A 142,533-nucleotide genomic window follows, 5' to 3' on the forward strand; every position below is an offset into this window, starting at 1 on the left:
TGAAAGGGACACACCTGAGTAAGGGTGGAGCGATCCAGGATTACGCTGGTCAAGTGCAGTGACTGGGGCCCTGGGCCTCAGTGATGGACCGTCTTTCTCCTCTGCTGCTCCATAGACCGTGGCCTGATGGACACCTGGTGTGGACGATGAGGGAAGAACGCGCCTCCCACACCCGAGAGGTGACCCCAGAGCGAGCCCTGGATGACCCCGCGAGCAGGAACGATGCGGCTGGCCTGCATGTTCTTGTCCATCCTGCTGTTTGGAGCCGCGGGCCTCCTCCTCTTCATCAGCCTGCAGGACCCCACGGAGCTCGCCCTCCAGCAGGTGCCAGGTGAGCCCTCACTCTCCGCCCCGCCGTCTGCTGGCCCTGGCTTTCCCACCCGAGGTGCAGGTCTCCACGCTGCTCTGGTGCCAAGGCAGGGGCCCTGGCCTCCTCCTGGTGGTCCTCGGCCTCAGTGTGGGAACACAGTGTCTGTTGTCAGATGACCAGCCTCAGGGTTCTGGCCTCTGGCCTCTGGCCTGTGCCCTCTTCTGGGGAAGGACAGCCAGGCTTCCCATCACTCAGCTGGTCACTGCCTTGGTGAAACCCAGATTTAAGGAGGATTCTGCCACCTCTCGGGGCCTCTTCCACATGGTCTCGGACATCCGAAGATGAATGCCTTCTCCCTGAGCCCAGGCCTCCCAAATGGGACTCTGATTCTCTGCCCAGCCCTGGGGACCCCTCGAATTCAGCCTCTCCAGCTGGTCAGGGAGGTCGGGGTACCTCCTGGCTTTGTGAAGCTGAGGTGGCTCCTGCTGGCCCCCGACCTGCTCCCTCCTAACACACTGGAGGGAAGTACCCTCCCTGACTCAGAGGTGGGGTGGCAGTGAGGGGAGAGCAGGAAGGATGGTTCTGGAGCCTCGGCGGGGACAGGATGTGGAGAGGGGAGCTCAGGCCAGGCCCCTCCTGCTGGGACACAGAGAGCATGGCAGGGCTGGAGGGCATCCGGCTCGGGGCCAAGGCCAGGGATCACTCTGCTCTAGGGTGAGAGGAAAGCGTGGTTGCCAGGCCCGAGCACCAGCATTTCCCAGCAGGGGTCCCGGAGGCCTTGTGAGGGGAGGGTCCGTGATGACAGCCCTCCGCTCCAGGACACGAACAGAATGAAAGAGGTGTGGAGGCTGGGGAGTTAGGCAGAGGGATTCTTGTGCCATCCCTGCCTGCAGCCCATAGCACAGGAGTGCGGGACATGGCACAGGGGCCCCTGGCCCTTCAGCCTCACCCCCAGCACCCCCTCAGCCATGACTCACACGCTCAGGGCAGCCGGCACCCAGGCTCAGACTGGGGGCCTGTAGGCAACACGTGGAAAGGCAGTAGAAGCACGAGGAGGCCAGAGTTGGGGCCCTGGGCCTGGCAGCTGCTATCAGAGGCCCCGGTGGGAGAGGCTGATGAGTTGATTCTCTCATCACAGAGAGTCAGCTAGAGGCAGCCCAGGCGCTGGGTCTCCAGGAGACAGTGGGTGAGTCAGGGGGGCTGACTCACGCTTGGGCCGGACCCTCCTAGGGGGTGGCTGTCGAAGGTGGTCTGGCTGCTTCCTGGCTTCTGGAGAAGCAAAAGCAGGGGCCCATGACCGAGTTGGCCCTCTGTGGAGACTTTGCAGCCTCACGTGAGCCCCAGAGTGGCCGGCTCACTGTGTCAGCAGAACCGGACTCCACAGGCAGCGCCAGCAGGGGCACTAAGAGTTGGTCTCTGCAGTTGTGGGTTATATATGCAGAAGCGAGCTCCCAAAAAAAGGGCCCTCAGACAGGGCTTGGGGTTCATGGCACCATGTATCCTGGGCACAGGTCTTGGTGAGTATGTGTGGTTGGAGCACACGTGGGCAGAGGATCTGCGTCCTATGGGACGAGCCTGGGAGAGAAGGCATGAGTGTGTCTGTGGTGTCCACCTGGGTATCCCATCTGTGGTGTCCTCTGGAGACAGGTGTTGTCTTCCTGGGTGGGCTCGGGGTCTGGTGGCCACGACACACACACCCCAACGTGCTGTAGCAGCTGGCAACGCAGAGCCCTTGCCTCTCATTCTTCTGCAGACGTGGCTTCCTGTCCCTCCCACCAGCCAGCACTGCCTTGCACAGCTGCCCCAGTGCACACACACACGTGCGGATCTCCTTGATTACTGGTGGGGTGGGAGCCCACCGGATGGCTGGGGTTTCTGGGGTGGGCTGGAGTGGTGAGCAGGAGAGGAGCATGGAGCCTCAGCTGGCAGGCCGTGTAGGATGGCAGGAAGCTGAGGTTCCCCTCCCACTGCAGCCGGGGATGGCAAAGGCCTGGCACACCCAGGCAAGGTGCACACTTGGGTCTTGAGCTCCCTTCCTCGGGCTGTAGGTGGAGCTGGACCACCCTCTCGCCACGTGCCAGGTGATGGGCAACCTGGACGTTCTACGGAAATCACATCAAACACAGTCATAAAACCTTAAGTAATGCTTACATTACTTTCCCTGAGCAAAGTGTTCCTGACACAGGCTGTTTGTGTTGATTTGTTGCTATTCATTTATTCCTTCCCTGTACTTCTCACAGCAGCCTAATTGTGATTCGGTACCAAGAAAGCAATATCAAAGTAATTTTCCACAACATTAGTTACAATTTTCTTCTGATCTTTCAAGTGAAACAGTCCCATCCTGTTGGGTTCTTTGAGCATATAAACCTTGATTACATTTATCTGTTGAAAACCAGTACTTACAAAGTGTATGTATCCAGTTGCATGGGTGGGTGGCCCCAAGGACCCTGGACAAGTCAGGATTTCCACCCACGGGAGGTGTGGATGTGTGGGGTCTGCCCTGTCATCCGGATCAGGCAAGGCCGATGGTGCGGGGCACCTTCAGAGGAAATTCCACACAGGCTACTCTGGCTTTCGCAGCAGCAGAAACTTCCCTGAGAATGGAGTGTCTGGTATCCGCTGTTGGTGGCACTGATCAAGGTGGAAGGGGCAGGGTGGGCAGGTGAAAATCCAGAAACAAGCTTGAGAAGGCAGGCAGAGCCTTTAGTTGTTTGTGGTCCCTTGGGGTTGGGGTGTCCTTCAGATTTCTCCCACGCAGCTACCAGCTGTTAAAAGCACCTGAACTTCTCAGACACCAGTCAGCAAATCTCACCTGGTTTGTGCATTAGATGCAATCCTGTGGGGCTGCCAATTTTTGTAAACCAAGCGATATTTTCCAAAACATTTGCTATATTTTAAATCAAACCTCCTGGAACATAAATCACTGCCAATTAACCTACCTTCATTCTAAGATTAGATTTTCTTGGGTATCAGAGAATCCACCTATCCTACTATTTTTCAGTTTCCAATATTGCCAGGCCCTGAGGCCTCAGGAAACTCACTTCTTGACCCAGGAGACTACACTTGCCCCTTCCTTAAGTGGAAGAGAGCAGACCAGAACCGGGAATAACACATCCCAATGTGCTGGCCCTGAGGGTACAGAAGGTACACTCCATGTGTGTGTTTGGGCACACTGACTTTTTATGAGCTGCCTGTCTTTATTATGACCTTTGTATTATGGAGAGCTTGGAACACACACAAAGGTAGGTTAGCATAGTGCAATGAACCCCATGCACCCAACACCCAGTAGCCTCAAGAGGGCCCCATCCACAGCCCCATCCACTTCTCTCCTTTTGAAGCATATACCATATGGCCTCTCAATTCAGCCATCAATTTTTTTTTAAATTTCTATTGGAGTATAGTTGATTTACAATGTAGTGTTAGTTTCTGCTGTACGGCAAAGTGAATCAGTTATACACATACACATATAGCCAGTCTTTCTTTTTTTTTTTAAATTATTTTTGGCCACGCCACACCTCACGCGGGATCGTAGTTCCCCAACCAGGGATCGAACTCGTGCCCCCTGCAGTGGAAGCACAGAGTCTTAACCACTGGACCACTGGGGAGGTCCCTATCCACTCTTTTTTAGATTCTTTTCCCACGTAGGTCATTACAGAGTATTGAGTAGAGTTCCCTGTGCCATACAGTAGGTTCTTATTTTATCTACTTTATATATAGTAGTGTGTATATGTCAATCCCAATCTCCCAATTTATCCCTCCTCCCTTGCCCCGCTTTACCCCCTGGTAACCATAAAGCCATAAATATTTCAATATATTTCTCAGTTTAAAAGATAACAACTCTTTTTTTTTAACATTCAACAGCAGTTCTTTAATCTCACCAAATGACCAGTGTTCACATTTCTAGTTGTCCCACAAATATCATAAATACCTTTATATCCAATTTGTTTTATCCAGTATCCAGATAAGGCCCACATGTCACAGTTGGTGGATGAGTCGTTTAAGTCTCTCTCAGTCTATAAGAGACCCTGCACATCTTTATTTCTCTCTTGCTGTTTATTGGAGGAAACTGGGTCGCAGGTCCTGTAAGTTTCCCACAGCTGGGATTTTTGCTGATTGTGCCTGTCTGGTATAGCTCAGCGCAGCCTTATGCTCTTTGTATCCCCTATAAATTAAGTAAATTTAGCAGCTTGATCAGATGCAGGTTTGGTTTCTTTTTCTTTTTTTGGCAAGAATTCACGTGTGGTCCTATGTTCTTCCGTTGGGAGACGCACATCTGCCCGGCTTTCTTTTGGTATGTCAGTTAGCCACTGACCCTGTGCCTAGACCGTCCACTCATTTGGGGCTGTACAATGCGATGTTCTTTTTTTTTTAAGTATTTATTTATTTTTGGCTGTGTTGGGTCTTTGTTGCTGCACGCGGGCTTTCTCTAGTTGTGGGGAGTGGGGGCTGCTCTTCGTTCATTGTGGTGCGCGGGCTTCTCATTATGGTGGCTTCTCTTGTTGCGGAGCACGGGCTCTAGGCGCGCAGGCTTCAGTAGTTGTGGCATGTGGGCTCAGTAGTTGTGGCTTGCGGGCTCTAGAGCACAGGCTCAGTAGTTGTGGCGCACGGACTTAGTTGCTCCGCGGCATGTGGGATCTTCCTGGACCAGGTATCAAACCCGTGTCCCCTGCATGGGTAGGCGGATTCTTAACCACTGCGCCACTAGGCAAGTCCAGTGATGTTCTTTTTTTTTTTTTTAATTTATTTCTTTAAATTGAAATATAGTTGATTTTAATTTATTTCTTTAAATTGAAGTATAGTTGATTTACAATGTTATGTTAATTACTGCTGCACAACAAAGTGATTCAGTTATACATATATATACATTCTTTTTTAAAAATATTCTTTTCCATTATGGTTTATTATAAGATATTGAATATAGTTCTCTGCTATACAGGAGGACCATTCTGTACATAAAAGCTTACATCTGCTAACCCCAACCTCCCACTCCATCTGTCCCCCAGCCCCCTCCCCTGTGATGTCCTAATTATTATCATTCCTTCTTCATTCTTTTAAGTGGGGTGGATTTTGTTTTAATGGGGTGAGGCGAAGCATTGTTAGTGACCCATGAAGCCAAAGTGAACAGTGGATTGATTGGCTTATTCATTGATAGACTTTAAAAATGTGACCTTATGATACAGATTCTGTTGCTGGCACACTACAAATAGGTTTTTTGGGGTTTTTTTTTTAATGTTTGATTTTGGCAGAGTGGATTTTCTTAGAGTGAGCCACCCCACGTTTTAGTGAAGTAGCTCTTTACTTTCCCCAAAGCCATGTAGTCGTGATGGGAGGGGTCTCTGGGGACTGAGGCCAGTGCTGGGGTGCCGACGGAAAAAGGCAGCCACAGTGATGGCTCAGTGGCCCCGAGTGCAGACAGGACAGCCTCTGATGACTTGGTCCATAGCCAGGCCCCAGGGCGTTCCTTCCAGGGCATCCAGGAATAATAGTAATAACAAAAGTTTACCATGTGCCAGGTCTTGTACTAAGCCCTTTACATGTTTTAATGCATGTCATTCTTATAATAAATGAGGTCCTGAGCCTTACAGGATGGACACGCAGAAAACACTGATGGGGGCTAACACTCTCAGCCACTCACTGCGTGCCCACCACTAAGACGAGCACTTCACAAGTACTTAGCACTCATTTAATACTTTGGGAACCCCCTGAGTTAAGTACTATTAAACCATTTGACAGACAAGACTCCTGAGGTAAGAGAGGTTACGAGCTGTGCCCAGGGCCATAAAGCTTTGGGCTTCAGAGCCCGGATTTATCCTTAGGCAGCCGGCTGTTGCCCGCAGCACCTACTGCCTTCCCAACAGCAGTGATGCTCATTCGGTCTGGCCTGTCTGGTCCCAGAGCAGAACCTGGCAGAGAGAAGAGCGTGGATCAAAGAGGCATGAGAGAATGTGCGTGCGAAGAGCTCCCAGTGCATTAGGGGCTGGAGTGAGACCCGGGGATCCAGACTAGTGGCTGAAGACACAGGCAGGTGCTGGGCCCCCTGAGCCCTTGGAACACTGTGAGGAGCGAGCCTTTGCTGCAGGCTCAGCAGGAAAGCTCTGGGGATCCTGAGGGTGCAGTGGCCATCAGAGAGCCCACTCCAGTGACTGCATGTCGTGGACCTGTGGGCAGAGGAGGAGACCACAGGTAGAAGGAGAGTGGCTGGGAGGGGTTGAGTGAGACTGGAAGAGATGGCAAGGCCTGGGGCAGGCAGGCAGTCAGGGACGGGAGAGGGTGGGTCAGGGCCATCATGGGGTCGGCAACCCCAGAGTTGGTGAGAGAATGGGTGAGAGGATGAGGAGGGTGAGGAGGGCAGCCGTCAGGGTTCAGGGTGACTCTAGCTCAGAGTGTCTGTCTCTGGTAGATGGGGGTTAGGGTGCCACACACCGAGGCAGACACTTCAGACAGGGAGTGGTCAGAGGAGGGAGCTGGAGACCACATGTTCTATTTTGGGCAGATGGCATCTGAGATGCTGGGCAGGGTGTGTGGAGTTGCACTGTGACTCCTCCACCCAGGGTTCCAGACTCACAGACCACAAGAACAGGCGAGAAAAGCAGGAAGCTCCCACCCTGCCCATCCCTCCTGCACCTGCATCTTCATTCACACAGGTCACACACTCACGCCTTCACTCTCACACACCTGAGGGCAAGGTCCTGGCTGGAGGAGTCGGGAGGGCTTCCTGTAGGAGGGGAGCTGTTGGCCTTCTCCAGGGCACAAGAGGTGACAAGATGCTGACCTCCAGCAGAAGCAGGGAAGTGGATTTGGATGAGACTCAGTGGGAGCCCGTGGTCTCTCTCCAGAGCGCAGGATGCTAAGTATCCTTCCCAATGTCTCACAGTTAGAAATTAACAGAGCCAGAATTGACTCAGAAATTGACAGAGCTCCTGCTTTTGTCCCCTGGAGGCAGGGCTGTGTTGGCTGGAGAAAGCGTGGCCCTCACTCTCGGTTCCATGGTTACCAGGGACACATGGCCCTGCCTGTGCCAATGTGCAGGGGTCAATGTCAGAGGGTTTGTCTTGTTCCTACAATGACTGTCTTTGTCCAGGTGTGACCCCTTGTAGCCCTGAGACACCACCAGACCAAAAGCCCTGGGTGAGCCAGGGCCACAGGGGTAACTGCTCTCAACAGCTCACCCACGTGAGGGTGATGGAGTAACCGGAAGCGCGGTGGCCGTCCCTCCTCCCCCTTCTCTGGGCAAGGTGGCCTTGGGGTAGGGGCAGCCTGCTGGGGCTGGTGTGCCTAAGTCCACACTCCTTCCCCGGCCAGGGGAGCCAGCCCCTCGTTTCCATGGAGCTGTCTGCTTTGCCCCGGCAGGTGGGTTCTACTAGAATCCTCTCGAGTCTGTCTCCGGAAACCTTTTTCTAACAGCATTGTGGAACATCATATATATTTCCTACAACCCTTGTGAAACTGACACCACCTTGTTGTGACTGTGAATATCAGAAGTGACATGTAATTGTAGTGATCCATCCTGTTAAGTAGCTGGCAATATATCATTGCAAAATCAGCAGGGCTGGGACTCTCAGAACCCAGTGTTTCTAAACAACGCACCTGCAAGCATGTGTGTTCAAACTCTCTTCACCAAACGCCGCTCAGGGCTCACGAAGGCTGCCTCAGCTGCCTCGCCTCGCCTTTCTGTGACCACAGCAAAGAAAATTTAACTCTGGTTAAAGCCACCCACTGAGTTTCCGGTTCTCTGGAATGCCCACTCCTTGTCACAGAACGCACTGGGTTCTCAAAGTCAGGGCTGCGGTTAGGATGCTTGTAGCAGTGCTCCTTCCAAGCGTGGCCCTGGGGCTTCCTGTGCCCCCTTTCCTCTACTCCAGAGTGGCTTTGTGGGGGGTTCTTTCTGGTGCCACAGGGTGGGCAGTGAGCTGGGCCAGCCCAGCCATCACTGTGCCAGCCTAGGGAAGGCACGGTGGGGTCAGTGTGGACAATTGGAGGGTTGGGGACCAGGGGTGGCTAGAGCCCATGGCACGATGGCTGAGCCCTGCCTTGGTCGGGTGGGAGCGTTGAGGCAGGGCCTGCACATTTCGAGGGCACTACTCACACTGTGTTCTATGCTAATTCCAGGGTAGGGTTGATTTCAACTGTGGTGAGAAGGGCGCCCCCTGGAGTTGTGCAGAGGACAGTACTGATGGGGGGGCAGACATGGGACCTCCACGGCAATCGGACAACGAGTGCCAGAAAGGGGGGCCATGTCAGAACACGCAGCCCTCAAGTGTGGGCACCAGAGCCCAGGGGGGCTGGTAGGCCCCGGGGGTGCTGGTTTTGGAGGCTTCTCTGAAGTCTGCTTTCGGGGGAGGACCCTCACAGAGTCCTCCCTGGGACGCCCTGACCTCAGGAGTGTCCACTGAGGGCCCGTCTTCAGTGGAAGTTTCTCTGCCCCCATCCTCTCTCACCTGAGACACTGCCCCGGCCTGCAGCCCCCCGGCATCTGCTTCTGTGCTGTGGCCCCCATTTCCTGGGTTCCTCCCTCCCCACTGCAGAAGACGCCCTGGAGGTCTCTAGCTGGAGCCTCACTTTCCTTTGGTGCCTTAGGATATGCTAAGTGAACAATAATGAGCCTGTAGGAGCTAATAACAGGAATCACCTAATTAAATTAGGAAACAGACATCTTATCACTGTAATCTGAAAACTGATATTAACAGAAAATGGTCCCAGCATTGTTATGCTAAATGTTCCTAGGGGTGGGGACATTAAAAAGGAGAGCAGAACAGAAAATGGGGACAATCGTATCCAATAAGAGGAAGACATGTTTTAAAGGAACTAAAGTAAAATGCTAAAAATAGAATACAGGATCACTGTGAGGCTGTCATGAGGTAATGGACAAAGACACCTTTGAAAACCACAGAGCTCCACACACGTGTATGATGATAATTTTTTAAATGAGACAATGTAATTAAGCTTCAAAGTGTGCATGAAACCCAGTAATAGTTATCGTGTATTGGCGCCAGGCACTGTCTCAGGTGCCTTTATTTCATCTTCCTTCACCCAGTGAGACGCAGGCATCATTGTCCTCAACTTACATTCAGAGAGGTTAGGTCAGTTGCCCAAAGTCCCACAGCCCGAGTGGCCGGAGCTGGGATTCGAACCCAGATTTGCCTGTTTGCAAAGCCCTTCCGAGGCTCACTTTGCCCTCCTCACCTGTTGCTGCTGGTAAATGTCACGGTCAGCAGTTCCTGTATTTTCTGTTTTTCCACCATCTCCTCAAAAGTTATTTCTTGCCGACACCCAGCAGATTTCTTGGCAGCCAGACTCCCTGCCCCAACCCCAAGGCTCCTGTGGCGTCTTGGTTAATAAAACCCACACAAAGACATCTTCTGAAATTACAGTGCAGCTGGGAAACTGGGGCTCCCATTGTGTCCGGGTCTGGGCGGAGCTGAGCGGCCGAGCTGGGCTGGCGGTTCCGATGCTCATGCCGACCCCGGAAGCCCCGGTTTCAGGTTGTGTCTCCACAGCAGCTGATTGTTCCCCCCCCACCAAGCCCCCACCTGGGAGGTGAATCAGGCTCTGTTCACCTGTGATGTGAGTCACTACTCTGTGAGCCCAGAGCGGGGCTCAGGTGTGGGGTGACCCCTTTCCCATCTGCCCGGCCCAGAATGAATAGGAGGGATCCAGGGAGGAGGAGGAGGGCTCAAGATCTGTGTGTGAGATGCCCCAGAAGTACCTCGTCTGGGCCACCGTGGGGAGCACACCTGGGCCGGCATCAGCAGGGACATGCACCCCATACCTCCCCACCTCTGTGCCCATGCACCAACCAGGCATCTTCAGTGGGGGGATGGAGGGGGAATCAGTCACCTGACATCAGAGCCAAGCCCCCCACTCAGCCCAGGAGCTCTGCCAGGGAGAGCAGGAGGGCAGGGCGAGACTTCAATCCCAAAGTGGCCCAGGGCTCTGGGGGTGGCCTCCTGCCTGGCTTGCCTCCCCACTCAGCCCCGCTTGGTCTGCAGTCTCAGGGCTCTGGGAGAGAGCCTAGGGAGACAGTGAATCTCACTGCCAGCTTGGGGAAGGGTCCGGTCGGATCCTAACATGTGCTTATCAAGGCCCTGCTAACCTTGCAGAAGTCCTAGGTTGCTAACGTGGGTGGCAGAGAAATGGTTCTCTGCCAGAACCTGGTCTAAGGACAAGGCTGTTGCTACGATTGTCATCCTTCTCCATAGCTGGTTCTTGTTTTTTTAAACCCCAAAAATGTCATGGTTGTAGTTATGACAACAGAAGTGCTGAAGGCTGATTCTGGAGGCCGATGCGGGTCCGTGGTGAGGTGGGCCGATCAGGGATGCCCTCGGGCCAGGCCAAGTGGAGCTCTCACCTGGGCACCAACTGCCTGCCGGGTGGGCATGCTGGCCCTTCTTATTATGATGATGCCTTTCTTGTAGCCTTCGAGTCAGTGTGGGTCTCCTTCCCGAAATCTTTGCAGGAAGTTGGGTGCTCAGGCAGATCCCATCTAAGCCAGAAGCTCATTGTTACGTGTCTGCTGATATTTGCATTGTAAAGCTTATCTCCCAGGATTTATGGCTCTACAGTTTTAACTTGAATCATGGTAGAACTCAGTGGACAATTCTCGCTTTAAAATTTTTTTATTTATCTGGGAAAAATAGCTGAACTTAAATGGGTTCCATTGTCCCCAACAGCTGCTGCTCCGGAGCCCCTGCACAGCTGGCTGGCTCCTGACGGAGGGGTGAAGAGCCCCGGGGGGGGTCTTCCCATTCTCCGTCTGGGGTCCAGGCAGGAAGCTGGGGGCTGCCTCTTACCAAGCCGTGCGGCCTAGCCATGGCATTTCCCAGCCCTCCTCAGCAGTCCTGAAGACGGGCCACCTATAGAGCAGGCTCTCCCCATCCAAGCTACCTGCTCACCCCAGCTTGGTTGTCCTCAAAGCAGGTCAAGGGTCCATTTCCTGGCCAGTGGTTCTCAGCCCAGGTGGTTTCCAAGCTAGGTTGGACCGAGGGGGTGATCTGTGAACCCCTCACCACGTTTTGGTTGTGTGTCTGAATGTGCTTAGGTCCTGGGAAGAAAAGGCAGCCTGGAAGGAGTCTGGGACCCCCACCCTACCTCTCCAAAGGCTACAAGCATCTGTGGGTGCTTTCAACCTTTGCCCTCAGGGTCTGGGCCTGCCCCGCAGGGAGGGAGATAGGAAAGAGATAGGGATGAGGGGGAATGTCAATTTTAAAAAATGGTGTTGGGTCACCAGGCCAGAGCTGAGCTGCCCAGGCCGGGAGACCCCAGGGAGCGGGGTGGGGGAGGGGAGGGGTGAACAGATGGTCCCTGGCTCCTGGGGCAGGGCCGCAGCTCAGCCTCAGCCAGGAGCGCTGTGTGAAATGCGGGCCCAGCGTGGCCAGATCCTCCTTTTTATTGTTTAGTGTTTCAAAGAAACAAGGAATCTGTAACATATAATTATATCATTTCTTCTGATTTTTAAGTGGCAGCTCAAACTTTAGAAGTTGTTTTCAGAGTTGGTTGGTCACGCTTGTCACCGCCTGTTGGTTGGATGGGCTGGAAGGAGAGGCTGTGTCCACTCTCCCGCCCTCCCTCAGGCTGAGACTTGCCTCCTCCCACCCTCCCTAGCTACTCCCCCCACCACCCCCGCCCCAGGACAGAGAGGTAGTGGGTCTCCCTGGTGGGCAGGGAACTTGTTATCTTTCCAGCCCAGGCAGGACTCACTCCAAGCCAGGCCCCAAGCGAGTGCTGGGCAGAGCTTCTCCAGGTGTCTACTGACCAACGGTGGCTTCCCAGAGCCCAAGGGGCCCCTGCCCAGGCCAGGAGCCCTGCCAGATCACTGTTCACCATTCAGGCCTGGGACCTGGGGGGCCCAGAAGATGACTGGGTAGCAGAGGTGTCAGGGAGGCAAGGGCCAGGGAGTGGCAATGGCACTGGGGCTGTGAGCGGGACCTGAGAGTCCCAATAGCACCCAGGGAGGTGGCACCTGGGGGTGTGTTCTGGGCAGTGATGATGGTATGAGTGCCAGGTGCCCCCTGTGTCCCAGGCACTGCACTTTACCTGCTTTATAGATATTTTCACACTGAAGCCTCACAGCTGCTTGTCTCCATTTTATAGACAGGGAAACTGAAGCACAGAGAGGCCAAGTCACTTGCCCAAGGTTACACAGCCAGGAAGTAGCAGTGCCTAAACTAGAACCTGGGTCTTTGGACCCCAAAGACACAGGGTCTTATGGGTGACTCTGACAGCCACTCAGAGCTGAGACACGCACTGTTGGAGGACCAGCCTGGGAGCCTGCACACAGTGCCACGCTGACGTGTGGGGTGAACTTCATTCCTGTGTGTTGCAGACATGTTCTGGTTTGTGCCTAGATCTGCTGGTGAAGGACGGGGACCTCTGCGAACGTGTGTGTGTCTGGCTCTCATCCGCGATCCTGTGTACAAGTGTGTATGTGCACAACCATGAGGTGTGTGCCCACCTCGGGCTCATAGCTCACATGGGGAATGCTTCCCACTGAAGCTTGGGGCCACCTCCTTGGAGTGCACACTGACGTTCCCACCTGCCACAAGCAGGCGTGGGACACACACAGTCAGGGCCTGGGCTGGGGCAAGTGACTTGGGCACCAGGGTGGGAGTTGTCTGCGGGTTGTCACCACAGCAGTGGGTGAGGAATGAATTGCCATTCCAGCAGGAACTTGGCAAAACCAGTTAATTGTAACCCCCTGCCCGCGACTGGGGCAGACCAAAAAATGAAATTACATGCTTAATAGGTCAGGTCGAGTGACTGCTGCTCGAATTAGTTCCTTCCCAGAACCCAGCCAGAAGTAGCAGCAGTAATTAAAGGATTTTCTGGGCTTAAACCAAGTCTGCTCGTCAAACAGGTACAATATACAGGGCTTGCAAGATGTGTGTGGGCCTTGTCCCTTCCTGGGGACTGGGATGAAAGTCGGGGAGATCAGGAAGGCAACTGGCCCAGAAGGAGGTGGGTTCTTACTGCAGGGGGCACTTTTCCACTTTCATTCATTCATATGAGAAATGTTGGGTCCCAATGTGGCCGGGCACTGAGATTCTGCAGCGAACAGGACCATGAGGTCCCTGCGCTCATGGAACTCAACAGTGAGTAGGATGATGGGGAATTCCTGGTGTTCCCCACCCGACTCCCACCTCCTTCCCAAGCAGGCTGGTCCCAGGAGCCCTGTGATGTCGAGAACTGCCTCCTTCCACTTGGGGACCTGTAAATTAGGGTCTGAGGCTGAACTTCACGGATTTGGAAGACTCAGTATTGCTAAGGGTGCAGTTCTTCCCAAGTTGACTGTTGGATTCAATGCAATACCTATCAAAATCTCAGCAGGCTTGGGGCTTCCCTGGTGGCGCAGTGGTTGAGAGTCCACCTGCCGATGCAGGGGACACGGGTTCGTGCCCCGGTCCGGGAAGATCCCATATGCCGCGGAGCGGCTGCGCCCGTGAGCCATGGCCGCTGAGCCTGCGCGTGCGGAGCCTGTGCTCCGCAACGGGAGAGGCCACAACAGTGAGAGGCCCGCGTACTGCAAAAAAAAAAAAAAAAAAAAAAAAAAAATCTCAGCAGGCTTTTTGTTGGCAAGATAGGCTGATCCTAAAATTTCCACGCACCAGAGAAAGAGAAAGGAAGGGCATTAGTGTGTCATGACCCCCATCTGACCCATCCTGTGTCCTAGAGAGAGGGATAAGGGAAGCAGATCCAACACTGGAGGTCAGTTGGAGCTCACACCCAGGCTGGAACATCCCTCCCCCAAGCCCGTTTTTCATTTCTTCCATTTGCTTCACTGAGAGGAACACACAGCCCTCCTCAGGGAGCAGAAAATGCCAGAATCCCAAGAAAGCAAATATCTGGTAGTGTGGCTGACAGAGGTGATGTGCCCACCCACCCTGGGTAAAACAGAACCTACAACTTCCTTAAAACTCCAGAAGGAAAGGGAAATCCCAGGAGCCAGAAAATGAGATGGATTAGCGAAGAAGCAGTGAGTGCCAGGGGTCCCCTGCCACCGAGCCTGCGGCTAGAGCCTTTTTTACAAAACAGCTTTATTCAGGTATAATTTACATGCCATAAAATTCACGTATTTTAAGTGTACACTTCAGTGGTTTTTAATAAATTTACAGAGCTCTGTAATCACCACAATCCAATTTTAGGATATTTCCACTGTCCTCCGCCCCGCCCCCAATTTCCATCCCAAATCTCTCAGGCGCTTTGCAGTCACTCCCTGTTGCCCCAGGCAACCACTAATCTACTTTCTGTCTTTATAGATTTGCCCATAAATGTAATCATACAATATGTGGTCTTTTACATCTGGCTTCTTTGACTTAGCATCAGGTTTGTGGTCACTTGTCGTCATGTAGCCGGCATCAGTAGTTCATCCCTCTTTATTGTTCAGTAGTATTCCATTCCATGGATTCTTGGTTTACCCATTCACCAGTTGATGGACACTTGGATTGTTTATCCTTTTGGGCTGTTAGGAATAATAGTACTATGAACAATCACATGCAGGTGTTTTATTTCTCTTGGGCAGATACTTAGGAGTAGAATTGCTAGATTGTGCTAGATTGTCTGGTAACTTTATGTTGAATTTTTAAAGACACTGTTGCCAAACTGGCTACACTGTTTACATCCCTGCCAACAATGTACGAGGGTTCCAATTTCTCAACATTCTCATCAACACTTGTTATTATCTGTCTTTTTAATTATAGGCATTCTAGCGAGTGTGCAGTGGTATCTCATTGTGGTTTTAATTTGCATTCTCTAATGACTAGTGCTATTGAGCATATTTTCATGTGCTTAATAGTCATTTGAATATATTCTTTAGTGAAATATCTATTCAAATCTTTTGCCCATCTTTTAAATTGAGTTGTCTTTTTATTGAGTTGTTATTTTTATTTTGTAGATACAAGTACTTATTAGATTTGCAAATAATTTCTCCCATCTGTGGTTTGTCTTCATTTTCTTAATGGTGTCTTTTAAAGTGCAAAAGTTTTTAACTTTGAAGAACTACAGTTCATTTCTTTTTCTTTTATGGATCATTCTTTTCACGTTGTATCTAAGAAATCTCTGCTTAACTTAAAGTCATAAAGATTTTCCCCGATGTTTTCCTTTAAAAGTTTTATAGTTTTAGCTCTTCCATCTATGTCCATGATCCATTTTGAGTTAATTTTTGTGTTTTGTGTGAGGTATGGTCTTTTGCACGTGGATATCCAGTTGTCCCAACACTGTTTATTGAAGGCTATCTTTTCCCCATTGAATTACCTTGCCACTCTGGTCAAAATAAATTGGCCTTGAATGTAAAGGTTTGTTTCTGGTGCCTTAATTCTATTCCGTTGATCTATTTGTTGATCCTTACACCACCAGGACAATGTTTTAATTACTATGGGTTTGTAATAAGTTGTGAAATCAGGAAGTATAAGTCCTCCAGCTTTGTTCATCTTTTTCAAGATTGTTTTGACTATTCTGAGTCTCTGTAAAGACAGTGTAAGTTCCCATGTAAATTTTAGGATCAGCCTATCCTGCCAACAAAAAGCCTGCTGAGATTTTGATAGGTATTGCATTGAATCCAACAGTCAACTTGGGAAGAACTGCACCCTTAGCAATATTGAGTCTTCCAATCCGTGAATGTGGAATGCCTCTCCATTTATTTAGATCTTCTTTAGTTCCTATTAGCAATATTCTATAGCTTTCAGTATACAAGTGTTACCCTTCTTTTGTTAGATTTATTCCTAAGTATTTTATTCTTTTTGATGCTATAGTGAATGAAATTGTTTTTCTTTCTTTTTTGGGGGGGGGGGGCTGCGTTGGGTCTTTGTTGCTGCGCGTGGGCTTTCTCTAGTTGTGGCAAGCGGGGGCTACAGTTCATTGCGGTGGGTGGGCTTCTCCTTGCGGTGGCTTCTCTTGTTGCAGAGCATGGGCTCTAGACATGTGGGCTCAGTAGTTGTGGCTCATGGGCCCTAGAGCACGTGGGCTTCTGTAGTTGTGGTGCATGGGCTTAGTTGCTCTGCGGCATGTGGGATCCTCCCGGACCAGGGCTCAAACCCGTGTCCCTTGCAATTGGCAGGTGGACTCTTAACCACTGTGCCACCAGGGAAGTCCCTAAAATTGTTTTTCTTAATTTTATTTCTGGACTGTTCATCACTAATATAGAGAGATAAAATTGATTTTTCTATATTGATCTTGTACCTTGCAACTTGGTGATTAATTCTAGTTCTTTTTGTGAAAATTCCCTAGAATTTGCTAAATACAGGGCCATGTTGTCTGCAAATAAAGAGCATTTTACTTCATTTCAAATCTAAATGCCTTTTTTTTTTCCATGCCTGGTTGTACTGGCTAGAACCTCTAGTACAATATGAAATAGAAGTGGTGAAAGTGGACATTTTTGCCTTATTCCTGATCTTAAAGGCATTCATTCAGGCTTTGACCATTAAATATAATGGTAGCTGTAGGATTTTTGTAGATCACCTTTAGCAGTTTCAGGAAGTTTCCATCTATTGCTAGGTTGTTGAAAAAAAACTTTTTTTACCCTAAATCGGTGTTGGATTTTGTCAAATGCTTGTTCTACATCTATTGAGATGTTTTATGGTTTTATCCTTTATTCTGTAAATATATTACATTAATACATCAACCTTGCATTCCTAAGGTAAATCCCTCTTGGTCATAATCTTTTTTATTTGTTACTGGATTCATTTTGCTAGGATTGTGTTGTGGAATTTTTTTTTTATATATTTATTTATTTGGCTGCACCGGGTCTTAGTTGTGGTGTGTGGGATCTTCATTGCCGCGTGCGGGATCTTTAGTTGCGGCGTGCGAGATCTTTTAATTGTATCATGTGGGATCTAGTTCCCTGGCCTGGGATTGAACCTGGGCCCCCTGCATTGGGAGTGCAGAGTCTTAGCCACTGGACCACCAGGGAAGTCACTGTGTCGTGGAATTTTTTAAGGGGTAGTTGTCCGTAGTTTTCTTTTCTTGTGATGTTTTTTGTCTGGCTTTGGTATTGGATTAACATAGGTCTTAGAATTAGACCTCCTCCTCCTCCTCCTCCTTTATTTTTCTGGAAGAGTTTGTGAAGGATTGGCATTATTTCTTTTTTAAATGTTTAGAAGAATTTGCTAATGAAGCCATCTGCAGCTGGAAGATTTTTAAATTACTAATTCAATTTCTTTGCTATAGGTCTGTTCAGATTTTCTGTTTCTTCTTGAGTCAGCTTCAGTAATTTATGTCTTTCTAGGGCTTTGTTTACTTCACTCAAGTTGTCTCATTTGTTAGCATAAAAATGTTGATAGTATTTCTTTATATTCATTAGTGATGGCCCCTCTTTTGTTCCTGATTGTCAATTTTGTAGATCTTTTCAAAGAACCAGCTTTTAGTTTCACTGTTTTTGTCTTCTTTTTTTTTTTCTGTTTTCTATTTCATTGATTTCTACTCTGATATTTATTATTTCCTTTTTTCTCCTTGCTTTGAGTTCAATTTGCTCTTCTTTTCTTTTTCTGGTTTCTTAAGGCAGAAGCTTAGGTCATTAATTTGAGATCCTTCTTTTCTAATATAGATATTGCACCTATAAATTTCCCTCTAAGCATGGTTTTATCTGTAGTCCACTTTAGTTGTCTCATTTCCTAGATCTCCCTTTAAATTTCTGCATGGTCTATTGCTTCCCTCAACCCATATCACAACCTTGGGCTAGCTGAGAATTTGGAATTATTATTTTCAGCAACATTCCTGGGCATGGAATGTTTCAATCTTCTTGGCCTGCTCTACCTTGGTAGAACTTCAACCACCAGGGAACTGAGTCGGGGTGATGGAAGCAGCCCCAGGCTAAAATGCCACAGGCTTACCTTATTCTTCCTAGAGTTCAGTAGAAGTTCTTGAATAAATGTTTCCTAATATGTTGTATACCGTTGGTCAATTTCCAGAGTTCTTAAACAGTTGTTTTGATTTTTTCCTGTTCTGTCATTTCTTTGGGGGAAGGAATTTGCCGAGCTCCTCACTCAGTCATTCTAGACGTCCCACCTCCAGGACTGGGGTCTTGATGTCTACAAAGACAGGAGGTGAGGTCTCTGGCCTGACTAAGGTGCTGAGCTAGAGTGCAGCCTCTCTATAAATAGCACCCTCAAAAGGCATCAAACCCTCTCCCCATGGTTCTAATTTGCTTGGGACAGCCCCAGTTTATACCTGTGGCCTGGTGTAATTATCATCAGCACTCACCTCACTCCCAGAAGTGGCTTTATTTTGATGATAAGTCACTGTGTAAGTGTAATTCTGTAAGAAGAAAATTTAACCAGAAAGAATGGGATGCAAGAAATAATGGTAAGGAAATAAGTTGTAGGTATGTAGATAAATGTAAATAAATATTTACTGTAAAAAAATAAACACTCATTTTGCAAGTTTAGGAACTGCAATAACATGGAAGTATGTATGGGGACAGTAATTGGATTTAAGCATTCTAAGATCTTAATTTTGTTAGGGAGGAAAATAGGGATAGTAATAAACTTTGGGCTTTATTTTCAAATGCGGCTCAGCCCTGGAAGTATAATGTATATCTTCTGAGTCTCTGCACTGGCCCCTCTCAGTGTAGCCCCACTGTTAGAGCTGGGCACCTGTTTAATCACCTCCTGTTCACCCATTGGTAAAAGAGGATTCCCAGCCTATGGTTATGGGGATGGTGAACCCTCAACACTGGACAGATGAGCTCAACAGCCATCGATTAGTCACTCACAGCCTGGGGAAGAAGGACACTGCATGCCTTGCCCCTATGGTCACATGGAGAGAGAACAAGCAGGGGCTGTGGGAGGCAAGCTAGTAGTATCAAGAGGGTGGGGTGCCCCCTGGTTTCCATGGGAGGATGTCATTGATTTGCTTGAATAATTCCATGGGCTGGTAGGGCACTGAAACCTGCTACTCAGGGAAAGCAGAAACTGTGCCTGGTCCCCTTGATAGGTGGTTGTTTAGCTAGCGGACCTCATCTGCAGGAGCAGAGTGGGGAGGGGACTTGCAGTTGGGCCATTGGAGGCCCTCCTGATTTCACTAGGTGTCAAGGCAGCATGTGATATTGGGCCTTAATTTTAGACCTTACTTTAGGCAGATTGTCCCACAGAAGCCTAAGAGTGGAAACACCTCACCCTGAGTGGGGGCAGCCCTGAGCCAAAAGCTGGAGAGAGGGCTTCCTTGCTGTAGTCTCAGGACTCCCCTCACCGCAGCTAAGGTGCTGGAACCCTGCTTAGCTCCTGCCCTGGTCACCCTCTGCCCTTGCACCCTGCCTATCTGTATATCCATCTCTCTCTCCACCATCTGTCCAACCTCATTTATAGGAACATGCTATAGAACCCCATAGCCCCCTAGTTTGTGATTCCTTCAGAAATGATGTAGATGGAGACTGTCCAACCAGTGTGGGCCCTCAACCCATGGACAGCAGCCAGTCTTCAGCAATGAGGCCCTGAGCCCAGCACTGGAGTTTCTGGTACTCACAGCCCCTACCTGCCATAGGTAACCCCAGCATCACCTGGCGCAGGTCCCTCCATCCCTGACACACGTGGAGGGTCTGTAGCCTGGCCATGCTCGCTGCTGTTTCAGGAACCAGCGTAGCTCAGTGGGTGGGTGAAATGAGGTTCCACTTGCCACCTGTGGCTTCTCCCAGTCCACGGGGATCTGTGGAGGTGCCACATCTTCTGGTATCTTCTCTCCAAGCAGAAGAACAAGGATTGGTGACCCTGGCAGGTACCGTTGCAGCAGTAGTGAAGTGACAGGCTCCCTCCTCAGCTGTCTTTGAGGCACCATCTCAAATGCCACCGGGGCACACTCACCAGCACAACCCTCTTTCCCTCCCCAAGGTCTTCATTCTTTGAGGCATGTAGCTACCAGGCAAAACCCAAGCATTTCAAACTGTTATTTCTGGAGACGATGAGATTGGGGTTTTGAATCTGCCAGGTTTTTTGAGCCACGGGTTCCAGGCAGAGCCTGGCTGAGGACTGCAGGGCTGGGTGAGAGCAGCCTGCATGCCACAGCTTCCACCTACCTTGGCACCGGGAGGGGCAGCCACAACGTAGAATAACAGTTCTCAGCCTGGGCTCCGTGTTAGAGTTACCTGTGTTGATGTTAAAAAGCTGATGCCCAAGCTTCCTCATGCCTAAGACCAATCAAATCTGAATCTCTGGAGGAAGAGGCCCAAGCAGCGGAAGTTTTCAGAGCTCCCCAGGCAACTCTGCTGTGCAAGCGATTTTGAAAGCCATTGGATTCAGAATAGTGTTTCTCAGAATTTAACATGACTACAGATCATTTGGACAACCTGTTAAAATGCAGATTCTGGGGCTTCCCTGGTGGCGCAGTGGTTGAGAGTCCGCCTGCCGATGCAGGGGACACGGGTTCATGCCCCAGTCCGGGAAGATCCCACATGCCACGGAGCTGCTGGGCCCATGAGCCATGGCTGCTAAGCCTGCGCATCCGGAGCCTGTGCTCCGCAACGGGAGAGGCCACAGCAGTGAGAAGCCCGCGTACCGCAAAAAAAAAAAAAAAGCAGATTCTGGTTCTCTGGGTCTAGGCGGGGCCCAAGATTCTGCATTGCTAGCAGCAAAGGTTCGTAATTGGAATCGTGCTACTTAAAGTGTGGCTGTGGACCGGCAGCATCCGCAAAGCTTGAGAGATTCCTAAAGATGCAGACTCTAGGGCCTGCCACCAGATATACTGAATTAGAATCTGCATTTTGATAAGATTCCCAGGTGGTTTGAATGCGCTTTGAGGTTGAGACATACTGGTTTAGGAGACTTTTGTGGCCCAGCAAGCCTTAGAGATAGGGGCAGGCTGCTTCCAGGCCTCATCAGAGGTCACAGGCAAACATCTCTTCGTCATCAGATGACAAAGCCCAGGCTTGGGTCCTTCCAGAATCTTGACAGCTCTTTCATCTCTTGCTCTCCTCCTCTGGGACCTGACCCAGCTGGCTGGGTCCCTCCCTTTGCCTTCCCCATGCCCCCTGCTCCAGCCCCTCCTTCCCTATCCCGCCTGGGGTGGGATCCTGACGCCAGGCTTGCTTACACTGCCCGAAGCCTCAGAACTTTGGCTCCAGCTTCGCAGAGCAGCCTTGCCCATCAGGGGGAAGGCACAGCCTGCTGACACACAGCACTCTCTTCAACACAGTGTCCCCACTGCACCCTCCCTGCAAACCCAGCCAGCCCCTCCCTCCACAGGCCCCTAACCCCAGCGCCAAAGACGCCGGCTGCCACCTTCTCCCACACACCCACTCCTCTCTAGACGGCTTGTCCAGGATGCTTGCCCTGCTGTTTTTACGTTTGCCCTGTTGCCATCTGAGCTGCCCCTCTGCTCCAGTAAAGAACTCCAGCCCTGGGCTTCCCTGGTGGCGCAGTGGTTGAGAGTCTGCCTGCCGATGCAGGGGACATGGGTTCGTGCCCCGGTCCGGGAAGATCCCACATGCCGCGGAGCGGCTGGGCCCGTGAGCCATGGCCGCTGAGCCTGCACGTCCGGAGCCTGTGCTCCACAATGGGAGAGGCCACAACAGTGAGAGGCCCGTGTACCACAAAAAAAAAAAAAAAGAAAAAAAAAAAAGAACTCCAGCCCTGTCTTCAAACAAGTCACTAGCTCACCCTTGGTCCTCCCCTTCCTCACTCTCCCAGGGCTGCTGTTTGGTCCAAGCCATGGGTGTTCTGTGAATGGCCTGCAGCTCCCAATTCACTCTCTGGCTGTGCCATCCCGTGCCTTGTCCCCTGCATGATCTGAGCTCTTTCAGGAGCTGGGACTCCCATTCCCAGGGGTGGGGAACCTAGGGGTCTTGGCTGGCATCTTGCAACTTCTCCTGGAACTGGGGTCAGGGAGGGAAAGCAGACCCAGAGGGCTGGTTTCTGAACTGATAGGGACAGGCCTTGAGGTAGGGCTGATAGGGCTGTGATTTAAGAAATGGAAGATCAGACTTCCTGGGACTGTCAGCTCTGCATCCAGCATGCTTCTGGTTGCCTTGGCAACTCAACAGGTTCAACCTCTTTTCTGGGCATCGCTGTCTGCTCAGATGGGAGGTGACAGGAGTCCTAGAGGTGTGCAGGTCTTCAGCAGGCAGACAGCTCAGCACCCAAGATGCCCCTCACCTCCTTGCTGGGTTAGCTGACCTCAGTTGTCATCTAGCTACCTGCATGATCATGTGACCGTGTCCAACCAGCCAATCATCCTCCCATCCATCCATCCATCCATCCATCCATCTGTTTATCCAGTAAGCAGTCACTGAGCGTCTGCTGTGTGCCTGGCCTCATGCTGGCCTCTTCAGGCAGGTATATGAGTTCCTGGGCCTCCAGGTCAAACACGAATGCCTCTATGGGTCCAGAGGTAACTGGGCAAGCCTGGAGGTCAGGAAAGCCATAGACATTTTTTTACTATCACATGTGTGAGTCCATTTAGAAGATATTCTCAACCCATAAACACTGCAAGCCTGCCTACCACCCTCTGCCAGGCCCTTCTTATGTACGTGTAATTTGCATAAACGCAGTCACATTCTGCACACCGTAATCTATTTTCTTTCACCTAATGCTACCTGGTGGACCTCTTTCCACATAGACACATAAAGATTATTTTCACCCTTTTTAACAGCCTTATGGTATTCATTGTAAAGATGTACCACTGGTTTATTTAACCAGCTCCCCACTGATTTATGTTTAAGGTGTTTGCAGTTTTTGGCTGGTTCATGAATTATCTCTGTTTCCTCTAGGGTCATCTTTATCTGTTTGCTTCTTTTGGTCTCTCTCGTGTTGGAGGCTGTCCTCAGTTGCTTGATGACCCTTAGATATCGATTCATAGTTGAGAGCAGGTCACCAAACACCTGATTGTTTGAAGTACGGTCGGGGGCAGGGCTTTACTTCATGAAGTGTGGGGAGGAATCAGCCATCTAACGAGTCTTCCAAGGGAGCGTGTCTTATCTGCTAGGGCTGCCACAAACTACCACAGACTGGGGGGCATAAGCAACAGAAATTTATTCTATCACAGTCTTGGAGGTTAGAAGTCCAAGATCAAGGTGTCAGCAGGATTGCTTTCTTCTGAGGTCTCTCTCCTTGGCTTACAGATGGCCGTCTCCTCCCTGTGTCTTCACATGATCTGTCTTTATCTGTATTTGAATTTCTTCTTCTTATAAGGACACCAGTTATATTGATTAGAATCTACCCACATGACCTCATTTTAACTTCATTGCTTTTTTTTTTTTTTTTTTTTTTTGCGGTACGCGGGCCTCTCACTGTTGTGGCCTCTCCCGTTGAGGAGCACAGGCTCCGGACGCGCAGGCTCAGCGGCCATGGCTCACAGGCCCAGCCGCTCCGTGGCATGTGGGATCCTTCCGGACTGGGGCACGAACCCGTGTCCCCTGCATCGGCAGGCAGACTCCCAACCACTGCGCCACCAGGGAAGCCCCACTGCCTCTTTAAAGTCCCTATCAGTCACATTCTGAAGGACTGAGGGTTAGGACTTCAACATATGAACTTTGGGAGGACACAACTTAACCCATAACAGAGAGATTTGCGATCTCCAGCCTGAGGGGGAGACCCCTGGTATGTGCAGTTAATCCTCTTATTTCAGAGCTGCGCTGCTCCCCTCCCAGCCTGGAGTCCTCAGGCCCTTTGCACGTTTCATCAGAGGTGAGATCTTCCATCTCCTGCTGGGTGGGGTCAGGGTGCGGGTGGTGATCAGGGGACAGTTTGCCGGCTGCTGGGCTTTCAAGCCTACACGTCAACCCTGGCAGCTATGCTTCTCCAAGTCCTGGCTTCCGTGACACAGATCAACCCTCCACACGCGCCCCTGCAAGCTCAGCTACACATCTCCTTCACCTTGTGGAATCTGTTACCACCCTCCAGCCACTTTCCAACTTCCAAAAATCTGTTGGAATCTGTCATCTGCTGCTGTCCCCCTCCAGGTCTCTGCTCCCATGGGCCTCTATCTGTTTCATTCCTTGGCTGTCATTACACTAGAATCTTGGGAGGATGATGAGATAAATGTATACGTTCAATCCACTGTGTCCACCCAGAAGCCTCCTGGTCTGCGGGGGAGGGCACAGAAGCAGCGCAGACTCAGCCAAGGGCTCTCGGGCCCCATTGGACCCAATGAGGAGGGGCTATAGCCACCTGGGGCTTGGGGGGGTGGGTTTGGGGTGAGACCACGGCTGTGGGTGAGGCCTGTGGAGCTGCCCTTTGAATCCTGAATCCCTGTTGCTGCTGGGAGAGAGGGAGGGATATTCCCAGCTGTTGCTGTGCGTGACGGTGGGCTCTGGACCCCAGGCTTGGTTCCAGGGCCTGGAACTGCCTTGCCTGCCAGCCCCTCTCCCCGTGGTGGTGTCACAGGTGTGACACTCTAGACCCAGAGACGGTGGGGGGGGGCGTCTGACACCTCCAAAATAATACATGTTTTCCAAACTGTTGCTGAAGCTGCTAAAATGTTTTTTTAAAACCGTTTACACTTCCCTTGATATAAGGCAAATACCTTCTGTCAGCCGGATATGGGTCGGGAGGCGGGGGGCCTTAAACTGAAGAAGCTGGATCAGAGCAAGGCCTCTCCATGGGGGAAAAGGACAGGCTTGGAGGGAGACACAGGCCTGGGGTAGGGAGCCCTGTGTCTGTGAGGGAGGGGAACCTGCAGGGCAGGCAGGAAGGGGCTGTGCTGAGTTGCCGGATAAGCCATGATGACAGTCATCTGTGTTTAGTCCCAGTTGAATTTTTCCTTCCGAGTCTCTCTGTGTCCTTGTGAGGGAGAGGGTTTGTATCTGAGGAGACGCCCACCCCAACTTTTGGCTTCTGTTTTGGAAATCCTGAGCTTACTGAGGAATTGTTCTAGGGAAAAGGAACGGGGAATGTCTTTGAAAGATGTAAGGCAGATTCAGTGTCCAAAGCTGAGAGGAATGGAGTTTGCCCAAGGCTAGGAAGGGGTAGGTGTTTGGGGTTCCCTGGGTAGGGGGTGACAGGTCCAAGGAAGTGGCAGGACAATGGGGGACACCTGAGGAGACTGGACGGTGCCTGAGGGTTAGACCTCCACCTGCCTGCAATGACCAAGGAGAACAGAAGGCAAAGGGCCTTCCCTGGACACCCCAGACTATGTAGGCCTGGGGGCTTCTCAGGACCCTCGAGAGGAAGAGAGGGGGAGAGACATGGCTGAGCTTGAGCCTCCCCTCAGCAGAGTGGGGCCTGGAGCAATTTATTTTGAGTTACAAGAAATAAAGAAACTTGTGCAGGGGGACCAGAACCACTCACAGCAAGCCGGGCTTTACACGGCCTGCGACTGTCTCCTGCAAACATCTCTCCAGCCAACCAGAGAGGCTGCCGGCCTGTGTCGTGACAGTGCCACTGCACACTCAGCGTGTCAGCTGCTGGGTGACGATGGGAAGGCTTAGGGCCACAAGGAGACACCTGGGCTCCGGCTTCCCCGCTGCGAGAGCTTCAGCACTGATTTCTCCTCGGGCAGCTTTTGGGAGGTGGGGCAGCCCCGCTGTGTGCCTCGATGGCTGTCTCCTGCAGAGGCTGGAGTTACCCCTCTGAGCGGTGGGAACTCCCGGCCAGACCTTCCCAACCAGAGAACCGGCCTGACAGAGGAGGGAAAGGACCTGAGGTTCCTGGTACCTTGGGAGGGGCAGGGAGGAGCCGTGTGGGCCCTGCGGTCCACACACACCCACACGTGTACACACGCACACACACCCCGCATCACACAGTACACCACACACACACATCACACACACACATACATACACACCGCACTCCATCCCGTTGGCTGCGGTTTACCAGCCAAAGTCACGCACAGCCGAAGCTCTGCTGCCAATCCTGGTGTCTGCTTGCTGCAGGGGGGCGACCTTTTCCCTCTTTTAACCCTCTGGGGCTCCCACGTGGACTGCAGCACCTGCCCTGATGAGAGCTGGGCAACGTCTCCACTCCAAAGCCATGAGGATGCAGCAGGCAGGGAGCTGGGCAGGCAAAGGGGTGCAGGGCCAGAGCTACCAAGGGCAGGACCCTGCCTGCCTATCCTAAATGCCACCCCTTGGTTCCTTTCCCCCTGCAGGGTCAGCCTAGCCTGGGAACTGGGGTCAGAAGTGGGGGAGCCCACAACAGGGATGGCCGTGCTCTGGCCATTGCTGTGCTCTGGCTCAGCCTGGACACAGGGAGCTTGGACACAGGTACTTGGACCTGGCCCAAGCAAGGGCGGCCGAAGCCTGGTCGGACCAGACATGTTCTGTTTGTCCTCAGCCTGTGCCTATGGCCATCCCCAGGTTCAAAGCCATTTGTCCCAGATGTGACTGGTGTGTAGCACCAGGAAGTCCACATATCCACAAATGAAAACTTTGTGGAAACACTGGTGGTCCCTCAGGACCCTTTCTGGGAGCCCTGTGACCACCCGCCGAAGCCCAGTTCCAAGGTCCCTAGGGCCCCCGTTGGCTTTAGAGCTGTGCATGTGCCTTGCCACCAGCAGAGGGCGCCCTGAGCCTGCTCACAACAGTCTAGTCTACCCTCAGTTCTCGGTCCTCTGTCCTCCAAGACTGGGCACCCTCAGGACAGGGCCCAGGTCTGTTCCTGTCTCTGTCCACCTCCAGCCACCTTCTCACTTCCCATCACCATAAAGGATGCAGGACTTAGCACCTGCTAAGTGCTTAATAACTGTTGAATGAATGGAAGGATGGTTAGATGGACAGATGAAAGAAGGAAGGAAGGAAGGGAGGGAGGGAGGGAAGAAGGAAGGACCTATGGATGGATGGACAGATGGTGGGTGGACAAATGGGCAGGTAGGTGGATGGATGAACAACTGGATGGACAGATGGACAGACAGACTGATGGATGGATGGATAGGTAAATGCACTGTAAGAAGCAAGTCAGAGGGAGGTCAATAAAGGCTCATTGATAGACTGAAGCTCTAGCCCTGGCTGTGGACTGAATTCTTTCAGGAAAAAGAGAGAAAGCTTCATTTTTCCAGCATCTCCAGGAAAAAGGCCCAAATGCTGACATTTCCTCACACCCAGTGTTCCTGTGGTCTTGTCATCAAGTTTCCCTCTGTTCGCTGGTTACGCCCCTTCCCCTCTCCAACCTGGGCTGGGCCCTCACGACTGGGACACAAACCTGGAAGGGGCGTGACTGCTGGGATGAGGTTTCTGGGGAGAAAGGACTGTTCCCCACCCGAGCGTAACTGCTGACCCAGCACCCCGCCCCTCGGCCCCACGCGGCCCTTTCCTGCCCCGCTCCTTGAGTTCTTTAGCTCACCCCGGCTCAGGCTGCTGGTATGAGTACACTAAGTGGATCAATAACGTGTCAGCTCTTTGTCAAGAGCCAAAGGCATCAACCCAGTGCTGAGTGACAGCTAGTCATCTTTCACCCGGCACTCACCCTTCCCGAGATGCACGGCTCTCCTCCGAGGCCTGCTGGCGACCAGGAGGCAGTGTCAGGCTCCGTCCCACTGCCCTGCAGGCCGACAGTGCTCAGCCAGGTCACACTTCCACTCCCAACACGCGATCCCACTGTGGCTTAGTGGGAGCGTGAGCATGCCCTGGGCTCGTGAGTACACATGTGCGTGTGCGCAGCCTAGAGGGTGAATGCCTGGCCTTTGGGGTGTGCTTGAGGGCTTATCTGTAAGTGTGTGCATGTGACTGTGAACATCTGTTTGAGAATGTGTGTGTCTGTATGTGTGTGTGTGTGTCTATGTGCGTATCTCTTGAGTGTCCGTGTGTGTGCGTGCACAGGCGTTTAGAAGCCCGTGTCTGTGCGTGTATGTATCTACTCATGTGTGTGTCTACATGAAGGTGTGTGCCAGGTGCCTCTTTTTGTCATCAGGGTGCTGCTGTACGTGCCAGAGGCTGCAGCCCCCTTGGGTACCCCTTTTGAGTCCTCCTTCCGGGCGAGGTGTGCCTGCAGGATGCCCTACCCTGGGCCATCTCATTTTCGCGCCCCCCTTAGCTGGTGCCTGGAAGGGAGGAGTGGTGGCTGGAGCTCTGTTCTCACTCATTGTACCTTTCCTGCTGGAGTCAACAGGTGCCAGAGAGAGGAGGAGAATCCATAGGGGGAAGGGTCCTGGGTTGACAGGGACCTCTCAGTTGAAAAGGACGGCATCAGGTAGGGCTGTATTCAGGTGCTGTCTCTGTCATCAGAACTCAGCTTCTCCATTCTTTGCCTCTGCTTTCCCTTTATGGGCTTCACTCCCAGGCAGCCTCTCCCCAGGGGGGTGGCCCTGGCATCTCCAGGCCTCCAATATCACCTAGCTTTGTCACTAAGCTGGTCAGTCCAGCTGGATCACATGTCCCTCTTGGTGTGTGTGGTGTTGCCCCATCCAAACTGCAGGGGCTGAGAGTGTGGAGGGGATAAAGTGGGTGTTGATGGGATGGGAACGGGGAGACTGGGTGGGCAGGAACAGGATGTGGGCACTTTTCTTCCTGGTGTAGGTCTCGCATCCCAGGCACGAGCAGGTGCAGTCTAAAGGGCACTGGGCCTTCCTCCTCAGTGGCCCAGCCCTTCATGGGAGTTCACAACAGCCACTCTGCAGGCCCTGGGTGAGGCCAGCTCCTCTGGCTTCAGGCTTTCCATGACCCTGGCCTTTGGCCACATGCCCTTGACCAAGTTCCCCTGGTTACCAGCCACCCAGGCCCTAAACTGGCTCCTGCCCAAACCCTACCCCAGACTCCCTGGCCAGGTCCCGTCTTGTCTCCTGCTTTGTTGCCTCCCTCTCCTCCCTAGAGACCCTGACCCACAGGTAGTATCTGCACCCCGGCGTGGGGCCCCTAACCCCATGCAGCCTTTCAGAAGGGGAAGATCCTGGGCCAGCCCTTCTCTCCCCATGGACAGCATGGGGGGCCTCGCCTTCCCAGTGGTCCTCCCATCCTGGATAGAGACACCCAGGACCCCTCTGGCGTCCCGCCGGAGGAGCCGGAAGCAGCCCTCCGCGGGTGGCTGCTGGGTTGCAGCAGGCAGGCAGCCCTTCCAAGTGTCTATGAATAATTGAAGACACCTTAAAATGTGCGCCTGCAGCCTGGAGGACGCCCCTCCCCCACTGCGTGCAGGAGCGGGCCCAGAGGGTGCTGCTGCGTGGGCCCCATCTGCCGGGGTTGGCCCCGGAGAGGGTGGAGGCCAGACCTGGGCCTGCCCCCTGCACCAGTCTCCTTCCTGACTGCCGCCCTTGGAACCCTCAGGGCAGAAGAGGGTCTGCTGAGGGCCTGCTGCCTATGGCAGGCCTAGCAAGCCTGGAGTTGCCCAGAGTGGCCGCTTGGGGGAGGGGGAGGAGAAGGGGCCCGGGCCATCCCCAGCAGCCCCTCCTCTCCGCGGCTGTTCCAGGGGGCCCAGAGAGAGGGGCCCCACCTGGGCCAACCCCAGCTAGGGGCCAGCCTGCAGCTGCTCCAAGGCAGATCCCTGGAGCAGGGACCCAGCAGGTGATGCGGAAAGGGGGCCGGTAGTGATTTCTCCGAGCTCTGGGGAGCCGTCCAACTCAGCTGTGCGTGTGACGTGCCGGGGGTGGGGAGGCAGATGTTACAAGGGCCGTGAGCGTGCGTGTGTGTGTGTGTGTGCAGGTGTGTCATACTGTGTGGATGTGTCAGGAGCTGGGTGGCTGTGGGTGTGATTGAGGGGGCGCAGTTGGGTCTCTAGGTCTACGGCTCTGCATGTCACAGAGCCTTGATCAGGGCTAGGAGGTCCCGATCCTGGCAGGGCATCTCCCTTTAGCTCCAGGCTGAGCCCTCAAAGCCCCAGAGACAACCCCAGGGCGTCCCATCCTGGAGCGCGTCCCCTGGCTGCCGTCGGGGCTCCTCCAGGACCCTATTCTGAGAGCTGAGCCTGAAGTTCTAATCCTTCAAACCTGGAATTTTCGGTAATGAAATTTGTGAAAGGTGAAAATTAGAAACGAAGGGGCACATTCCTTGGTCACTGCGCCAGCCCGGGCTCCCTGCTGGGCCCTGGGTGGGGCCTTGGAGGTAGTGCGTGCCCTCCTCTGACAGCTCCTCCGCCCTGGCGCCTTGGTGTCCTCCTGAGTAGAAAGCAGTGACTCTTCCCTCCTTCCCTTCCTCATCTGTCCAAATGCCACACGAGTGAGAGGTCGGATTTCTCCTGTGGCTCTTCCTGCCCCTGACCCCCGACCTGGTCCTCCCCTGGGACTCTGGGGGTCTCTGTAGAGAGGTGTGAGCAGGGAAGGGGTCAGGTGGGAGGAGACGCCAGGAGAGCCAGGCTGGGGCATCCAGCCACAGGTGACCTCTGGCCCCAGCATTCCCTGTCCCTTTGTGTCCCCTCTTCCAGTCATGGTAGACACTTCGGGGAGGCTCGGCTCAGGGTGGTCTGGGCGGGGGCCTGGGCTCAGCTGGACTTGCCACTTGGGGCGCTTGGAATGGGGCCCCTCGGGACTCTCTCCTGCAGGAGGGTCACTGCTCAGGGGGTGGGGGCATCCTGCACAATCCCTCTTATTCCCTCCCTGGACCTGGGAGAGAAGGTGGTCAGCTGGGGACTAGAGTTGACCTGACTCTGTCCTGAGGCCTTCGTGGACCTGGGCGGAGGGTTCTCGGGCCACTGATCTCTTGAGATGACCGTGCTGCCCGCTGGGAGTGCAGGGTGGAGCTGTGGGTAGGGCAGAGCACAGAGCCAGGTCACGCGGGCCTGGCCACACTGGGCATCGGGCCGCCTAAATGGGAGGCATCAGCCTAGGGGTGGTGGCAAGGTCTCGGGCCTCAGATCTCCCTGCTGGGTGGGAAACAGGATGGAGCTGGGTCCATTTCCCCAGAGCAGAGAGACCCACCAAATACTTGCCTCTCTCCACAATGGCATCCAGCCCCACTCTTGGCAAGGGCGGCTCTGGGTTTGCATCTTCATTCCAACTGCCCCAAAGGAGGGGCTCCCCTGGCAAGGGGCGAGGGAGACGTGGGCTGAGGGTCGTGAGCAAAGGGAGCCGGAAGAAAAAGTGACAGCTGGCCCTGCATCCGGGCCTCCCATCTGCCCAGCCTCAACACTGCTCCCAACCCACACCAGCATCAGACCTGGCCACACTCCCCGATTGTTCCTGACCTGACGGGTCCCCCTCCCAGCATGGGCACCTGCTGGGACGATGCACTCTGTCCAGAGTCATGTGGGAACCACTGACGGCCAAGTGTCCAGCTCCACAGCTGCGCCTAAGTTATGATGCTCCCACATCACCTCCCTTTCTTCAGAACCATGTGTTTCCTTGCTGTGAGGCTGAGTCTGTGCTCCTGCCAGGGGAGAGGCCTGGTACTGTGGGCATCCCCTCCTGGAAGTCCTCCATCTTCATAGCTTGGGATAGAAAGGCAGGGCCAGACCACAGTCTCGTGCTAACCTGGGAGGCTGGACCAGCTCCCATAGCAGCTCTTAGCACCACCCGAGGAGTCCTGCCTGTGAGACCCGAGGATGGGGTGTGGGGCTGGGGGCCTGCAGGCCTGTGGGCAGGTGCATCCATGCACATGAGTATCAGTGCACGTGCATGTGCCACGTGGTCCTGCCCCCCAGCCCGAGGAGCGGCGCTGGGGGCGGGGGGCTGCCGCTTGCTGGGGGTCGTGCACCTTGTCTCGGCTGGCTTCTTTATGAACCCATTTTGTGAGCAGACTCGGAGTTCATGTTGTGAATCCGGCCATTTGCTCCTGTTTCCTCCGTGCCTCCTGGGGGGAGGAGCACGTGTTAAATATTTGCGGTTCTGCTACGTTAGGTTTTAAAATTCATCTGTAATTACCGTGACCAGGTGCCAAGTGAATCTGCTCCCTGGGGATGCCTTCCGCTGTAGCGGGCTGGTGGCTGCATTCCAGGCCAGCCTCTGTGTGCTGTTTGCAAAAACCTATGTGCCTCCCCTTGCCTTTCCTTCCAGAGTCTCGCCGCCCTGGCCCCACTGAGCCCCGAAACCAGCCAGGCTCTACCGCCTGTGGTGGGTCATGGATGGGTGTGACCTCAAAGGGTCAAGGTCAGGGCCGTGGGCAGCCGAGTACCAATGTGGGCCTGCTGTGCGCAGAGCCTGGAGGCTCCAGCCAGCCTTAGCCTCATGGCAGGGTCACAGCCCCACCGGTGGCAGTCAACAGAAATTCTGTCTTAACAGGCAGAACTTTATTTCCAGAAGAGATTTGAATTGTTTTGTTCTAGATCCCCCAGCCCACCTCGTGCAGACTGCTTAGCTACTCTTTCAGATAAATGCAGCCCAACCCATGATTTCCTGGACAAATTTGGGATAATAAACACGACCCCATCCCTTTCAGAAACCTCTCCTGGCTCCGGCCGGGCCAAGAGTGGTGTCTACGGCCTCCGTCTGGTCGTACGCACATGCTGCTTTGGGGGTGGCTCCTATTACAGGGGTGGTGGTGCCCCTCAGCTTTCTGGGTAGTGTCTGCTTCTTCCCCTGGCTTTTCCCAGGACTACACATCACAGTCCCCAACAATGGATGTCCTCCAGAGTAGCTGCCAGATCCAAAGAAGGCAGGTGGAGAAGTAGTGCCAACTGGTGCCAGGTGAAGAAAGGGCACATTTGTGCTGGACCTCATATAACCATGCCTCATGCAGTCTCGGGAGAGAGCTCCCAGCCTATTCCCTGATACTTGGGTTTGGTTCAATCAGCATCCTGGTCTCTCCTCTGGCCATGCCTGGGCTGGCTACATGTACCCAGACGTGCACCTGCCCTCAAGAGGCTTGCAGTCCACTGGGCAGAGAGATGTGGGGGAGCATAGAATGGGGGGGGTGGGAGGGAGGGAGGCAGACCCCACCCCTTCCAGCTGCCTGGGGGACTGTGAGCTGAAGTCAAGAGGAGCTGGGGCCCCCAGGGAAAAAAATGCATCCTAAGGCAGGCTTGACCCCTGAGGGAGCTTTAGGGCTCGGGATGGAGACAAGCTCACACACCCGTGGTGTCAGCTGCTCTAGTCCAACTTCCGGCCCCACCCTCTGTGGACCACATCTTGTCCTGTGGGAGGGGCTGGGAACAGGCAAGAAGAGCAACTGACCAGGTGCTGACAAAGCACAGGGAACTGGTCTGCTGGCATCTAACGGGTGAGATGGAGGGGAGATGGGCCCGACCCTGTTTTGTACCAGAGTGCCCTGCTTTGTGGGCATCCCAGGAGCTCCAGACCTCAGTTACCAGTGGAGCTTAGAGGGAAATCCAGTGGACGCTCAGAGCGAAACAGGCCACAATCAAGGTGTAGCTGGGGCAGCAGTCTCATCTGAAGGTTTGACTAAGGGTGGATCTGTTTCCAAGCTCAGCCAAATGGCTGTTGGCAGGAGTTATTCCTCTCAGGCCTGAGAACTCCCTCAGTTCCCTGCTTGTGGGCCTCTCCGTAGAACAGCTCACAACACAGGAGCTGGCTTCTTTCAGAGCAAGGAAGCAGGACAGGGCAGATCAAACAGGTATCTCATTGTCTCTGTAACTTACCCTCAGAAGTGACATCCATCACATTAGCTGTCTCCTGTGTGTTGTGTGTTAGAGGCTGGTCTCTCACATGTGGGGAGAGGGCATTGCAAGGGAAGTCACCAGGCAGGGATACCTTTGGGTACCACCGCGGGGTCTGGAGGTGCTTTCATAGGAAAATGACATGTTCTGATTTACTTTATAAAGGATCACTCTGGCTGCCGTGTGGAGAAACGGTTGGGACGGGGCAAGGATGAAGCAGGGAGACTTGACTTCTCTGAGATTCGTTTCCCTATATATAAATTGGCTGTAAGGTTAGTCACAGAGCCTTCCTCACAGGTCATTGTGAGAATTAAATGAGATAATATGGGGACCAAGCTCAGCATGGGGCGATGCAGACGTGTAATCTTTTTCCTTCGGACGTGTTTTTGCCCCTGACCCTCCCAGGGTCTGGCATTTGCCGCTGCCCCCTTTGCTGTAGAACCCAAGTTTGTGTGCCCGACACACAGTGAAGCCAAACAAACCAAATCAGAGTTTGGAGGAGAGAAATATTTCTTGACTGAGAGCACCAACTGAGAAGATGGGAGACATAGGCTTGTTTCAAATCCATCTTCCTGGCTGGTCAGGGCATATGGTTTTTAAAGGTATGATGGGGGTGAGGGCTGCAAGGGGCATGAATTTCTTCTGATTGGTTGGTAGTGTTTCAGAAATCTTAATCATCGACCTCTGGCTCCAATCAGTCTGGGGTCTACATGCTTGTCCTCAGCATGCGGTCACCACCCTCCACCTGGTGGGAGGGAGTGGGGGTTAGTTCCTGCAGAACAACCATATAGCCTTTGAGGAGGAATTAGAACCCTGTTACTGCTGAACTGTTGTTTCTTGACTGCTTTCCCTTTGTTCCTGCCATCCCTCATTTCCCTAATTAGTAACTGCTTGAATCTGCTCTTTGGAACTCAGGAAAGGCCTTGGAGACTAAAGCCTTTTTCTACAAACAAGAAACAGAGGACACAGAAAGGCCTCTGTACACAGGAGGGCCCTGCAGTGTCTTGCTCAGCTTCAATCCCCCTTTTCTTTGATATCCCTCAGTCCGGAGGGGAACAGGTGCAAGACCAGAAGGGGAATAAAGTTTTGGATAGAGAGGTGAATCATAAACCCGGCAGGAGAACTCAGTTTTAGGGGGACTCGGTTTCACCTTCATCTCACTGGATGTGTCTTTATGTGTCTATATGTCTGCAAACAATGATTGGAGACAAGTTCAAGTTCTTCCCCTGGAGCCCTGGGCCCTGTGCAGCCAAGGGTGGCCTAATTTTCTCCTTTGCCCAAAAAGACCCTGGGCAGAGGAGAGGTGCAAGGATGTTCTGTTTTCCTTGCTGGCTGCCTCAGGCCCCATTTCCACCTGAAGCAGCTCACAGTCTCAGGGAACCAGGAGAGGCATCTCAGCACCTTGATCACATGGAAGAGATCGGGGTGCGGGTGTGTGTGGGGCCCTTCATCCACACGCTGGGGCCGCAGAGCCTCCACTTCAACCCGGCCAGGTCTGCCACCACACTGAGCATTGCCCTGTGAGTCCAGCTGGATGTGCTGGATGTGATGCTGCCTCTTTCTTTGGAGGGTCTGGAAAAGAGCCCCCTGAAGTTCATGATTGCCTTTAATTTAAGGATGAGGTCAACAAGAATCTTTGTCCTGTGTTGGCTCTTGAGAAGCTCATGCCCATGTTCTGTTTCTCCCGCCACTAGGAGGGGGGTGGGTTCTACAACACAGTTCTGACTCTGACACCCAGAGTTGGGTGTCAGACCCCACAAGTGGAGGGCAGAGTCCTGCACACGACTGAGCTTCCTGCAGACACTAGCCACAAGTGGAGTCCCCAGGTCACCCACACTGCTCACCAATGGGCTACAAATTCAGGGGTTCCACGATCCCCTCAAGTTTGATAACTAGTTAGAAAGACTCACAGAACCCAGGGAAGTGCTATATTCACAATTACAGTTTCATTATGAAGAATGCACATAGAGCAGGTCCAGGAGGGTCTTGAACCCAGAGCTTCCATGTCCTTCCCCATGGAGTCAGGGCACATCACCCTCCTGGCACATCATTGTGTTTAACTAGGAGCTCCCCTGAACCTCAGTGTCTGGAGTTTTTACTGAGGTTTCAGAACAGAGGCAGGATCAATTAATCATTGACCAAAGAATGGAACTCAGTCTCCAGGCCCCCACACCCGCCTCCATCAGGCGCTGAAATTTCCAACCCTCTAATCGGGGGTGGTTGACCTTTCTGGTGACCAACTCCCATCCTGAAGCTCTCAAGGGGCCCAGCAAGAGTCACCTCATTAGCACAACAAAGACCCCTACCACTCAGGAAATTCCAAGGGAGTTTGAACCTCTGTGCCAGGAACCCCAGGACAAAGACCGGTTATATTCTTTATCGTATCACAGCCTGTTCTCAAGTGAATACGTCATTGTGAAATGCAACTCTCAGCTTTGCTTCTGGATCCATTTACAGCCCCTCACTTGTTTTTCCTTTGTCAGTCCCGCTTTTAATTTATGCTGTCATTTCTTTTTTTTTTTTTTTTGCGGTACGCAGGCCTCTCACTGTTGTGGCCTCTCCCGTTGCGGAGCACAGGCTCCGGACGCACAGGCCCAGCAGCCATGGCTCATGGGCCCAGCCGCTCCACGGCATGTGGGATCCTCCCGGACTGGGGCACGAACCCGTGTCCCCTGCATCGACAGGCAGACCCTCAACCACTGCGCCACCAGGGAAGCCCTATGCTGTCATTTCTTGTATGCCATCTTCAACCCTCTCTGCACAAGATGGAGTAGAATAGATAAATCATCCCTGGTTCTAGCTTCAGCTCCAGAAGAACATGTGACCTAAGAGTGCAAGCTTCCTATGTGTATCACACCTGACATCTAGGAGCTCAGTTCTCAGGGGGCCCCCAATTCACCCCCGTGCCTGCTGCTGAGACTTTAGTTGATGATTTTGTAAATTGTTCAAGTCAAGGCTCACTGCTCTGAGCAGACAGCAGCAGGGTGTGTCTGCTGGGGTGTGCCCCTAGAGCGTGACTCGGGGTGCTGCCCTCAGGTGGGGTGGAGAGGAAGGGGTGGGCGTGGTGGCTAGCCAGCCCAGACCCCAGGCTGCTAACTCCAAGGAGTGTGCCCTTCCTTTGTCACCCCAACTGCAGGAGCTCAGTGAGGGGAGAAGGAGGGAGGGCACTTGTGCCCAGGCAGGAGGGACACCAGCAGCAGAGTCCGCTGGGAGTGGGGACCCAGCTTCCTGTTCCCAGAGCTGCCCCTCCCATCATGCCCAGCCCCCCTCTCTGGGAGCTTGGACTTACCCAGGGTATCCTTCCTGCCCAGGGTGTGAGGGAGTGCGTACAAACCCTGCACGGTGAGTCGGGGATGAGGTCCCAGTGACAACCGTGAATCCTCCCGAGTTGGTCCCTGAAACATTCTCCACTCCCCTCATCAAGCTGAGCAGAGGGTGGGTTGGGTCTCTGTCTGAGGGTCCTCCATGCCGTGGCCTAGAGGCTGTAGTAAATTTCAGGTGAGGAAGTCTGTGGCCCGGGGGGGGAGGAGGAGGGCAGCCTCTAAAGGCATGTGCTTTCTGGCCGGCAGCAGTACCAGACCTGGCTTTCCTTTAGAAAAATCCCAGCAGTTGGCAGAGATGAAGACAATCCCTGGACACAGCCTGGCTGGGGAGAAGTGGAAGAGAGGCGGGGACAGCTTTGGGCCCCCTGCCCCCGCTGGCACTCATCCCACCACAGAGGCCCCTTGCTTCTCAGCAGGGGGTGAGGGGACACATCCAGATGAGGCTTCAAACACCTCACACGCAGAATAAGCAATTGAGCTGGAGAGGAGAACTCACAGACTGATGGGGAAAGACACCCAGTGTGCCCCTGGCAGCGTGAGAATGTGGCTGTGAGAGGGAGCGGTGCCTGCTTCCTGCTGAGTGCTGCCCCACCTGGTTCCCCAGCCTATGGACAGCCAGGGGGTCTTGCCTAGTCCGTCTCCCTCCGTCCCTCCCTCCGTCCCTCCTCTCTCTCTCTCTCTCTCTCTCTCTCTCTCTCCTCTCTCTCTCTCTCTCTCTCACACACACACACACACACACACTTTGCTCTACACCAGCCATAGAAAATCAGACTCTCTGCCTTCCACCAGAAGGATCACTCACCCCTGTGAATGGAATTGAACGTCTCCTCCACCTCTTTCTAATTAAGGATTGAGCATTTTCAAAGGTACCATCCCACCACCAATGAGGAGGACGGCTCCTTGCTGAGGGGCCACAAGTGACCTTAGCTCAACCAAGCCAAGAACTTGTGGTGACCAAGACAGACACCTGAGCCCCAGCCTTCTCTCAGAAAGGCCTCTAGCCTTGCTTCCCTGCATGGGCTCTCAGCCTGGGGACAGTCTTGGAGGCCTTCCCGGTGGAGGAGGTCTCGGGAATCCCTTCCTAAGCCTATGCTCCTCTGAGCTCCTAGCAGCAGCCCCAACTCTGCCCTCAGGCTGAATGATTTGCTTTCATTCCTGTCCTATCAGCTGTGCTTACTGAACTGAGAATTGGACCCCTCAAGGGCAAGAGAGGAGGCTGGAGGCTGGATTAGAGAGTGCTTCAAAGTCCAGGTGCTTTTTGCAAACCAGCAGTGAAGCACTAGCCAGGAACTGATTAAGCCAGACTCAGTGCTACCCTGGGGTCCTGCCTGCCTTCCCAGGTGCCCTCCAGGACTCCACTCCCAACTGCGGTAGAAACCACCTTGCTTCGTCAACTACAAGCATGATGGGGTTGGGGGTGGGGGAGGAGGCATTGGTCGAACCGGGGGCTCTCAACCCTGGACGCACATCGGGATCACAAGGGCCTCTCCCAGAAGGTGGGGGGTGGGGGCGTGGCGCTTCCTACAGGCACGTAGGCGCCCCTGCTTCCCCTCCCCTGCACCTGGCTGTTTCTTTAGCTGGGCACTGCCACCTCCAGAGAGCGGGGCTTCAATTTTACAGAGAAGGCATCCCTCTGAGGACCCTTCTGAGGCACTCTGTGGGGTCTGCTTGAGCTCAGACTAGATGCACAGTCTGTGCCTGCCAGGCCGACCTGGGTGACCGCTTCCTTGGCAGATAAGTGTGTATGGGCAGTTTGGGGACCTGGGACACTGCAGAGGTCCCATGTCCTTGGGGCTGTCCAGACTCCCTTCCTGTTCCTGAAGAGATGGTCTAGCACCAGCAGACACACTAACCTGCCCCCCACCTCCTTACCCCACACCACAGAAGTTGGGGGTCTGTGGCCATGTAGGATACAGCCCACAGCCCTGTCCCCAACGTACATGAAAGAAAGAATGTGTGGTGTGTCATTGTCATTCTACATTCAAGTGCAGGGCCAGTGGGACATCCATTCAGAGCTGTCCCCTGCAGTGGAAATCGACTGCCTGGTGACCAGCGATAAAGATGGACTTGATTAGAGCTGAGACAAATGGGGGAGACAGTTCACTTCCCCTTGCCATTCGATCCTTAGCCTCAGCTTTTCAAGATCCAGAAAAAGGCCACAGGACAGAACTCCAAGAAGGGATTATCGCCAGGGAGTGCTTGGGCCTGTCACGCTCTCCTTCCAGGATGGATGTCCTAGCCATCTCTTCCCCTGGGGCTCCCCCTGGGCCTTCTCCAGTTTGTTCTCCGCCCAGCCTATCCCCTTGCCTAATCCTGGGTTCTCCCTCTTCCCCTGACCACCTGTCACATGACCTCTGCATTTGATAGCCACGCACCTGGCCCCTGGGCTGTGACTCAGCATTTATCCCCGAGTCCTGGAGAATTTTCTGTCATCTTCAGCAACAAGTGGTTGCAGTTTTCATTATCGTAAGACCAAAGGGGAAAAAAAATGTAGCTGAGAAAATAGAGATGTGCTTTCCACACTACACTGGGAACATCTTGACATTTAAATCCAATTACCCTTTTCCCATTCTTGATGAGGATATGACATGCAGCTAGAGAACATTCTGCTAGATAAATGTATCATAGTCTCTGCCTGCTTATAATTTCCCAGGACTGATCTGGGGACTCTGTGTCCCCTGGCCACCCTCAGCCTGTGTGAGAGGATGGGGTCACGAACTGGGTACTTCAAAAGGCCCTGAAAATGTATGTTTGGAAAATTGGGGCAGCATTTGATCTCTGCCCTTCCCCGAGTCATTAAAATTAATTGGGGAAATGGCACAATTGCAGAGGCAAGAGGACTCGTGTCAACCTTTGTAAAGATTCTGCGGTCGTTCTGAGCTCGCCATCCCCCGGCTTTTAGCAAAACGCCACAACCCAGGTGGCTCTAGCAGAGTGGAATTTACCAAACACATTCCCGTATTACTTCAAAACTCCAGTTCTGTCAGATGCAGGGAGTCGTGGACTACAAATGAGCCAGAAAGCCAGTACGGACCTGTGTGCTGTTATTCTGATGTCCATATTAGTTCTCTTGGACATCTGGAGAGATGAGGTACAAGTTCTCTAGCAAGGGCACAGATGGTTCCACAGAGGAAATTGCCAGGATTAATTAAGGCTATGAGAGGCCTGTCTCCTCTCCCTTCCAGCCAGACTCCCTGGGATGGGCTGTGTCCAAGGAGATCGGACACAGCTCCTCACCCAACCCTGCCCCCTTCAGAAATCCATTTACCACTTAAACTCACGGGGCGTGCCTTGACTCTCCTCTCTCCATTTCCATCTGCAGAGAGAGAGGGAGAGCGCAAGGAAAATGTAGGTTCATGGAGATTTGGAGTCTACTTTTCATTCCAACCACCTGATCTCTTCCCCAGCCCACTCCCAGCCATGGCTATTACCAGCCCGAGCTGATGCTTCTCCCACTCCCACAAGATGGAGCAATAACAAGCAGAGAAAGGTTATCCCCACCCCGACGTCACCCATCCCCCCAAAAGTCATGGAAGCAGAAAACCTTCCCTCCCCTTCCTTCAGAGCTGGGTGACCAGTTGTCTTCCTCCCGTGGGGCTCTGATCATCCTCAGACACCTCACACGGTGTCTGGACTTGTTCATCCCAAATTACGCTGTTGTTTACTCCTGTGTGCTCAGGGCTGGTTAATAAATAGAAACTAAGTCATTTATTTACTTTTTGCTGCAAATCACAGTGTGAGACTCCAGTGGTACTTACATTTGTGAATGCATAGGTGTGAAATTTTGTGTCTGTTTGCGTGTTAAATGGAATTCAGGGCTCATTCCGTCAGCCCCAAAACATTGTTCCCAAGAGTTCACATGTATTATGTATTTTTACAAACACACTTTTGTCTCTTCTAATATTCCCTGAATGCTTAGGTAAGAGTTGAAAATGAGATCTCTCTTCTCTGACACCCAGGCTCTGGGCATCTTTCAGAAAGAGAAGGTCAAGGGATCTCATGGGATTTGGGGCTGATAAACAAGGAGCCATAGAGAACTAGACTAGCCTACATCCTGGCAAGTGGTGCCACATGCTCAAGGCTTTGGTCAGGTGCAGCCTGGTTAGAGGAGGTTAACTCTCAGAAAGAAGGAGGGTTAAGAATGAGGACCCTGTCACTTTCCTTATAAGTCCTTCCATACTACTTTTTTTTTTTTTTTTTTTGCAGTAAGCGGGCATCTCACTGCTGTGGCCTCTCCCATTGCGGAGCACAGGCTCCAGACGCGCAGGCTCAGTGGCCATGGCTCATGGGCCCAGCCGCTCCGCAGCATGTGGGATCTGGGGCACAAACCCGTGTCCCCTTCATCAGCAGGCGGACTCTCAACCACTGCGCCACCAGGGGAGCCCCATACTACTTTTTAAAAGAAATATGTGATTTTAAATATTTTCTAAATCAGTTTGTAATAAATGCCAACCACTTGTCTTGGAATTAGATACAAATAGGAGGCTGTGCTGGAACCATCCAGCAAACCACAGGAGCCCTGAGTAGAGAAAGTCAAACCAGGTCATAGAGCAGACCTCTCGCAGCTCCCTCCAAGAGTGCCTCACAGTGGTTTGTGGGGTTCCTTGGTAGAAATTCCCAATCTCTGAAGGTGAGGGGACCTCTCCAATGACCCTCAAGGGTGAGGGTATGTTTGCAGAACTGTGTCATGAAAACCATGTGCCATACTAAGTTCAAAGTCAGCAGTTACCAAGCTGAGAAGACACAGGTTTTCCCCACACAGCACAGGCTGTGTGGCCATGTGCCATGGGAAGGTGAGTCTGGGACAAAGACACTGCTGGACTATGTCACTTTAGGGAATTAGTGGAAACACCCTTTCCAGGGAGAGGAGAATCACTCTGAAACAGGCCTAGGCTGGCAGTTTAAGACATACTGTTAGACTCTCACGATTAAACCACAGCATGGAGTTTCAGCCAGAGGAGTGGATCCTAACATTTTGGGGCCTCCCTCCTCCTCTCCTCTCCTGTTTGTTCTCTCTCTCTCTCTCTCTCTCTCATCTCAGGAGGTTCAAGGACCCATAAAGGGGATTATAAGTTGACCTACATGTCTTTCCCACTGGACAGTGGACCCCTCTGGAGATAAATGATTTATTTTTGCATCAGCCCCCAGAACTGGTATCATGTGCATGTGCAAATCTTGGCTTCTGAGTTTGAGGAACTGTCCGCGGTGTTGACACTCAGTTGCAGTCATTTCACTTGATTATGCTGATGGCCAGGACCTCACCTGGTTATCCACAGTGATGTTTTGACAGACCTAACACTGTACATTTCCAGGGACTCCTGGAACCAGAGACCAGAGAACACGACCTGGGGCCAAACCTTGGAGGCGAAATAGCATTGGGAGCTGTCCATGGTCCTGAAAACAGCCACCCTTCTTCCAGTTGGCTGAGTTGCCACCACAGGGTCCCATTTTCAGGAATGTCTTAGTGCCAGGCCTCAGCCTGATTTCAGTCACCTAATTGCTAGTTGCTGTGCTTCTTGGTGCAGCTTAGATTCTGGCAAGAATCTGGCCTTTTGCTTCAGTTGTGCTCCCAGTACTTGCGGCTGTTGACGTGATCCTGTCTGAATCAGCTCTGCCTGTGACTTCAGTCTTGCCAGGCCCTGAACCAGGGTTTGGCCTCTGATTGCAAAGCTGTATTTCCATTTCATCCTACTGCATGCTTGGTTCCTTGGGAAAGCAGACTCTGAGACAGAGATTTATGTGCAGGAAGTCTATTGGGACTATATTATGACAGAGGACAGGAGAGTTAAAATAGCTTTGGAGCAAACTAAACGTCAACTGTTGTCCATTCCAAGTCAATATGAACTGTTTCTGATACTTTTCTTTGACAGAGATGGAAAAGAATCTATTTGTCAAACCATGGTCATATACCATGTACCCAAGGCCACGTAAATCTAGCAGATACCACACAACACAGTGATTACAATTAGGGCTACAACTTGATAGAGTTTGCAGCAATCTCCCGTCTTCCTCCAGGACTCATTTGTCATTTGTAGGGACTAGACTAGTGAATTACATGGTGATTTGATGGTTTGACTACTCCTGCATCTTTTAGGTCTTTAAAGGTAGCACTAATCTCTGCCATTTCCCCAGGAATGGCAAAATGGAAAATTAAATATTACCTTTGATTTAATATCTTGGCTCAGGGGATATGGTAACTTCCAAAGGCTTCCTAGGTATTCCTTACTACAGTAGCTTTTATCCCATGGGTCAAGGACATAGGGGACATATGTGCCAACTATCACATATGTCCATTTCAATTGTACATTCAGAGATGGGGAAAATGATCACTGGGGTGGGGAAGTCTGTGAACCTGACTTGAACCAGATATGGGCCATTTATTACCTGGTCCCTATATTCCCTCACTCTACCTGAAAGGCTACATGTCAGGTTCCCAAGAGCCAAGTCCCTAGGTGTAAATGTCAACTCAAGACAAAAATCTAGAAAAGTTTAGATGTCATTCCCCCCAACCCCTGCAGTGTACGTTTATCCAAATAAACGGCTACCAGTCACTTTGAGGAAGGACTACTGTGTACACTTGCCATGATGACATAAGGTTCTTCCTCTTGGGGACCCAACCTCCCCTCAGTCATTGAGTTCTGGATTTGAAAACTGGTGCAGGGATTGTGCCATTTTATTGGTTGAGCGGCCCTCAACCTCCTGATTGTCCATCCTTGGTTTCTTTTGGTTGTATATATTGGTCAGTACCCTTGTTGGCTGCCCATCTTTCTTGCCCTTGGGATGACGTGTTCTATTAACCTTCTTCATAGCTTTCTGCAGGCCAGCTTCTCTTGGCTGACGCTCTGACATTGCTGCTCATTAAGATTCGTTTATGGTGTTTAAGCACTGCCACGTGGGTTGTGTTATTTCAGGAGTCTATTGTCTCCCATTGATATCAGGGAGTCCTGATCTATAATGGCATCTCTTTATTCAGCCCTGTCCTACACAGGAGAGCCACCACTGAGCTTCTCATTGATGCTGGTGCCTGTTTCACCAGGGCATTCTCTATTGCTTTAGACAAAAGAGTACCCTTCAGGTCCTCCTACAAAACTCAGTCATGTGGTGAGTTCTCTAGCCTTTCATAGATCAGCTGGCATGATCACCTTTGTGAGCCTTTTGATCTCTTCCTCCACTGTCTGTCACAGCAATTCTATCACTGTCTGTCACAGCAATTCTATCATTTCTGCTTCATTTGTGTGGGCCATAGCCTTCTCTGTGTTTCTAAGAGCCATCCTAGCAGCATGTTAGCATCATCACCTGGGGTCCTCGCAATACTCTTAAATCCTGTATCCCAAGAGAACGCTCCCCTATAAATTGTTCCTCCTTATCCAGCTTGATTTTCTGCTTTCTTATCTAACACCCGCAGAATCTGTGTATACTCCTGGCTCCTGCCAGTGCCTGTTTTATGGATCCTTCACCTCTCCCAGTAGAGTCCGTTTTCTCCTCACATACATCAGTCCAGATGTCCCCATCCCATTTCTCAGGCTCCAATTCCTTCTCCATCAGGTGCCTGGCATTGCTGAGAATGAACTGTCTCTGCAGCTCTGCTGCTCCTCCTATGAAGTCCTGGGGCTGGTCCTCCTGCTGCAGAAGATGAGAGTTTCTTGATAGGCTGCCAAAGAGGCAATAGCCAACCCACTGCATTGTCCCTAAATTACTATTTGCCCCCTATTTCTCAAACTTCTCATACATTTTTGTATACACCAGTGCATTTCCTTCCACTGGTATGCCATCCTAGTTCACCACCAGTAAAAATTTTAACAATTGTATTACTGCCTCTTGCCAGGGACAATCTGTTGCTCTACCTACCACCGGGTCCGGGGTCCTCTTTGCTGGCTGGCCATCAGGTGATTCAACTCTAACACTTCATCTTCGCATCTGCTTTCTCAGACCACTGGCACCAACTGTCTGATTCCTTTGGAGCAGACTCTGAGGAAGTGCAGGGCATGTGTTGTGGAAGGTGTTCTCTCGGATCAACACCTGTGCGGGGAGGGAGAGAAGCAAGAGTGGGCAGAGGAAGAAGTCAGACTGTGATTTAGTCAGCCAGTCCCATGTGGAGCTTTGGAGCAGGATGGCCCTGAATTGATGCAAGGAGCTGGAGCCTTCATACTCTGCATCAGCCAGTTACTGGATGCAGGCAGCCCCAGGGAAGATGCGACCTTGGGTGAGGCGACTTTCTGCAGCCGGGAGTAATCTCTGGAGGGAAACTCGGGGAGCAGTTTTTCCAAATTGCTTTGCTTACTCAAGTATCATTGAAAATTAGCCGTAGCTAATGTTACTGAATTCACTTCTTTTTTCAGTTTTATAAAAGCCTTTTCCTTCCAGGAATTGCCATTTGGTTCCTGAGATACAAGCATGGTCTCTAAAACGGAAATGGCAGGTTTATTTAATATGGCACTTCAGAGTTCTAAAATATGTTCACACAATTTTTTATCAATTTAATTGAGGTATAATTTATACACAGGAAAACACATTCATTGTGCGTTCTGACAAATGTATACCATCATCCCAATCGAAATATACAACATTTCCTTCATCCCAGAACGTGCTTTCATACGCCTGCTCACTCAACCTCCGCGTCCCCATCCCCCGGGCAACCACCGATCTTTTTCTGACTCTAGAAATTAGTTTTGCCTGTTGTAGAATTTCATGTAAGTGCGATCCTGCAGTACGTACAGTGTGGCTTCTTTTGTTCAGCGTGAGGTCTGTGAGCTCACCCATGTTGCCATGTGTATCAGTAGTTTGTTTCTTTTTACAGACAGTAGCATTCCATTGTATGGATATGCCACAATTTGTTTATCCATTCATCTGTTGGTAGGCATGTTCTTAGAGTTTACTTTCACGGCATACCTGGATACAGGCAATGCGGTCCTTAGTGAAGTTCAGTAAAGGGGTGTGACCTTACACAGCCGTGCCGCCTTGAGTAGCTAGGAGGGGGGATCCATGAGCCAGGAGACCGGACATCACTTCACTCCAGCATCACTTAACCAAAGAGCCCTAGGAAACAATGCTCTGTCCAAATAACTGGTGCATTTTGTAATTTCTTCCAAGGCATGTATTTTTCTAGAAGATGCTCTAGGCATTTTCTTTGGATACTACTTGAGTTAGTGTCCTGCCAAGCAATATTAATTCTCCTTTTTAATTCAGGGTAATAGTAATTGAGGGGCAGACCTGCAGAGCAATGGTTTGGGCACATGCATGTCAAACGGACTATATATCATGACATCAGACATTTCGAGAAAATTGCTTTTCCTCCCTGAATGCCAAGTCATAAATAATTTCAGGTTGGGAAGAGCTCTGGTAAGCATGTGCTTGACTCCAGGGAGTGGCCTGTAAATATTGTGAGCCGTAGAATAAAAAAATGAGGGGACAGATTTGTGGGGTCACTTCTAGTCTGGATCTTGCTCTAACTCTTTGCCCCGCCCAGATCTGCTTTCCCAGTGATGCACCCGCCACCTGCCACCGTAAGCATGGGCTGCTGATGGCTCACAGCTGCACCCTTAATTCAGAGATTTGACTTGGGCTCACAGGAGCCTCATCTGGAAGGTGATGCCTTCCTCATGGAGGTGGCCTACAACCAGAGACACTCTGGTTAACGTGCTTTGGGTGCAGGGGACAAACCGAAAAAGCCCTGATTTGTAGCAGTTTCCAATGTCTGTGGTGTAACTACTCCCACTGTGGCCAATTCCAGGCTACCTTGCAAAAATAAATAAGTTGCTTAGGAGTGTAAGCACATGCCAAAAAAAAAAAAAATGACATTTAAAATGCATGGGAGGGCTTCCATGGTGGCGCAGTGGTTGAGAGTCCGCCTGCCGATGCAGGGGACACGGGTTCGTGCCCCGGTCCGGGAAGACACCACATGCCGCAGAGCGGCTGGGCCTGTGAGCCATGGCTGCTGAGCCTGCGCGTCTGGAGCCTGTGCTCCACAACGGGAGAGGCCACAACAGTGAGAGGCCGCAAAAAAAAAAAAAAAAAAAAGGCATGGGAATGATAAACACAGAATTCAGTGTAGTGGTTATCCTGGCCGGGTGCGATAGGGACGTCTGAGAGGGGCTGAGGGAGTCTGAGTGATACTGATACTGTTGATAAAACTCTGTTTCTTAAGCTTGGTCGTAGATACCTGGATGTTCGTGCTCTTTTTCTTTGTACTGTGTACATTATATGTTATATATCTTCTTTTGCGTGAATGAAATGTTTCATGACAAAAGCAATTCTAAAGAAGCCTTTTAAGCTTTGAACTCGTCTTCACTTACACACATAAGGCGTGGCTTTTTGGTAGCGACTGTGGAGGCAGCTTGAAGGCTGGTCTTGACTCTCCCCGCATCTGCCTGCTGGGTGCAGCTACAAAGTTTACACCCCTGACAAGTCCTAAGCATGGTCCCGTGGAGGGAGATTCCCATTTCTCTCAGGAGGGGCAGCAGAAGGAGATGAGTGAGGGCCTGTGGACAGAACTGCCCTGTGCAGCACCTCCCCCCATCGAGGACCAAGCCATGCTGCCCTCAGGCCTGAGGCTAGATCTGCGCCCGCACCCAACTCAGTTCTTCTTTTGACCCCGAGGGGCTATTAGAGCCAGACCATCCCACTGTGTGATACTTAGCATTCGGATCTAAATTTGCCCCAGGCACTTAGCAGCCCCGGGCACTCTGCTTTTCATCTCCCGTGGATGAGCCCCTGCCGCCCTCCCCAGAGTCCCCCTCATCACCCCATTTTCCACGTGAGGAGATGCAGGACCGGAGCGAGTCTGGAACCGGGCAAGGCAAGAAGTGGAAGCCACAGCTTCCGGCAGGAGGGCTTGCTTTTGCAGCCACATGGTGCCACCTGCATTCTGGTGCCAGTGCCACTGAGCGGCTGTGGCCCTGTCCCCTCCAGCAGCCCAGGTTCCCTTCACCAGAGCCTTCCTTCCCCGGGGTTCACTTCTGCTTGCAGCCTGGGTGGGGCTCCCAGCTGAGGAGGGGAAGATGGAGGGTCTGGTCCACACCTGGGCACCCGGGGGCTCCTGCCATCTGAACACAGTGGCTGCATCCTCCTTCACCAGGCTCTTCTTGTCACCCTTTCCTCTGGGAGACACATTCATCTGTGGGTACATAGCCCCTGATTTCCCATTAGAGAGTTGGTGAAACTGAGGCTGCAGGCCAGTGAACTGCTGTTGCTCATGGGCTCCGTGGGGACTCTCACAGCTCAGACCCTCAGGGCCAGGCCACCTTCGTTAATGCAGAAGCTGGTGTAGTGAGGTAACAGGGACCACAGCCCAGGGGGAGGCAGCCAGGACTGAAGGCAGACAGCCAAGGAGAGTCTAAAGAAGAAACTCAGGCTGGGAAGCTCATGTCCCACAATTGCACACAGATGCCTGAGGGTGTCAGAGAAGTTCCAGAAGCTGTTTCAGATACGGCCCAGGCTGAAGCTGGAGGGAGGCAGCAAGGAAAGTCCCCACGCTGTGTCAACCCCCTGAGAGACTGTGCGGACTGGGAGTGGGATGGGGGAGCTGGGTGCTGAAGAGAGGTAGCAAGGGCAGCCTGTGTCCCGTGCTCAGCAAGACCCTGAGAAAGCAGTAGGTGGGGAGGAGAGCAGACCCTGGGGCCAAGGACCACTGGGTTTAAATCCCAGCTCAGCCACTGACCAGCTGTGCGCCCTTGGGTGTCTTAACATGTGCATCTCTGTCTCTTCATGGGTCAAGTTGGGTCAAAATAACACCGACCTTGTGGGCTTCTATAAGGGTCCAGAGCTTCTACAAAGGTACCTGGAATCAACAAATACCCTCACTGACAAGGACAGCAGGGTCGGTGTGGGAGTAGAGTGAGCTCTTCCCTGGGCGGTCTCTGGGTGTGGGGGGTGGGCCGCTGAGGTGGGAGACCCAGCCTTCTAGGATCAGAGCTCCAGGGAAGGGAGGCAGGGGCCCCTTGCAGAGGGTGGGCACATGCAGTGGGCTCACACAGTGCTGGGGTCTTGAAAAGATCGGGGCCATTGCACACATCAGGCGAGGAGGGGCCATGCCAGGCACTCAGATGCATCGCCTGAGTCCTGCAGGGCCCAAGGGCCTCTGTGAAGCCAGAGCTTGGATTAAGGGTGATCCCAGGCAGCTGACGTGACTGAGGGGCCACAGCACCCAGACGCAGGCCTGAGGGGTCAGGCCTGGAAGGACCCAGACCCTGCACCAGGGTGGTCTATCAGGCCTGCCTGGGAAGTGGGGCCTCTCCCCAAGGAGGAAAGGCCAGGGGTCTGGAAGCTGAAAGAGAGAGAGATGAGGCCTGAGAAGGGTATCCTGAGCAGGGTGGTGACAGCATGGGGGCACTAAGGAGACCCTGATGGGGTCAGGGAGTCTGTGACTAGGGGAGGTTACCGAGTGGGGTCAGTGGGGGTCGGAAGGATGCGTTCTTGGGCAGGGGCCTGTCACATGTCCACGGCTGGTCACAGCTGAACTCAGCTTTTCCAGCTGCACACAAAACTAGATGCCCTCACCGGGTGCTCTGGTCCCCAGCAAGGGCATGTACTGGGACAGACCCTTTCTCCTTAGTCTCTTGTTCATTCCTCTCCAGAGCTACCTGGGCCACCCCTCCCTCCACAACCCCCTCCCCCAGCCTTGGGCCAGGCCATCCAGTCTGCAGAGACTCTGCCAGAGGAGAGTGCCACAGCCCCACTCCGCCAGCAGCCAGGCTCCTGGGGCCCACCTTCTCAGCTCCCTGTCAGGGGGCCAGAACTATTGATTCTCTTAATTGCTTGCTCATAGAGGACTGAAGGAAAAAAAATAAGCAAAGCAAAATAAAACATTCCTTTTAGCTTTCCACACGTGCGGGCACCAAAACCTCATGGTTCTCCTATGAGACCCTGGACACCGGGTGCCCACCCCCAGAGGAGGGAGAGGCAGCCATGGGCACTGGCCCAAGCCCCTCGGACTGAGCTTCCCGTCCAGGACAGCCCTTATGTCCCTCAGCCGCAGGTAAGTGCACCCCCTGCCAGCCCCCGACCCTCCCAGCCATGCCAGGGAGGGCCCGAGGATTTCATTATGAGCTCAGATTATTATCAAGTTCCAGGGGGAGTGAAGGGGACATTATAAGCTCTCCTTTTAATAATGAATCCCATTTCCTCTTGCAGTTGGTTTTCTTGCAACAGATGCTGTTGCAGAAAATGGAACAAAATGGAAAAGACGAAAAGGCGAGTAACTCGGCCCCAAAGCCTTCCCAGCAGATGTCAGGGACGGCAGGGCAGGGTGCCCGAGGCCCGCCCACCGCACCCTCGCCTGGCACAGAGGCACGGCTGCTGCCACGGCGACCCATATGTTTGGATGATTCTCAGCTTGGCTCGGTATTGGGGAAGCTCGATACTGGGGAAGCGTGGAGCCGCCCTCCCGCTGTTCAATAACTGATGACCATTTTTCTCCAATTAAACTGAAATTGAAGGATCCTCAGACTTAGACACCCAAGTAAAATAATTAGTGCTTAAAATGTTAATTGTGCTCAGATGTGCCTTTGCCTCTGGAAGCTGTCTGCAAGTGAGCATGCAGGAAGGCAGTCCTTGGTGGAGAGAGCCCCGCCCCCGTACACCCCCTGCCACTGCCCAGCAGGGTGGCCTCCCCAGGAACCCCAGAGTGGGCAGCACAAGTGCTCATTCTGTCCATGTGATGCCAGTGTGATGGCTCTGTGAGACCTGCTGTGACCCCCTGCCTGGCCAGCCCACTGTCCCCAGACACAGACAGGCAGTGTGGCATAATGGTTAGAACAAGGGCACAGAGTCAGACAGGTCTAGCCTGGACCCCGGCTCTGCCACCCACAGGGCCAGCCGTGTGGACGCAGGCAGCCTACGTGACCTCTCTGAGATTCATGCTCTCATTCATGCAAAACAGGAGCAAGACCTCCCCTGCTGAAGTGCATGAGACACCCTTGGGTCCTCAGCACCCACCAGGTCCCAGATGATTCATTCCAGAAGCAATGGACCCCTCTCACCAGGACCAGGAGGGTTGGGGGTCGAGGGCAGGGCCATTGTGTTCTCTCCTTGTGGGCTGTGCAGCCTGCTTCCCCCTGGAACGGCTATTCTTCTGAGAGGAAGGGTGTGAGGGCCGCCCACACCCTCCACGGTCCCACCAACCTGCTCGCCAACTAGGGGAAACATCTCCCTGCCTCTGGAGAGGATTCACCCTGCCCCAGGCATTTCCTGCTCGTGACTCTGCCCGCTAGTGCGCCCTAGTTCTATTCTCTGCGGAGACGACACATGTAAGAGGCTTAGGCTCCTTCATGCTGTGCGTCCCAAAGAAATCCACTTAGATATTCCGTGTTCCCTGATCCCCCACATAATAAGATTCCTTTATCTCTTGTTGTCATGGGAAGTATATATTAACTGATTAATATTAATGTGTTGGCCGATTAATATTAATACCGAACCGGTTCATACTTCACAAGGCAGGGATGTTGATGAGCACTGCAGAGCCCAGACAGCTGTTGGGTTTTGGCAGATCCCGGGGGAGATGCTGACCCTCTCCGCCGCGCCTCTGTGGACACCATGTCATTAGCGGTGTTTGTCAGAGCTGGCATAGAAGTGTGTTTGGACTCTGAGTGTGGCAATTAAAATCTTTGCCATCCAAGACAGCATATTTTATCATTTAAATAGCATTTTTACATTCTCCTAACATATTTTCCCAGTAACGTTGTTAAATTAGGTGATAAAAGGTTATTTCTTGCTTCTGAAGTTGAAATACGTTACCATTATTCCTTATCTGCCTGGAATTAGAAAAGTTTTGGTATTACATGTTCTGAAGCTTTCCTTATCAAAATCTGCCAGACTTTACAAAACAAACAACATTTTTTTGGGGGGAGGCCCTTGTTTTAATCAAAGATGGACAGAAGCTTTGTCTTCTGACATATTGGAGATCGCTCTCAGCATTTGGTGGAAAGGGAAGTGCCATCTTTTGAAACGGCCAGGATGTACACTCAGGGCTCAAGGGGGGTCAGAGGGGGTGCCGGCTTACCTTTGATTTGGAGCTGTTACCTAAGCCACCTCCTGACCATCAAGGAAGCCAAAGATGGTCAGGGACTGAGCTTCCCGTCCATCTTGCCCACAGGGAAGCCACGACCAGAGGCTGCATCTTTGGCCAGTGGGGCTGGACTGGAGCCTGCCTGTGTCTGTGTAGCCTCCGCATCCCTCCGTCACCCCTCCAGCTACCCACCTGTCCAGTCCTCACCCAGCATCCACCTCAAATCCCTTCCCTGATTGACATATACATACTATTATACATAAAATAGATAACTACTAAGGACCTACTGTATAGCACAGGGAACTCTACTCAATACTCTGTAATGACCTATATGGAAAAGAATCTAAAAAAGAGTGAATATATGTATATGTGTAACTTTCACTTTGATATACAGCAGAAACTAACACAATATGGTAAACCAGCTATACTCCAATTAAAAAAATTTTTTTTTGAAATCCCTTCCCTGGACCTCAACCCATCCATCCACTATCCACTTTCCATCCACACCCCCATCCACCAACCATCTACCCACCATCCATCACCACCCACATGCCATCCTCCTCCCTTCCCACCCACTATCCTCTGTGCTGTCAGTGTGCCACTCATGTGCCCTCTCCCCAACCATCACCTGTGCTGCATCTCGTCTGATGTGGAAGACATCCCCTGTGCACCACATGAGCCTCCCCCCACCCTGATTTCCCCACCCACACCTCCCAGTTAAATGTGCCATGAGCAGTGGCTGGGGCCAATACCTGGTCATGCATCACTTTCCCCAGCGTCCAGCATCCCTGAGTCACCCCGTCTCATGACCTCCAGTGGGCACACTGTCTTTGATGTGGCATTTAAGGCCATGGGGCTCCTCCGAGAACGCATCTCTTTGCCTAGGAAGAGAGTGCCAGAAGAGCTGCTGTGTTCCCGTGGGATCAGCAGACCTCCCCCCAGAACTTGACCCCAGTCCTGCCTCCTCCCATTGCCTTTCCCCCAGTTTGATGCGAGGGACAGGATTCATTTTACCAACAAAAAGGCTTGGACTCTCATAGACTTCCAGCCAGAATGGAGCGTCAGCTGGTCTGGTGGGAACTGTCCAGGTTGCTCTGTGGCAGCCCCTCAAGTGTTCGCCCTCCTTGCATGCCAACTCCGGCCTCTGCCCTGCCTCACAGGGACAGCCATTCCCAGCCATTGGGGGCATGGGTGACAGCATCTCTGACAGAAGACTTCAGCAAAGAACGGGAGCCGGGGAAGCAGGGCTGTGGGTTTCTTCCTGAGCCCAGGCTGGGGTCCTATCTAAATCCTTGGCCAACCTGGAGGTTGACTTCAGTTCCTCTGAGCTCTGCTCTGCAGGGTGATGTCTCGGGGGAAAGAGATCACTTTCTGTTGACCATCGGAGTGAGAGACGCCAGCCCAGGGGCACCTGTCTGCAGCCCGATTGGTCCTCATTCCTCCCAGAAGCTCAGCCCTGCAGAGCCATTCTAGCCTGGCCCATCCAGGTCCTCTCCCCACCCAAGACAAGGCTGCAGACTGGCAAATGGCCCCAGTGTGCTCCAGAAGCTGTCCAGTGTGCTCCAGAAGCTGTCCAGTGCACAGAGGAACGGCATACATGGGTTCCTGGGCCCTGACATCAGCCGGCTTGTGCCCTCTGTCGGGGACGCAGCAGGGGACACAGTGGTTGAAAGCTGGAAATGATATTCTCAGGATGTCCACCACCCGTGAGCCTCCTCCAGCGCCCAGAATAGCGCCTTCCTGTGGATTCCCAGCTCTTCTGAAACCCCTGCCATCTCCAACCACAAATTCTCACAAAAGCCTCAGGCATTCAAGCCTCCCCCTGCCTGATGCCACGTGTGTCCTGGGCACTCCCTGCCCCACATGAGCTATTACACAGCAGCCCCTCGTTCTGTAATCACCTCCCTAACAAACAGAAAACACTCTAGTCGCCGTTGTAAACATCCCTGGTGTGATTTATTGCCATCATCACAATATTTTGTTTGGAGCTGTAAACCTCCAGACATAAGTCATTAGAAGGAATGATGTTTAATCCTGCAGAAGAAGCCTCAGTGGGCTGAGCTGCTCTCACCCAGCCAGAGAACCATTCATTCTAGAGAGGATGGCCCCAAAGACACCAACATGGGCAGCCCCTCATCTCCACCGCACACAGGCATAGAAGGACAAGGCACGAGCCAGGTTGCTTTTGTTTTGTGGGATTGCACATTCTCAACTGCAAAGAGGTGCCCAAAACGCATGCCCAGTAATCCAGATAGGAGTCTTAATTCCAAAGGAAATGCACATAGCCGGGAGGGGCTGCGTCTGTGCCTGGGATCCGTGCTCATCGTCCTGAGAGCAGCTGCTGGTTGGACTTCAAAGGAAGCAGGAAGACAGCTCAGAATATCTTCTTCAGCTTTCTGTTCACAGTGGCCCTCGCCACCCTGTGAGCAGCTATTACACAGGGACCACGTTCTATTTGCAAAGCGGGCGTGTCTCACTTCCAGAGCTTTGCTGCCAGTGTGCAGGCCAAGCCTAAGAGGAGAACTGAGCCTTGAAGGGAACATTCGGGTACCTCAGAGAGTGCCTGCCAGGAACCCAGCAGCCCCTGTGCCCCACCCAGGCATTTCCCTGTGAAGGGTGCCTCTCAGAGTTAAGGTGACACCCCCAAAATGCTGCTGGCCGGAGGGACACTGGGGTCTCTGCTGCTTCGGCAAATTCTAAATACACATGACAATTGTGAAAATGCTGGATGATATTTCCAGTGTGTAGGTCTACTTAATATTCTGTGCTCAGAGCTAAGAGGGTATTGTTATGCAGTGTTATGTTGGCTCGTGTTTCAAGGATGTTGGAAGTTTGGGCTGGGCTGTGTCTAGACACTGTTTCCAGCTTCTATCTGCAGGCCTTACTCAAGTCTTGGGTCTCTGGTTCAAGATGAACAAACCCAGGGTGTTGTCTTCCCCCGCTGGCTCCTCCCTCCCCCTGGACCTCCCCCGGACAGCATTATACGGGGCACCCCAGACACTTCCCTCATCCTCAGCCCTCATACCCCTGACTCACCAAGCCCGCCAGCCCTCCCACCTGGCGGTTCTCCAGAATCTACCCTCCCCTTTCATCTCCCTGCCGTGCCTGCGTTCAGGCCCAGCATTGCTCATCTACATTAGGGTTTAAGAATCCTGATCAGTTTTTCCTCTTCCTTTAGGCCTCCGGTTTCCGCAGGCCATTCCCCAGTCGCCTCCAGAAAGACCTTTGAACTTGCAGCCCGCAGGGCCCCTCTGCCCTCCTCTTTTTTCTCAGCCGTGCAGTCAGTGCCCCAGGATTGGTTACCTTTCGTGAGCTGGGGGCCGGGGACACAGGGCCTGCGGGTCTTTGCATGATTGTGTGATGTGGCTGTAGAGCCCACATCACAGCACGCTGTGAGGGAGCAGTGGGAGGACAGGTTTTCTGTGCTCCCCAGGGTGGCTGGGGATGCCATGGTCAGCCCCCAGCCAGCCAGGTCCACTGCTGGCTGGACCCCAGGGTGATGAGCTGGGCAGAGCCAAGAGCTGGCCAGACAGAAGGGAGAGTGAGTGGGTCTTAGCCAGATGTCCAGGGAAGGTGACGTCTCCACAGCCAGCCACTGCCAAGGCCAGGATTAATGCCTTACCTCTTGGAGGACCCGGCCAAGTCCTCAGGCCGAAGACTTCCTGAGCTGCTGGTGGCCCGGTCCTTGGCTGGACCGACTCCACTTTCAAGGCCCTGCCTTGGGGTTAGAGTTAGCTGTGGACTGCAGCTCTCCAGACCCATGGCAGAGGACAGCTGGATTGACTGCCAGGGCCCCCTGCCCTGCCCTTGCCACCTGTGAGTCACCAGGGGCTCAGTTCTGCTCAGGGGCACACAGGATGATCCCTGAAATGCCACTGCCCCTCGGGGAGGCGGGGTGGGGGGTCCCAGTGGTGCTGGAGGAGACACTGGAGAGAGGATGGGCCTGGGAGGTGCTGGAGTCGGGGCCAGGGGCCCCTCCGGGCACGATCAGTGGACAGCGTGACTGCCGATGCACGGCCATCTGGGGCGGCCCTCTGAGGATCAGCGCATCCGTCCCTGAGCCCCTGGGCAGCCCTTTGCAGTCTCAATTGCAGGAGCCCGACTCCCCCCTGGGAACCTGGGATGCCTCCCTCACCGAGCGGCCCCTGCAGCACGTGGGGGGCCCTTCAAGGAACCATCAGCTAGGGCGGATTTACTGTTGTGGCTCTTCAGGGTATCGCAGGCAGCAGCTGTGACGGATCTGACAGCCACAGGCCAGCTCAGTAATTGATGCCGCGGCCAGAACGTCACAACCTTAAGCCGGCTTGAGCCGGCCCGATCATTATCTTGTGGCCAGGCCATCGCAGTAATGAGGCTGCCCCGCCGGCGGCCTCTGATGGCCTGACTCGGCTCCAGAGAAGGAGAGTCTGTCACAGGCCTGGGCCAGTCGGTGTTGTTGGCATTTTCCCTGCAAACAGGCAGCCCCTGAGTGGGGCCATCTCAGCCTCAGGCTCCAGCAAGACTCACTCGTTTTTATTTTCTGGCAACCCCCAGCAGGAACTCACCAATATTCAAGCCAAATTAGGCCCCTCCCTGCAGAGCTGGCTGCAGAGCAGTCACCAGGGGCCCCTGACAGCCAAACGGAAGGAACGTTACATCCATCCCATTTAACCTGCTCACAGTGACTCAGAGCCGGAGCCGTGGCTCCCCGTGGGCTGTGGACAAAGGCAGGACTCAGGCCAGGCCCACGGCCTGTGCTTCAGGTAACTCTCTGCATCTGCCCTGCTTTCTGTCCTCTGGAAAGTGCTGGTCCCACACCATCACCGACCCCAGAGAACCACAGGCCATGGAATGTGCCCCAGCTCGTACACATGCCCCTATCGTCCCTACTTCAGCTGCCCTATGGACATCTGCACTTGGGAGACCCACAGGCGTCTCAGTCTCAGACTCAGTGAGGATCTGCCCCCCTTCGCAGGAAATGCCACCAGCACACCCCTACTGCTCAAGCCAGAAGCCAGGGTCCCAGTCAGCCCCCAGGTCCTGCTGATCCAGGGGCCCCACTGGTGCTAGTCCACGAGGGCCCAACTCCACAGTCACATCAGCAGCTTGGAATCAGCCACAGTAGGAGTATTTACACCACAGAAATCAGCAAACACTACAAGTGAGGCTCCTCCCCAACCCCGCCGCCCATGGAGCCAGATGTTAAACATTTACCAGCACACCTCCTACTGCTGACTGTTCCTCCTGAAATATTCTTCGCACGTTTCCCCACTTTCTACCATCATCACCTGGGGCCAGGCCTCAGACATGTCCTGCCCGGACAATGGCAACATCCGCGGACCAGCCTTTCTCCTCTGTCTGCAGCTCTTCATCTCAGAATCACTCGAATTCAAGATAACAGCTTTAAGCCCTTCTAGGCTCCCCTTGGGGCCTCAGGAGAGAAGTTAAGGATCTGCTACCTTTGTCGGGACCAGACGGCCCCTTTCTTGCTGGTCCTCCCTGCAGCCACCACGGTCCTGCCATTCCTGGACACCCTTCAGTCTCTGCATCTCTGCATTCCATGAGCCCTGCAGTCATGGTCAAGGCCATCGACCTCTGCCAGGAATGCCCTCATTACCTTCAGGTGTCAATTAATTGTCACTACCTAAGGGAGACCTCACCTGACGCCCTGGACTTGCTGGTGTCCCCACCACTTGCTGCCTGCCACGTCCTCCGTGACTGCCATCACACATGGACCCACTGTTCAGCACCTCACCTCCTGTAAACTCCATGAGGGCAGGGCCACGACTGTCCCCTTCACGGCCAAGACGCCGTCACTGGTGCCTAAGACACTGCCTGGCACATACAGTGCTCAGTCAGTGTGGAGAGAATGGACAGACCGTGGTGGCCTGCGTGACCGGGTTTTGCCACCAGCTCCCACGCTGCAGGTGCCACCGGGGGCACCATGACTTTGCCGGCGAGTGTCACGAGCTTGTTTCTTTTTCATCTGCAGCAGCCTTCACTAGCTCCTGCTTATCCTGGAAAGGCCTATGTGTGTTGAAGGAATACATAAAGGGAAGGAAAGGCATGGCTTGCTCTAAAGCATGTGCCACGTGCTCTCAGACACCGTGCATGGACATGAACATAGCCTCCCCGCCCAGCGCAGGCCGCAGCACACAGCAGGAAGCACGCGTGTGTGTGGCACAGAGATGTGGTGTGATGCATCCCCTTGGCACACACGGTGTAGCAGCACGACGTACCAGGTCCTGTTCCGTGCAACGTGCACATGTGAGGGCGCAGAGCAGTGCGTGGCACGTGCGCTGGGGCCACACACACCCCCTGAACATGGTGGAGTCACCCCCAGGCTCTGACACAGGAGAGCCTCGAAGTGGGAGCTGAGGACCCCTCCCCTGTGGACAGGCGGGCACACGGAGGACGCTCAGGGACACCCCCCACCCAACCAAGTGATGGGCAGATGGGTAGGGGTGGAACGGCAGGACAGCTGTTGGCTTTGCAGACCCTCTAACTGGCTGGTTGACTGACAGGCGGCTCCAGTGCTCCACTCTGACAGCTCCAAGGGGATTCACAGCCAAGGCTGAGCAGACAAGGAACGACCCAGTTGAAATGTGGATCCTAATCTCAGAGGCGAGGGAATGGAATCGCTAAACAAGACAAGTCGCGGTCTGAGCTGTCAGGTGCCCATCAGCCCAAGACGGGAAGATTCCCGCTTCCCTCCCCCGCAGACACGTCCCAGAGGTCCTGCGATCGGGCGGCAGCTGTGCTCAGGGAAACTCAGCCGGGGCGAAGGTATCCATTTGATGGGAATAGCAGGGGCCGGTGGCTTCTATCCTGTGTACTCTCTCTATGCCCACCACTGTGCATCGTTTCATTTACACGTTTGTGGAGCTGGGAGATGGGTATTTTTATCCCATCTTCCTGGTGAGGAGACTAAAGTTTAGTGAGGTCAAGGTCACACAGCAGTGTTCTCGTTTTCTTTTTTCCTTCTTTTTAAATATGCTGACCCCTCGTTAAAAGCTATGACTCAGAGTGGAGTCTCTAGGTGAAGGGAGAGGAAGCCCTTGCTCTGGTCTGGGGCCAAAGGTGACCCCACTGTGAGTTTGGTTGTCTCAGAACAACTTGAAGAACTTCTCCCCACTCCGCAGAGGCTGAGGCAAAAGGACAGAGCCCTGCAGGGCCACCTGCTGTCCCGCCCAGGAGCATGTGTGGCCTGACCCCCACCTTTCCCCAAGGTCCACACTGACTACAGAGCCACCTTTTGGTTCCAGGAGCAGCCGGCACCTTCGTCTGGGGCCCCCAGCTGCCTGGAGCCCCATTTGCCTGCCCTGGGCCCTGGGGGCAGCAGAGGTGGCATGGCTGTGAGCTGAGTTCCTAGCAGAGAATTTAATGAGTTGAATTTTCCAGTGAACACAAGTGAGAATTTAAGGCCCTTTGGTGAGGCTTCTTCCATCTGAATTCTGTGCCTTGAGTCCAGGCCGCCCTCTAATTGCTGAGTTTTGCATCAAATCTGCATAAATTAACAATCCGCCCAGAGGAAGGGAGCAGCTCACAATGAGGCAGACAGAGGCCGAGGGGGCGGTCAGGAGGGCTTGGCCCTCAAAAGGGCAGAGCCTGAGCTGGTGGGAGGAGAGCCAGAGGAGATACAGCCACTGCGAGGACCCAGGAGCAGGCCCTGGCCAGGTGCCCCCCAGGTGGCAATGGGAGGGCGCCAGCTGGGTGTGTCCTAGTTCCGACCACACAGACCCCACGCAGCCGGGGTCGGGTGGACAAACCCTCAGCCGGCACAGCTCCTGTCTGCATCCGGCTACTCGGGTGGCACCTGCCACCCAGAAACACAGACGCTTCTCAGGCTTCCAGGCCGAGCCGGAGAAGCGCAGCCGGGGGTTGGTGGACCCCAGCTGGAACCCTGGGCTGCAGAGAGAAGCCCAACACCCATCCCCCCTCCAGGGCCAGCTCTCAGTCCAGGCAGCCTCGGCTTGTTCACAAGCATCTACTGAGCTCCTGCCATGTGCCAGACCTTGTGCCAGACTCTGTCTGACACAGTTTCTGCCCCAAGAACACGGAGAACTAACACAATCCTTCATTACTGATTGGACCACCCAACCCAGCAAGGGAAGTGTTTTCTCACCTCCTCCAGGTAATCCCTGCCCAGTGCTCTGAAAGCCCTCTGAAGTCGCTTCCCCCCTGTTATGAATTGAATTATGCGCCACCCCCCCAAATAGGTGGAAGTCTCAGCCTCTAGCACCTGTGAATGTGACCATATTATAGGCTCTTTGCAGATGTCATCAAGATGAGGTCATTAGGGTGGGCCCGAATTCAAAACGACCAGACAAGAAGGGACAGGTACATAAGACAGCCACGTGAAGACAGAGGCAGAGGTTGGATCTGAATTGCCACAGCCAAGGGACATCTGAGGCAGCCAGAAGCTAAACGAGGCAAGGAAGGATCCTCCCCTTGAGGCTCCAGAGGGAGCAGGACCCTGCTGACGCCTTCATTTCAGACATCCGGCCTCCAGAACCGTGAGAGAATACATTTTTGTTATTTTGACACCAGCCCGTATTGTGGTACTCTGTTACAGCAGCCCTAGGAAACTACTACACCCTCTGTGAGGGTTAAGTGTATATGTCAGCTTGACTAGGCTGTGGTGCCCAGATGTTTGGTCAAACACCAGTCTAGATGTTACTGTGAAGGTATTTTTTAGATGTGATTACCTTTAATTTTTTATTTTTTGATGTGGACCCTTTTTAAAAGGCTTTATTGAATTTTTGTTACAATATTGCTTCTGTTTTATGTTTTTGGTTTCTTGGCCCCGAGGCATGTGGGATCTTAGCTCTCCGACCAGGGATCGAACCCGCACCACCCCCTGCATCGGAAGGTGAAGTCTTTAACTACTGGACCGCCAGGGAAGTCCCTAGATACGATTACCTTTGCATCAATAGACTTTGAGTAAAGAGATTACCCTCCATACTGTGGGTGGGCCTCATCCAATCAGGTGAAGGCCTTAGGAGAAAAGAAGGAAAGAATTCTGCTTCCAGGCGGCCCTCAGACCCAAGCTGCACCACCAGTTCTTCCCTGGGTCTCTAGGCCGTGGCCTGCCTTGCATATTTCACCCATCCTCTACAACTGCAAGAGCCAATTGCTTCGATTAAACCCTCCTCCACATATATATATATCCTATTGGTGGTTTCTCTGGGGGACCCTCATTCAGAAACCTTTCAGACTCCCTGCAGAGTGGGGCCTCACAACTCCCTCAGGGTCTCTCCCCTGACCCGAGCAGCCAGCACATGCACCCTTGCTGCCGTTTCTCCTGCCAGCATTCCAGTCTCACACCTTGTAGCTCATCACCGCTCGCGTGAGGTCCTACACACTGGCCAGCCAGGCAGGGCTGCCCCAGGGCATGAAGGCCTTTCTCTCAGTACACATGGTAGGTACAGGATCAACTTATTTCTAACTGGGATATGGAAACAGCAGAGCAGGGCAACGGTGTTCATCCCACCAGATGCAACTGCCAGGGAATCTGGGGTGGGACTGATGCTTGGATGCAGGATCTCGCAAGTGGGGCAACCAGGGTGCAGTGGGGGACTTGCCTTTGGTGTCTCTCCTGGCTCCGCCCAGCCTGGAACCCCTGGAGTTTCCTGGCCTGATGGGCACAGGTGGGTGTGGGGATGTCCATCATGCAGACCCAGCCGCCAGAAGAGCCAGGCTGTGGAAAAGGAGCCAAGGAAACCCAGCTCAATGCAGGAAACTCTGGGGAATCCAAGGGCCATGAGTCTGAAACTTCGGACAGGGCAGGGACTTTGCACCTGCACTCATAGCCTGTGGCCCCTCCTGGCCCCTCCAGTTCTCTCCCATCTCTGTCCCTCTTTGTGGGTCTGACTCCTTCAGGACAGCCGTGCCTTCCCCAAGGCTGCAGTGTTTAGAGTGGCAGGACCCTCTCCCCACTGCCCACCAGGGCCTAGGGCTGGAATTTGAGCAGCCAGAACAGTAGTCACTCTCCTCAAATGACCAACCTGGGGCTAAGAGGTCAAGGGCTCAGGAGGCAGCCCTTTCTAGGCACTTGAGTCCTATTTTGACCCACGTCAGTGTCACCTGTCTACACAGACAGACCAAAAGGCTGGTCCCTAGTCCCCACCCCCAGTGGGTCCTGGGCATCCAGGATTGGGACTTCTGAACTGAACACAGCAGGTCTCCCTCCTGTGATTCAGAGAGGAGTGGTGGGCTAGGGACCGTCCTCCCCAACAGCCCACATGCCAGTGACCCCCCCTCCCCAGCTCTGCTGCAGACCCAGGCTGCATGGCCTAATTATAGGGCTGGCCTCTCACCCTCATCAGTCTCTGCATCCCCTTGGCAGGCAGCCAGGAAGCTTCTTCAGCCAAACGCTCAGAAGAAAACCTTCAGCCAATGAAGGGCTCACAGTGTGGAGGGCGCTTGGCAGCCCCAACAGCTCACACCTTGTTTCCTCTCCCCGACGCTCACTGTTATCATACTGCATGTGTTTCAACCACTCTGCGAATCTCCTCTGTCCAGAGAGAGAAAGTGGTCGTTTATTTCTTTCCGTGCAGGGGGATAGGGCTCCCTTACATGTTATTAATTTTATGCTGAAGGGAGAGGACAGGTGACTCAGACTCTGAAAGCAGAGGCCGTGCATGACTGGCATTGGGGGTTCCTGTCCCAGGGTAGGCGTGAGGGAGACAGGAGAGGTGGGACGCAGCATGGTGATACTGGATGGAAGAGAAGGCTGGGGGCATGGCTTTTATCTACCTCTTAGACTTATTTGGGGGCTGGGCAGGTGGTGTTATGTTGAGGCCAAGTCCCCCGTGGCATGGGTTCCGGGGGCTCCTGGGGACAATACCTTCCTGATGGTGCAGCAGAGGGAGGGCCCTTCCCCGGCTGCTCCCTGGAGCTGTCCAGGGTCCTGAAGTGCAGCTCTCTAGGGAATGCGCAGGCCCCAGGCTCAAGACGCCCAAGGCTCCTCCGGGCCGTCACATGCTCAGAGCTGGGGGTGGTCCTTGCTTCAGCCTTTATCTGAACAGTGTGTGAAAGAGCAGCTTCCTCCAAGAAAAAAGTAGGGACACCGGGACCCTGGCCAGCGGGGCCATTTCCGGCCATTTCTGTTACATTTCCTTCCTTAAGTGTCTTTATTCCAAAGTGGCCCTGTGGGATAGGCTCACAGTCTGCAAACAAGCTGCCATAAGTTTAAGGGTCACGAACATGCAACTTGTGGCCAACTCAGGCTCCACATAAGATCTTTTGTTGGGTTTTCCACAAGATAATTGTTTTTTTCAAAGGGGACAGTTGCAACCAGGTTGGCTTTGTTGGGCAAAAGTGGCCAAGAGCTCAGGAGACTCACCCAGCCCTGGGCTCTGTCCAGCAAGGACTTTCTCTCCAGGCTGTGCTCAGAGCTCTGGCCTGGCCTGCCTTGGAAACCCTTCAGGCTCAGAGCCCTCCTGTCCAGTCTGCACAGATGAAAATGGGTCAGACCTCACAGCCCACCACCCTCCAGGCTGTGGGGATAGAGCTGATGGGAGGTCGCAGCCGTAGGGGCTGTGACTTTGTAAGCACATCCTCATCTGACTTCACCTGCTGTCAAGATGTCTTTTTGTGTGTGTGTGTGTGTGTGTGGTATGCGGGCCTCTCTCTGTTGTGGCCTCTCCCATTGCGGAGCACAGGCTCCGGACGCGCAGGCTCAGCGGCCACGGCTCACGGGCCCAGCCGCTCCGCGGCATGTGGGATCTTCCCGGACCGGGGCACGAACCCGTGTCCCCTGCATCGGCAGGCGGACGCTCAACCACTGTGCCACCAGGGAAGCCCGGCAAGATGCCTTTTGTAAGTGGCTCCTCCACCCCGTTCTCGGCCAAATCTGACACGACTCATTTGCTCCAGAAAAGGAATATAAATAAGCACCATCGCACCTTGACAAGTTGACAGGATTGACAAGCAGAGTAAATTCCTGTGTCTGAGGCTCTGAGGAGGAAAGGTGATTTAGCAGAGCCAGCTGCCATCAGAAAATAATTAAGGAAACCCGGCAGCATGAAGGAAAAGGGCGTGTGCAGAGGGTTCCTTCTGGTGAAGGGATCTGTGATCATTGGCTGCAAGAGAGAACTTGCACGTATCAGAGGGAAATGAGCTCAGGAAGCTCATGCTGGGAACTGCCACCTGAAGAGGTGTGGAAGGGTGCAGGGAGGGGGGGCGCGGCAGAGGGAAGGGGGCTCTGGGCTGAGAGGGGGGCCCTTCGAGGGGCTTAATTCCAAGAGGTTCCTGCCTCAAGGTCAGGCACCTGCTGCTGACACCCCACCCCCTGGGGGGTGCAGCCAGTTCTACATGGAGCTTCCCCCTCTCCATGGAAGAGTCTGGAAGGCCTGTTTCAGGGCTCAGCCACATGCACACACACATAATGCACATAAGCTGGGGGATGCCCAGGAAGGTGTGGACACTCTGCCCTTTGCCCAGGGAAGGGTCATCCTCTGGGCAAAGAGGTCAAAGAATAGTATTGCAGAGAAGAAAGATGCAACGTAAGTTGTGCCTTCACCTCCACCTCTCTTGGGACTCAGAAAAGCTCCAAGCAGGCTCAGGGAATTTAGGTTTTCCAGCCCAGGGGTGACCTCACGTTCCCCCACTCTCACTTGCAGAAGAATGAAGGAGAATTGTGGGCACATCCTCAGACTGACCAGTATAAGGCCAGGGTCATAGCAGTGGCTGAACCTGTAAAAATGGACCTCACAAGCAATCAGCGGAGTCCCTGGGTCAGGGACAGAGGACCTGGATGTCCCCTCGCCAGCTGGGCTCCAGCCACTGGACCTCTGCCGTGTACACAGAGACAGCAGGGGAAGTGCCTTCAGAACAATCCCCACCCCCAGCAGCAGCCAGAACTCAGTCAGGAGTGGTCAGCACGGCGCCCCATTGTGCCAGCTGGAAGTTGGAGCTCTCCGCTTGTTTAAAGGATGGCCAGTTCTGACTGTGACTGTGGCTTTTGGCAAAGCCTCAGAGCAGAAATGTCCACTCACCTGGCACAGGGGCAGGAAGAACCCCGATGCCTCAGAGGCCAGGCTCAGATGGGGGAGGAAGCCAAGACTCCTAAATAGGGTCCCCCAAAGGAAATCCTCTCGTTCTCCTAGGAACTCCCCTGAAAAGGACCAAACTGGGACCAAACGGGCCAAAGCAAAACCCTCTCCTCGGGTCAAAGATTTGACTCCCCAGAGCTTATCCTGAGTGATAAGCGCAGGCAAATAAGCGCAGGCAAAGCACCTCCTTGGTGAGCAGAGCGAACAGTCTGGAGTGTGGCCAGTGATGCACTGATCTCTCTCCATTCTCCCCCTAGTCGCCAATAAAGGCTCACCAGGCAATCAGTCACTGTGCGGGCCTCTCTTCAGCCCTTTGGAGGAAACCAGGGTGAGCAGGATGAAGCCAGCTCAGCCCGGAACCCCAAGACCAGCTGAGATGGCCAAAATCGCAAAGCAGATGCCGAGGTGAAGGAACTTTCTGGAGCCAGTGGGGAGGCCCAAGTCGGAGGGGAAAGAGTGTGTTCCACTCCCAGGCCTGTGTGCCAAGGTATGAGTACGAGTGTGTCATCTTCAGGCACAGAAAGGCTAGAGCTAGGACAGGGTATAAAGAGAAGACGGACAGATCTTCCCGAAGGGCCCTTCCCCATGACTTAATGAAAGTGTGAGGTGGGGGCAGGCTGTGAGGTTCCTGGCTGCTCCACTGGGCAGGTATGTGGGCACCCTTGGGCAGGGCGCCTTCTGGACCCTCGTGATGGTCACATCAGGAGGTGGGACATCCAGCAGTGAGCATCAGCTGGGAGCCAGTGGGACCAAGTCTCTGCTGCACTCCCACTCTCTGCATGGGTAGGAGAGTGGAGGGGTACTTGCACCATGCCATGCCTCTCCTCCCACCCCACCCCAAACTGCCTTTTCCAGCCCAGGCACCCACAGTCAAGAGCCTGTAAGCAGGTGGTCCCTGTGGACCACGTGATACTTCCACTCCTAACACTATCCTCTCTGTTTGCTTTTCAGGAATAAAGTTCAACATCAGGCCACAGGAGCCCCACAGCGTGAGTTCTGAGAGTCTGATGAATCTCAGCATGGGCAACCTGGGGAAAGTTGGGGAGGGCAGGGAAGAAAACTCAGAGCTCACAGTAAATCCGTTCTTGGAAAGAAAAATGTGTCCTGTCTTTCCCAGGAGCCTTGGGAACAAAGCCTGGGACCTTGGCCCCATGAATTTCCCTTTCCCGTTGGATGGGGGCTTTGGCCTGTGCTGATAGAAAGAAGCATTACCTCTGAGCCTGGCTCCCCCAGGCCACCAGCTCCCCCTGCCCCTCGTCACCAGGAGGCTATTCCTGGGAGACCTGCGCCATCTTGTGGCCTAAATGACATTTGCACCTCACACCACGGCCTCTTGAGGGGAGAGGGGATTGTGGGGGCTGTTATGGGGGCTCAGACCAAAGGGATCGTCCTGCAGGGCCAGCCTGTCCCCCTCTCCATCACCTTGGAAAAAACGCAGTCTACAGAGGGGTCAGGGACCCCGGCCATGGCGAGGGCCTGACTAGTGTGGCCCTCAGTGCCCAGCTGACCTGTCCACCCTGCTAACCAGTTCTCTTCTTGCCCCAGGACCTCCCATCAGGCAGTTCCCAGGATGGTGACTTTAAGGCACCCACAGAGAGGATCACCCGAGACTTGTCCAGCGGGGCCCCGAGGGGCCTGAACCTACAGGTGTCCCAGCAGCCTCGAGCCCACCTAAACGTGGGGGCCCGTCTGCGACCCCGGCAGCGCCGCCGGCGACTGCTTATCAAGAAAATGCCAGCTGCGGCGGCCATCCCGGCCAACAGCTCGGCTGGTACGTTCGTCCGGCCTGCACCCCGGGCCCTGGACGGCCGTTGGGTCAGCCTGCACCAGAGCCAGCAGGAGCGCAAGCGGGTGATGCGGGAGGCGTGCGCCAAGTACCGGGCGAGCAGCAGCCGCAGGGCGGTCACACCCCGCCATGTGTCCCGCATCTTCGTGGAGGACCGCCACCGCGTGCTATACTGTGAGGTGCCCAAGGCAGGCTGCTCCAACTGGAAGCGGGTGCTCATGGTGCTGGCCGGGCTGGCCTCGTCCACCACCGACATCCAGCACAACACCGTCCACTACGGCAGCGCCCTCAAGCGGCTGGACACCTTCGACCGCCAGGGCATCCTTCACCGCCTCAGCACCTACACCAAGATGCTCTTCGTCCGCGAGCCCTTCGAGAGGCTGGTCTCTGCCTTCCGCGACAAGTTTGAGCACCCCAATAGCTACTATCACCCCGTCTTCGGCAAGGCCATCCTGGCCCGATACCGGGCCAACGCCTCTCGGGAGGCCCTGCGGACGGGCTCCGGCGTGCGGTTCCCCGAGTTCATCCAGTACCTACTGGACGTGCACCGGCCCGTGGGTATGGACATCCACTGGGACCACGTCAGCCGGCTGTGCAGCCCCTGCCTCATCGACTATGACTTTGTGGGCAAGTTTGAGAGCATGGAGGACGATGCCGACTTCTTCCTGAGCCTCATCCGCGCGCCGCGGAACCTGACCTTCCCGCGGTTCAAGGACCGGCACTCGCAAGAGGCACGGACCACCGCACAGATCGCCCACCAGTACTTCGCCCAGCTCTCGACCCCGCAGCGGCAGCGCACCTACGACTTCTACTATATGGACTACCTGATGTTCAACTACTCCAAGCCCTTCGCAGACCTGTACTGAGGGGCGGGGCCAACCGGCCGTGGGCGGCCCGGCCCCACCCACTCACCTGTCCGCAGGGGCATCCCACGCTCCGTGGGTTCTCACCTGGGAGCTGAGATGTATCCAGAGCAACAAGGTTCTGAGGAGCCCTGCCAGCTGGGTGGTGCAGGCCCTTCAGGGGGGCACAGAGGCCCAGGCCTTGGATGGGGACCCTGGCCGCTGTCCCATACCCACTTCCATACTCCTCAAATAAGGAAGATGCTGGGGGGTGAGCTGGACACCCCAGGAGTCCCAGCTGCCCATACCCAGCTCTACCAAGAGTCAGGATGACCAGGGAAGTCTGAGGCCCAGAGGACAAAGGCCCCGGCTGTAAGGGATTTCCCGCATCCCTTAGCCATTGCCTTGTACCAAACCACAGGGTTTGCAGCTTTTCTATGACCCAGGGGGGAGGTTCCCTTGGAATGAGGTTCCAAATAAAGCACATGGTTTCCAGAGCAGCCGTGTCCATACTCTGTGCGTTGGTGTGGAAACACAGGGGCCCTTCCCCGTGCTTTCTGGGGCTCCTTCTCTCTCCTGAGGACAGCCTGAGCCCCGCGCCTGCAGACCCCGCCCAGGCAAGCGCAGGGCACGAGCCGAAGGAGCAGCACACCCAGCAGCTCACTTGCAGGATGTCAGCAGCGTCTCGCCTCAGGCTCCCAGGGCCAGGTCTCCATCAGTAGGGTCCTCCCGTCTTGGTACCGGCACATTCATCCCCAAAGAAGAAAGACCTAGGGCTTCCCTGGTGGCGCAGTGGTTGGGAGTCCGCCTGCCAATGCAGGGGACACGGGTTCGTGCCCCGGTCCGGGAGGATCCCACATACCGCGGAGCGACTGGGCCCGTGAGCCATGGCCGCTGAGCCTGTGCATCCGGAGCCTGTGCTCCGCAACGGGAGAGGCCACAACAGTGAGAGGCCCGCGTACCGCAAAAAAAAAAAAAAAAAGATAGACCTGTCCCCGTGGAGGACCATCAAGGTCCCTTTTTGTCAGTGCACTTTGTGGGGGGCCCTCTGGGGACTGCCAGAGCAGTGACAAGCTCTCTGGGCAAGCTGCTATTTGGGGGCTGCCCCTGGGGTCAATGGGACACTGCACATGGGTCTCAGGGGGTGTGGCATTTCCAGGCAGGGAGTGATGCCATCCTTGGCTTTCTGAACCCTGGGATAAGCAGGGCTTTGGCCAGAAGATGTCATCTGCAGACCCCCTGACCTAGCCTTGATCCCTGACTGCATTCCCTGACAGAACCACTTCAAAGCTACCAGGATTGCCTGCCCACATGTGAACCAGCTGGGGCGGTGGGGGAGCTGTAGAGCAAACTTCTCCCCCAAAAGCATACATTTTCACACGCAGAAATGGTCTGAAATTGTCAAAAGGCAGGGTGATTCTTTTTTCTTTTTTTTTTTTTTTTGCGGTACACAGGCCTCTCCCGTTGCGGAGCACAGGCTCCGGACGCGCAGGCCCAGCGGCCATAGCTCACGGGCCCAGCCACTCCGCGGCATGTGGGATCTTCCCGGACGGGGCACGAACCCGTGTCCCCTGCATCGGCAGGCGGACTCTCAACCACTGCGCCACCAGGGAAGCCCCAGGGTGATTCCTGAAAAGACTCAGAGAAAGTGTTTGTTGGAGCTTTGAGTTTGGGTATGACTGTGGCTGTTTGGGGGTCTTGTTTGTAATGGGAAGTGCTGCCTGGCTGTTTCTAGGGGCTTGTCTGTCTGCCGCCGTTGGGTCTCATCTCTCTGTCGGCCTGTCTGCCTGCAGTTTGCTGCATGCCCCCTGAATCTTTCTGTGGCCTTTCTCGCCCCAGAGCTTGCTCTCAGTCTGCTCCCACTTGCTAAGGGAGATGCTGCCAGACCCTGAGGGGGCGCTGCTGCTCCCCAAGGTGGGACAGCCCAGCCAGGTTCACACTAGCATGATTGGCTCCATCTTTCTTTCTGGGCTCTGGAAAGGTATAAAGGCAGAACAAGGGGGTTGAGGCTGCCAACTACCTGCTCAGGGCCACATGTATCCAAGAACCCTGAGCAGGGTGAGGCCTCCGCTCGGGTTCCAGCTGAAAGTGGCCTGGGCCATCAGACCGAAGGAACCCAGAGGGGCAGGTAGGAGGCCGGGGTCAGGGCCAGAGGGATTCACAGGTGTGGAAGGCAGGAAGGCAGATGGTGAGTGGCTCAGAGACGCCTCAACACCTCAGCCAGGGCCAGGTCAATGTGAGAGGAGGCAGGGAGGGGCCTGGCTGACCATGACCCAGAAACAGCTGCCCCTAGGCTGCGGTGCTCACAAAGTGAGGTGGAATTCCTAATGCAGAAACAGTGCCTCTGGTCTAGGATGCATTTGGCGAAGACTGTGGCAGTGTCACTGGTCTTCTACTCAGCAAGAAGACACCCAGAAGCCCAGCTGGGGCAGCCTGCAGGGCACCTTCACCCACTGCTGCTGCTTGGAGGCGATCAGGATTGCCCAGGGACCATCCTTCCATGGTTTGAATGACTCTGTGTGTGTGTGTGTGTGTGTGTGTGTGTGTGTGTGTGTGTGTATTTGAGGGTAGGAAAAGACATCTTGTGTCATCTCTCAGAGACAACCAGGCCTGGGTTGGGCAGATGTACACACAAACACATCCGTCAAAGAGGGGCTTTCCTTCTGGGTGGCCATGCCAGAAGCACAGTCCAGGCAATGACCATGATCACCGCTTGATGGTCCCCAGTATGAGCTCCAGAAGCCCAGCCCTGAGACCTCACCCTGAATCCACTGAGATGGTGCTGGACCCAGCTCCAGCCCCCAGGCCCAGCCTCATATAGCCCTAAGGACAGTGGACTTAACTGCCAACAAAGGAAAGAGTGTGTGTGTGTGTGTGTGTGTGTGTGTGTGTGTGTGTGTGTGTGTGTGTGTGTGTTTCTGGGGGGCGCATGGTGAGCATGTGGGTCTATGTGTACATGTATAAGTGTGTGTGAGTGGTGTGGTAGGTGTCAGTCTTATGGGCATCTGTGTCTGGTGTGAGGGGGTGTGTACACGCGTGTGAGCCCGTATATGTGTTGGGAGGATGGCGGGAATGTGGGCCTTCCTCCCTCCTCTCTGGGACCATCGTGTGCTGCCCCTCCCCTGACCCTCCCTGCCCCATTTAACCTGTTTACCACTTCGTGGTGAAGGAGGGGGCCCTCTGGGTCAGGGACCCAAGAAGGGGTCACAGCCTCCTCCCAGGGGCCAACCCGGCCCATCAAGTTGGGAAAATAACCACTGAACTCCCAGTATCCTTGGCCAGCTTGGTCCTCCAAATAGGCCCTCTCTGGGGCAGCCCACAGTGAAGTCCCTGCAGCTGAGACCTCCCTAGACATGAGACCTGCTCTCTAAGTGGTGAAGAGAATAAACATCCCCAAAAGCCCCAGATCCCCTGGGGAGATGAGATGTGAGGTCCAGCCAGATGGTCAGACATGAGTCTCAGTTACCTCTGGCCTCCCAGACATGACCAAACCATCCTATCTGCTGTCACCATGGGCCAGGCCACCCACAAAAGGGCTCAAGACAGGGGTGGGCAGGCAGTGGATGGAGGGACAGTCATCCAGAGCCCCTATCCCCTCCCAGGCAGGGCCTGTTTACCAATTTCATCCTCAGGGTTGAGACCCCTCGGTGGGGGAACGGGAGCCCCAGGAGAGCCCTGAGGGCAGAAGGTGGTCTCCCCTCACTCTCCCCATCCTCGTAGCCCTTTCCTCTCTGGGGAGCACCCATGGCTAACCATGGGAATTTTGTCCTGGTATCTCCCCCGACCTCACCCAGAGCTGGGCACAAGGGGATTACTGCTGACCTATGGGCCCAGAAGTGGACCAGGAACTGGGGGTGGGCAGTCTGGGGCTGAGCAGAGCTGAAATAATCCTACCCCCATCTCCGGGCCCCATGCTGGTGGGTACAATGACCCCGGATGAGGCTGGGGGAGCTGCCCCTGGCATGGGGAGTGTGCTAGCCCCGGCTAATCTTGCTGGATGGAGGGGGCTCCGTGGTCCACGGGCCCAGGCTCAGGGGAGGGCACGTGACAGCCCTGAGCTTTGGTTCTTCCGGGCGGCCTGGCCTGGCGGTGAGGCCTGCGCTGCTCCCTGACTCTTCATGCTGCCCAGAAGGGCCCTTTGCACAGGAGGCTCGGCTGTAAGAAGACAGCAGAGGGTGGCCAAGGGGGCCTCTGGGGCTGGGGCCACGTGGGAACAGACGCTCCTGCCCCCTCCCCGTCTCTGGGCCGGCCTCCAGGAAGGGAGGTGGAGAGAGTGGGCTGGAGGTCTGCTCCCAAGATCACTTGAAGCCTAGGGCAAGGGTCAGGTGTCAGAGGTCAAAAGTAATTCCAAACCATGGGGCCTAGGGTTTGCCACCGCGAATCAAGCGCTCCTGATGGGCCAGTGCCGTGATGCCCTCTCCCATGGGCTGCCTGATATACCCTCCCAGCAGCCCTGACCATGCCTTACCCTACTTTATAGGTGAGGAGACTGAGGCACAGAGAGACCTGCCCAGAGTTGCGCAGCGGCAGGACCTGGAGCTGAAATCCCACCCAAGAGGTCAGGCTGAGACCCCTCACTTTTGGGCCCGCCTACCGCCCCGCCCCTGGGCGTCTATACTGTTAAGGAGTGGTGGAGCGCGGGAGGGCGCACGTCTTCTCAAGCAGAGACAGTACTGGGCCACCAGAGGGCGCTACGCGCTCACTCCTGAGCAGAGGCCTGAGCATCCCCGGCAGGCCCACGAGGTGGCAGCAACACCCCGATTGTGTGCAGCTCACGCGGGTCGGAGCATCCGCCAGAACCACTGGAGACCGCGTCGGTCTTCTGCCCTCTGTCCCTCTCATCTATAGGGTCACGGGGACCCTGCCTCTCCAGGTCTGTCTCCGGGTAGACCCTGGAGGTCAATCTCAAACCCTCCAGCTCCAGAAGACACAGCTGCCCTAACACCAAACATCCCCATTGCCCCTCCTGGGCCTAATGCGGCCAGAAGGTTTCAGGAGGCCCTGGAAAGCACAGACTGGTCAACACGAAGGACACAGAGAGCAGAAGGGCCAAGTGTCACCTGGAGTGTTGGCGGGGGGGTCTGCCATCACCCCTGCTGGCTTCACTCCCTCCTTTGGCAAGCTTAGATTTGGGGTACATCCTGACCCATCTCCTGCCCCTGGCAAACCCCCTCCAGCCACCCCCCTCCAGCCACCCCCCTCCACTGCAGGAGGAGAGAACTCACTGGGCTGTCCTTACACTCACCATCACAGAGCTCTCAGGGCCACCGAAAACCTGCCGGCGTTTGTCCTCCACTCTCCATGAGGGTGACGAGGGCCTTCTGTGACTGCAGCCACATCACACACACATGCTCACATGGGCACAGACATACAGAGACATGCACACACACACACACACACACACACACACACACACCCCTTCTCACAAATACATACACGTCCAGACCTGGGGACACATCCGCAGAGGCATAGGTACAAACACACATGCAGACACACACACAGACATACAAGCATGCACAGAGACCCAGGTGCACAGAGAGATACACATCCACACACTTACACAGACATGCACGTGCGCGCGCGCGCACACACACACACAGAAATGTGCACAGCTCACGGTGTGCCTCTTACTGCAGTGAAAGGAAAGGCGAGGACCAGAAAGGCCTTCACTGTCTCATGTCAAATTGATGCTCTGTGTGCACTGACCCCGCTTCTCACTACCCCCTGCCCGACCAGGGTCAGCCCTCCACCGCCTCTTGGATCCCAGCCCTTTGTCTCCTCCTCAGAGACAGGCCCTCTCTCTGCCGGCTCCTCAGGCTTCAGCTCCCTCTTCAAAACGTCACATCCCCTCCAGCCCTTGCCCCATTTCTGTCCTCTCCTCCCCAGCAAAACGTATCCTGCTGCCTCACGCCTCCACTAGCCTTTTGCTCTTGAGCCCACCGTGGTCTGCCTTCCAGTGCCCCGCCCCCCACGGAAATGGCTCGCTTCAGAGTCTCCAACTACCCCACGTTCTGAATTCGACGGACACCCCTTGATCGACACACTCCCTGGGCCAGCTCAGCCAGCCGCACTCCGCTGTACAGCTGGCGCCCAAACCTGCACCTCCAGCCCTGACCTCAGACCCCACACCACACCTCTGTCGGCATATCTCAGGGCACCTCACGTCTCACGTCCCCACCAAGCCTCCCATCTCTCCCGATCGGCCCTGGACTCCTCCTTTTCACACATGTCATTCTCTCTGTCCCCTAAGCGTGTCCTCAATCCGTGTACTTCGCTCTCTGTCCAGTGCCTTCATCTTAACCCAAGCCGCTTCTCTCCCTCCTAGGCCCCTGAGCAATACTAAGAATTCTGGTTTTACTGCTTTACCGGGGATTGCTCTAAGCATTTCGTATATACTAGCTTATGTATTTTGTATATACTAGCTTCTGTATTTCGTATACACTAGCTTATGTATTTCGTATACACTAGCTTATGTAATCCTCACTACAACCCTGTAAGGTAGATACAGTCATTATCCTCCCATTTTTTACAGAAGAGGAAAGTGACACACAGAGAGGTTAAGTAATTTGCTCAAGCTCACACAGTTAGTAAAAGGATGTTCCAGGATTCAAACCCTGGCATTTTGGCCCTGGTGTCCCCCAGTGTGGTGTCTCACTTCTCTAGCAGCACAGAAAAGGTTAGAGCTGGGCTCCTCCTAGGCACGTGGGGTGGAAAGAGGGGAGGGGACAGAGAAACCGTGGCCCAAGGGGTCTGGGGTGGACAAGGAGGGACATGAGGACAAGAAGGGCTGATGGCAGAGGGAAGGTGGGAGGGTCTGTGGAGGAAGTAAGGTGGGAGCTGGGGATCTGTAACCTTGGGGACCGTGCGGTTTCTGTGTGACAGGGACAGACTGTGGCAGGAGGTGTGTGGAGGGCAGGGTGGGCAGAAGGAAAGGTTGCCGGACAGAGGCGACCTCAGCTCCAGAGCTTGTAAACAAGTCCTGTCCGGTAGACATACCTTCCTCAGCCTCCTCCTGGGTCTAAAGATGCCACCCTTCCACACGGGTGTCTGCACCCAGCCCCATCGCGTGACCGCGGGCTACGTGGCAGTTGCCTGGGCTATGAGCCGGTCTTCTATTTGGGGAGCTGGTGGGAGAGGCTGTTGAGGGGTGGAGCCAGCACCGGCTCGTGGGGAGACGCAGGCGCGCCAAGGGCAGTCCTGGCAGGGAAGAGGACCCAGTCTCGCAGGAAAGGCCAGGGCAGCGGATGCAGGTCAGCAGGGGAAGCTCGCGTTCTCACCCTCCGAGCCGATGTGCTGAATTTTACTTTTCCTTTTATTTACTTCTTCTGTTTAAATCCTGTTTCTCTCCCCAAGGCATCTAATCTATTATTTAACATTGGATTGTGCGATTGAACTCTCAGGCAAATTGGAAATTATTTGGGTTTGAGGTTTCAGGCATGAAGCCGAGGCAAGCATTTCTGGGAGATCCTGGGAACCTGGGTGACGGTGAAGAGCCCGCAGCCCTCCTCCTTGAAGGGGCGGGCGGGGGGCGGGGTGGGGAAGGGGGTGTCCAGGCCACGGAGCACCCCCGCCAGCTCCACCCAGGCCTTGCGCGCCCAGAGCCCACAGCTCAGGGGTCATTCATCTCCACGCGGCATTTCACTTGGGAAACGCCATCCACACCACCCACTGGCAAAGTCCTGGCAGGCTGAGCAGGTGCCATCCGTCCCCCAGCCCCGCACCCACCCTGGGGGGAGGCCTCAGTCACAGGAAAATTAATGGCACAGGGACAAAGCTCGCCATCATTTTTCAGGGCTTGGGCTTTCTGTGGGATTGCAGCCAGGGTTGCCGGCCTGATGGGGGTCTGTGCGGAGTGAACTGAGGTGGGAGGGGCCGGGGTGGGGCTGAGGGCCCGGCCCCGGGGGGCGCAATCACAGGCCTCTGGAGCCCGAGGGCTGAGAGGGCATGTGACCCCGCAGGGCTGCCCCCAAGGACAGGAATTGGGGCCACCCCCCGAGGCAGAGAGCGCTTGAGTCCGGGCAGGGTGCACGCCTTCAGCACGTGGGCGGGGTGCGGAGGGCAGAACCTCTTGGCCGCGAGAAGGAGATTGGATTTTGTGCAGGAAACAACGGGGAGCCAGGCTTTGAGACAGGGAGATGCGACAGGTTTTCTGTGTCAAAAACAGATCCATGGTAAGGCCAAGGCCATCGGCGCCCATCCACTCCACGTTTCCTGAATGGTCACATGTGCCAGGCGCCGTGCTAGGGACACGTGGTGATGGCACCCGTGTGCTCCCGCCCGGAACCAGGGCCCAGTGTGTGGGATGACAGTGGGAGTGGGGATCCCCTCATAGATCCTCGGCCACTCAGACAGGTCACTCGAGCTTCCGCTGCCCCTGCAGGAACACTGGGGGGGGGACGGTGGCCCACGGGGCACAAAAGAATCTCCCAGACCAGCCTGCTGCCAGCCCCTGCCACAAACCCCAGAAGCTGCTCAGACTCTGATGTTGCTCCCCCTCAGCCCCTCACCCCAGGCCCCTTGGTGCAGCGATCCCCCACCCTACCCCGCTGTAGCCGCTGACACCGCAGGCCCTGCACACAGGATCTGGCGCCAGGTCTGAGAGTGTGCTTGGCCATGTCACCCTCCTTCCACCCCTGACCCAGAGCCAGGCCCAGAGACCCAGCCCGGCTCCCTGCCAGGGCCAACGAGGGACTCACGCTGACATGCTTATAGTTAGCATAAATATAACTTTGCACCCCCCAGAGAATACATCATCTTTTCAGAGACCTCTGGAATATATACAAAAGTTTATCACAGATCCCTCCATCTCTCTCTCTCTCTCTCTCTCTCTCTCTCACACACACACACACAAACACACACACACATACACACACCCCTCATTTCCCAAGGAAGGAATGTAAAATGTAAAAGCCACATATTTAGACAACAATGACAAGAATTGGCACTTATAACAGCTGGGACCTTTTGGTAGCAAGTATAAGAAATCTGTTGGCACCAATTTCAGGTGAAGGAGGACCTGATGAAGGGTCCAGTGAGATGGGGACTTAACAGCAGGACTGCAGAAGCCCAGGGCCTGGGACCCTGAGTGCCACCAAGGCTCTTGCTATCAGGCTTACCTCCACTCCCTCGGCGGGCTATTTCATGCTTCTCTGTCCCATTGTGAACCCACTTACCCTGCTCTTTCTGTGCCCATGGCAGAAACTCAAGCAGGGGACTCACCAGGGGAGGGACTGCTGCCCAGGGAGGGACAGGCCCCTAGACTCCCAGTCCCAGCCTCAGAGACACTCTGATGGGCCCAGCAGTTCCATCTCTAGAGATCTGTCCTGCAGAAACTCCAGGCAGGGAGATGAGAATATGCGTGAAAAATGTTCATTGCAGCATGATGTGAACTATCAAAGGACTGGAAACAGCCTGAATCTTCATCAGTAGGGAAGTAGAAGGACCAAATGCGATCCACTCGTGTTGCCAAATATGACGGATCCACCTAATGAAGAAAGCAGTAGGTCCTCTCATTCACCTATTCAATAAATACCTTCTGAGCACTTGTTATGTGAGGCCCACTGTGCTCAGTGAAGGGGACACAATAGTGAGCAAAAGCAAACCCCATCCTTGCCTTGCAGAGCTTGCTCTGCCTGGGGAGTCTGATGCTAACGAAGGAGGAATGCTGCAGGTGTAGCAGCATGAGCTTCAGAGGGCTACGATGGAGATGACCTAGACAGAGAAGTCAGGGAAGGCTTCCTGGAGGAAGTGGTGATGGAGCCAAGATCAAGACAGGTGGCAGAGCAAGGAAAGAGCATGTGCAAATGTCCTGGGGTGAAAGATTGTGTGGCCAGGTGAGGGAGGGAAGATGGTTGCTGGGGCTGGAGCAGAGGGGCTGTGGTGGATGAGCCCCCCAGATCCCCTTCAGGAGTAAAGACCCTCCAGGGTCAGCAGTGCTGCTGGCAGGCAGTCCTCTTAAGGGATTGTCTAGGCTAAAGACAGCTGCTTGCTGAGGTCACAGCACACCCAATATCTAATCAACATGGAAATAGAAGGGCCCAGCGTCCTCACCCAATAATTCTGAAGGGTCATCCAGACTCAAAGCTCCACATGCCTGGATGGAATAACAGCCCCCAAAGATGTCCCCATGGTAATCCCCAGAACTTGTGAATATGGTAGCTTACAGGGCAAAAGGGATTTTTTCCACTACGGTTAAGGATCACGAGATGGGGAGAAGATCCTGGCTCATCCAGGTGGGCACAAGTGTCCTTATGAAGTGAGGCAGAGGGTCAGGGTCAGGGAGGAGAGAAAACGGTGGAATCAGTGGTCAGAGCGATGGAAGGAAGAAACCACAAACCGAGGAACGCAGGAAGCCTCCAGAAACTGGGAAAGGTGAGGAGACACATACTTCCTAAAGCCTACAGAAGGAATACAGCCCTGTTGACCCATTTTCAACTTCTGAACTCTGGAACTGTAAGATAATACCTTTGTGTTGCTTTAAGGCACAATATTTGTGGCAATTTCTTATAACAGCAACAGGAATCTGACAGCGTGAGAGCGCAACTTCTCCCTCCATCTAATCCTGCTTTCTTCCCCTCCATTCCACAGGCGCTGATCCCAGGAACTCTCCCTTAATAAACCTCTTGCACGCTGATGAGTTCTGCTTCCCGGAGAACCCCACCTACAGCAGCGAGGGCTGAGGAGGCTGAGAAAGCAGATGCTGGGGTGGGATTCAGGAGCAGATTCACCCATCTCGCCTGCCTGGTGACAGTGGTACGTGGGTAGCTCCTCTTACAACAAGGTGCCGGTGCAATTGTTATCACTTTCACCTTTCATGAATTGAGATCGTTTACCTGTGGAAGGAAATGCAACTGCTGAGGGCAACTATTCAGACACCTGAGAAATATCAGGGGAAAGCAAAATCGGTGGAATTAGGTGGCTATTGCCAATCTTGACTAACACTTTGAAAAGAGATAACCAAAGGCTGAGAGCAATTAAGAGTTAAGTGTGAAATAATTGAAGTGTAGCTGATTTACAGTGTTGTGCCGAAAGGAGGTCCCTGAGTCCTGTAGCTGGAGAGCAGACAAGGTGGAGAATCTCAGAGCAGCCAAGTTCCAAAGAAGATTAAACTTGGGGAATTCCCTGGCGATCCAGTGGTTAGGACTCCGCGCTTTCACTGCCAAGGGCCCGGGTTCGATCCCCGGTTGATCCCTGGTCAGGGAACTAGGATCCCACAAGCCGCACGGCGCCACCAAAAAAAAAAAAAAGCCTTGAAATGATCAAGGCTACAGCAAAGAAGATTAAACTCAACCTAAGCAGCTCTGTGTCAAGATCATACTCTGATGGGGAGAGGATGGCACCCTGACGTTTCAGATGGGACATCAGAGTTGATGCACCCCAAATCTGAAATCCCTAGATTGTCTTGAACCCTCTGAGCCTGCAGAAGTGACCCATTCTTCCCTATTAAGAACTAATGCTCCACTATTCCTTGAAGAAATGCAGAGATCTCTGCTCTGCAAGACATTATACAGCCCCTCCAGGATCTGCCCCCACCTCCCCTTCTGGCCACTAGACCTATTAATTAGGGGTCAAGTCACACCATGACTGGGCCAAGGCAGTGCTGGACTTGATAAGGAAGGAAAGGAACTATAGCCCTTGGGTCCTGGCAGGAGCCAGGAGAGCACAGGTGGGACTGGATTTTGAAGGTGCATCATCCAAAGTCCATGGGGGAGCAGGGAGAGACATGTATGGTTGGAATGATTGGAGGGCTTATCAATGTGAGAGCACTTTCCTGTGATGCAAGATTCCCTAGCAAGGACCACAAGAGGTGGTACAAACGTTCTGCTAGAAGCATGGAAAAAGTCATGGTGGAAAGGGAACTTAAAGGGCTCTGCAAAATGGGTGAGCTAGAGTGAATGTGCTAAAGCCCCAAGGCAGGGAAAACCGGTGGAGGACTATGTTGGGTAAGGGGCAGACACACCACTTACCCAAGCAGCAGGGAATGTGTGCGTGAGAGGAGTGCCAGCATCACTGAGATGATGGGTGATGGCTCCCCTCTGGGTGCTGGGCTGCTGGTAGGATCAGCTCTTGTGACACAAGGGTCACTGACAACAATGAGGGCAAGAGAACCCCCCCAAAAATAGAGGTCTAGTGGTGACATTTACCCATCTGAAGAGAGGTGGATGCACTCGTTATAATGGGTGGTCTGGTCAGAGTGGCACCCGGTGACCTGGCCTACAGCAGGTCCTCGAGAACAAGGTGTTCCCTGGAGGCAAAATAGATGGGCAGCCAACAAATGTTACACTCAATCTGTACAATCAAAGAAATCAAGAATGGATAATCAGGAGCCTCAGAGCAATGCTCCCAACCAAAAAAAATGTCATGATTCCTTGCCCAGTTTCTGGAGGTAAGTCAGTTTTCAGACCAGGAACCCAATGACTGAAGGAGAAATCAAGCCTCCAGGATGAGCCTGTAACATAAAGCAAGAATATCTAGTAATCATACCCCCAGTCCTTCTCCAAAGATATCCTGGGGAAAGAGGCTACCCAAGTAAGTCTAGGACATTGGACAGGGTCTAACTTGATATAGATATGCTGAGCTCTGATGTGTCATGGAGGCCCTCCATTAGAGTGGGGACATACAGGCCAGGTAACAGATGGAATGCTGGCCCAAGCTTGGCTTACAGTGGATCCACTGGATTCACAGATTCACCCAGTGGTCATTTCCCCACTCCCCAAAGTGTAATTAGAGACTTAGTAATTGTCACAAGCCCCACTTTGACTCCTTGGCCTGTGGGGTGAGAGCTTTTGTAGTGGGGCAGGCAAAGAGGAAGCCTCTGAAACTGCCCTCTGTCTGCTTCCAAGACAGTATATAAAAAACAGTATTGCATGCAAGAGGGAGGAGATATGGGGATACATGTTTATGTATAGCTGATTCACTTTGTTATACAGCAGAAACTAACACACCATTGTAAAGCAACTGTACTCCAACAATGATGTTAAAAAAAGCAAAAAACAAACAAACAAAAATAATATCGCATCCCAATTGGGGGAGGGGGAGGGTGGTGGCAGATATTGGAGCTACCTTTTTTTTGGCCACACTGTGGGGCTTACAAGAGTTCCCTGACTAGGGATTGAACCCAGGCCCTCAGCAGTGAAAGCGCAGAGTCCTAATCACTGGACCACCAGGGAATTCCCATGGTGCTACCTTTTAAAAGCTAAAGGATCTAAGAGTAGTGGTCCTCATTATAGCTCTGTTGAACTGACCAGTTTGCCCCTGCAAAAATGAGACAGTTGGAATGGATAACAGTGTACATTCACAGTCTTGCCCCAGAAATACATTAACTCTCCAGACCTCTGTCCAATTATAGGCCCCAAAGATCTGGATTGGCCCCACATCCTGCAAAATATCATATTGGTCTGCCATATCAATAACCTCATGCTCATCAGAATGAATGAACAAGAAGTGGCTAGTACATTGTGGGCCTAAGTAAGACCCATGCACTCCAAAGTTTAGGAGGGTGAACCCAGTGAGGTTTGAGGGGCCTGTCATAACAATAAAACTTTTAGGAGCTGCAATGGTCTGGAGCATGCCAGGGCAACCAAAGCGTAGGACAAATAATGGCATCTTGCACCTTCCACCTCAAAGAAGGAAGTATAATGCTTGGTAGGCCTCCCTGGGTTCTGAAGGCACCGTCCACATACATGTGGTCTGGACTACTACAGACCACATACCAGGAGACATGAAAAGCTGCTGGCTTTGATTCTCAGAGATGGAAAGGACTTTACAGCAGGTCCAGGCTATGACACAAGAGGTGCCAACTCAGGCTGTACGACCCAGAGGATCCTATGGTATTGGAGGTATCAGCACTGGGAAAAGATACCATGTAGAGTTTTTGGCAAGCCCCAAGGGGAGGATTACAATGCAGACTCTTAAGGTTCTGTCACAAGGCCATGCCATATGGAAAATTATAAATCCTTTGAAAAACAGTTCCTAGCATGCTATGGGCCCTGGTATAGACCGACCATGGGACACCAAGTGAAAATGCAGCCATAACTGCCTGTCTTAGTCTGTCTGGGTTGCTATAATAAAATACCATAAACTGGATAGTTTATAAACAGCAAATATTTATTTCTCACAGTTCTAGAGGCTGGGAAGTCCAAGATCATGGCACCAGCATGCCTGGGTGAAGGCACTCTTTCTAGTTCATAACCAGCATTTTCTCACCATGTCCTTATGTGGTGGAAGGGGCCAGGGATCTTTCTGGAGCCTCTTTTATAAGGCACTAATTTCATTCGTGAGGGCCCCACCCTTATGACTTAAGAATCTCCCAGAGGTCCCACCTCTTGATGACATCATATTTGGGGGTCAAGGTTTCAACATATGAATTTAGCGGGACATAAACATTCAGACTGTAGCGCTGCCCATCATGAGCTGAGTTCTGTCAGACCCACCAAGTCAGAAGGTCAAGTGGACCCAGCAGCATCCATCATAAGACAGAAGTGGAACATCTAAGACCAAGTATGAGCAGGAGGAGAAGCCATAAGCAAGGTGTGCAAGCAGGTAGCCTAGACTACCTTGTTATCCACCACTGTTGCACCGAGGCCTCTCCATTGATTCACACCTATGGCCACATGATGAGGGGTATGACCAGCTGATGAAAGACAAGCTTTGTTCACAGAGGTGTTAGCTTGGTATGTGGAAGCAAGTAAAAAAAAATAAGTGGTGCCTGCACTGCAGCCCCACTCAGGATTGACCTTGAGAGAGCATGGTAGACTGAAATCTTCCCAGTGGGTAGAGCTGTAGACCTTTGGGCAGAGCACCTGTGATCCTCTTTGATGGAAATAGAAGCCCAATAGAAACCTAATAGGGTTTCTAGTTGGGAGACTAGAAGGAGATTGATTAGAAGCTAGGCTATCTGGGGCAATCATGTGGATGGGACATGGCACAAAGTGTGAAGCTTTCTTTCTCACTGGAGAGCATCCATCATGGAAGAGGCACTAAACAACCAAGTCAACAGAATGATTTGGCCAAGTGACATCAACCAGCTCCTGTCATTGACCTCTTCACTGTCGGCACAAGTGGCAGGGTGGAGGCTATGAAGAAGTCTAACAGCAGGGGATCTCACCCAGCAAGGCTGATCCAGCTGCTGCTGCTGCTGAATGTTCAATCTTCCAGCAACAGAGGCCAAAGCTAAGTCCTACACACAGTGCCATTCCTTGAGGACACCAACTTACAGATCCAAGTTGACCACACTGCATCCCTTTCATCCTGAAAGGAGCAGTGGTTCATTTTCTTAGGAGTAAACATATATTCTGGGTACAGATTTGCTTTTCCTGCCCACAGGGCCTAAGCCAGACAACTATACAAGGGCTTACAGAGTATTTGATGCACCCACACAGGGTCCCACAAAACATTGCATCAGCAATGGAGGTATGAGGGGAGGCAAACGACTGTAATTTGCACTAGTCAAAAAACTTCCTATATCACCCTGAATCTGACAATCTGATAAAGCAATGGAAGGGCCTGTTACAAGCACAGCTAAAGCACCAGCTCGGAGTTAATATTTTGCAAAGATGGGGTGCCATTTTCCAGAGCAAAGCGTACACTTTAAATCAACAGTAGGTCGACATGGGTCTACTTGTGTGTAGTCGGCAGAATAACAACCCGTTCCCCCGGAGACGTCCATGTCCTAATTCCCAGAACCTGTGAATATGTTCCCTTTACTTGGCAAAAGGGACTTTGCAGGTGTGGTTAAATTAAGGGTCTTGAGATGGGGAGATTATCCTGAATTATCTGGGTGGGGACAATGTCCTTCTAAGTGAAAGAGGGAAGCAAGAGAGCATCAGAGCGATGCCGTGTGAGGAAGATTCAACCAGCCACAGCTGGCTTCGATAATGCAAAGAACCATGAGACTAGGAATGAGCCAGGCTCTAGGGACTGGAAAAGGCAAAGAGATGGCTTTTCCCCTAGAACCTCCAGAAAGAACGCAGCTTGATTTTTAGCCCAGTGAGATACATTTCAGACTCTGACATCCTGAACTGTAAGATAATAAATTTATTTTGTTCTAACTCACCAAGTTTGGGGTAATTTATTACAACACCGATTGGAAATGAATACACTACGTTGCAGGTAAGGTGGGTCTGGGAACCAAGGAGTGGAAGTAAGAGTGTCCTGCTTGCCACCACTCCTAGCCTCCCACTTGGGAAATCTGGGCTTCCCACAGTCTTGGGCTCTAAGGGCTTAGAGAGCCTGGTTCTAATAGAGAATGCTTCTGTCAAGGACCACAGTAAGAGTTCTGTGAATTATGGCTATAGATGCTGCCTGGACACTTGAGGACACTTGAGGCTCCTTGTGCCAAGGGACCAGCAAGAAAGAAGATTCACCATCTTGGCAGGGGTAATGGACCCTGATCATCAGAAAGAGGTAGCATTTTTGTTATACAGTAGGGAGTAGGAAGAGGTAGATTTGGTGCCTGGTTAATCCACTTGCTTGTTGGTATTTCCCAGCCCAGTTTTGACAGTCAATGGGCAAGGGCAGCAACTCTGGCCTGAGAAGGTCATGTTTGCCAGGGTCTCAGACCCCTCAGGGATGAGGGTCGGGTTACTTCACCAGGTAAGCCACTGAGACCAGAACAGTCGTGGGGGGAATCCAGAACTGATAACGAAGGCAAGGGAAGATGAGTATCGATTGTAGCCTCAAGACCAACTGCAGCAGTGGAGGCTGTAGTTAATCTCACTAACCCTCTCTTCTAAATTCCCCCAGGCAGAGGCACACCAGAATCCTTGAGGAGCTGCTCCCTGCATGTTTATGAAAACGTAGACCTGGTCATGAAAGGGATGGACTGTGTCGGACATTTCTTGCACCACCAAATCCCCCTTCAGTACGAAAGAACTTACTCCCCCAACTTCTGGGAGTGTTGCCTGTAGAAAGCCTTTAGCCATCAGCTCCCTTCAGAGAATGCCTCGGGTGAAGAGAGACGCCTTGCCCAAGGTTACACCCCACATCCAAAGACACATCCAGCCACCAATATGGCGGCACAGAAGCACAGCACACTTGCCCCATGTGGGGGACAACTCTGCGCTCCTTGTGGGGTCAGCTGAGACCTCTGTAGAGACTGATAAGAGCTCAGCTTCTCCCTCTGCCCTCTCCTTCCTTGCCCTCCCTTGCACAAATGTTGATGCAAAAGCACTCTGTAAGAAACCTTTGATAATCTCCACCTCCGAGCCTGCTTCCAGGGAGGAGCCCTCCCTGAGGGGGAGCGGGGAAGTGGGGCCCTGAGGTGGGCCAGTCCGCATGCACCACTGAGGGTGGTGTTATCTTCTCTTAGAGCAAGGGAAGTCTTGGCAAGGTTTAAGCAAGCAGTTACACGATCTTTTGAAAAGATCCTTCTGGCTGGCATGAGGACAATAAATTGTGAGGGCAAGATTGACAGCAATGAGGACAGGATAGTCCTTCCAGCATCCAGATGAGAGGAGAAGGCGGCTGGACCAGGGTGGTGCAGGTGGTGATAGAGAAACGTGGATGGGTAATTTGAGAGACCCTGGTGATGGACGGAGATGGGAAATGGAGAAGAGGGTCAAGGAGAAGGAGGTTCCTGGATGACTCCCAGGTTCTGGCTTGCACAAGTGAGTGGGAGGGGAAGATGGGGAAACCAGGGGGAGGCCAGCTTTGAAGGGGGGCAAGATCATGAGTCGGAGTCAGGATATGTTGAGTCTGAGGAACCTCTGGGACATCCCCCAGGAGGCATCAGGTGGGCAGGCAGCAGGACCTGCAGGTGGGAGGAGGTGTAAATCTGTGAGTCATTGTCATGCAGAACTGCTGTGAGTGAGATTCTGAAGGGTTAACAGGTGAGAGGAGAGGAGAAGGAGGCCTGGGAATGGCCAGATAGGGGTGCTGAGCCAGCAAACAAAACTGAAAAGCAGTGGCCTGAGTAGGAGGGGAAAGAAACAGGTGCGAGGTTTGCTCTGCAGATGTCAAGTGCAGCAGCCAGCCCAGGGGCAGTGATGCTGCATAAACGAATATCCCTAAAATCTCAAAGGCTGAAAAAGACTAAAGTTTATTTCTCCCTCACTCTTTGGGGCCAACGTGGGTTAGCAGGGTCTCTGCTCATCATGGTCACTTGGGAACTGGGTTGATAGAGGCTCCATCTCAAAACCAGCTTCCACAACTGCCCAGGCAGGGAAGGCGTGTGGTGTGGCACACAGCTCCTCAGGCTTGTCTCACATTTTGGGGGCCTCCCCTAACCTCAGAGGAGGCAGGGAGGGAGTTCACAGAGGAAGAGAGCTGGGAGCTCTTGGGCGGCACAGATCACCATCAAGCTGAGGAAGGGGAGGTGTGGCTGGCTGAGCCAAAGGCTGCTGAGAGGTGGAGTAACGTGAGGGCTGAGAAATGGAGGAGATGTAGGTCTTTGGTGACCTGAGAAAGAGCTCTGTGGTGGCTTTAAGGGATTAAAGGCCAGAAGCATCCCACTCCTGGGCATATATCTGGAGAAAACCATAATCCGAAAAGATACATGCATCCCAATGTTCATTGCAGTGCTGTTTACAATAGCCAAAACATGGAAGCAACCTAAATGTCCATAGATGGATGAATGGGTAAAGAAGATGTGGTACATACATACAATGGAATATTACTCAGCCATAAAAAAGAATGAAATAATGCCGTTTGCAGCAACATGGATGGACCTAGAGATTATCATACTAACTGAAGTAAGTCAGACAGAGAAAGACAAATACCTTATGTTATCGCTTGTATGTGGAATCTAAAAAAATGGTACAAATGAACTTATTTACAAAACAGAAATAGAATCACAGATGTAGAAAACAAACTTATGATTACCGGGGGTAAGAGCGGGGGGATAAATTGAGAGGTTGGGATTGACATATACACACTACTATATATAAAATAGATAACTAATAAGAACCTACTGTATAGCACAGGGAACTCTACTCAAAACTCTGTAATGACCTATATGGGAAAGAAATCTAAGAAAGAATGGATATGCGTATATGTATAACTGATTCACTTTGCTGTACAGCAGAAACTAACACAACATTTTTAATCAACTATTCTCTAATAAAAAATTAATAAAATTAATAAAAAAGGTGGATCTCCATTTATGCTCTTGTTCTGGTCCCTGCAAATGTTAGGGGTGGGCCAAAATGTATAATAAATAAACATATATAATATACACACATACATAATTTTACATACTCTCTATATTATATATAATCTATAATAAATATATATAATTATAAATCATAGGATAAAATGTATGATATATATGTATAGTATATACATTCCCACTCAAATTGGATTGGGATTGTACACACACACACACACACACACACACACAAGGATACAGTTTGTATCAGTCAGCTTTTGCTGTGTGACAAAGAAACACACAATACCAGTGGCATACAACAATTAGCATTTATTTCTCATGTGTCATTTTTGCTGGTGCAGCCCCACCCCACGTGTCTCATTCTGGGGCTCAACCTGGAGGGTCAGCAGTTGCCTGGGGCCTTTTCTTCCTACTGCAATGGCAGAAGCTCGAGAGGCAAAGCTCAGCTACAGGAGTCAACTTCAAGCCTCTGCTCCTTGTGCGGCACCTGCTAACTTCCCTTTGGTGAAGCCCAGGATTGGGGAGTGGAGTGCGTTCTGCCGAGCATGGTGCCATGGCAAGGGCATCGATGTCTAAAGCCACTACAGGGCAGGGAAAAATTGGTATCAATACTTTAATCTATCACATGCCAAACTGAGGTTCCCTAGGAAGGGGAATATGAGATTGCCAGGGTGTGTGTGGAGGGGAGGGGGGCTAATTTGTAACTAATTCTAATTACTAAAATAAAGGTTTTAGTTTCGTACAATTTACCGGTAATCCCACATTCCTCTATTAGAAAGCAAAAATAAGACCTCGATTCTCCCCAGTCCCAGTCAAAAGCCTAATATAAATTTTTTACTAGTTGATTCACCCGAAAGACTGGCCAGACATTTCGAAAAACAAATTCTTTTTTAGATCCTGACCTCAAACCACAAACAAAAGTTAATTCTAAAAGGGTAAGAGACCTACATGCAGAAACAGAACTGTCAGAATTAGTCTGGAGATAATATTTTGAGATCTATCAAGATGCCTTTTCTTTTTGCACTTCCTTGGGTGACCTTCCAGCTTTTCAGCCAGAGGCTTGCATCGCCTAGAGGTGGAAGGAGATGGAGGGAGAGAGCGAGAGAGAGAGAGGTGGAGGGAGGGGGAGAAGAGGGGGGAGAGGAGAGAGGGAGGAGGAGGAGGGGGAGAGGGAGGAGGGGGAGAGGAGGAGGAGGGGAGGAGTGGACCACACCCAGCCAAACACCTCTTCCAAAAGCAGCCTGCTGGGAGGTGGGAGGTGGGAGGTGGAGGTGGGGCCGTTCCTTACCTCTGACACCACAGTGGCCAGAAACCACTGTTTTCAGCAAACGCATCAAAGACCCAATTCCAACGGGAGAGGCCTTTGGGGGCCCTTGGCCTATATACACAGAAGAGCTGGCTGAGGGATGGGGGCCAGGGCAGGAGGCAGAGGCCACTGCATGGATCAAAGGGGCAGCAAGGAGGGGGGGCACCTACCAGGCCCAGAGATGTGAGAAGAGCAAGTGGCCAAAACACAGTGCAAGAGGAGGCACCCGTTATGTGAAAGTTTAAAGCAGACACAAATGTCATCATTGTTTATGAATACATTCATGTGTCGCAAAAAGTATAAAAAGGTGCGCAGGAATGTGGCAACTTCTGGGTAGCAATTACAGGGTGGGGGAAGAAGGGAGGGGTTTTAACTGGTCTGTATCGTTTCACCTGATTTTAAAATAGGAATCTGAAGCAAATATTTGAGCTGTTAATATTTGCCATGCCTGGGTGGTGGGTGTATAGATATTTGTTAGATTATTTTCTATATTTTGAAATACACAGAAGGGGGAGGACAGACTGCGGATTAGTATGAGTAGTTTGATGCCATGGTTTAAAAACCATGTGCACGTGTGCATGTTTGCATACCTGCTTGGATGGTGTGCACACGACGTGTCTGTGGTTCTATGAGACTCCATGTGTATCTGTGCCTGTGCAACATTATGTATGTGTGCGTGCTGCGTGTCCCTTTGTGTTTGCCACTTGCATGTGATCGTGTGTGTACCTGCATATCCGCGTGTGTGTCTCTGTGCAACTGTATGTGTATCTGTGGCTGTATGTGTCTGTGATTGTGTTTGTGTGTCCTTGAGTGTGTGTATGTGTGTGCATATCTGTGCTAGTCCGTGTAATTGTGTGTCTGTGTGTGTACATGAACAGGAAGACGAATGGCTGGACAAACACCAAATTACTGACTCATTGCTCTCAGGGAAGGAGAAACTAATTTCTGTTTCTCCTTTGTACATTTCACTGTGGGGGTGTGTGTGTGTGTGTGTGTGTGTGGGTGCGTGTGTGTGTTCTACAATGATCATGCAGTGTTTACTGAAACTTAAAATTACTTTTAAAAAGACAGTAAAGAGTTTCACAGTTTGAAAAATGAGAAGAATTTATCAGCAGACCCTTGTTGGCCTCTGGGGCTCCTCTTTGCCCCCTGGGTCCCAACCTGTGATTCCATCCACCCCCAAGCGCCCTGAGCTTAGAGGAGCCTGAGGACACTTCCTAGCCCCACCCCAGAGGCATGGCCCAAAGCAAGCATGAGATTTCTCTGAAGTTTTGTGTTTTGTCTTTAAATGTTAGGCAACTTTTACATTCTCCCCTTTAACGTATACATGTTTATCTTAATTATACAATCACAAGGTTTCAACCCCCAAATCTTGGACTCGAGGGGCCTCCGTCTCTCTCATTTTCCCCAGCTTCTGTGTGTCTCCTGTAGGTGGGTGTTGGGCCAACAGCACCTGGAGTAGGATCCGGGGGTGTAACTACAGCCCCACCAGAGATTCTAGGAAGGTCAGTTGGAAGAGGAAGCAACCATCACCCTTCCAAGAGCTCTTACACTGGCCTGAGCCGAGTTCTCTGCATCTGCTCTCACCGTGAATTCTCCCAGCAAGGGCATCAGCTCCTCATCATCGCTATTCTCAGGTTACACGGGAGGATACTGGGACTCTGCAAGATGAAACCCAAGGTCACCCAGTTGTACTCAGACTTCCAAGTTCATGCCATGCATAGACTGTCTCCCTAAAGCCTAGGCCCAAGGCGAATGAATTGCCTGTGACGTGGAAGAGGGTCAGTGTACGGAGCTTTGGCCAGAGGAAGGAGCCCTGGACAGGGTTGATGACTGATCAAAGGCTGCCTCACTGTCTCAACTCTTGCTTTCCCTCAGACCCACATAAATGCATCTGCAGGGCCCCTAGTCCTGTGACCCCAGGGCCACTTTGATGGTCACCTGGAGCCAGAGTGGCAGCCACACAAAGTCATTTAGGGACAGGACTTGGTATTGAAGGCTGTTCTCCCAGGGATCCGAGCCAGCCTGACATTGATTGAGAGACCTGGAGGACACTAGAGAGGGCCTCACCGGCCCCCAGCAACTGCAATAGCCTCATCTTTCTGGAATTCTTTTCTGTGTGTTGCATGGGGAGAGCAACACATGTTGATTGCCCTGATGAATGCCAGGTGCTTTTGCAGGGAACAGCCTCGTCTCCATACCTTGAAGGGCTGCTGGGAGGGCCCTGGGACTTCACTGATGCAGCTCGAGAGAAGGAGCCCTGAGAAGAAGCCAGAGGTGAGGAGGTCAGAGGGCCTGGGGTCAGTGGCCTGGCTTGGTTGCCTGGGGGCAGCCATACTCTGCCAGGTCGGGTGTCTCCTGGGACCCTAGAAGGATCTGGAGCATCATCTCTGTTGCAGCCTCTCTGGAGGTGCCCTTTGGGGATTCTCTTTCCTGTTTAGCTTCTACCTTCCTTCCAGCTCAGGGTTCTGGTCAACAGCTCTTCACCTTTGGGGCCCCCAGCACAAAGCCCATCCTCTCCTCCTTCCCCCAAGGCAGATCTTGACTGTGCGCAGGGTCTACCTTCCACCCTACAGCCCAGGGCAGCAACCCCAGCCCCTCGCAGGCCAGGGCTAGACCTGATTGGTCCACGCTTTCCCTGGGACTGGCTTGCAAGTTGGCCAATGGTGCACCAAAGAGGGCTGTGAGGCCCACTGGATCACTTCCCTGTTCTCCACGCATGTCCAGGGAGATAGCAAGGTTTGAGCTACAATATCTTGAGACCAGAGAGGACCTGGCATAAGGACAGGAGAACATGCAGAGGATGGCAGGGGAAAGTGGAGAGAGCCCGGGTCCTTGAATCCTCCACTGAGTCTCTGAATGGACTCCAGGACCACTCTGCCTCCCACTTGCCATTATGCAAAAGAATCCACTTTCCTTATCATGAAGCCCATTGTGAGGTAGGTTTTGTTACTTGCACCCAAACTCACCGTCTCTGAAAATCTGGTAAACATGCTGAAACTTCTCTTGGGAAGAAGGCTCAGATGCAGAATATTGATCAAGTTGGGGGAGGGGGTCCTGGTCCCCCAGAGGTCATCCACAGGCCACCACCAAGTTAGGATTCCTAGTCAGGAGATCGCAGTCTTGTCTCATCGCTGTCACCCTGATGCTGGCTCCCGGGGAGGGCAGGTTGGTTTGGTTCTGAGCAGCATACCTGGGCTGCAGGCAGAAGGCAAGAAGGAGGGGGTGGTCTGTAGCCCCTGGAGAGAGGCCCTGCTTTCCCTCCCATCAGAAACCAGAAATCCCACTGAGCACAGTGCTGGGGACTGAGCTGAGCTCCGTGAGAGCCGGCTGGTCTTGTTTTATTAACTTCAAGGACAGGCAGTTGGCCCCCACCTGCCATCCCTCAGTCAGGTCTGGACCGCTGTTCTCCAGGGAGCCGGTCACCTGGCTGACAGTCAGGAGGCCCTGTTTGCAGGGCGCGGAGCTAACAGTCCCACATTTTATCACTCCCTTTAGTTTCCAGATTCACTGGGGTCCTACAGGGAAGACTGGGGGATTCCTGGAATGGAGGCAGAGGCCAAGTGGATGTCAGACTGTGATCTCTGGGCCAGGCTGGCTTTGTCCTAGCCTGGTCAGGGCCATCTCTGAGTCTGGAGGTGGGCGCAGACCTGGGAGGGCCTGGCTTTCACCCCAGAGAGCCTGGGGGTGGCGGAGCAGACAGCCCTAACACCCCAGCCTCTCCCCATCCCCCTACCCTCACACTCTCCCCTCTCGGACGGCAGCAGCTGTGTCTCAGCCTGTACATCTGCTATCTGGTCACAGACTTCCTGAGAAGGTTGAGTTCAGCAGACTTTGGGACCTCATCTTCTCATTAAGGTCTTGACCTTAAAATATAGTCTGCACACAGCAACAACAAAATACAAAGTCACACTGGAAGCCACTTTGAAACATCCGGAGACTGAGGTCTTGTCCACAACACCTTGATGCAGGGCCTGACCCGCCTCAGCTTCATGTGAGCTCATGCAGAGCAGCCTCAAAGCAAGCTCAGGTTTGAACCCACTTTTTAAAATATGTGAACCATAATGGCTCAAGTGCTAGTCAAATCTACTGATAAAGCAAGTTCCATTCTGATTAGACTCACATCCAATTTCATCTCTTGGACTATAGTAATGAAACACGATGTATTTCACAAGATGTTGCAGTATGTTTTCAGTCCTAATTATACATCTTCAATTAAAAAAAACAAAACCTCACCACTGCATTATATACCACAGATCATTAAATGCCTATCACAGCCCACAGCCAAGTCTCTCAATGTAAAAGATGGTTGACATTTAGCCGGGAACTTTTAAAACACTTGAGAATAAATTATGGCCCAAACTTACTCTTCTTAATGACACGTATAAAGTTCAGCTCTTTAATAAAAGGATTCAGGAATATGAAAACAAAGTTCCCAGCAATATTAAGGAAATAAAGGTCTTTCAAAATGGTCAGTTCTTGTTTCAATTAAATTGTGCATTTTTAATATAGTTGGTATAAAGTGAAACTCTTAAAAAAACATCGAGGAATTTAAAATGAAATGGAACATCATCCTCTTTGCAGGGTCACCAGTACCACAGTGAGATTTGTCTCTTAAACAATGACACTTAGTATCTCTGTAGTTCCATGAATACTTTTGAAGTGTCATATTAAAACCAATCTCATGGCCTTGAGGCAAAGAGAAGCAATTAGTCTTGGAGTTGTGAATAAATAAAAATCCATTTATACACCCGTCCTTGACATGTACCTTGCAAATCTTAGAAACTTCATCTAGTGGGAAAAGAAATGTTAAATCATGAATACCAATACTAATCACATCGCCATGTGGCTTCCTGAAACAGTTTAGTTTATACCCATCTTCTAAGTATTAATTTATATGTATATATTCATCCATATTGAACACAAAACAAAGAAGCTCTAGCAGGCATCTAGCGGGTGAGGGGTGAGGGGCGATGGGGTCACAGGGGTGGCCCCATGACAAGCAAGTTTTCAGTGGGTCTCTGCTCCTCAAACGGGCTTGGAACATTCTTCCTCATGCCTCCCTCTCCCCCCACCAAGCACTCCAAGGCTTGAGAAGGGGGAAGTTTCTTTCCCTGAAGAAGTTTGGGGTATCCACACGCGCCTTTCTCCATTTGTGATCCCAGCCAGCATTTAAGAGAGGACACAGGAGATCGAAGAATTTGGATACTTGTTTCACTTCTTATTTGGGCCCATCCCTTCAGTGCCGGGTGGGGTGGGTGTAGATGGGGGCTTTGCTGCTCCTTGGCCTTGCGTAGCCCTGGAGAGACTGGGGCAGCCACCAAGGAGCAAAGCAGATCTGCTGGGCCTGGCCGAGATGTAGAGAGCAGACAGTGGTGCTGTCAGGCCCGAGCTGGGAGCCAGAAGCCCGGGGGCGCCAGGGCGTGGGGAGCACAGTGGGCAGCCCATGGGCCGTGCGGGAGCCGCTGCACAGATCCCTGACCTACTTCCTGGGCCCCTTTCTCTTCAAGGAGCACAGAAGAATCCATAAATTAAGGAAATTAACTGATGGGGCCTGCGGCATCTTTGTAAGCTATTTAAATCTATAAATTAACAACATCTTCTGCATATATCAAGTAATTGAACTAACTGCAGGGATGTAACTTTAATGAGAAAATTTCCCCCTTCTCCTGTAGTTCGAGCTCTAAAGTAAATAAATAAATAAAACCTTCCCTTAGGAGGAAAGTTTCTCCTTATTCCCGCGTGGAGAAGTTACAGAACGGCGGTGCGGGCCCTCTTTCCACGCGCGAGGTCTCCTGGTCAAGGGAGGAAGGCCCCCACCTTGTCCTCTTTTCACCAGCGCCCCTCCCGTGAGTGAAGCCGCTAGAGGGCGTCCAGGTCCGGCTGGAGCTCGGGGTGGGGGCCCCGGCGCCGTTCCCGGCCGGAGCGCACCGGTCCTCCAGCTCGAGCCTGGCTCTGGCCCGGGCGTCCACGGAGCCGGACGGGGGCGCAGTGCAGGCCGGACGCACTGCACCGGAGGCTCCGCGCTCCGTTTCCTAGGAGCCGGGAAATGGTCCAGGAGGAGGAGGGGGGACGGGCGGGGCGCAAGGGAAACAGGAGAAAGAGGAAGGGGAGGAGGAGGTAGAAGAGGAGGAGGAAGGGGCAGCCGACTCGAGGACCAGGAGGGACGCCCCGGGCGCAGGCCTCAGCGCCGCGGGGAGTCTTGGCGGTAGACGTCTCCATCGCGCCGTGCGCGTAAAGGAAATGGCGCGTCTGGCGGCGGGGGGCCGGCTGGGCGCCCCCCGTGCGCCCCTCCCCCGCGGTGGCCGACCGCGTGTCCGCAGACGTCACGGGCGGCGCTGCTCCCCGGTAGAGGGGCAGCCGGGGCAGAGACCCGGGGAGGAAGGCCAGGGAGGGGGAGGGGCGGCACCGGCCCCCGGCTCCTCTGCAGCCCCGGCCGACTCGCAGCCCAGTTTCTTCCCAAGTCCCGCCCCTACCCCCGGGCGCCGCGGCGGCGGCTGCTCTCCTCTTTGTAACCGAGGAGTCAAGAAATGTGAGAAACGTGCCCTGTGTTACTTATTTGGGAGCCGAAAATTTATGCCCAGCTGAAAGCGCCCGGGGAAATATTACATCAGATGAAATGACAATGATTAAAATCAGCTTCTCCCCCGCCCCCTCCCGAGCCCGGAGGAGGCCCGGGCGCCGCGTGGCTGGCCGGCGGGGGGCGGGGGGCTGGGCGGCGGAGGGCGCGGGGGCCTGGGCGCACCGCTCCCGGGAGGGTCCTGGCGGAGGCCCCGACGGGAAGGCGCGGACTCCGAGGGAGGCGGGTGGTGATCGCCCGGCTAAAGGAAGGGAAACGGCGCATTTTTGTCGCCGAGCGCGGCAGGCGCGGGCGCGCGGAGCTAATTGCGACTCTAATCCTCTGCCCCGCGGCGCAGCCGAGCCCCGAGCCAGGAGTCGCCGCGCGCTCCCGCTCGCGCTCGCAGCGCTGGGTAATTTGGAGCCGGATCGCTGCCCTTTGCGTCCGGGCTCGGCCGCGACGGGGCGCGGGCTACGGGCTAAGGTGGGGGGCTGGCTTTCTCGCCAGCAATCGGGGAAGGCCGCTGGAGAGAGAGGAGGGAGGAGAGGAGGTGGGAGCGGCGGGAGGGCAGCCGGAGAGCGGCGCGAAGAGGAGGCGGCGGCGGCGGCCGCGAGGAGGGGAGGAGGCGAGGGGAGGGCGGGGAGGGGAGGCCCCGGCGCGCCGCGCCGCGAGGGGCCGCGCGAAGCGGGGGCCGGGGCGGGAGGGGTGGGTGGGGGGAGGGTTGGGGGCGAGAGAGAAAGTAACTCCAGGACGAGACCGGAGCGACCCGCGCAGCGAGCGGAGGCGACGAGGCTGCGCCCGGCGCCCGAGACCAGCGGCTGCGCGGGGCGGGGGCTGCGCCCGAGTCCGATCCGCCGCTCCGGCTCCGAGGTAAGCCTCGCGCGGGCGGCCACCGCTCAGCGACGCGCACCCCTGTCCCTAAAGTGGCTGCGATCGCCAGAAAGTCGCCCGGCCGTGATTCGGACGTGGGAGGGGCGGCTGCTTTGTCCCGGTGCAGGGCGGCGGGGGCTGGCGGCACGGGGGCACCCAGCACAAAGGCCTGGTGCGGGAGGGGGGGACTGCCCACGTGGGCCGGCCCTGGCCCCGGGTGGACCCTCCCCACGCGGGCGGGCACCGAGCTTCCTGCCGCACGGGGAGGTGGGGGTGAGGGGGTGTTCACGTCCCGGCACTCGGGCCTCAGTGCCGGGCCGAGCGCCCTGCAGGGCCGGCGTGTTTCCGGGGTCAGAACCCGGCTCACGCAGCCGGGGCTTCGGCTGACTGGGCCCGGCTTGGTGTCCAAATCAGAGAGAGAAAAAGTCTCCAACGGGACAGATGTGCGTCCTCTGACGCCCACCCGCGAGTCCGAAACGGAGCGCGAGGGGCTGGCGGTCTGGTGGTCTAGAGCCCCAGGCGGGCCGCGCGGAGATGCGATCGCCGCCTCCGGATCCCCGATTCCCGCCGGTACCCCCTGACCTGGACGCGCGCACCGGCACACTCGCAAACAGCCCCCCTCTCCCGTAGCTGGAGCGCGTTTCAGTCCTCCCGCTCCCCCCACCTCCGCCTGCATAAAGATCAGCTTCAAGTTTTCACTCTGCGTCTCAAATGTGCATGAAGGAATTTAAGTGCACGAGTGAATAACAGCATTAGTTTCAATTAATTTTTTTTTAAATCCCGGCAACAATAAACTTTGAGAACAAAAGCGCTTTTACGTCCTTAATTAGGCGAGCTTCCCATCTGTGGTCTCTAAGTGTCTGCCTCTTGATTTAACTTTGTCTTCCGCCCCGCCCGTGCCGCACACCCTCGCGGTCCTGCCAGGCGCTTTGGGTGCCGCGGCCACCGCCGCCCGCGGCGCCGCCGGCCTGCACCCAGCCGGCTCCGGCCGCCCCGAACGAAGTTCACACCGGCCGGCGGGCTCCGCGGCCGGGCTGGCGCGCGCCAGGTGGCCCGCCTGCCTCCCTTCCGGCCCGCCCCCTGGACAACTCTGCAGGCCCCTGGCCCTCTTGCCCGGGGCTGGCGCCCTGGGCGCAGACCTGAAGGGAGTTCTCGAGCCGCCTTCTGTTTACCTTTTATGGTTAAAATAACAGCTTAGCAAAGAAGCGACTTCACGAAGAAGCGATTTAGTGAAATCGTCTCAAGCTGCCGCAGCTCAGCCAGTTTAATCACCCCCAGAGAGCTGAACAACTGCGAGCACAATGGGACACAAAATCATTTTGTGTGTAAATGAGCATGGCATTCTGCTCGCTTCCCTCTGCTCGGGCGGGCAGGGCTCGGTGGCGGGCGGGCGCGGGACCCCGGGCTCCCTACGCAGCTTGGAGAAGCGGGTCAATACCCAGCCAGTTTGGAGACCCGCGGGCCGTGCAGCACACTACCGCCGAGGCCCCTGCAACAGGCGGTTTGGCTGAGCCTCGGGAGGGGCGTGGCGAGCTGGGGCTGGTCATGGGTTTGATGCTGGTGCTGGCGGAATGAACTTGTGTCTCTTCCTGCACCCACTTTATGCTTCTGACCTTGGCAGTGGTCTCGGGGAAAGGGTCGTTGTCCAGCACAGATGCGTTTGTCAGAGGGAGCAGTGGAGGTTCGCGGCAAGGCGTACAGCCTGGGGCTTCCAATGGTGAGTTTCTGGTGTACCATGAACATCAGGTGTTGCATGCGATGGAAAAGTCTGGGTGAGAACAGGATGGAGCAGCTTTTGTGATGGGTTCTTGGTGTTAAATGTCACTTCTGAGTAGTGTCCTGGCAGTAGGGCCGGCATTGTGCAGTCTGCTTTGATAGACGTTCCATCGGAATTCCTTCCAGCACAGTTTATCCTCAGCAGTGGCTTTCCTTCTGACTCCTCCCTAGCAGAGCCTCCCAGGGCAGGATAGCCCATTCCTGAGACATGTTTTGGTTTCTCAGAACTTCCTTGAGATAAGTGACCTGGTTTTCTTTTTGAAGCTTGCGGGAACTCAGGAATGCCCAAAGCAGCAGACCCTGGACAGCTAGACGTTAAACATTACTGTCTGCTAATAGCCACCCCCACCGGTTTCCTGTCAGAGGACTTGCCAGGACACCGAGGGCAGGACAAATCCTGGGAGAGTGACCCGGCTTAAATTTGCAGGATTTGATTCTCATTGGACCTTGGTTCATGTATTAAAACTGGATGTTGAATTTCAAGGCACAAAGTCAATCCTTGAGAGAGGTTCGGGTTAAACCTGCAACGGATAAGTCCAGGTTTAGGTATATGGAAGCCAGTGGGGGCGGGGGGGATGACAGCCACTGTGCACGTCTCCCCCAGCCCCAGGTCAGTGGAAGGGTCTGCTTAAACCTGCTCTTCTCCAGCATAGGGCCTGCAAAGTGTTCTCAGACAGCTTCTAGAGACTGTGGGACAATCTTATTTCAGGTGGTTGCGGCTCAGAGGAGAGGCAGGAGAGAGTTCATTAGCTGAGCTGCTGTCTCCTTCTGGCCAGCTTTCTAATGCCTTGGGGCTGTGATCCCAAAGGGATCTGGCATGTATTAGGCACAGATAAGACCATTCCCGGGGTCTGGGGAGAAACTGCAGAGGTGCAGGCTGGGCAAACAAAGACAAGTTTTCTTCTCTAAGGAGCCACAGGGGGAGCGGTGGCTTCCTAAGTGACTTTCGCTCTTCCCTGGCTTCTCTGTGTCCAGCCAGTTGCAAACTGCATCTTAACACTGCAGAGATGGTGTTCAAAGAGGTCCTGGGGCTCCCCAGCCCATGGAGGGTGGGGGGGATCCTCTCTGAGCTGTGGTTCCCAGGGTTCCCTCTGAAGCAAGAGGAGACATGCTTGGTAACGTGTCTTGAAACCAAAATACCAAGAAAATCGGATTTGTTCTGAAACATTTGGGGGGCAATAATGGTGAGCATATGTTTCAGTACTGTCATTAGCTGAATTAGCAGACATGGAGCTGCCCTGAAAACACATGTGTGAGTGAGTGTGTGTGTGTCTGTGTAAGTAATCTCCTATGGCCCGGAGGCTTGCTTTGGGGTGTGGGGACAGGATAGTAGCGGGCAGTCTGGTAGGGCATGGGGTCCTGGGACGCATGTTCATAAAGCAGGATTGTAAGCATCTTTGACTGGGAGATGCGGGACCCAGGACCACTGAGGAGTAAGTCCTGTCTGGTTGTGTTGGTGCCTCCCACAGATACTCTGGGCAGCGATGGAAGCCTAGATGCCTCACCGCAAGGAGCGGCCGAGCGGGTCCTCGCTTCACGCCCACGGCAGCACTGGCACCGCGGTGAGAGCCAGCAGGGTGGGCTGGGTCAAGGGCTGGTGTCCTCCTCTTTGCCCTCTTCCCAAGCGCCAGCTCACTGGCTGCCCTTCCTCGCAGCCGCAGCCATAGCTGTGGCATTCAAGAGATGGCTGTTGACTGGCCATACGATTATGTATTTTTTTTGAAACAAAAATGCTCTTAATTTGATGTGAAATTTACTACATGTATAAAACTCAACGCCTTAGGTGCTGAGGAAGTCACTAATTTAGAGGTGTCTCGTTACTGAGACAAACTTGCAAAAACCCCTGAATCCCAATTCACAAATTGGTGATTCGTTTGTCAGGGGATATTTCACATCTAACACATAAGCCCACGACCTTTAATTAGAATTTTGCAGTTTGTTTTATGCCCCTGGAGGCTGACACCTTGAAAAAAATTTTTTTTCTTGATTTCTTATTGCTAATAAGCATCTTTCTTTTTTCCCTCTGGTACTTTGAAGAAAATGATGCAAATACACTTAATTACAGTGGTGGCCATAATTTGTCAGCTGAATATGTGATCAGGCACAGGCAGAAGTGATCTGATTAGATCTGTGATCACATTGACAATAAAAGGAGTGCAGAGCTCCATCGTGGAGAAACCCTTGTTTTGTGCCTTGTTTCCATCTCCAGGAGGGAGGAAGCATGTCTCGGTTGTCTCTCACCCGGTCGCCTGTGTCTCCCCTGGCCGCCCAGGGGATCCCACTGCCAGCCCAGCTCACTAAGTCCAACGCGCCTGTGCACATCGACGTGGGCGGCCACATGTACACCAGCAGCCTGGCCACGCTCACCAAGTACCCTGACTCCAGGTAAGAGCCAAGCCCCTCATGGCACCGGGGCGTGCAGTGGTGACAGGCAGCATCTGTAGCCTGCTACCAGCCAACACGCAGGGCTCTCCAAGGCCCCCCCTGCTCCTAGACCTGGGGAACTAGGGTTTAGGAAGCAGAGTGCCCCTGTCAATGGCTGCTTTGCACAGGGACTTGTGACCCTGAGCTGGTGGCATTGGTAGTGTTAGGGGGAGTTCCTGACTCACTAGCAGAGGCCACTTTTCAGAGCCAGCCCCACCTGCAGCTGGCCAGCAGCTGGCTGGGGAATCTCATGTTCCTTCAGGTTACTCTTGAGTGAGACTCAAGCCTGGCCTTTGCAGGGGACCGTTCGTGAGCAGTGCTGCGTACTTCTTGGGGTCATGCTGGGGAGAAATAGTTCATCCTATTTCCGAGTCTAACCCTTGGGTTAGAGCATAAGGGGAAGGGTGAGGGGGAGCTGCAATTTGTCATCTTTGCCTGTTTGGGTGGCCACGGCTGGACCCTAAGGGCTAGCAGCAGGCTCCCTTGGATTTGGGGGGGGTTGCAGTGACTGGCTAGGAATTCCATGATGTTCGGGGATATCCACAGCTATGGATAAGCATGAGCCACATGCCGCCATCAGCGGGCAAAGCGTCTCTGACCAGGACCCTCCCTACAGGGAGCTTTACACTCTGCCCAGCTCCCCGGTGCTCCTGACTCCTAGACTCCTCTGTGGAAGGCGCCGGGCACTGCTGACTCTCCTGCTTTTGCCTCTCAGGCATTTCTCTCCTAGGGGCAGACCTGGTTTCCCCCTCTAACAGCAGGGCTGACCAGAGGTGGGATCGGTCTCTGAGCATCCCCTGGAGATGCTGCTGCATGCTGCTTGCTGAGCCTGGGACCGCTTGCTCCTGGTACAGTGAGGCGGCCACCACTGAGGGCTGGCGGCGGGAGGGCCACGGCTGCAGGGCATCACCTCTGTTTTAGACATTTAAAATAAAAAGAGGAGTTAATTAATCCCCCAGATACCGAGGGGGATCGGCTCTGGGAAGCTTTCTGATCAGGCTGCCTCGTCGCTGGTGTGGCTGCTCAGAGCACGGAGGATTCATAGTGTGTGGAAGTGGCCGCTTTGGGAGCTCGTTGGAGGCCAGGGTGGCGCCCTCCAGGGGGCAGTGCTGGAGGTGGATGCAGCGTGTCGTTCAGAATCTGGGGAATCGGGTGCAGGTGGCGGTTGGAGCTTCACTCCCTCAGCAGACAGAGGCTAGGCCTGGGGCACTTGTGACCTGCGGGTCTCAGAGGGGGCAGCATCCAGGAGGCCACGTCAGCTGTGTCGGCCTGGCACTCTCTGGCAGAGCCCTGTCTAGGATGGGAGATGGATTCTGCTTATTTAATTTCAATTTTGCCTTCTGCGGCATTCGCGCGTTGTTTGAGATAGATCATCCCTTAATCGGTTGACGACGTTTGCGAGTGAAATTCATAAAACCCTTGCCCACACCCTCTCTGAAGAGTGTTTCCCGAAATCAGACACTTGCCTTTCTGGAGTAATCATGGCCCAGGCCCGCGGGGAACGGCCTCCTCATTCTGTCTCCAGGCTGCTGCCTGGAACAGGGCGGGCAGGGGGTGGTCCTCCCCTCCCAGACCCACAGCCCATCCTCACCCATTGTCCTGCTCTGACATGGGGCGGGCCATCTTGTCGGCCCATGACCTGTGGGACCCTCGGGCCAGCAGGATGTGCCCAGAGCGGGTGGCTGTCTGCATTCTTTCCTGGGGCTGGGCCTCAGGATGAATCTGTTGTTCTGCCTGGATGGCTTCTGGCTCACAGGAGAGCTGCTCCTCAAGCCTGAAGCTTTGGCCTAGAGGCCAGGGGAGGGTGGTGTGACCTGTAGGACAGTCAGGACAGTGGGTCAGGCCAGGCCTGAGAAGTGGGTTGGGCAGCTCTGCTGGCCAGAGCCCCTCAGATCTCTCTCGTCCTTCTTTGAGTAAATTATTAAAATAAAAAAACTGTTTTTCACTAATGCTGGAAACAAAGATCAATCCCTCACCCAGGGTCACCGATGTGTAAGGCACCTGGAGATGGAGAATTGTGTTAAGGTCACCCGGGGTGGACGGGGTTCTGAATGTCAGCAAAGTCCCACCCTGGGCAATGCCAGGAGCCCCACCAGCCCCTCAGGTCCCGGTGCCCACAGAGCTATGCCTGGGCTTCTGGTTCTTGACAAGGCAGGGAGCGCCAACGGGTCCTCACCCAGAGCCGGCCCCGCCCAGCTGCCCGGGGCTGGGAGTGGACTCCTGTGTCTGCCACCGCGTTTAGCTCCTGCCATGGCAGCCCCACGCTTGCGTTCATCCTTGCTGTGGGAAGCAACAAATTAAGATGTCCAGGAACTTTAGAACTAATAAAACCTGCCACTGAAACATGCAGGAAATTGGAGCCAAAGCTTAAAAAAAAAAAAAGAAAGAAAGAAAGAAAGAAGAAGAAAAAGAAGACAACCCCTATCAGCTGGGGTCAGAACTGGCCAGCTTATTCTGTGGAAGACTTCTGAAGTTGGTACCCCAAACCTGCAGCCTCCCTCAGAGAGTGGCCTGGGGTGGGAATGGACCCTTAAGACCACAGACACAGACACACGCACGCGCGCGCGCGCGCGCGCGCACACACACACACACACACACACACACACACACACTGTCGGGAGCTCCCTTTGAAGTGACTGTCCTAACCTCCCCTCAAGCTGCTCATGTCCTTGATAGCTTCAGACCCTGAGGGCATGAAAGGCCTTAGTCTGTGAAGAGACACTGAACCCGTGGAAAGACCTAGAACCAGCCAGTCCTGAAATAAGGCAGACTGAGAGCCTTCTAGCCTTGGACCAATAAGACAACCTAGAACCCAGGAAGCCCTGGAATGTGGTAGATTGGAAGTCCTTTAGACCAACAGGTCTGGAGCTTCACAGCCTGATGTCAGGAGGGTTTGCAACACAAACAGCCGTGTAACATTGCTGGCTGCACAGAGAGCTTGAGCTCAACCAAGAAGGGTGGAGAAAATTCTGCAGGGAGGCTGAGGCTTCACACTTGCTGGCTAACCTATGGAAATGGCTCTGACTTCTCCCTGCTGGTGCCACGTGGGGTCCCTCAGCAGTCTGCTGATGACTGCCCATGGCACCTGGCAGCCTCGCTCAGTCCTGTGTGTCTCCAGGGCTGCTGGGTGGCCCTTATTCTGACATCTGGATGCCCAAGCTCTGCTGAGGTTAGGTCTTGGGGTTGCTTGAGGCCTGGAATAGGCCATGGAGCCCACAGAGCTTTCCAGCGGGGCTGTGTTCCCCAGTGTCACTGTCATCAGGCCTGGGGGTTGATAGGGCTCCATGGCCTTTGGAGCTCTGAGATGAGTTGTATCTGGGTGACCGTAGCACTGGTTCCACAGGCTTGGGCCTCTCCACACCTCCCCATGGGCTCTGGCCTGCTCATGCCCATCTACAAGGCAGCCTTACCCTTTATACGGCCCTGCTGGGCCATGTCCCCACAGTGAGAACAGGTTAGTCACTGTACCCCTGAGCAGACCCTCCTGGCCAATGCCTGAAGTGTACCAGGCCACCAGAGTGGCTGGAGGACCCGAGAGAGGCTTTGGGTGCCGTGACCCCCCAGCTCATTGCCCTGGCGCACAGTGGCCGGAGTGGGGCAGGGCCTGCGGAGCGGTGACCTGAAGCAGATGGAGGAGGGGGTTCCTGAGGGAGAGGGAGCCCTCCTGGGAGGTCTTGCCGGTGCAGGGAGAGAGTGAGGGGGCTAAGCCTCAGCTTGTACAGGTTGGGCTGGAAGGCCTGGGGCCCAGGTCGGGGCCACCCTTCTCCCGGGCTGTGCAGGGTCCAGCTGGGGACGTGTGTGCGGCCCTGCCTGTCTGCCGAAGGATGTCTGGAGGTGCTGCCCCTGGGGAGACCCTGCCGACCTCCCTGCGGTTCCCGAGTCAAGCTCTTGGCTGTCCCCACCCCTCTTCGGGGTATCCTAACTCTCCCCACCGGGGCCTGAGGTCTGCAGGGGAAGTTAGCCAAACCAGAGCCTGCCACCCTGGGAAGTGGGGAGGCCCAGTTCCTCCTCCCTGGAGTGGAGGGGGCCAGGCATCAGGGCGCCCCGAGAGCCTCCTGCAGGTCCTGTGCTTCCGTCAGAGCCACTGCCCTTCAGAAGGTGGGGTGCTGGGACCTGGCCTCTCCTCGCGGTCCCCTCCCCGGTGCGCACACGCTGTAGCACATGTGTACGCATTGGAGAACGTGTGTGCACTGTTCTGTGTGCATCCACACTGGTATGTGTGTACACACTGGGGTATGCGTGTGTGTGTGTGTACGTGCATGCACTGTAGCTGCACACACACGTGCTGTCCCCGGTGCCTGCCTCTGTTCTCCCCTAGGGTTCCCTGAGCGCAGGGCTGTGGGTGGTTCGTCTGTGAGTTTGTTGAGCGTACGTAGCTGTTTCTCTGGTGGACCCGTGCTGCCTGGTGTGTCCCTCACCGGGATGTGTCTGGGTCTGCCTGTGATTTGTGTGTTGTGAGGGAGGGGACCATGTGACGCCGTGCCTGCTGCCCAGGTGTGTCCTGTCCGCTGCTCGTTCACGCGGGTGGGCGAGATGGATGTGTGTGATCCGGGAGCGTGGCAGCTGGTTTACATGTGTTCACTGGGCGGGCGGCTGTGAGCTGGCATGTCCGGTGGTCAGTGGGGGTTTTCTGGGCAGTTCTGTCTGGCAAGGGTTTGTGTGCTTGGGACGAGGTGGCTGTGTCTGTGTCTCACTGTAGTTTTCCAGGCCTGTAACCTGTGTCAGCGGGCGGGCGGGTGTACAGAGCTGGGTGTGCCTCTCTCTGTCTGTGGCTTGTGAGTGTAGGCGGGGCGTGTGCACGTGCTGGTTGCCGCGCTGGTGTCCCGGCTGACTGTGGCCTGGCTGCCGCTGGCGTGTGCAGACATCCTTTGCAGTCCTGGCGCAGCCCAGAGTCACCATGTAAGGCCCCTGGCCCCTCCAGCAGGGAGAGCTCTAAGGAGTCGGGGTGGGGCAGGTGGACCCGCCCTTCCATCCCACATCTCCGCCCCCATCTCTCCCAGAATAAGCCGCCTCTTCAATGGCACCGAGCCCATCGTCCTGGACAGTTTGAAGCAACATTATTTCATCGACCGGGATGGGGAGATTTTCCGCTATGTCCTGAGCTTCCTGCGGACGTCGAAACTGCTGCTCCCAGATGACTTCAAGGTAAGTCCACAGCCGGCAGCTGCACGGCACACTGCCTGTGCGGTGGCATTACACAGGGTAGGCTGTGACTTAATAAATGGACCCACAGTTGTCATGGCAACCATAAAAACTTAAACGATGAAGCCGAGGGCTAAATCAGTTTTTCTAAACTAATTTTGTTTTCTCACATTTTTAGCTTATTTATCAGGGTGTAACAACAATTAAGCAGCGGCAGTGGCGCTTACCCCGGTTTCATGTTTGTCGTGTTGAACGACTGTCGTGTGCCAGAGTTACAGGAGTTAGAGGTTCCCAGATCTGTTCCTTGTAGGCACTTGGCAGGGGGAAAACTGATCCAAACCAAACACCCTTAAACAAAAGGTTGCCCCCAGGTCTCCGGGCGAGCCTGTCTGCGGCAGCCGACCTGGTTCTGAGAGTCCTGCCCCCGGTGCCAGGCCCCTCACGGCACGGGGATCCCGGAGGCAGGAAGCCCATGCCTGGGCTACCCCAGCTCCAACCAGCAAATGTCCTTCCTTTCTTTCTTCCTGCTGGCACCCAGAGGACCCAGTGGCCCTGGGGCTGTTTTCTCCTTCATTCAATTCAGTTCCTGGGTACCAACAGCCGAACTCGGGCTGAAAATGCAGTGAAAGACAAGACAGACATGGGTCCTGTCCCCATAGTGGTTACGGTCCAGTGGGAAGACAGATGATGAACAAAGAAACACTTGAATTCCACAGGGGCAAACACTTCAGAGAAGCAGAGAGTATTGTGAGGGTGAACCACACGGAAAGCGGGCCTGGGTGGGTTTGGAGGCAAGGCTATTTCTCTGGGTCATGGCAGAGGAACGGGGTCAGACAGGTGTGAGGGCCTTGGTGGGGAGGGCAGAGGGGAGGGCAAGGAGCTGGATAGGTGGCAGCCTGGGACCATATGAACTGGGAAGGGAAGAGCAGGAAGGAAGGCTGCTGCTTGGTGTCAGGACCTTGGTGGCTGGCTCAGCATTTGGCTTTTTACCCTGAATGCAGTGGAAGGGTTGTGAGTAGGGGCATGACCATCAGATCTGTTGTGTGGAAAAGGATGCGGAGGGGAACAGGAGGGTAGAGGCAGTGAAGGTGGAACAGAGTGGTAGATTAGATTCACTGCTTAGGAAAAAGATGCAGAAGCCACGGGTGTGGATGGTGAGGGTCGGGGGCTCTCGAGGGTGCCTCTGGCCTGCAGCTTCAGTCCTGAGTGGATGTGTGGAGGCCCAGGGTAGAACAGGCTGGGGGCACCGCACCGCACAACAGGGAACAGGCACCGCACTCCTGTGTGGAAGAGCTGGTGGGGCATCCGGGGGAGATGTTCTGGGCTATGAGGAAGGAAGTGGGGTTGTTGGTTTGCAGACATCATTTCAAACCTTGCGTGGATGAGAGCAGAGGCCCGGCATGGTGCCCTGAGGAACCCCTGTGGAGGGACAGGATGGGTTCTTTTAAATTTTTGAATTTTATTTTATTTATTTTTTATACAGCAGTTCTTATTAGTTACCTATTTTATACATATTAGTGTACACATGTCAATCCCAATTTCCCAATTCATCCCACCACCATCCCCACCCCCCCGCCACTTTCCCCCCTTGGTGTCCATACGTTTGTTCTCTACATCTGTGTCTCTATTTCTGCCCTGCAGACCGGTTCACCTGTACCATTTTTCTAGGTTCCACATACATGTGTTAATATACGATATTTGTTTTTCTCTCTCTGACTTACTTCTCTCTGTATGACAGTCTCTAGCTCCACAGGATGCATTCTTGACTGATGACAGGCCTGGGGAGGCTTCCCTTGGGGTGACTCCAAAAGCTGGGGTCAGTCAGCAGGAGGAACGGACTTAGGGACAGTGGGGTGGGCCCGGCTTTGCGGGTTGGGCTTCCTTGCCTCCCCCCAGGGGTCCTCAGGCACACCAGCCGGACTTAAGCTGAGTGGGGTGGTCATGGGTCCTCAGCTACTCAGGGCTGGGGTGGGTGTGGGTGGACATGTGTTTGACCGGGGCAGTGGTCTGATCATCAGGGCCTGAGGGGTGGTTGGTGCGAGCCTGCCAGCCCGGGAGTAGGCTGTTGGTGAGAGGTGGGTGTCCCCCCAGACACCTCCTCACACTGCCTGCGAGCGCAGGGGCCGATCTTGTTGTCCTTTAAGCTCCACCCCCTCTTTGAGCTGGGTGTTTACATCCATTTTGTAGATGAGGAAACTGAGGCTCAGAGAAGGTCTGGTAGATAATGATGCCGAAAATCCAACCCAGACAGGTCTGTTTCGCCTCCCTGCCCCGCAGTGAGCTCCTCCAGGGCAGGTGAGGACGGGGCTGCCCAGTGCCTTGCTGACAAATCAGCAGGTTTCCAGGCATCCGCACAGCCTCTGGCTCCTCTAACGTCCGGGTCTATCCAGAGGCTTCTCTCTGCTTCAGGAGGATGAAGCCACCCCCAGTGCTTGGGGCCAGATGGAAGAGCTCAGGGGGTCTTGGGACAGGTGCACACCAGCCGCTGCCTGGATGGAGGCAAGACCTTTTTTGGGGGGCACACATTCAGCCGAGCCTCGTTTTCCCCATCCCTACAATGGGGACAAACCATCCCAGACCACACTGTGCCCTGGGGGTGCGGGTTGTGAGACGGGCGCCCCCTGTAGCCGGCAGGGCAGATCCCCACCTCCCCCAGCCGTGTGCGCGTGCCCGCAGGACTTCAGCCTGCTGTACGAGGAGGCGCGCTACTACCAGCTGCAGCCCATGGTGCGCGAGCTGGAGCGCTGGCAGCAGGAGCAGGCGCAGCGGCGCCGCAGCCGGGCCTGCGACTGCCTGGTGGTGCGAGTCACGCCGGACCTGGGTGAGCGGATCGCGCTCAGCGGCGAGAAGGCTCTCATCGAGGAGGTCTTCCCTGAGACCGGGGACGTCATGTGCAACTCGGTCAACGCCGGCTGGAACCAGGACCCCACGCACGTCATCCGCTTCCCGCTCAACGGCTACTGCCGGCTCAACTCGGTGCAGGTGAGGGCTGGCCGGCTGCTGCCTCCCCCGTGCCTCGCCGGCGCCCTCCGGCGGCAGAGGGAGGTGGAGGGAGGCTCGGTCCCGGCAATGGCGAGGCCCTCCAGTGCCATCTTAACAGAAAAGGCAACAATGTGTCGATGCATAATTTATGTCCCGCTCATAATTAAATGATGGCGCCTGGGGGGTGGACTTAAAAAAATTGATCTATGCTTTTTTTTTTTTCCTGAAAGGATGTTCTCTAAAAATGGCCTAGAGTATTTTCAACAAAGTGTAATTCATTTGACACCCAGAGTCTGACTTTGGATTCAAATTAAACCCAGGCAGTGGGAGCAGCAGGTCAGAGGCTGAGAGTGGCGGCGGCCTGGAGCCCCCCTCCTCATCATGCTGCCCAGGGCCACCAGCACCCAAACAGCCGCCCAGTGCGTGTTTGGACTGGCTTTCCCCAGATGGGTCTAAGAGCTGGGAAGCCCCACATGGAGTGGAGCCCTATTTTCCATCAGCACTTCCAGACCCAAGAGCAGACTCCTATTTCAGGCTTGGGACAGAGTGGACTTTGTGGGGGAAATTCCGCAAGCTGTCCGTCAGAACTTGCTAGTTGCAGGATCCAGGTGTCACACACAGTGACTGGGCCCTGCCCTCACAGAGGTGCAAGCCCGCCCACGTGGACACGGAGACCTGCAGAGAGACTCAAACATCAGGAGGATGCCTCCTCCACCCCAAGCTCCCTTGAGCTGATGGGCCCCCAGGCAGCAAACCATCTGGGACTCGCAGCTCAGGGAAGCAGGTGGCTGCCCAGAGGCTGGGGGCAGGGTCTCTATTACTGGGGCCTCAGTGAGGGAGGGGAACCTGGGACCATGTGTCTGGAGAGAGAGGGGCCCAATCAAGGTTGTGGACCCCTGAGGGCAGCAGGGTGGTCGCCCATCCAGGTTTGGCTGTTTGAGGGGCCCTGGGGCCTGGCTGCCCCCGTCCCATCTGTGGCTGGCCCACTGCAGGGACCTCTGTCAGCAAGCAAGACATGTCTTAACAGGAGAAGGTAGCTTGCCCTGACTAGTGCCCGCTTGCCCACCAGGCAGGGCAGGCAGACTCTTGCAGCTGGGCAGGACTGACCCCTGTTTCTTCCCCGGCAGGTCCTGGAGAGGCTGTTCCAGAGGGGTTTCAGCATGGCTGCGTCCTGCGGGGGTGGCGTGGACTCATCCCAGTTCAGTGAATATGTGCTTTGCCGGGAGGAACGGCGACCGCAGCCCACGCCCACTGCTGTCCGAATAAAGCAGGAGCCCCTGGACTAGGCCCTGCCTCAGTGCCCACCTGAGGCCTCTGGGCCCTGGGGACCCCCCAGGGACCAGGAAACAGTGCTGGAGTTCTGCCTATGCCTGCTTAGCGGTGGCCATGAGACTGAGGGTGGGGCTGGAGGGTCCAAAGCCTGCCCAGAGAGCCCCAAGGCCCCATGTGTCATGGCAACAGAATGTGGGATGCTGGAGGCATGTCCACTGAAGGACTGTTGATGTGACCCAAAGATGCCGAGGTGGGAGAACTCGGCCACCAGTTGTCTGGGCCCCTCGGCTCCCAGTCCGGTCCTCGAGGCTCCACATGTGCCAAGGCAGGGTCAGCAGAGGCCTCCCCAGTGCACACTGAGGAGCTGTCCATCCTTCACCACACAGCAGACTCCAGTGGGTCTCCTTGCGTCAGAGATGGCTTATTTTTCTACAGTATTTAAGTCGGAAGTAACTGTAAGTGCACAAGTCAGAGAGGCCGACAAGGACCAATGCTTCTTTATCTGGTGCTCAGCTCAGTCGGACGCGTAGCATGTCTGCATGGGGGGTGGAAGAGCTGCCGGACACTCGGGCCCAGGTGCCCGCAGAGCAGGGCTTGGAGACTTCTGGTCCCTGCTCTAGGGGCAGATGCAGGGATGGCAGTGCCACAGGGGCTGAAACTGGGCTCCCACGGGGTTGTGCTGCTGGGAGGAGGGTGGTACAGGCGTGGGGGATGGATAGCTGTGGAACCACTTGAGACCCTACCTTTGCTGCTGCCTGGGGCACAGGCCACACTTGAGAGCCACCTGACCAACTAATGCCCAGGGCCTTTGATTCCTATCTGTGCGTGCACACACCTGGGCTCCCAGAGAAGTCATCTCCCCATCAGGACCAGCCACGGGGCCATGCCACATCCTTACCTCAGGAATGGGCCCCACGGTGAAGGGGCCCATCTGTCAGCAGCATCCTCTGGGTCCCCAGCTCAGGAAGCCATCCCCCACTCTGATTTTCCCACACTCACATGCACACTGAATTTTAATTAGACTGTTGTTACACTAGCTTGCCAGTAAGACCCGGACAGAGTCATACCTTGGGTTCTTGGCCCTGGATTCCAATGAGGACTGCCTCTGAGGGGTCCTCACAGACCTGCTGCCTCTCAGATGACAGGCCCAAATATGGATACCGCCTGCCTTGTCACAGTTCCCCTCCCCTCCTGAGATGGCTCTTTCCCGGGTTGGAGAAACCGCAGAGAACTGCTGGGTGGGCGGGGCGTCCTGGCCAGCACGGCCCCTTGTACGATGCCTGTAGACTTGTATATGACTCCTTTAATATTGTAAAGATGCTGATGTACAATTGTCACGTGTTTGTGTAAACACATTATGTTCCTAGTTCATGCCATAAATGATGCTATAAAGCGAAAGACTGAGGCTCCATCCTGTGCAGAAGCGGCAGCCAGATTCCAGCATTCCGTGCTGTGCAGGGAGGTTTGAGGATGGGATTCCTCCCTCGGTTCCTTCAGTTCAGATGAGGAAGAACCAGCAGCGGTAACTGGGGGTGAGGCAGGGACAAGGGTCCTGAGCTTGCTGTTGTTAGTTGCATTTGGGTGTTTCCTCACTGCTGTGCCTGTGCCCCCTGGGCAGCACAGATTCGGAATTCTGATTCACAGCCCCTGACCAGATGCAAGCTGGGGAAAGGCAGACCCAAAGTGTCCAGGGGCTTTTGAACCCAGTCTTCAATGTTTGTGATTTTTCCCTCCCTCTGGTTTTTGGTTGAGGTTGACGTCCTCTTTAGAGCCCCGCAGAGCAGTAGGAGAAGTTGGCAGGTGGTCCATGCATGGCTCAGGCCAGCCAGGGGACACGCAGCCCTTCGCATGAGGACAGGTCACCCTAGCTCAGCACAAGACCTCAATGCGTCTCTTTCCAGGGAGTTTGAATGTACTTACGCAGGCCTCCAATTTTAATGAGCCTTTTTGTATTTTTCCTCAAAGTCCTTATGTTCTAACTGACCAGGACCCTTTCCCATGCCAGTAAGGGCCACCAGGCTCTCCCTGCCTGGGGGACGGGCCACAGCCACGTGCTGTCTGAGGCCGCAAAGCAGTCGCCATCCCACTGTACAATCGAATTTGCTGGACAGACTTGCCAGCCTTCTCCTTTGCTCAGCAACATGCCTACAGTTAGCACATGGGCATTTTGGCATCTGAGGTTCACATCTGAGAGGAGAAAGTGTTGTGTTTATTAGAAAGGAAGTCTTGTGGAAACAGCTCAGTGCCGCGTGTGTTTATGGATTTTTATAGTATGATAGCCAGCATGGTTGCCGGTCGGTGGAGATTCCTTAACATTTTCAAGCAAACTATAATTCTGATTAAACCATTGTGCTAAAAAAAAAAAAAAAAAAAAAAGAGTAACTACCTTACTGGATGTTACTCTTATCTCCTTACTAATTAAGACAAACCAGGAAGTATGATTTAGGGAATTTCTAAATTTGTAGAGAAGTACCATGTTCCCAAAGTGATGCTAAAATTCTAAGATAGGCCCCATAAACAATAAGTATAAACATTTTTATGCTTCCTGGAATGAATATACTATATTGTAAGTAATCTCTTGATCAGTTGCCAGCGATATAAGTGTTACTTCTGCTTTTCATAAATTATTCTTGATTATAAGCAACTGGACAGATAGCTGTGCCAACACTTCCCTGTTCCCCACCAGACCTCTGCCCGTGCAGAAGAGAATGCTGCAAAGCTACAGCAGGTGGCTTTGGCCACTGTCCTAATGACACGGAGCTCAAAGTCGGGTCACGACACTAATATCTTTTTAAAAGCTTTTTTTTTTTTTTTAAAGCTACCACTTGACTGTGTTCCATAGAATAAATAAAGGATATTTTATAAATTATACACCCAGCTCTAGCACTTCGTTTCTAATCTACCGAGGCAGCCACAAGAAGGTGCTCTGGCTTGAGTGACTCTTGAGCCACTGCTCCCCACACTTGGGACTTGGCTTGTCCACTGAATAAGCACCTTGAGTAGCCCAGTCCCAAATACTGAATCTTCCTGATCTAGGTGAGGAGTTGCCATGGAGGGTTGGGCCCTTTTGTACTATATTCATTTTGTGCACGTGTATATGTAAACCAAACCACTAACACATTTGACAAAGGGGCAGAGAAGCATGGATGTGAGAAATGGCTCCATTGAGCCCCTGACCAAGGGAACACCAATTTGGTTGAGTCCAGCAAAGCCTAATTAGAGCACGGGGTTGGAGATTACCCTTTTTCCCATCCAGGAGGCAGACCTGAGTTCTCTGGAGAAAGCTACCTGCCAAGATGGCCCCATCCCATCAGGCCCTGTCCACCCTCCTGACTCCCCAGAGACAGGATGACAGCTGCGGTGGCCCTGGAGGACCCACAAGGTTGGAGTTCCTCCTAAGTGGATGACAAGATGGAACATTCAAATGCAGAAGCTGCCAGAGGATTTTCAGTTCGAGGCAGGGCACTTGGTTCAAGCCAATGGGGAGTTCTAGACAGAGCTGGAGAGCACAGCTGCTGCCCTTGAGCCTGATATCTGGGCTGATGAGGGATGTTGTAAGAACTGTGATGTCACAGTTTGATGGTCTCGACTTCTGTTAACTTTAAGGTGGGTGGGCAAATGTGTTTAGCACAAAGACAGCCACATAATGCTGGCCTTGGCTCAGATGTGAGGAGGACATGGCTGACCCTCTTTCTGCTCACCCCCATGCCACCCAAAGGAGGCGGCTCCATGTAGAGAGAAGCCTTGCCCCACCTGCAGATTGAGGCTCATGAGGTAGCCCTTTGTGGACCAAGAGAAAGAAAAGAGTATGGGTGGCAGCTAAGGGCAGCTTCCTGCCAGGAGCCAGACTAGCAGTGACATTCTCTCAGAAGAATCAGAGTGACCCAAATGGAACCCAACCCCCGGGAGGGTTGAGGGTCAGAGAAGGATCTCACAGCCCCTGCCTCAGTCCCTGCCCTCAAGTCCTCGGTAAGCCCAGGGGCATGGCTCTGAGAGCTGTTAGTGGAAGGAGAGCCCAGCCCCTGGGAAGCCCCCCAACCTCACCCCCTGCCCCTGGTTGATCTTGTTTGGGAACGCCAGATGGCAGCTCTCTTCTCCCAAGCCCCAGAGCTGGAAAAACAAGACACCTGCTTGACCCATGGGGAGCTCTTCAAACCTCAGAGCCTCAGGCAGAGTGGGGGCCAATCCTGGAATATGTATCCAGGCGTTGCTGCCTGTAGGTAGTTGTTTATTCACAGGGAAGAGGCCCCCTGTGTTTCCAATCTCACCCTCTTGGACAGTATTTATGCTATTTTGGGGTCATGTAACTTTGACTTGAACAGTGGGCTAACGTGGCTGCAGAGGCTTTGGACCTCGGTCAGCAAAAGGGTCCTGCTTACTGCAAAGATCTTTATCTTCCTGGCCACCTGTGCCATTGATTGATTGACAGCCAGCATGTGCCAGCCACTGCAGGTACTTGGAGGACAAGACAGCCCACAGGGCTAAGAGAAGATGTCTATTTATCCACAAGAATTGTTTACTTGAGGTCCTGTAAAGTTATCTGGAAAAGAACTTTCTATATTACAGTTTTCAAATTTGTCATAACATCGAATATAGATTACCCGCAAATTCCTTGACTTGCAAGTAGAGCCAGCAACCTCTCCGGCCTCAATGACTGGCACCTCCATAGTGAACAAGGCTTCTCTGAAATTCTAATGAGAGATCCAGGGACAGAGGCAGGCACACTCCCAAGGGGGAATACAAAGGCGATGGCTGGAGGTCAGTTGCATTTGGATTCTCCTCTTTGTTTCCATTACACAGAACAGCCAATCCTGACAGCCATCTCTGGGCCTCACTGCCGAGCTGGACAGCACTCTTACTTGACTGAGTCGTGGCTCTAGGATGACAACAGCTGGGTCATCCAGGCCTTGACTCCCAGGACCTCCTCACACAGACATCACAAACTGCGACAAAGCCTTAAAATTGCAGGGCCAGAGCCAGGGAAGCGCTGGGATGCCCAAGCCAAGTTCTTGGGAGGATGCCGGCCCTGCCCCTAGGAGAACAGGGGTTCCCCACATCCCTGGCTGGACGGGGCGGGAGGTGCACCACCTGCCATGGGCTTGAGCTGCTTGGGGCCGGGGAGGGGGGCGGGAGCGAGCCAAGGCTGCTGTTCAAAGCCCATGTCGAGACTGTCACCAGAGCTTCCTCATCTGCGTCCTGGACCCGGTCCAGGGCTCCCGCGGAAGCTGCGGTTTGGGGCAAACAGCCTGCACCAACTGGGCGAGGCGGCTGCTCCCACTCTGGACGCGGGCCACGCCCTCTTGGACGCGAACACACCCCCATTTCCCGGGGCCCACAGAGACCGCCTCTCCCTGCAGCCAAACAGCGTGAAGGCAGATTTGTACGAGCATGTACAACGTCCTGGAATTTTCGCCCGGTTGCCACACAGTATAAGGAGCATAACTGGGGGAGGTTATGCAACTGCCCGAGGTGCGCTGCCAGGGCTCTCCAGGTTCTCATCACAGGCATCCAGGAAGCCTGGGACGGAGCCAAACGCTAACAGTGCCACCTTTGGTGGCACTGATGGCCTCGCTCCGGCAGGGCAGCAGTATGGCTCTGCTGAGAGTTGGGGAGCCCAGGTCCCTGCTGGGCCAATGGGAGTGAAGCTTAGGCAGAGGGGACCGTGCCTGCAGCCAAGGCGGCAGAAGCCGAAGCAGTGGCAACAGCCCGGCCTGGCAGTGCCCAGTGAGCACAGGGCCGCCCCCAAACCCCCAGTCTGGATGCACACCAGATCCTGAGGGAGGGCAGTAGGGGGAGCACTGGGTGAGGTCTACCGAACTTGAGCAGGAGACTGACAACCCTTTCCCCACCCCGTGGGCAGCTGGGCTGCATTCTCAGTCCCACAGATCCCTCATGGGTGGGTCCATCCCCGGGGCCCTGTGAGTCACTTCCCCTGGCCCTGGAGGCCTCACTTGAAGGTGCCTCCCTCTCAAGCAAAGCCTCCTTTGTTCTCCTGCTGGCTTCACTTCACAACCCTTTCCTCCCCTCTGAGTTACAAACTCAGGTTCTGTGGGTTATAGGGGCACCAGCTGTGAGCAGCACAGAGATGGACAAATGGAAAGTGGTCTGGCACTGCAGAAGCCTGGAGCTTGCTTCCCTGCTTCCTCTGTCCCCTGCTCTCTCAGAGCTCAGCCTCTCTCACTGTCCCAGACATCTGGGGAAGCCCCCACCCCCCTGCTCAGTTAGTGGGTTTGTAGCCTCAGGAGCGCCGATCATGGAAGAGTACCAGGAGGAGGGCAGTTTGGTTGCGCTCACCCTGGCCGGCACCACCCAGAGCTGCTGAACTGGCCGCTGACACTTCTCTTGCCTCACAGAGGCTTCCTTGGCTCAGATGACTGCAGCACCATCACTCACGCTCTTGGTTCTCCATCCCCTTGCCTCCCCTACTTTCCCATGCCCTGGCGGAGGAGCCCAGTGGAAGCCCAGCCCAGAAATGGAATTCATCAAAGCGACTTCAGACACAGCCTTTAGTCTGCCTTCTCTCCCCTCCCACCTTCCATCTCCAGCTGGGCTGACCACGTGGGGCCTCACTGTCCTGGGAGGTGCTTAGCTGCCGGGTGAGCTGAGCCACGCTGCGCTGAAGGCAGCCATCTGCTTGTGTGTGGTGAGCACCAGCCTTGCAGCCAACAGGGACCCTTGTTTGGAAGAAGTAGAAGACTAATTTCAAAAAAACAAAACAAAAAAACTGCACAAAGATTCTCAATTTTTAAAATTAATTAATTAATTGATTAATTTTGGCTGCACCGGGTCTTAGTTGTGGCACACGGGATCTTCTAGTTGCAGCATGCGGACTTCTTAGTTGCAGCATGCGGTCTTCTTAGTTGTGGAATGCAGGATCTAGTTCCCCAACCAGGGATTGAACCTGGGTCCCCTGCATTGGGAGTGCAGAGTCTTACCCACTGGATTACCAGGGAAGTCCCAAGATTCTCAGTTTTATTAACAAGAGTAAAAATGAAAATAGAAGAAAGCCCAGTGCTCTAAAAACAGAGGAAAGATGAAGTCTATTATGGAACATCATTTGATGAAATGTATTTATCCTTCCATAAATATGTACTGTCTACAGTCTACCAGGCACTTGTAGGGTCTATGGTCAAGTAGAGGGGCTACTGGAGGCCAGGCTCTGAGCCATGTGCATGTCATGCATGAGCTCACCAAATCCTTAAACCACAGCTGTGATGAAGGAGCAATCAATAGTCTTATTTACAGAGAAAAGGAAAGGTGCAAGATCCCCCAGATAACAAGGGCCAGAAGAGCAGCCTCAACTGGCTCCAGAACCCATGCTCCAGCCATTAAAAACAACAGCTAGTGTATTAGTTTCATATTGCTGCTGTGACATATTACCACAAACTTAGTGGCTTAAAACAACACAGATTTATCATCATGCAATTCGAGAGATCAGAAGTCTGAAATGGGTTTACCAGGCTAAATTCAAGGTGTCAGCAGAATCACATTCTTTTCTGGTGACTCTAGGGGAGAATCTGTCTCCTTGACTTTTCCAGCTTCTAGAGGCTGCCCACATTCTTTGGCTTGTGGCCTCTTCCTCCATCTTCAAAGCCAGCAGTGTAGCATCTTTAAATATCTCTGACTCTGACTCTTCTGGACTCATGATTACATTGGGCCCACCCAGATTATCCAGGGTAATCTATTTCAAGGTCAACTGATTAACCTTAATTCCATTTGCAACCTTACTTCCCCTTTGCCACATAACCTAACATATTTACAGATTCCTAGGTTTAGCATGTGGACATATTTGGGGGCATTATTCTGTCTGCCACAGCTAGGTAGCCACCTTATCCAATCAAAAACTATCCATTGAACACCAACTATATGCCTAGCATTAGTTTAGGTGCTGCCAGCATACAGTAGTGAATGAAGAAGACAAAAATCCCTAACCTTGTGGAGTGTATGCTCCTGTAGAGGGAGATGGACAACAAACAAAATAAATAAGCAAAATATATCATAGGTTAGATGGTACTAAGTTTAGGGGAAAAATTAAGCAGAGAAGGGGATAGGCAGTATGTGTGTATTGCTATTTTGGCTGGTGTGCTGGACATCTACCATTTGTCCCTCTTTTTCTGCCTTGTTCCTTGTGGGCTGACATCTGTGAACAGCATGAAGGGGTTCCCTTACCCTCTGGCTTCCTTTTGGTCATGGCTGACGGGAAACACCTTCAGGAGACTGGAGGGCAGAAGGCAACTGAGGTCAGCCTCCCTCATCCCTCCTCCAAAGGCCTCACCCCCTATTAGGAGTCTTCTCATAAAGCCCACCCAGCTCCAAGAACACATGCTTTCCTTGCCGTTTCAGGCCTAGGTATGGTAACGATGGCTGCCTTTATTAGCCCCAGGGCAAATTACCACCCCTTCCAGTTTCCCTATACCCTGTCTACCCTTTGTAAATAGTAATTTATTAAACTCTCTTCAGATTGTCCTAACTGGAGGGTGCCACCTGTTTCCTCAGGAAGGCCTTGCTGGGCTGAACATTTAGATAAAGCCCCTAAAGAAGGTAAGGTGAGAGACAGGCAGATACCTGGTAGAAGAGCACTTTGGGCACGGTGGCTGCAAGTGCAAAGGTCCTGTGGAAGAACCATGCATGACGCGTTTGAGAAACAGCAGGAAGGAAACTTGTGTGGCTGAAGTAAAGGAGTGAGAACTGAGAGGAGGTGAGGTCACAGGGGTACCTGGTATAGGACAGAAGTTGGAGCATGTAGGGCCTTTGAAGAAAATGCTGCCAGTGCCCCACCTATATCCCTTCAGCACTGTCCATTGGATGCACGCAAACCCTCTGGCTTCCTACTGGCCCTGCAGCTCTCTGTCTGAGGGCCTCTTCTGGCCACAGGAGTGCAGCAGGGCAGGCCAGGGAGTTAGTTCCCTGGGAGTAGCCCTCAACCAATGTGGAGTTGGTGAATAAATACCCAGGTACCTTGCTGCTTGCATTTGACAATTATGAGGCATGCCCTAGGCAGCCTCCCAGAGGTCCCCAGAAGCATGGAGCTCTGGTGCTTACAGCAGTAACCCACTTATTAACACACCTTGTATTGGCTTCCTTCCTTTCCTGTCTCACTTCCCTGTTTATCTCCCCCTGCTCCTGGGAATCACCTCCCAAATGAACCACTTGTACTCAAGCTCTTGTCTCAGCATCAGCCTCTGGAGCATCCCAATCTAAGATAGCCTGTGGGCCATTATTAGGACTTAGGCTTCTAAGAGAGTGAGATGAGCATCCACTGAAGAGTGGTCATTAGAGGAGTGACATGGACTGAGGGGGCAAAGGGAGAGGCAGAGAGACCAGTTAGATGCTATTGTAATAGTTCCGAGGAGTGGTGAAGGAGCAGGGTAGAAGGAGTGGAGGTGGCCAGAGATGGTTAGATTCTAGACACTCTTTGAAGGAAGAATCCTTGTGATTAGCTGTCTGTTCAGGTATGGGATATGAGAGACAGTAAGGTGGCTAGGGTGGAGTCAAGGTTTTTCCCTTGAGCAAAGGAAGGATGGAGTTGCCTTTTACTGGGATGAGGAAGACTATTGGGGGGAGAGCAAAATACGGAAGGCTGGGAGCTCAGGTTTGAACATGTTGAGTTGAGATGTCTGTTAGGCATATGAGTGGAGATGGTGAGCAGGCAGATGGTCAGGTACACAAGTGGGGAACTCAGGAGGAGTCCAGGCTGCAGGTAGACGTTAGAGGGTCATCTGTAGATAGGTAGTAGGTAAAGACTGGATGAGGTCTCCAAGGGAGTGAGGGTAGAAAGCATAGGGAATAGGCACCAGAACTGAGCTTTGGGCACCCAACATCTAGAATTTAGGAGAGATAAGAAGGGATTAGCAGAGAGATGTCCAAGAAGGAGAAGCCAACAAGGTGGGAGGAAGGTCAGGAGGCTGAGTGAGGAAGAAGATATCAACCTGCCAGATGCCACTGATGAGGCAAGAGTAAGGTGCAGCCTGGGGCTTGACTGCTGGATTCAGGAGCATAGAGCTCGTCGGTGACTTTAACACTCACCCTATCAAGTGGGAATGAGGAGGCAAGACTTTAAATGGAGAATATTCAAGAGAGAAGAGGAGGAAATTGGAAACAAATATGGAGAGCCCTTGAGGGAAAATATATCAAATATTTTCAATTAATTTTGTTTCATTTTGAAACAACCCCAAACCCACAGAAAATTTGTAAGCACCAGGCAAAACTATTTTTTTATGAGCCATTTTACAGTAACTTGTTGGCATGATGCTCCATCACCCCCAAATACTGGTGTGTACAGGGACATTTTCCTGTATAACCACCAAACAGTCTCCAACATCAGGAAAGTACACTGATACGTTACCAACATCTACTCCTCTGACCCATTCGGTTTCACCAACTGTTCTGGTAGCTTCCTTAATAGTAAGGCAACCAGTCCAGGATCATGTGTTGCATTTAGCAGTCATGTCTCTTTAGTTCCTGCGTCTGGGAAATTTCCCCCATCTTTCCCTAACTTTCATATCCTTAACGTTTTTGATGATTACAAGCCAGTTATTTTATAGAATGTCCCTCAGTTTTGGCTTGCCGATATTGTCTCATGATAAGAGCAGGATATGTGATTCAGCAATTCCACTTATATATTCAAAAGAATTGTAAACAGATGACCAAACAAATACTTGTATAGCACTATTCACAATAGCCGATAGGTGGAAATAACCCAAATGTCCACCAGTGGATGAACAGATAAACAAAAGGTGGTATATCCATACAGTGGAATATTATTCAGCCATGAAAAGGAATGAGATACTGATATATGCTGCAACATGGATGAACTTCAAAAGCATTATGTAAGATGAAAGAAGGCAGACACAAAAGATCACATATTGTATGAGATTCCATTTATACGAAATATCCAGAACAGGTAAATCCATAGAGACAGAAAGCAGATTAGTGGTTTCCAGGGGCTGGGGGGAGGGGGTAACAGGGAGTAACTGCTTAATGAGTAGGGGCTTTTTCTGGAGTAATGAAAATATTTTGGAACTAGATAGAGGTGGTAGTTCTACAACATTGTGAGTGTACTAAATGGCACTGAATTGTTCACTTTAAAAAGATGATGTTTATGTTATGTGAATTTTACCTTAATTAAAAAATAAAGATTCAGGTTATGCATCTTTGGCCAGAATATCCCAGAAGGGTATTCCTATTTTTCTTATTGCATCCTATCAGGTGGCACATGATTTCTATTTGTCCCATTACTGATGATGTTCACTTTGATCATTAGATTAAGGAGGGATCTACCAGGTTTCTCCTCCTTAAAGTTACTCCTTTCCTCTTTGTAATTAATAGTACTTTGAAACTATGTAATACCCCGTTTTTCATGGAATTTTCTATCTATTTGTTTATCGGTTTATTCATCCATTTCTATTCTATTCATTGGGTCATAATCTGTTACCTTATTTATTTTGGTGCTCCAGTTACCCCAGATTTGGCCAGTGGGAGCTTCTCTATGCTGGCTTTCATATTCCTTTGACATATCCTCATCATTTTTAGTACCTCCTTGCTTCCTGGCATAACAAAGTCATCTTATATTTTTCCTGCTCCAGTCCTGGAGTCAGCCCTTCCTGCAAGGAACACTGGTTCCTTTTAATGGAGAATACCATTTAGAAACCAAGATATAGGGCTATGTGTACTCACTGCTATTGGGGTATCACTTCTCCCAAACCTTCTTAGTGGACAGTGCCAGGGAATGTAAGTGTGTGTGTACACATATATACTCATGCTTTTATGCATATTATGTATATATTTCTATATATATAGAAAATCATGAGTTCTTACCAATAATTCTAATTCCAGTCTAACAAACACCCCACATTCCAGTCTAGTGTTCTCCCTTTTCCAACAGTGAGAAACACAGCTCCCCTAGGCTTAAAGTATCTAGTCACTGCCTTCCCCCCAAATCCTGATGCCTTCTTCATCCTCCTTGGGCTCTGACACATGTGCTAGGCCACACCACTGTGCAGATGTTCTCCTCATCCAGCGTGGGTTCTGACAACCCCCAAACTTGCACTGAACTACTCTCCTCTGCAGATGTCCTGCTCACCCCTCAGGGTACAAGCTGTACTTTGGACCTCCACAGCTTCCTCCCTTGCTCAGCCCCACCTAATAAATGTTGGCCTGAATTGTTAAGGAAAGAAAGAGGGATAGAAGAACTCTGATAAACCATCAAGCATAAAAAGCAGATGAACAAACTATATACATTCTATACTTACAGTTTTAAATTTGGGGTGGAAAAAAGACTGTAGAAATTATACTAAAATTATAATTGATATGATTGTAGGTTAAAATTATGAAGGGTTTTTTCCTTTTCCATATTTTTCAAATTATCTGTAATATGGTTGTATTACTTTTCAATTAAAATACTTCAAGAAAAACATAACTTAAATAGCACTTTCTAAATCACCCCAAGCTGCATACTGTGTGCTCAGGATTCATGCTGATGGTCCAAGAATATACCCACAATTTTAATAGAAGATCTGGAGAAAAGCAGTTTTATATCAAAACAAACCTGGATCAGAATACAAAATTCTCATAAATTTTAAAATAAAACTTGAGTTCCAGTTCTGGAGAAAGATGATACTTTTCCCTGCTTCTCCCTGTGCTGTAAGACTCACTATTGTGTGCTGCCTTGACATCTGGTAAAATCAGGAGGCCCTCAAATGGCATAACTGTAAGTTCCCTCCTCACTCTGCTCCCACAGATGAGGTCCGTTAGCCAAACAACCTCCTTATCAAAGGGACCAGGCACAGCTCCAGTTTATTCCTGAGTATTGGGTTTCAGTGCCATACCAGCCCATGGAATTATTCAAATAAGCTAATCACATTCTCCTGTGGGAACCAGGGGGCACCCCACCCTCTTGATATTATGTAGCCTGCCTCCTACAGCCCCTCTTTGTTCACTCTGTTCTCAAGTGAGACCCCCATGTGACCCTGCATGGCATGTGGTGTCCTCCCTCAGGCTATGACTATATGTGACTGTTAAAATGCTGTTGATCTCATTTGCCCAGTCTCAGCAGTTGTGTATTCAACCATCCCCACAAACCTAGGGCAGGAAGACCTCCTCCACCAATGGAGTAAAGAAGAGGTGTTAAAACACTGCCCTCTAATTCTAACTAAATATCTTGGAAATTATTTAATAGACAATGATTAAAAGACTCTTAAAGCCAGAAAGCTGAAGGTGGACTAGCTAGGGGATTCAGGACTTGAGGAACTATAACATAGTGAATTTCCCCAGTTTTCTTTTTTATCTCTCATATACCGAGGACTAGGTACCAAAGATTCCTACAACTCAGAACCACCAACGGGCATAAAAAACAACAACAACAACAACAAAGACAAGGAAAGTCCACTCTTTCTGGACAAAGGACAAGTAAAGAAAAGCCCCAAAGAGACTAGACCTAGTGGGGACCCCTAATGCCTGCTCCATGACAGAGGCACTGGCAGGCAGTCTGAGCCGGTGAGGTTGGTGAGCCGGTCCACCTGCAGGTGCAGCATCAGCTAGTGGCATAAAAAGATCCAGGCCCAGCAGCTTCTGTCCCCCATCCCCAACCCTCCAGAAGCTGTCCCAGCAATACCAGGTGGCCTCAGGAATGACATCAACAAATGACATCAACAGAGATTGAGCAGTAGCCCCAGCAGTGCTAGAAGAATGAAGCTAGAAGACTAGAATCACATTGAAAGGATTCTGATAGGCAAACCATCACTGGAACTAATACATATAGATTCTGGTATACATATATATCTACATATGATGAATATATACCAGAACCTACATGACAAAATAGATTTAAATAGGTCAAGAGTATCATAACATAAAAACAAAAGTATCTGGGATACAACTGAAAATCACTCATCATTCCAAAGAACCACAATTTGAATGAGAAAAGAAAATTGACTCCCATAACTGGATGAATCAGATGTCAGACCACCTGACAACAATTTTAAAGCAGTGCCATAAAAATTCTTCAACAGACACAAATCCTCTAGAAACAAATTTAAAAATTAAAAATCTTAGCAAAAAATAGCAGTAATAAAAGACAACCAAATGGAAATTACAAAACTAAAAAATACAACAGCTGGAAGAAAAAAATCTTGCTAGATGGACTCAATAGTAGAATGGAGATGACAGAGGATAGAAGTGATGAACCTGAAGACAGATCTATAGAATTTACTCAATCTAAACAACAGACAGACAGAAAACAGACTAAAAAAATTACAGAGCTTCAGAATTCTGTGAGACAATAACAAAAGATGTACATTCATATAATCAGAGTCCCAGAAGGAGAGAAGAAAAGTGTGTGGGACTGAAAAGTATGAGAGAAATACTAAAAGAAATCTACACCAAGATATTATCGTAATCAAACCTCTGAAAACGAAGAACAATGAAAAAAAAATCTTAAAAACAGTCGAGAGAATCAATACATTACCTGTAAAGGAAGATCAATTTAAATGACAATGAATTTCTCATCTGAAACCATGGAGGTCAGAAGGAAGTGGCACAACATTTTTCAAGTGCTGAAGAAAAGAACCGTTAACTACAAATCCTCTATCCAGTGAAACTATTTTTTCAGGAATAAAAAGAAAATAAAGCCATTCTCAAATAAAGGAAAACTAAGAGCATTTGTTGCTTGTAGATCTATCCTTAGAGGAAGCTCTTCAAACAGAAAGAAAATGATAAAAGTAGAAGACTGAGTCATTCAGGAAAGAAAGAAAAATGATGGAATGGGTAAAAATAGAAGCAAATTCAATAGACTATCCTTCACTTCATGAATTTCTTTAATCATATTTTGTGGTTGAAGCAAAAGTTATAATACCACCTGATGTATATAGAGGAAACTCTGAAGTCCACTATGTTTACAGTATGGGGATGGTAAAAGGATCTAAATGGAAGTATCATTTCTATCCTTCACTTGAAGTGGTCAAACGCTGACACCAATAAACTGCGATGTTATGTATGTATATGGTAATACCTAGAGAATCACTAAGAAAGCTGTACAAAGCAATATACTCACAAACATCATAAAGAGTTCAAAATGAAACTCTAAAAATGCTCAAATAGCCCATGGGAAGGCAAGAAAAAGAGAAACAGAACAATGAGAATCAGAGGCAACAAACAGAAAACAAATAATAAAACGGCAGACTTAAATCTAACATATCAATAAGTACTTTAAAAATGAATGTTCTAAATTCACAAATTAAAAGACAAAGATTGACAGAGTGTGTAAAAAAGCACAACCCAAGGATATGCTGCCTACAAGAAACTCACTTCAAACATAACAACATAGGAGGTTAAAAATAAAAGGATGGAAAAGATATATCATGCAAACATTATTTTTTTTAAATTGGCAATGATTTCTTAGGTTTGACACCACGAGCAAAGGCAACAAAAGCAAAAAATAAACAAGTGGGACCACATCAAACTAAAAAGCTTCTGCACAGCAAAAGAAAATATCAACAAAATGAAAAGTCAACCTACAGAATGGGACAAAATACTTGCAAATCATATATTTGATAAAGGGTTAATATTCAAAATATATAAAGAACTCATACAACTCAATAGCAAAAAACCAAACAGTCTAAGTTAAAAATGAGCAGAGGATCTAAATAGACATTTTTCCAAAGAAGACATACAGATGGCCAACAGGTACATGAAAAGGTACTCAATAGCACTAATCATCAGGGAAATGCAGATCAAAACCACAATGAGATATCACCTCATATCTGTTAGAATGACTATTGTCAAAAAGACAAGAGATAATAAATGTTGATGAGGACATGGAGAAAGGGAACCATTGTGCACGGTTGGTAGAATGTAAAGTGGTACAGCCACTATGGAAAACAGTATGGAGGCACCTCAAAAAATTAAAAATAGAACTACCATATGATCCAACAATTCTACCTCTGGTTATTTATCTGCATAAAATGAAAACACTAACTCAAATATGCCCCAATGTTCATTACAGCCATGTTCATATACTAGCCAAGACATGGAAACTACCTAACTGTTCATTGATGGATGAATGGATACAGAATATGTGGTATATTTATACAATGGAATATTATTCAGCCATAAAAAGAATGAAATCTTGCCATTTGCAACAATATGGATGAAACTTGAGGGCACTATGCTAAGTGAAATAAGACAGACAGAGAAAGACAAATACTGTCTCACTTATATGTGGAATCTAAAAAACAAAACAAAACTGAAATAAACAAACAAAAGCACACCAAATTCATAGATACAGAGAATAGACTGGTGGTTGTCAGAGGCAGGAAGTGGGGGGTGGAGGAGATGGGTGAAGGTAGTCAGAAGGTACAACCGTCTAGTTATAAAATAAATAAGTCTTGGGAGATGTTATGTACAGTATGGTGACTATAATTAATAATACTGTATTATATACTTGAAAATTGCTAATAGAGTAGATCTTGAAAGTTCTCATCACAGGAAAAAAATTGTAAATATATGTGGTGATAAATGTTAACTAGACTTACTGTGGTGATCATTTTGCAATATATATAAATATTGAATCATTATGTTGTACACCTGAAACTAATATAATGTTACATGTCAATTATATTTCAATAGAAATAAAAGGATGGAAGAAATATATCATGTAAAAATTAATTTTAGGGCTTCCCTGGTGGCGCAGTGGTTGAGAGTCCGCCTGCCGATGCAGGGGACACGGGTTCGTGCCCCAGTCCAGGAAGATCTCATAAGCCACGGAGTGGCTGGGCCCGTGAGCCATGGCCGCTGAGCCTGCACGTCCAGAGCCTGTGCTCTGCAACAGGAGAGGCCACAACAGTGAGAGGCCCGCGTACCGCAAAAAAAAAAAAAAAAAAAAAAATTAATTTTAAAAAACAGGAGTGACTATATTAATATCATATAAAGTAGACTTCAGAACAAAGAAAATGACTAGGCACAAAGAGGGACGTTACTTAATGATAATAGGATTGATCCACCAAAAAATCTAGTTATCCTTAATGTGTGTGCACCAAAAAACAGAGCTTCAAAATATATGAAGCAAAAACTGATAGAGCTGAAAGGAGATAGGCAAATTCACAATTCTAATTGGGGACTTTAACAGCCCACTCTCAGCAACTGATTGACATACTAAATAGAAAATTAGGGAAGACATAGAACTGAACAACACTATGAACCAGCAGGATCGAATTGACATTTATAGAGTATTTCACCCAATAACAGCAGAACACATTACTTTCAAGTACCCATGAAACATTAACCAAGATAGACCATATCCTGGGTTATAAAACAAACCTTAAAAAATTTAAAAGAATTGAAATCATATAGAGTGTGTTCTCTGACCATAAGGGAATCAAACTAGAAATCAATAACAGAAAGACAACAAGAAAATCTCCGAACACTTTGAAATTAAACAGCCTACTTCTAAATAGTCCATGGATCAAAGAAGAAGCCTGAAAAGAAATTTTAAAAATATATCACTGGGCTTCCCTGGTGGTGCAGTGGTTGAGAGTCCGCCTGCCAATGCAGTGGACATGGGTTCGTGCCCCGGTCCAGGAAGATCCCACATGCTGCGGAGCGGCTGGGCCTGTGGGCCATGGCTGCTGAGCCTGCACGTCCGGAGCCTGTGCTCCGCAACGGGAGAGGCCACATCAGTGAGAGGCCCATGTAACGCAAAAAAAAAAAATATATATATATATATATATATATATATATATATATATATACATATATATATATATCACTGAGTGAAAATGAAAACACAGCATGTCAAAATTTGTGAGATGCAGCTAAAGAAGTGATGAGAGGAAAATTTCTAGCACTAAATGCTTAGCATTAGAAAAAGGAAATGTCTCAGATGAATCAACTATGCTCCCATCTCAAGAACCTAGAAAAAAAAATTAAAAGCATACAAATCAGGATGGAAGAAATAAAACATTCTCTATTTGCAAATGACATGTTGATGAGTAAAATCCCAAGGAATTTACAGAAAAACATCAAAAACAAAAATTTAATCAGCAATTTTTTAATTCAAAGATTTAAAGGGAACATAATGAGACTAATGGAATGCATAAAGACAAGAGCCAGACTGAACTTCTAGAGATGACGAATTCACATTTGAAATGAAAATTTCACTGGATGGGATTAATATCAGAGTAGATACTGAAGAAGATAAAAATCAGCAAACATGAAGACATTGGATTTGAAGACATAGAATAGAAATAAATTGAAGCAGAAAGAAAAAAAGACTTTACAAAATGAACAGTCTCAGTGGTCTGCGGAAAAATATCAAGCAGTATAACACAACTATAAAAGTAAAGAAGGAAGTGGGGGTGGGATTTTTTTCAAGAAATAATGATCCAAAACTCCCAATTTTGGTGAAAAATGTCCACCCATAGACAGAAGAATCTCAAAAACCCCACATAGGATAAGCACAAAGAAATCATACTTAAATGGTTGAAAACAGGTGACGAAGCAAATATACATATTTTTTAAAGGCAGATTACAACATTACATACAGGAATTACAAAGATAATTAATGCTGACTTCTTGTCAGAAACACTGCAATCAAGAAGAAAATGGAATAACAGCTTTAAGTGCTGAAAGAAGAAAATGTCAATTTGTAATTCTACATTCAGCAAAGGTAATCTTCAAAAACATTTGTCTGAAAAATGTCTTTATTTTGCTTTAAATTTGAAGGTTACCTTTGCAGGATATAGAATTACAGGTTGACCTTTTTTTCAGCATTTCAGAGAATATGTCACTAGCAGACCCTCACCTCAAGAAATGGTAAAGGACGTTCTTCAGGCTGAAGGAATACAATACAAAATGGAAATGTGAATCAACACAAAGGAGGGAAGAGAAGTGGAAATAGTAAATAGGTTGATAAATATAAGCCCTCTCTTTTCTTGCTTTTTTAAAAAAATTCTTTAAATATACTTGATTTTTTAAAGCAAAACTAAAGATGCATTTGAGGTTTATAACATATATAGAAGTAAACCATATAATAACAATTGTACAAAGCACATGAGGCAGTAAAATGTAAAACTGTATAGTTCTTACATTATACATGAAGTAGTATAACATTAGTTGGAGGCAGACTATAATAAGTTAAAGATGCACAAAATAAACCCTAGAGTGTGACTGAAAATAAAGACGTATAGCTAATGAGCCAACATAGAAGTGGAATAATAAAAATATTTAATCCAAAAGAAGGCAGGAATGAGGAACAAAAGAACAATAAGGATGGTACAATAAGAAACACAGCAAGATGGTAGACTTAAACCTAATCATATCAATAATTACTTTAACTATAAATGGTCTAAACACTATAAGGCAGAGATTGTCAGATTGGATAAAAAAGCAGGATGAGGGCTTCCCTGGTGGCGCAGTGGTTGAGAGTCCGCCTGCCGATGCAGGGGACACGGGTTCGTGCCCCGGTCCGGGAGGATCCCACATGCCGCGGAGCGGCTGGGCCCGTGAGCCATGGCCGCTGAGCCTGTGCGTCCGGAGCCTGTGCTCCGCAACGGGAGAGGCCACAACAGTGAGAGGCCCGCGTAACGCAAAAAAAAAAAAAAAAAAAAAAAAGCAAGATGAAATTATATGCTGTTTAAGAAACACTTTAAATATAAAAACACAGGTTAAAATTTTTTTAAAAGAGAAAGAAAAAGATATACCATTTAAACACTCATAAGAAACCTGAAGTAGCTATATTAATATCATACAATGTGGACATCAGGACAGAGTATTATTAGAGATAAACAAGAACATTACATAATGATGAAAAGATGAATTCATCAAGAAGACATAAAAAAATCTAAAATTTTTTGCACTAAGTAACAAAGTTTCAAAATACATAAAGCAAAAACTAACATACCTAAAAGGAGAAATTGATAAAATTACAATCATAGTTGGAGATTTCTACATTCCTCCCTCAATAATTGATAAAGTAAATGGAATATCAGTAAGGATATAGAAAACTTGAACATTATCAACCATCTTGCCATAACTGACATTTATAGAACACTATACTTAATAATGGAAGAATACACATTCCTTTCAAGTGCACATGAATCAGTCACCAAAATAGACTATTTGCTGTTATATAACACAAGCCTCAATAAATTTAAAAGGATTGAAATCATAGATGTTTTCTGACAACATAATGTTAAATTAAAAATCAATAAGATATCTATTAAATACCCAAATATTTGGAAATTAAGCAATACAGTTTTAAATAATCAATGAGTAAAGAAGAAATCACAGATAATTAGAAAATATCTTGATTGAATAATAATAATGCAACACACTAAATTATTGGTACACAGCTAATGTGGAGTTGAGTGCAGTTGAATAGTGCTTAGAGGGAAATGAAGATCTTTCAACACATATATTTAGAAAAGAAGAAAAGTCTAAAGTCAATTATCTATGATACCATATTAAGAAACTAGAAAAAGAAGAGCAAATCAAACCAAAAGAAAGTAGAGTGAAGGAAATAATATAAATAAGAGTGGAAATCAATAAAATTGAAAATGGACAAATAACAGAGAAAAATCAATGAAATCAAAACCTTGAAAACATCAAGAAAATTTAAAACTTCTAGTTAAACTGATCACACAAAAAAAGTGAAGACAATTACCAACATCAGGTATGAAAGAGGAGTCATCACTAAAGATCCTACAAACTTTGAAAGAATAATAAGGAAATATTATAAACAAATTTATGTCAATAAGTTTGACAATGCAGATGAACTGGAAAAGCTCCTTGAAAGATACAAAGTATCAAAACTGACTCAGTAAGAAATGGGAAGTCTAAATAGTCTTCCATCTGTTTTTAAATTTTGGTTAATTAATAACTTTGAAAACCTCTGACAAAGAAAATTATGGGGCCTAGGTGGCTTGACTGAGAATTTCTGTGAAACACTTAAGGAAGAAATCATTTAGAAGCATACATAAATTCTTTCAGAAAATACAGAAGGAGGGAACCACTTCCCAACTCATTTTATGAAGCCAATATTAACCTGGTAATGAAACCAAACAAAGACGTTACAAGAAAAGAATACTCCAGGCTGATATACTTCATTAACATCAGTGTGTAAGTTTGCAACAAAATATGTGCAAATTAATTCCAACAATAGATGACCAAATGAGGTTTAACTGAAGAATGTAAGGTTGGTTTAACATTTCAAAGGCAATCAATGTAATTCACTATATTAACAGAATAAAGGAAAAAAATCCATATGATCATCTGAATAGATGCAAAAAGAAGCTTTTGACAAAATTCATCATTCATTCATGAAAAAGAAAAAGCTCAGCAAACAAGGACTGAAAGTAACGTCTTCAACCCAATAAAGGGCATCTCTGAAGAGGCTACACCTAACATCATACTTAATCATGGAAGATTGAATGTTTTCATCCTGAGATCAGGAATAACAAGATTTCTACTCTCACCACTTTTATTTTTTTTTGCGGTACGCCAGCCTCTCACTGTTGTGGCCTCTCCCGTTGCGAAGCACAGGCTCCGGACGCGCAGGCTCCGGACGCGCAGGCTCATTGGCCATGGCTCACGGGCCCAGCCGCTCCGCGGCCTGTGGGATCTTCCCAGACAGGGGCACGAACCCGTGTCCCCTGCATCGGCAGGCAGACTCTCAACCACTGTGCCACCAGGGAAGCCCTACTCTCACCACTTCTATTCAACATTGTACTGAATATCCTAGTCAATGCAATAAGGCAAGTAAATGAAATTTTAAAAATATACAGCTTGTGTAGGAAGAATTTTTTTTCTTCAAAGATGAGATGATATCATACATAAAAATCTTAAGGAATGTCCAAAAGCCTACTAGAAATTATAAGTGAATTTAGTAAAGCCTCAGAGTTCAAGCTCAATATAAAAAACCCAGCTTTTTCTCTGCATAATAACAACAAACAATTGAAAAGTGAAATAAAAAAAAATTTACAATGGCATCTAAAACCATGAAATTATATAGGACTAAATTTAACAATAGATTTTCAAGACATTTATACTTAAAACTACAAAACATTGTTGATACAAATTAAAGAAGACCTAAATAAGTGGAGAAATAGTCCATGTTCATTGACTGAAGACTCAGTATTGCTAAAATATCAATTCTTTCCAAGTGGATCCACAGCTTCAAAGCGATTCCAATCAAAAATGTCAGTGGGATTTTATGTTTGGGTTGAAACTGACAAGCTTACTCTAAAATTTATATGGAAATGTAAAGGCCTAGAACATCCAAACCAATTTTGAAAGAAAAGAGAAAAGTTGGAGGATGTATACTAACTGATATCAAGAATTTTGGTAAGACTATAGTAATCAAGACAATGTGGTACTGGTGTCAGGATACATATATAGATCAGAGAATATAGATTCTGAAATATAGATCAGAATAGAGGTCCAGAAATAGACACACACTTAAAGGGTTACTTGATTTTTGACACAGGTGCTAAGGTTATTTGATTGGGAAAATGATAGTCCTTAGAGCAAATGGTGCCAGAACAACTGGACATCTGTATGGAAAAAATCAGCTCAACACTTATATCAAAACTTACACAAAAATTAACTTGAAATAGATTAACAGACATAAATGTAAAATATAAAATTATAAAATTTCTAGTATTAAATATAGGAGAAAATCTTTGTGAACTTGGGGTAGGCAAAGATGTGTTGGACAAGACACGTATTTTCTTTTCATAAAAGAAAGTTTTGATAAACTGGACTTTATCAGAATGATAAGAAAAACTGCTTTCTGAAAGACACTGTGAAGAAAATAAAAGTTCAGGACATAAACGGAGAGAAAATATTCTTAACACATATCTTATGAAGAACTTGCATAGTGTCTACAAAGGACTCACTAAAACAAACAATCCAATTTTATTTTATTTATTTATTTATTTTTGCCGCGTTGCACAGCATGCGGTATCTTATTTCCTGGACCAGGGATCAAACCCAAACCCCTTGCAGTGGAAGGGCGGAGTCTTAGCCCTTAGACTGCCAGGGAAGTCCCAACAGCCCAATTTTAAAATCGGAAAAAGATTTGAACAGACATTTCACAAGCTAAGAAGCACATAAACAGATGCTCAACATTAGTCATTAGGGAAATATAAATTAAAACCACAATAAGATACCACTAAACACCCACTAAAATGGGCTAAAATTAAAAACACTGACAATACCAAGTTTTGGTGGAGCAACTAGAACTCTCTTACATTTCAGAAGTGTAAAATAGTTCAATTTCTTTGCAAACAGCTTAGCGGTTTTCATAATGTTAAACATTCACTGACTGTGTGAACCAGAGATTCCATACCTAGATATTTATCCAAGAAACAGCAAAATATATATACATAATCAAGACCTGTACACAAATGTTCATAGCAGCTTTATTCATAAGAGCTCCACTGGAAATAACTCAAATGTGTAACAGATTAACTGGAAAAACAAATTGTGTTATATCCATACAATGGAATACTATTCAGCAATAAAAAATAAATGGTATGTGACAACATGGATGAAACTCAAAACCATTATGCTGGGCAAAAGAAGCCAGAATTCTATATGCAGTATATTTTATTTAAATGAAATTTAGAAAAGTTAAAGCTCATTTATAGTGACAAAAAGCAGATTAGTCATTGCCTGGGTCCTGAGGGTAGGAAGGCAGCTTGTCCGGGCAGGTGTGAGGGAACATTCTATATTTTCTTTGGGAGGCGGGGTTATTCGGTTGTACACATTTGTCAAAATGTGTCAGGCTCTACACTTAAAATGGATGCATTTTATTGTGTGTAAATTATATTTCAATCAATTTGAATTAAGAAAAAAATATAGGAAAATATTTTTATGTCATTGAGGTTAAAGAAGAATTTTTTGAATAAGATAGAAAATTTATAAACCACAAAAGAAAAGGAGACTTCTACTACATTAAAATTCAAAAATTCTGCACATCAGAAGATACCATCAGCAATGTTAAAACAAAACAAAACAAAAAAAAACAGTCCACAGACTGGGAGGAGATATTTACAGCCCATATAACCGAAAAAAAAAAAAAATCATATCCAGAGTGTTTCACAAACTGTTATAAATAAATAAGAAAAATACGAATAATCTAGTAGAAAAATGTCAAGATATTATCAGGCAATCATAGGTGAGAAAAATGAGAGAGTCCATAAACTGGTGAAAAGATATTCAAGCTCACTATTAAATAGGGAAATAGGAAGAAGAATGGCAAAATGTAATCATCTGATAACATCAACTGTTGGCAAGGATGTGGGAAATGGGACCAGTTATGTGTTCCCAGTGGGAGTGTACTTTCACGATACAATTTGGAGCTGAATTTGGCAAGAGCTAGAAAAGCTGAAGATGCACTTACTCATCACCTGAGAGTTCCTCATTTAACTACATACCCCAGAGTCCTCAAGGCCAGGTGCACATGGAGACATTAAAATGTGTTAAGTGCAGCATTGCTTATTAGCCCCAAAGTGGGACTATCCTAAATTTCCATTAATTGAGCAGTGGATAAATAAAATGTAGTAAGTCATATAATGAAATATATTCAGTAATTAAAATGAATAACCTAGATCTATACACATCATCATGACATATGTTTATATATAGAGAGGGAGAGAGATAGTGTAAAAGCAAGCTACAGAAAGATATATACCACCCAGAAGGGGAGGTGCTTAGCGGGACCCTGAGAGGGGGTCCCCACTTTATGGAGAAAGAAGGGGGACCTGCTGGGTGATAAGGCGTCTCCCAGATTCAGACTTCCCAACAGAGACCCAATCCAAGCCCTCCACCAGTAACACAGGTCTTTTGAATGTGTGGGATGCTGCTGCCCGCCCATCTCACCCGTGGCAATAAGATATGAACAAGCGCTGGGAAGCGTTGTGATCCCACACAACCCAAGCGCTGCAGAATTCCAGACAAGCGGGCCCACAGGGCCTCCTGTGCCACACCACATCACGACCTTGCCTTCGTTTTTCTTCTCCGCTAGCTCTCCACTTACTTTGGCTCCACGGACTTGCTCTGAGGTTTGGCACTTTCACATTTTTAATATAAATTCAGATTCTTAAGACACCAGCATCAAATCAGAAAAAGAAAAGGAAAAAAACTGCTTCCTAATTTTCCAACTGCCCTTTGTCTCCAAAAAGACATGCATATAAGAGTAGCTTGTATGCTGTAGACTTTTAACTCCAAGAGAAAAAAGAAATCTGCTTTTTTCCTTCCCATGCTCTCTGACCTGGATAATCCCAAACCAGCTTGGGGATGGAGCCTGGCTGTGATTTTAAACTCCTGACTTCTGATCCCCTGTTTGAGGCTGGGGTGTAGTAGGTTGAAGGTGGGGATGTCAGAGGTTTGTCTCTGAGCAGGACCCTACCTGAGTCCATCTTTGTCTGTCTTCCGTGGGGAATTTAAAAAGCATCAAAAGCTGAGCTGGATGGAATCGGCAAAGCTGATGAAGGCCCTTTTTGTACCTGTCAGAGAACAGTGCTGAGAAATGGGAATCACTTCCCTGCTTCCCAGGAGAGCCAAGCATGCTCCTTTTGCACTTCCAGATCCCTCTCCGCCCTCAGGGCTGGCCCAGGGGGTCCACATTAATGGGCTCTTTGCCTCTGGCTTCTAGTGGTGGTCAAGCCCCCAGGCTTCTCCAGCTCAAGACTGGAATGAGAGAGGAGAGTGAGAGAGGGCATTTATTCCCTACAGGGCCACCTTTGGTGAAGGTCACTGTCCAGAGGGGTATCACAGGGCCCTTGTTTTCTTTCACACTCACAGCCATCTTCTTGTGACAATATCCTAAAAGTAAAATAAACCTGCATTGCCATTTTCTTAGCAATCCCTCTCTATGTATTAGGAAGAAAACTCAGTCCTTCCTCCTGCTTCCTCTCCTTTACTTTTCACATGGAACACTTCACTTCTAACGCTTCTGATCACCATACGTGTGTGGGAGGGTTCCCACAGCAAGCAATTCTGCAACACCAGCTGGATATCCTACAATTTAACTCAATTCTGCCACTATCTCCCTGAAGATATCGTCAGATCCCATAGGTTAAGGGCTCAGTCTCACAAGGCAGCCCCCCCACCTTCAGATGCCAGTTACAAGTCCAGGTTGTCACCTGTGCTTCTGATGGATCAGCTATAAATCAGAAGCTCCCACGACCCTCTCCTTGGGTTTGATTAATTTGCTAGAGCAGTGCACAGAAGTCAGGAAAACAGTTACTTACATTGACCAGGTTATAAAAGGATATGATAAAGAATACAGATAAGCAGCCAGATGTAGAGATACATAGGGCGAGGTCTGGGAGGGTCCCAAGAACAGGAGCTTCTGTGCCCGTGGAGTCAGGGTGGTTCACCCTCCCGGTACGTGAATGTATTCACCAACCTGAAGGTTTCTGAACCCTGTACTTTTGGGATTTTTGTGGAGGCCTCACCACGTAGGCATGATCCATCATTGACTCCATTTTCAGCCCTTTTTCCTTTTCAAGAGAATCACAGGTGGGGCTGAAAACTCCACGCTTCTAACCATGGCTTGGTGTTTCTGGGGACCAGCCGTCATCCAGGAGCCCCACAGAGTCACCTCATTAGAACAAAAGACACTCTTACCACCCAGGAAATGACCAGGGTTTCAGGAGCCCCGTGCCAGGAACCGAAGGCAGAGATCGGTATGTATTTTCTGTTATCTCACACTCCCTCTCCTTCTACTCATTCATTCACAGCATCTATTTATGCAACACCTGCCGTGTTCTCAGCATTGGGAGGATGACAGTAAGGAGATGGATGCAGTCCCTACCTTCCTGGAGAACGCTGTGCGTCCGGAAGAGAAGTGCAGATACAGAGCTGCGAGGGCCGAGAGGAGAGGAGGGTTTGGCATTCCTAAGTAGTACTCTCAGGCACTCGAGATTTACGGAGCACTTGCCTCACCCGTAACTTGTATAAGTGCCTTGGCATTGGGGGCAGGTGTACGAATCGGAGAACCACCCCTTCCCTTCCCTCTTGAAGATTACCGTCTACTAGGGGATGTCAGCTGAGTGGGGCTGTCTGATGAGGAAGGATTTATGGTGGGGAAGCAGCCAGTGGGCACTGGGTGGGGAGAAGGAAGGATTCCACTTATGCTTTTGTCATACTAGGAAGGGGCTCCTTTAGTGAAAGTCCATGAAAGTGTTTGCAAAACAGAGCGGCTTCAAATAATACGAAACACTGCTCCTAAACTCTTGAGTCATGCAGGGACTAATCAGTTCCTGACTAGTGTTCAACTGCTAGGAAGTTACCACCTGTTTCCCCAGGAGGCCTCGGGACCAGCTCCATAAGAAAGACCTGTGAGCGGGCCCAGGAGTGATGGATACAGGCTGCCTTTGTGGGAGAGCTTGGCCCACTCTTCCTTCTCATTAAAACCAACACCGAAACCCATAATCACGAACCAATCTACCAACAAATGTTACCCAAGTACCTGCCATCTCCACTTCTGCTGCTACCCTGACAAGGCCCCTGCGCTGAGGGTTCCCTGCCTTCAGTCAGCATGAAACCACCCATCAGAGGTGCAGAAGGAACTCCTTACGGAGGAAATGATCCCTCCAGGAAGCTGACCAGTGGGGCAGAGACAGAACCATGCCCTGAGGCCAGGCGGTGTTTGGGGAGGTGGTAGTAACAATAATATTGATGGTGATGACGATCAACAAATGTTAGCTGTGTCCCAGGTGCTGTGCTAAGGGCTTCGTGTGACTCATTCCCCAGTCCTCCCTGAGCTCTGCGGGGTAGACATCATCATCCCCACTGACAGGTGAGGACACTGAAGACGAAGCAGGTAAGCAACCTGCCCATGGTGACTCTGGTGGACTGTGTACTCTTCACCACGGTGCCAGATGAACTTGAGGGAAAATCCTGCACAGAGAGCACAGCATGCGTGACGGCCATGGCCAAGGGGTGGGCAGCACACAGCAGGTTTGGAGATGGGCAGGAAGCTGGTTTGGCCAGAGCAGAGGCCCGGTGAGGGGTATTCAGAGGCAGAAGGAGCCCTGCGGTGAGTGCTTCCAGGGTCAGGGCTGGAGGGGGAGGTGGGAGGGTGGGCAAGCCCAGGAGGGCAGCCCTGCCAGCTGTGGTGCTTCAGGCAGAAGTGGCTCCCCCATCAGCCGCTTTTCATTCACATAAAGCTGGGTTTGTCTTCATTTATCTGCTTGGCTTTTCAGCCAAGATGCTGTTAGAAAAACATATTGCTCTAATTTAATCCACATGTGCATCCCCAGGACAGAGTCTAACAGGAAACTTCAGGTCCTGAGTCTCAGGCCCAAAGCCTCAGCCCTGTGGATGTGGCAGAGAAGGGTCCTGGCCTCAGGACTGACCCGGATGCACTTTTCAGGGCCCCTCCTGAAGCAAGTCCGCACCCCACCTGTGTCCTGGGCGAGCAGGAGAGGAGCATCTTGGGAAAGGAGGCTTTCAAGGAAGCTTCTATGGCCTGTACCTTATAGCGCAGCGTGGGCACAGGGTCTGGGCATGAGGGGTTTGACTCCTAATCAGCTCCTTCTCCTCCCTTTCCCAGGATCAAGTTCTTAAAACTTGGAAGCAAGCAGGGGTGACACAAGGCAGTTTATCCAATCACGCAGGGGAGATGCTGTCTGCAGGATGGACCAGGGATAAGCCAGGGCCAAGGTTCTGCGATGAGGCATAAGACCACATGAGATTATGTGGAATCTCAAAACATGATACAAATGAAAGTATTTACAAAACAGAAATAGACTCACAGACATGGAAAACAAACTTATGGTTACCAAAGGGGAAAGTTGGGGAGGGGGGAGGAATAAATTAGGAGTTTGTGATTAAAATATACACAATACTATATATTAAATTGATAACCAACAAGGACCTACTGTATAGCACAGGAAACTGTACTCAATATCTTGTAATAACCTATAATGGAAAGGAATCTAAAAAAGAATATATATATATATGTGTGTGTGTGTGTGTGTGTGTGTATGGTATATGTATAACTGAATCACTTTGCTGTACACCTGAAACTAACACATTGTAAATCAACTATATTTCAATTTAAAAAAAAAAGACCACACGAGATCTGTCCCAGCATCTGGCTGTGCATCGTGGGGCGTGGTTTCGGAAACTCATTTCGCAGCGCCCCCCTCACTGGCAGAAAGCCAGCAGGGAACAAAGCCAGAGCGCTCATTTCAGTACTCTCTTCAAATTCTGCTCCCATCACATAACTTATTTTGAATATAATTATATTACCTGGAGGAACCAGTTGCCACAAATTAGGAAACAGGACCTCTCTCACACAGATGTTTATTCCCGATTGGGATTGGAGACACAGCACGGAAGGACAGAGCCTAAATGTCCGACTTTGATTCAAGGTCTAGGGCCTCTGGGTGGCTTCCGTGTCAGGGTCTTAGGGAATGAAGAAATCCAGGCAGAAACGCTGCTCCTCCTTCCCCAAGCTGGCCACCTCTGGACTTGCTCCCTCTACCCCAAAACTCGCCATCTACTTGGCCTGGGCTTGGCTTCCAAGCAAAGACACATTTAAACGCCTGCGTAAAAAGAAACTGATGTCTGAGGCAGCACTGCTGTGTTCACACAAGCTTACTCCTGGGGCCCTCAGGGACCCCTCTCACCCTTGTGGTTTCCAAGAGGTGAGCCCACAGACCCTTCAGCTGGCAAGGGGCAGGAGCAGGCCTCAGAACCCATGCGGGCGGCAACTCAGAGGATGCTGCTGGAAAGATGGGATTTGGGCAGATAATGTGGTTTTTGAATTATACTAAAATGCGTTTCCTTCAGAAGCAAAAAAGGAAATGAAAACAGTATCTGAGAACATCAGTCTGGAATGGGTTTCCATTTACTGTCTCGAGATTGTAGAACAGTCCCTGGTCACGTCTGTGGCCAGGCTATCTCGTCAGGGTTTGCCAAACACAGGGCAGGGCTCCCTGGGGTCTTAGATTGAAAGCTTTGGAATCTCCCAGGCTACCAACTACGCCCCTCAATCTCAAGGCAGGGGTCCAGCTGGGAGGCAGCTATCAGGAGCTTCCTTCAGGCTAGAAGGGCCTGGAGACCCTCCCGAGTCACGGTGGGACCCCCTCAACCCCCGAGTGCCCTTCCCAGGCAAGGTTAGGGATGCCATTCTGGATTTCTTAAGGACTGGTGTCCACGGAAGGCTTGAGCCCTGTGGCCCTGTGGGGGGCAGCTCAGCCCAGTTCCCGGCAATCCTTTGATGATCTCCACACAAAGAAGCTAGGGGGCTACCACAGCGGGAGACACTTGCAAGAGCCCAGGGTCGTGAGCAGGCAGAGAGTAGAGACCCAGATCGGCACATGTGCCGCCCTGCGCTGATGTATGCATCCAAAGTGAAGGCTTAGGACTCGCATCCTTGAGCTCATCTCATAGGAGGTGAAGGCAAGGAGGCCCCCAGATGGAACATCAGTTCCAGTACCGGAAACCAGCCACTCCACACAGGCTCCAGGGAGAAAACCCAGCCCACACGAACCCCGGGCAGCCAGACATAGAAGGCACTTTATACTTCCTTCATTGGGGCTGGGCCTAAATTCTGGTTTATCAGATTGGTCTTTCCAAGTTCCAGTGACCAATTAAGACGAAACTGCCTTTCACCATTAATGAGTTGATAACAGTGGCACAGATGTATGCCAGCTCCCCGCTCACAGGCATCAAGGCCGCCCAAGTTCCTCTGATGGAAACTTTTTTATGGTTTGACAAGAATTTGATGTGATTCTTTTTTCCGTGAATGGCTGGGCCTCTCGACACAATGCTATACAATAACCCTGTAATCTGGGTGCTTAATCAAAACATAGTCCAACAACCTATTCTGGTGCAATAAATGAATGTTTATTTTAAAACAATTTGCTATGGCTTTTTTTTTTTTTTTTTTTTTTGAAGGGCGAGAGAAGACAGTTTCTTGGAGCTAGATTTCTCCTTGCCCCTAAGCAGTTCCCTCCACTCAAAAAGACTGTGTCATATGCTCAGGTCATAATTAACCACAGAGATGTTTGGGAGAAAGGGACAACGAGAGGGCATTTGACAAAGAGTTAACAGATGTCATTTCAGAGGCGGCTGGCCCACTGCTGCTGGGTCATTTGTTGGATGGAAGCTGATTTTGCTGCTGTCGTAAACAGAGAGTAGTAATAATTGTATGCAGGCTGCATTAGGCATAACAGAATGGATGTATAACATTCTGCTAAAAACCAGCTCATATCCTGTTTCTCTCTGGACATACAATGGAGACGACCCCTAGCTCCTAGTTTTTAAAGTCATCTCCCAGGATTCTTACGGACTTTCCAATAGAGAAATAGGTCATGTTGTATCAGGGCTAATTCTGCCGAGGTCTGGGGATGGCAAAGATATCCACCCCCGAATGAGTACGGGCACACTTCAGTGAGCCAGCCTCACCGCACCGCAGAGCTGCCTTTTTCCATTTGAAAAATGAAAGAATTAAATTCAAAACAAACAACTTCAATTTAACACCAAACTACAGGATAACCAATCTTAAAAATGTCACAGCGTAATGGATCTTAATACCCATAGAAAACACAAAAAGAGCACCATTGTTCCCCAGCAATGCAGAGCAACCTCACAGAATTTCAGTGAAGGAGAAAGAAGGGAAAAACACCTTATTACTTCCAACCCCTGCGAGCCATTTTGGTCTCCGAAGGTTTTAGGCTGCCTGAGGCCGTGTGTCTGCAGTGTTTCGGGAAATGACTTGCCTTTGCACGAACGCTGCTCGGTTCTGCAGCGAGGCTGCCTGCCCTGGAGCAGCGCCGCTCCATTTCTGGTTAACTCTTCCTTCCCAGGCCTGCCGCTCGCCAGAGCAGTGTGGACAGGGCTGGCGGCGGGCAGGGCCCAGGGACGCCAAGGTCATGGCCACCTGGCCTCCTGTAGGGCAGCTGGGACTCGCCCAACTGGGAGCAGCTTCCCCAAGATGATGGCTCTGGCAGAAAGACCAGCTATTCTTTTTGCTCTTTGGAGAATCAATTCCCAAACTGAGCTATAAAGCAACTGTCATAAAACACACAACACAGCTGAAGCCAGGGGACAGAAGTGGGACTTTGTGGGCCAAGACTGGCCAATCCAGCCTCTCGGGATCCCCGGTAGGGACAGTTTATCGTCTCTGCCACAGGTCAGGCAGGACTCTCTTCTGGTTAGTGTGGTGCCAGCAGGGTCCAGCCTGCTCCCAGGCAGGACTTGGGCTTGAGGACACTTGCTTCTCCCATGACACTGACTGAGGGAGGCAAAGGGACAGAAACACATTGGGGCTGCACACCTGAGTGGGGAGCCGACAGCAAACCACTTAGCACTTAAGAGGTTAATACAATTCCTAAGTGTTCGGCAATCGCTGCAATTTAGCGCCATTTCGATTATTACACAATAAACAGACCATGTTGTCTGGAAGCAAATTTTTATGAGTATAGCTGAAGGGGCTGCAACTTATTTAGCTGCAGAAACTAGAAGGGAAAGAGCGTTTCCAAATGCTAACATCATGGATCAGAAACTCAGGTAGAAGGGAAAGGTTATTCTTAGGCCACTGCTCTGGCAACTCAACACCCTGACCTTTAAAATGAGCATGTTGTTAAAAGGAAACAAAGTTCACCAAGGTGTTCTTTAAACAGAACCATTTTAATAACAATATTGTTGAGTTTCAGAGCGAAAGATTCAGGAATTTTCAGAAACATGTTCAGGAAAGAACATCTTGTTAACATGGGTTGGGAATATGTAAACCGTTTTGCCTGCCTTGAATATATATTACACACACACACACACACACACGGAGGCACGCATGCACACCAAAAACAGCCAATTCGTAGACACCAGCCACTGCTGTATTTTTGTATTTTACAGCTACTCAGGTGCAATGATCACAAAGCAGATCAAATTCCTAATACAACAAGAGATGCAAACGTTTAATCTGGAAAAGGGGATTGTGGGGACATGCTGCAACCCTCAAAGCCTGTGCAAAGTTTCACTGCACACAGACCTTCAAGAGGCACTTTTCTCTCACAAGGCACTTAGAGGTTCAGATCTGGAGGGGAGGAGAGCCTTCCCCGAGATCCACCAATGGAGGAAGGAAATCACCCCAGATACACTTCAGGATTCAAGGTTAAAATGGGCACATACGCGCAGAACCTTTGCGCATTTTAAGACTTGCAAAGGTTTCTCACGTTCCCGTGGTGTCTGAAGCAACCAAGGAGGTTGTTCTTCTTACTCCCAGTTTACAGATGAGATAACTGAGGCTCCACCTAAGAAGAAATAGCTTCGTTAGCCCACACTGACAGCTGCTATATCCCAGGAATTCTTCCCAGAATCCCAGAAGGAAATGTCTAGGCTCCCTCCTTTGTGGGAATTGGACAAGCTTGTAGCGAACCACTGATTCAGAGGGCCTGGGGCCTCACACAAGTTCCCTGCTACTCAAGGAGCTTAATGTGGGCAGCATGGGGGCAGGGCA

General features: G+C 51.5%; 2 protein-coding genes across 4 annotated transcripts; both read left to right on the plus strand.

The window, feature by feature from the left end:
* Positions 1-201: 201 nt before the first annotated feature.
* On the plus strand, positions 202-67,649 carry CHST8 (carbohydrate sulfotransferase 8; the record flags this gene model as incomplete). Of its 2 annotated transcripts, none has more annotated exons than XM_079723593.1 (3): positions 202-331; positions 65,949-65,986; positions 66,543-67,649. In XM_079723593.1, 3 exons carry the CDS (start codon positions 202-204, stop codon positions 67,647-67,649), a joined length of 1,275 nt encoding a protein of 424 aa, XP_079579719.1. The 2 variants fall into 2 exon arrangements, with proteins under 2 accessions (XP_079579719.1, XP_079579720.1); XM_079723594.1 differs by having other exon boundaries at positions 66,567-67,649.
* A 27,684-nt stretch (positions 67,650-95,333) lies between these two features.
* KCTD15 (potassium channel tetramerization domain containing 15) lies at positions 95,334-110,459 on the plus strand. Of its 2 annotated transcripts, XM_079723989.1 has the most exons (7): positions 95,334-95,465; positions 97,087-97,182; positions 98,711-98,803; positions 99,451-99,626; positions 104,666-104,810; positions 107,484-107,789; positions 108,917-110,459. In XM_079723989.1, the coding sequence occupies exons 3-7, from the start codon at positions 98,738-98,740 to the stop codon at positions 109,073-109,075; spliced, it is 852 nt and encodes a 283-aa protein (XP_079580115.1). In that variant the 5' UTR covers positions 95,334-95,465; positions 97,087-97,182; positions 98,711-98,737; the 3' UTR covers positions 109,076-110,459. The 2 variants fall into 2 exon arrangements, with proteins under 2 accessions (XP_079580115.1, XP_079580116.1); XM_079723990.1 differs by lacking the exons at positions 95,334-95,465; positions 98,711-98,803 and having other exon boundaries at positions 97,156-97,182.
* The last annotated feature ends 32,074 nt before the right edge of the window (positions 110,460-142,533 follow it).

The sequence above is a fragment of the Hyperoodon ampullatus genome (assembly GCF_949752795.1).
Source record: "Hyperoodon ampullatus genome assembly, chromosome: 18".
Lineage (NCBI taxonomy): Eukaryota > Metazoa > Chordata > Mammalia > Artiodactyla > Ziphiidae > Hyperoodon > Hyperoodon ampullatus.

What these genes read in the sequence shown, in the direction of transcription:
- KCTD15 (XM_079723989.1), top strand. Translation starts at nt 98,738, where the DNA reads ATGCCTCACCGCAAGGAGCGGCCGAGCGGGTCCTCGCTTCACGCCCAC. An exon ending in ACGGCAGCACTGGCACCGCG is followed by an intron (nt 98,804 to 99,450) that starts GTGAGAGCCAGC and finishes TTCCATCTCCAG; the next exon opens with GAGGGAGGAAGCATGTCTCG. An exon ending in ACCAAGTACCCTGACTCCAG is followed by an intron (nt 99,627 to 104,665) that starts GTAAGAGCCAAG and finishes CATCTCTCCCAG; the next exon opens with AATAAGCCGCCTCTTCAATG.